Genomic DNA, 144,179 nt, shown 5'->3' with positions numbered 1-144,179 from the left:
TAACATGATATGCGTGTTGCAGCAACTCGATTTCGGTAATTGGCGAGGCACAGGCCGAATTGTGTCACCCACACGCCTTCTCCATTCGGGTTGTTATCGTAGCTTACGCCAGAAAAGACACAAGTCAAAACAAGAATTGGTCTGCAAAGAGACTTGTGTGGCTAAATGGTGGAGCTATCAAGTCCCAATATATTGGCAAAAATACATTCTTTCCACGCGGGGAAATAAACTTTATTTTTACTGCCATCTTGACACAACCAGTGACAGTCAGTTGACATTCGAGGAATAATTTTGATCACAAGTGGACAAAACATACTTAAGTGTCAGGGATATCTAGACTAGACTGTTAAGTATACACTAAACGTAGAAGTACTTCGTTAATGGTCGCCTCATCTTAGTTTCTAGTAGGGATTACTTGTTAATGTGGTAATATCGATAGCAAGTGTAGAAGGCGTTTTACACTCTGCTCAATATCAACGTAGCAATATTCAGGCGCCGAATACATTGTCCGGTCTGGCCTATACTGTTAACGCGTAAGCTTATATTCCCTTGCAAGTCCTCGTCGAAATAGTTGGCAAAGCGATGGAAGATATTGATTTTATGGGATTATTATATTATATTATATTTGATTGCCCAATAGTTGTTACATTTGGCGACGTTTAAAACGTCATGATGTGGCCTACTTAAGCATTGTGGCAGTCGTCGCTATAGGTATAATAATAAAGGCTATCACTTCACCGAAATGTAGGGTTGGAATTAGCAATATCACGTCACGTGACGTCATGAGGTTCGCGTTCACACAGAACTTTTCAAAAAGGTTTGCGTGCACACGAACCGGAATCTTTCAGAGGTTCACACCATCCCTAGTTTCTAGACTTCAAGGTTGTCGCTGAAATTCACGCAGCGGGTCAGTTGCCTGGTGTTAAAGTCAAAATGTCGAATTGAATGAATATATCCGAATCGAATCAATGAATGAATATTTACGTTGTATCACACAAATATATAAATACGTATTTCACCATGCACATGCACATATTATATCACATAACATGTCCTGTTGTGTTGTCATTTCCTGTATAATGTTTCGGGATACTGTGGGCTAGGGGTGGGCATCCCCGGCATGCGTGCCATTTGTGACACGCGAGATGATTTCGCATGCACGTCAAATGATTTGAAGAACACGACATATTATAACCATGTTTGTTGCACTAAATATAAAACAGAGTCTTTTGGGGCAGATTCTAGTTATCCTCAACATTTTTTCGCAATCCGCGCGATTTACCGTGACCTGATTTCTTGATTTTTGGGAAACCCACAAATATGTATATTAGGGCTCTTCAAAAATGACTTTTTTCTCAAATCGTACTGGCTACTTGATAAAATTGTTAGGTTACCTAATTTAAGCCTACACATAAAATTTGGTTCAATTCCAGCCAGTAACCGCTTTGCTACAGGAGAAGAAAGTTTCTATTTATTATATAAAAATAAAAAATAAAAAATTTGTCTATAGAAACGATGCTCACCAAATTTGGTTCATTTCCAACCAGTGGAAGCGGAGTTGTTGCTGTCGAAAAATTTGGATTTTAATAAAATAGTATTTACGGTGAGCACAGCTATAATGAATAAACAAAGAATCGGTCACCGTAAATACTATTTTATTCAAATCCAAATTTTTTCGATGGCAATAACCCCGCTTCCACTGGTTGGAAATGAACCAAATTTGGTGAGCATCGTTTCTATAGACAGCCTAACCCTTTCATGGGGTGAACAGAAAATTTTCAAATTTTTTATTATTTATTTTTATATAATAAATAGAAACTTTCTTCTCCTGTAGCAAAGCGGTTACTGGCTGGAATTGAACCAAATTTTGTGCGTAGGCTTAAATTAGGTAACCTAACAATTTTATCAAGTAGCCAGTACGATTTGAGAAAAAAAGTCATTTTTGAAGAGCCCTAATGTATATACGACACGCTAATATCGTATGGAACCGTTTGTATGCTTTACTCTAGGAGTGCGCATGTGCTGTGCACTGGCAGCCTGCGGGACCGCGAATATTTTATACGAACCAGCATATTGGCGCTGGGCATTTTCACGATGGTTGACCTACGTTCGCCGTTCGGCAACATGCGACTCCATGTGCTGTGTGCGTGGCCAAAATGATTTGCAACGATAACAGATTAAAATATAAATAACCGTCGCATGTTGGCAATACGTTCGACCTTGATATGTCCACTCTACACTGTCCAGGCGCCGAAATAACCGGCGCGAATAGTCCAGCTCCTGCAGCTTGAGCCGCACGTCTCAAATGAGACCCACAGAGGAAAATAATGAGTCCCTTATCGAAATGCGAATTTGGAATTGTGTTCGTCTTACAGAAGTATATGCTGTTTGAGTTTCGTCTGATACGTGTTAGCGATTCCAATATGTCTAGAGCACCGCTGTTGCCTCTAACATGGGCGACGGACATACCACAAGAAATACTATTTTAATAAAGAAATACAAATAGGCTATAACGGAAATGTCACCATAATCACTATCAATCTGTTCTGAACTCTGAGCTACGCACGATACCTGAGAACACTTTTCAGCGGATTAAAGAGTCGATATTGGGGTCAGCTAGACAAGGTAGGCCTACTTGCTGCTGGAAAACTATCTCGTTATAAAGCTTGATCTTGTGCGGTAGCCCCAAGTCGCATTCTAAACGTCTCGGTCTTGCAGTGTCTGGACCATTGCGTATCATATCAGATAATTTTACCTCCATAGACTGCCATTACTATCGCCGAAGCCGTATCAGCTAGTGGGGAATAGTGATGTTGGGCACAAGGGAATAGATTATTTTGAACAACAACAACATTGTTTTTAAACTGAATTCAATTTCAGCACTTCAAAATGCTTTACTAAGCGTTCTTCCGAAATCTCAAATCAGGCCGCGGGCCGCGTGTTGGTGACCATACCGATCTAGAGCAACGACAACCTTTACCGCTGAGCCGTGATCTTTGGAGCTTAGCAGAAAAATCTATAGTCAGACCAACTTAATAGTGACATCTAACCTACATGCATGATACAGGGGTTGGCACATTTTTATCATCAGGTCATCTTATTATAAAATCTTTGATGGGCCTGTCAGTTATTGGCTATGGTACCGAACACATTAGACTTGGAAACGATCAAGGCGACCACAGAAGATCGATCATTATACGCGATTAAATTTAAATGATGCACAATGCACATATTACGTACATTAGGCGGTAGGTCTAGAGAGAGAGAGAGAGAGAGAGAGAGTCTTTATTTTCATCGAACCAAAATACATAACAAACGGCAGTGATGGTGGTACAGAAAATATGCGTGCACAGTATTCGGTATTAGATAGGAATGATCGATAAGACCGTGAAGGTCATCTAGTCTGATCACACCAGCATCAAACAGGTACACTTTGACTCAGAACAGTCTGGCTGTAAAAAAATGTTTAGTTACGAAAGGAAAATAGAAAAAAAATTAAACAATGGTAGCAAATGATCAATTAAGCAATGTCTGGGCGAGGTAGGGCAACAGTGTTAGTGTAACGACAAGAGGTGATCAAGTAGGGCTTTTTTGAATCTATTATAAGGCAATTCACGGATATGTGATGGTAATGCATTCCAGATGATAGGTCCCGAGTAGTCGATAGATCTCTTAGTTAGGTTGCTATTGGGTTGGGGTAAGTAGACGTTTCCTTTAGACCAGTGGTTCTTAACCTTGCCACCAGCGCCCCCCAGGGGGCGCTGGCGATCTTGAAGGGGGGCGGAAACGCTCAGGGGGCGATATGGGGGGCGCTGGGCTCAGGGGGCGGTATGGGGGGCGCTGGAGAAAAATGGCTTCGCAGTAGATGATGTGGTGATAGGACATATCCTTAATGAGTATTCAGAGCAAATTAACACCGAAAACGTCGTTACATATAGCCTTCAAAATACATATAGGTTTAATTGTCCATGGGCGCCTAAATGACTGACACCGAATGTTCCTGTCTTGGCAATCAGAACCCCAGAAGACGAATTCCATCTGGCAGGGAAAAATTATATGTCAGTAAAGAAATATCAACCTGAAATCGTGTGCGTCTTTTAGTTTAGTACGATTGGGCGACAGGGATATTCCTGCTGGGCGATATCCCCGTTGAGCGATTCTATATTTTTTGATATTGCAGACAGGGGGTCAGGAAATAACATTATGCAACGAAGTCATACCAACGGGTTCGCCCGCCCGAATATGTTTAATTATTAGTAACGGGCCCTACAGTTTCCAAGAAACCTCACAATGTTCGCTTTAAGTTTTGATTAGTCTGCGCACACTCAACGACTCACTGCGCTGACCCTTGGACAACAGTGCGTAACGACTTAAAAAAGGTAATAACTCCGGATTTGTTGTGCGCAACGTAGATTTTCTGTGTGCAGACACCGTGTCAGTACTGCGCACGTGCGCAGCTTAGAGGGAACATTGCACCTCACTCAGCTCTGTCGGTAAATGCGTTTACGTGAGCAGAGAGAGGATAAAAATTGATCTCAATTTACATGCAATTCCCGGTGATATTGACCAATTCAATCATTAATTAGTGAATTTTTTCGCACTTCGCGCGAATAGACGAGAATAGCTGCCTCAGTAAATGGACACCCAAAGTAGATACCTAATAGGCTATCAGCAAATAGCGGACAGCCTAATGGGGGTCTGGGAGTGAAGTCCCCCGGAAGTTTGGTTTATCACCCGATGGGGCCCAGGACCAACGTTTCTAGTTTGGGGGGGGGGCTGACGAAGTGCTGTTACGGCCCTGGTAACGAATAATTGTACTTGCGGGCACGCCCGAATATGTTTAATTAATAATTACGTGCCCTTTATTTTCCTATACAACAGCTCACTCAGTGCTACTGGTAAATCTGATTACGTGGGCTGAGAGGATAAAAAGTTTATATAGCGACTTATATATGTAATTACCACCTATTCATTCATGCATTATGGAAAATTTTGGTACTTAGGGCGACCAGGCCACACAAAGTTTGCTGACCATCAAAATCACGATATGGGGTTCGTGGGGGCGAAGCCCTCAGAAGTTCGGTTTATCACGCTATGGGTGCGCAAGGCAATCGTTTTTAGGGGGGTTAACGAAGTGCTGTTACGGCCCTCCCTCTTACTCATTGTCTTTATTACAATCCTTACAGTATGAAGTTGGGGGGGGGCGCTGGAGCACGATAATTTTTGAAAGGGGGCGCTGGAAGAAAAAAGGTTAAGAACCACTGCTTTAGACGAAGATCTCGTGTAATGGGAATGGACATGTTTAGCAGGTATGAAAAAGTCATCAAACACAGGAGGGAGACTATTGGAAAAATATTTGTGAACAACTTTTGATACTTCGAAGCGATACAGTTCATCAACTCGCAAAATTCGATGCTTACGGTAGTAAGGCGATAAATTGGTACGTAAAGGTACAGATGAGATCAGCCGTATCGCACGGTTTTGCAGGGTTCGAATTCTGCACAAAAATGTTGTACATGCATTTCCCCATACTACGATTCCATATTGCAGATGCCAGTGGAAAAGAGAGAAGTAGATGGTTCGTAGTACTGATCTGGAAACCAAAGATTGGAGACGGGTCATTATTCTAGAGCGGTAGCGACCGAAATTTGTACCCTTCGCGACCAATATAGCACTGTAAGAATCACTGACGTAACCAATTCCGTGTTGCCAGCTACAGATAGGTGGTTGGTGTGATTCCTTGCTTGAAACGCTAAATATGACAAAATTAAAAATGGTTGGCACGCCAGTTAATAACATTTTACAAATTTTTGATAGTTTGGCCCGCTGCATACGAAAGGTTGCTGGCCCCTGCTGTAGGCTATGTGATAACCTTAACACGGCGCTCATAGCCTCATAGGGTGAATGTTTTGATGATGTTGAACTTGTGTTATTTGACTCCAGAAGGTTACCTGTACGATTCGCTGCGTATATCTTTCTTTCGACGGACCAGCGTCCACGGCAGTGGAACGGCTTGTTGACTGACGTACGGCAGAGCCTGTCTCGTACATACGTCATTTGACCACAAAGACAGGTCCAACAGCTTCGTTGTTTCTGCCTCCGCCACTTGTAACTTTCATTGAGCTAATCGTACCGAAGTGAAATGTTGAATTTTACCATACACATATTATTTCACATAACATGTCTTATTCAATGGGACCTATTGGGTTGTCATTTCCTGTACGTTTCGAGATGCTATATGTTATAACCATGACACCTCACACGCGGCGTTACCAATATATTTCATTTCCTGTATCATGTTTCAAAATATTCTACCGACTTTATCCTATGTGCTATTTATAATCACCAAGATATACACCTTCGCTATATCCGCCATCCCCGATTCAGCCTCCGACTGACTATAGTCTTGGCGTTACTAGCAAGCAAACACGCCAAGGGTCGAGGTAGGGCGAGAAGCAAACCTAACGAAACTGACAGACCATGTTGAGCCACCATATATGCAGCCATATTCTAAACTTCCTTCTCACGTACCTCCTTATCCTCCAACCGTTTGGGTTACTCTCCTACCTATTTTTTCTTGTCTACATTTCGCACAACCAACTAGATATCTTAGCGTTTGCCATACGAATTTGCGCGCTTGCATAAATACAAACTTATTTTCGGTTAAACCTGGCGGTAGTGGCGGCGCGATTTGAAAATCCAACGAAACTAGACCCATTGGTTGCGACACAAGGAAGCCCGGCTTTAGCCGCACAGTAGAGTCTTGCAGTCATGATCGCGGGCTCCGATTGCACAATGCACATGCACATTGCACACTTATCCGACATCTAACCACAGTAGTTGCCAAGCATGCAATGTAAACGCGTATGCGGCACGGCAGACCCCATGGGAAATTAGCTTTCACCAAAATCAGATTTCGTCATCGATTGCGGACCACCACACACAGGGTAAGCGGAACATAATTTTATTATTTCCAGGCACGCGAGTGATATAGAAAGAGATATTCAATACACCTCAACTAATTCGTCGCCGTAAGTACCTATTCAAACGACAAATAGAAATAGTACAAACTCCAAAAAACTATATACTGCACTGCGCGATAGAAATCTGTCAACACGATATCATTTGTAAGTGAAGAACGCGGCGACGCCAGAGCGAAGAGAACTGTGATCGATGAAAATAACTACCCTACGGATAAATGCGAAGCACGTGACTGCACACTGCACAGTTTGGGAAGCCGGTATCGACAGTCGTTACATAAACAGATATGGTAATATTGTAGTGCTAGACAAGACAGCAAAATTTATTAAAGCCGGTCTCGAGCAGAAGTTACTGTCGCACTGATTCCGAATATAAATTATAATCTGGCCAGGGCAGCGGAACCCTCCAAAATCGCATTTCCAACTGTACAGAAAATTACCGACTTATGATTTCAGGGGCATTTTTGAGCCAGTTGCAGTACCCTAACCAGATTAGAATATATATTTTTGGAATCTGTGCGATAGCAGCTTTTATTTAAGACAAATTTTAATATACTTTGCGCCCGAATCGCCACTCGCCAGCTACAATACCACCATATCTGTTTACGAAGCGTCCAGAAATAGCTTGTCGCATCTACTTGCCCAACTCCCCAGTCATTTGTTTCGCAACCATCTGCCCGTTAGTTATCTACAACGTGACGCCCGACAGGAGAAAGAAAGCATGGAAATTTGGCGCGTTTCGCCGCGCTGATCAAAACAAATCAAAGTGAACGCCGAGAGTCGTTCTTTGCCGAAAGACTTGCATATATTTGAAGGAGACACAGCTACTGGAATGCGAGCATCAGGAAGCAGACATCATCAACTGACCAGCATATCCTGAAATGATCGCAAAAACTGGTGAGACACTGTCTACAGCGGCCCGCGAAGCCATTCTGCGCGGCCCGCGAAAGGTTACATGGAATTCATAACAATAAACCTGCTTTTTGAATGTTGACGCGTGGACTAAAACAATAGGCTGTATCAAATAAACAGGAAATTTGTTTACTTTGAAGCCTACTCATTAATATGCCACGATCACGCTGCCTACGTGCCTCGCACGCGTAATCCAGATTCAAAATAAGGACAATGTGGCAAAGTATCACTAACAATTAAATTCACAAGAAATCACTGTTTCAATATAGTTTAGGTTGAACTTTCTTTGTTGCAATTGTCACATTACGCATTATACGGTACGTGTTTCAAATTGTTACGTGAGGCGTTTCCTAATTCATAAAACAAGTCACTCAGTGCTAACGATAACTATGTGACTGATCATATCGATCACCCATAGACAGGCCTGTTTATTTTTGGATATTGGGTTTCATTTTTGGAGATTCTCCAAAAATAAGATTTGAAAACATCCAAAAATAAGATTTTTTTGGATGATGTTTTTTCAAGTTTTTCAGTGAAATAAACAAGTCAGAGCGATGTAAACGACCAGGAAACTCATAAAAACACACAAAACCGCATCTATGTGAGGGAGGGGGTCACCGAAACGCTAAAACTACTTCCACTCAATCCACTTCACGTTTCTGCTGTCCTTGCCCTCCCGCCCCTCTGCCTTTGTACTCCTATAAGTTTCACAGTGCGACACGTAGAGAAGACGGGAAGGCAGCTTGAGTAAGGCAAAGGGAACGGTGAAATCAAATACCGCCATCTTTGTCACAATCACTTCGCCCACACGATGACGGGACTGATCTGCTGATGTTTCAGACGGCAACACAACTTGATCCAGTAGATGGAAAGTGCGCGCCCCAAGTTTGTTGACGATCGTTTCTTGTCAATGAAGAAGGTGGCCTCTTGGTTGACTGAAAATCGTACCAAACTCCTTGATCTTATGGACGAGAACAGTCCGGCGTGTGCACCTTTGCTGCAGTGGTGGATCCAGCTGATCGTCCTCGATCGCATGGTCACGGTCTCACAGAGCTGAGCACCACCGTCACGAAGCTTCATGACCTTGACGTTCTGATCATGGAGCAGCAGGAGCTCATGCGCCTGGTCGAACGCCTTCGAGCTCTGTGTCCAGGCGAGGACTGGGACAACGAGGACCGCCACAAGGAAGGTTTTCTGGTCAGAAGGTGTTGGGCTGTCAAGTTTAATGAGGCACGCAACTTCGTGGAGGATCGGAGGTTTCAAGCGCATTACTGACGAGCGCTTGTCAGCAGCAAAGGCTTGGAAGATTGAAGAGTTTGAAGAGTTAGACATTCCTCCATTTGTGGACCCCTAACCTCGATGTTTCCCACAATTTCGACGTTCGATGAGTCGAAAACAAGTGGGAGGGTCTCGGCGGGGCGTCTCGCACTGATTAATATTCTTTAGAAGGCATTCTCCAGGCCAAAGACTAAATTTGTGAAGAATGTATTGGAAAGTTATATCAAGATCACTGATGATATCTATGTGTTGGAGGACTTGAATACATGATAATAACATGGTGGAGTTTTTCAGTAGTAATAGGGCTCAAAACACCTTCATTTCTTATTTTTGGAGATTCTCCAAAAACAAAATTTGAAAACATCCAAAACTAAGCTATTTTTGTTATTTTTGGAGAAATCCAAAAATAAACAGGCCTGCCCATAGATGATGAACGGGCATGTCAAAAAGAGAAAGCGAAAGCTGAAATTCAAAGAAGGTTTAGAGCTCTCAATATTTGTATACTGGAGTTACGGTTAAACCCGTACTTTTAGTTTGTTCCGAGCATTTCGCCGAGATTAAGCATTTTAGTTATGACAAAAACACAAAACACTCGGTCAAGGGAGAGCGAATTGAATAAAAACTGCAAACTTCGCTCAACATCAAGGCTATTTGAGCTGCACAGTACACACTGCACAGAATGCTGCGACCAAGACTAGCTTTCGACTTTCCCCGTATGCATTTAAGAGCAGTGGCTTTCGAACTGGGGGGCGTGAAAGCATCTGAGAGAGGCGCGAAGCTAACGTTGAATTAGAAAATTTTTCGCGCTTCACGCGATTTACCCCCAGCTTATAGTATATTTATTACTGTGTGAATTGTCCGTCTTTTATAGTACAGAATTCTGTCATCAATAACCAACCATAACATTCTATGTCATCAAACTATCCGTGATGATTGCTAAATTGCGGATATCATGATAGGTAGTTGGGAGCGAAATTTTTCGCTATCATGAATGTGGTGTGGCTAAAAAAAAATTGAGAACCACTGTTTTCAAGTCTTAATAGCAGAATGTGGATCGGGGTTTAAAGAGAGTTAAAATGTATCATGTTCAACATTGATTTGAATCATGACGGCAAATGGATATTATTTTACGTTACCGCCGATTTTTCATTGTCTACAACTACGTATTCACTGAGCAGCATTTATCAACAACGTAATTGGGAAATAAAATTAAAATACGCTGGAGAATATAGCTACAATTTTTCACTGGGCCCACCAACGTACTTCCTACTACTCATTTGGCCCGTGGAGGAAAATAATTGCCCACCCCTGGTCTACAGACTCGCACATGAACAACCCCTGGTCTACAGACTCGCACATGAACAAACTACCGATCCAGCTAGTTGACAGTCAACTTAACTAATGTTCTTTTGAGTAGTACTAGTTCTAGTTGCGCACTTAGAAAAGCGAGTAATTCTAGCTATCAAACAACTAGAAGTTTGGTGTGATACCAGTGTTACGTTGTGATGTTCTTGCAGACATTACTAGCTCAAGAATCATCACTGCTAACAGCGACGTAGCCAGGAAGTGGGTTTAGGAGGTGGAAACCTCTTCCATTTCATGTTCAGTTCCTGTGGAAAGTCAATCCGATTCCGAATTGCATCTAGTTAGTTAGTTGTTAGTTTCAGTTGCGAGTTTTACAGAGTAGGCCTACTTCTAGTTGCGCATTTTGAAAATGTAGCAGTTTGCACAGACCACGGCAGAATACACACCTCGTCCGAGTCGTCGTGGTAGGAGGCTACGCCTTGTCCGCCGTTGCCGTTAGCGGTACGATTTCCTCGTCTGTTGGCAGTCGGAGTCAAATCCGAATCGTCGATCAGAGACGTCGACTCGCCGCCGCTCTCGACATCATTCGTTAAATGTTCCGAGGTTGATAAGGCGACGTATTTTACGCGTTGGCGACTGGAAAATGCAGATAAAAAAGTCTATCTTTGATATTCTCTCGCATGCTTCGACAAAAGCTCAACAGATCGAGTCCGCCATTCACAATTGCTGCAAGAATATCTCGTCGCAGGCTTGATAAGAGGTGGTCAGTAACAAAGTACTTCAACTTTTTCCGAGAACTAAAGTAGGTTTTGCCTACTACTACTTCCTATTGGAGTGGTTTATGATTTCACTACTTTCACTTCTACTCGGCAGGTGTTTAGGCAAAACACTGACTTTCCACATTCTGGATCATACAAGTAGACAGCAGTATGAGGATATGCTTGCGTCACTCTTACAACCGAAATTGTAACGAAAACTGGTAGAGATATGGCACGAGCAAATAAACTCGCAAACAAGAATATCCCGATGCATATTAGAACCAGGTTAAGACAAACCTGTAATGTCGTTTCCTTATCACGTATATCAGGGCCGAACCCAACGCCAACACCAGGATAACTAACAGCGCGATCAGGCCTACGTTCGACGAAGGCTTCTGATTCGCATTGTTCAAGTCAAATACGGGATCTGGATATTCCGTAAAATGCGATTTATCGACTCCGAAATCTTCCTTTTCCTCCTCGGCCTGGAAAAGAGCAATCGCAACGAATTTCAATCGGAACAGATCAGGGCCCGCTAAAGTTGTATATGAACAACTCAGTAGACAGCAACGCAGCACGCAAACTGAAGCCTAGAATACTCTTTACGTACTTGTAAGTGGCTATTCCTACTCCATGGAGTAGGAGTTTAAAATGTTACCTCTCCTGCTACTACGACTACTTTGACAACCTCTGGCGACAGTGAGCACCCTGATCCGTGAACTCACCTTAGTGCAACGTTTGTGCAACGTTTCCACGTGACTCAAATTGGGGGCGAACCCCCCTTCGCACTTGTCACCGGGGATTTTTCGATAGCCGAGAGTCTCGATCGTTTCCTCCTCGCCGTCGATGCAGATATCGAGGGGGGAGTCGTCCATCGCCGTGTCCCGGACGCATTCCGTTCTTTTTCTACTGTATCCGTAATCGCTGCAACGATAGGTTCATATTAAAAAAATCTGTCGTTTGCGTACTTGCCTGTTCGCACGCTGTAATTCACAGGTGGTCCTTAAAGTAATTCTACTTTACCGTAGTACTCGAGTAGGTTTTGCCTGCTTCCGTATTTCCATCGAGTGCTAATTATTTTATATTACTTTCACTCCTACTTTTGTTTTCTGTTTTTAGACAAAACAAGGCCTAGAATACTCTCTTTGTAGTTGATTGTACACCGTTATTTCTAGTTGCACTTGAGCAGAAATTGTTGCTTCTACTCAGGGTTGTAATCAAGTCACAAGGCTCCGAGTCACGATTCAATTTCACTTTTATAGTTTTGACTCTAGTCATTTTCAAATCAGCTAGGTGAGGGGCGAGTCCGAATCATGGCATTATGACTCGAGTCTGCGTTGACTGCTCAGTTTCCAGTTAAAGTCTGGTTAAAACCATTTTTTATAACTCTGTTTGGTGATATCGAATGGTTCGCATTTATAATATACTAATTTTCCTCACTTTTAGCAGTTTCTAGTCGCACTCTCAAGTACCAGTACTAATAGACGAAATCCCAATAGTGTGGTCACTTTATTATTCTTCGAAATTACAACGAAATGTTGGTCTTGGCCGTCTGAGTCTCGAGTCATGTGCAATGACTCGAGTCAAGTCATTTCCGTAGAGAAATTGACTAAGTTGAGTGAAGTCATCAGAAAATCGTGACTCGAGTCGGACCCGAGTCGAGTCTCTACAACCCTGCTTCTACTTCTACTTGAGAACCAATGACGAAGAATTTGGACCACCTCTGGCCAAGTGCTTATGTTTAGGGATGACCTCCTTTTCTTCATGAATCGTATTTCTTGGCCAAACTACAGACTTTATACCATCCGGATTTTGAAAAGGAGATCATTAGATAAGTTTACATCACTCTGTTGCGTCATTAGTCATCTTGACTTAGTCACAAAGATGTATCTTGCAATTTCTAATGTAGCTGATATCTGTTTAAACCACACGGCCCCTCGACCATATTCAGTTTACGGAACTGCTCACTCGAATACTTTACAAACCTTTCATTTCCTCCCTCCACACAATGCAGTTTTGACATTTCTCGAAAATTGCTGCCTCAGTGTAACTTATACTGGACTAGTGACGCTGACTAGCTAAGCTGACCAGAACTCCCGTCATTCGCCGATCGTTATCTCACCACATATAATCCGTCTTGGTGCACTGGCATCGTTTTATCTTGGCCTCCGGCATAAAGTTCTTCCCGTTCTGGCAACGCGCGCCTTTCTTCTTCCTCGTAAAAATCACGTCCGCACCTAGCAGGCACTCGTGTTCGTTCGCAAACAAGCTGTTGCTTTCGTGCGCTTTCCACTGCACGTAATCCTGCTTTTTGCCTGTGACAAGAAAGTATTTCAACGTCACTGGTGATTGTTGGGGCCGAGAAGAATCTAGCGTTCAACTGGTAACGCATTACTGCTCGACGGAAATCGATTTAACCGCTAATAATATTCGAATAACATCACAGTCTGCGGTCTACTGATTACGATTGAACATATGAACTTCTTCAATAGGAGGTAGTCAACGTCCAGATTTGGACCCTGATCATTGACAAATTTTAGTGATATAAAATAATGAAATCTCACAACCATGCGATACTGCACAGCTCAACGGATACGCGTGAAACGGCCCTTACATGGCTCCATGATGTCTTTGAAGTCCACGGTGACAGATCTCCAAGCTCCATCACCCTTCTCGTCCCATCCCCAAAGACCCAAAACGGTGGATTTAGAGCCAGGCTGCACCGAGAGCCCCGTCACCTTGAAAGGTCGTTCAAAGAACGTGTACTCCTGCCACGTTTCTCCCTCGTCCGTGGAATACCTAGAAAGGGATGGACTCGGTTTGACGTTGTCGGCGCAGTGGGGAAAAAAAGAACCTACTGAGCATGACATCCACTCAAAATAGAGAGGTATTCAAGACAACGAGTGTCATAATGGCAAAAAATTCAAAGTATTTAGTGTCATAAAAGCAATGCATTCATGAAAGTTGTTAGATGAGCTTGGGTTTGAGTTAGGAAGAAGGATACCTTGCATTACGATTAAGGTTAGGGTTCAAGTTAGATTTCGTTAGGATTAGTTAGATGGTTAGGATAAGGTAATTTTGAATCATGACACACACTGTTTTGACATTGGCTATTCTGAAAGCGAGCCGCTAACCAATAACCATCTGTCTAGTAAACCAAGATAAATTGAGAATGTGCCTTGTTTCAAACTCAAAGTAAATTTTTTTGACTTTCAAGCACACTTCCTTCCTGACGTTTGCTCATGATGATAGTCAGCTAAAAGGTTTCAAGGAAATGATTGCAGTAATCGGGCAATACAAGTCGTTATCTAAATCTGGGTCTGTGGACATCGGAGCATGAGACACGCCAGCATGCAACACTTGACAATGTCGGTTGAATTTATAGTTTGGTTGAGTAATGGTTAGGTCAATAGGTCAGTGTTAGTTTCGGGGCTAAAAATTCGCACTCTCAAAAGTACTTTTTCATTGTGTCCCATGCGCAAATGTATGGCAATTGGCAACCTAAAATCTGATTGCGAACGCGTTTCAAGAATCTTACTTAATGATACTGGTATGGGTCGATGAAGTGACAGCAAAAAGCAAACCGCCCGAGTCTCCGATGGCGTAATAGTGAGGCCCTTTCAATTCCTCGGGCTGAATCCATGTGTATCCGCCATCGTTCGATATGTAAACGTCAGGCGTGTTGAAGTTCAAGGCATCCCCTACGAATGGACACAGATAACAGAACAGCTAGATTGATTGTGAAGGGAACAAGCAAGAGTATACCAATGTTGGCATGCGCTAAAATAATCCCAGTTGCGCTCTCGGTAGACTTCATAAATTCCGCGATCTTGACTCCTTTCGATTTGCTGAACAGGCTGTGTATATGGAGTTGACACTGAAAAACACGGTGGTCTCATGCTCAAGAGATTCACCATAGGGTTGTCTCCGTACCTCGATTTCGCTTTTCGGGCAAACGCTACCCTTCGGCGGATCAATCTTTTGCCAAGTGCCGCCCTTGTCAAACGTGATCATACTGTGTATCGTGTCGTGGTCGTGTTCAATTTGCGAAGTGATATAGACGCCTTGTAGGCTGGAGACCTGTTCGAAAATAGCATCGTGTATAATCGGTTGTGCGATCATTCCTGCTAAAGGGCTTTCACAAGTCAAATCTCGAATGAAAAATATGGAATTTGCGATGTCAGCCTCAGAATTTTGTCGTTCGTCATCTATGATAGGAATGTGAACAGCAAACAGGAATTCATCATCGGCGAGAGACGTTCATATAATGATACGGCACAAACAAAAAATACCTTATAAAAATCCGTGAGACTCCCCATGTTGGGATATAAGTGGTTGCTTAATGACTTTGAATAGATGATTCCTCTTTCGCCGGACGTGTAGATGGTTCCATCGCCTTTACCTGCCAGTGAAAAGAAGGTTTGGTGAGATTCATTTAAAATTATAGCATGGATCCCGCAACATTACAAACTAGTACCGTACTTGGGAAAAAATCCATAGTGACCACAAAAAACAATTTATGTGAATTATTAAGGGTTCAAAAAAGTAAACTAGAGAAATGAAAGAGCGATAAGAAAAAGCATTCTCAATAGAAGCCACAGAGCATCTCCTCTCCTAGTTAGCCTAGTCAGCTAATATCCACAAAGAAATTTGTGTTCTTCCTAATTGCAAGGCATTCAAGAACAGGCATTGAAAAACAACCCCTTATACGGTATATCTTCAAGTATTAACGGTCCTTTCAAATTCAAAAAAAAAAATCATCCACTGGTAATTTGATTGAAAATGGTACTTACCATCAACATTGTCCACGTGCACAAACACCATACCCTCGGACATGTCCAAGAGCGAATAAAACTGCTTCTGACCAATCGCTGGGATCTGTGCGGCGTCCCAGGAATTCCCAGCGTCCTTGGATACATGCATCACTCTGCTGCCGCTTTGCTGAAAAAGGATTTCCGGACATTTCCAGTAACATCCTGCTACAACAAGCATTGGCGGATACAGCCCCATGCATTGGCACGGGCGAAGGATTTCAAAACATAGTGATGAAGTTATCATACATAACCACCTACAAAATACAGATCGTCAACCTCATCCCAGACAGTAGTTCACCAAGCTGTTTCAAAGAGGAATAGGAAAAATATACAGGTGATATTTCCGATAACACGTTGCCTCACTGCCACAGACCAAATAGATTGCATTGGAATAAATTAACTCATGGTCAATAAGAAATCGTACAGAGCGGCAATACGTACAAATGTTGAAAAGGTGTACATTAATATAATTTCATCTCAGCAAAATACAACAAGTGCAGATCAGTATCGAATAACATACAAGGTGACCGAGAAGACTATTCAAGAAGCCTACTTCATCACTGACCAAGTGACCACCTCTGCTAATAACAGGACTTGGGTAACAGTCTCAATATAGTTGAAAAGTACAGCACTGGACCCAAAAAAGCATTATTGTATTTTTTAACATGCCAAAGCCTTAATTACAAATTACAAGGTTCGCGAGCCTGAGTAGGCGGCTTTGGATCAAGAAGCAAAACATGGAACTAGAAACAAGCCTAAACACACAAACACCCACTTACCCCTAAATACTCGACCGACACAAACAAGAACCCTCCTTGAATTCCAAAACTGAAGACGTGTTCCGCAATTTTCGTGCACTCTATCTTGGCAGTCGTGCATCTGTACAATTCCTTGTCAAAACCCCCACCTAAGCGCAGACGAAACATATACTGAACAAGCCCGATAGCCGTGACACAGCGGCCGCAACATACTCATCATTCTTCCCATTGGGTCCTTGGTGTAATAGAAAGTGTTCGACTCGCGCGGGTCCCATTTCACTTGCATGGCGTAATCCGAAACGCGCTTCCAGCGCAAGCCAAAATCGTACGAAAGATACAGGGTGTTTTTGCCCAAAGCCACAGAGAGCAGCCTGTGCAAAAAATGTGGTTCATGGCAGTTGACAGAATGCGATGTCAATAAAAAAACATTACACTTCACTGAGTCAGACTGAACAGCATTTTCGCAGTACCAGCCTGCATTCATCGAAGATCGGACCATTCAATTGCAATATTATGAAGGATTGTGATGATGATTGGCTTGGAATTGCTCAGCATTACTATATTAACACTGTCATCGTCAATGCAATACATGATTAATGAGCCCAAAGCAAAAGGATTATTTTATCATGTGAACAAAGTTGAAGCCAGCATCGGCAAACAAGGTTCTAGCTGCTGACAAAATTAATTTTTGAAGCTTTGCAATGATATATAAAATTTTGACATTACATTCGTCAATGACTATTTCGCTACCGTCAGTAGCCTACCTTCTTGTGCATTTTACCAGGCAAACATACTGCGCAATACGCAAAATCAGGGAAGGTAACTGTGTATGTGAACTAATATAATATGTTAGCAACATGCATGGCCCATGGGGCTACATCAAATAAGTACGGGAATAAAAATTAACAACCGCTTGACTACCAAATCGGATATTGGATGGACTTACTTCAATGAATTTAATGGGTTGAAGGCAATAGTTCCGGGTTTGATATTAAATTTGAGTTTCGTTTGATCAAAAGTCTTTCCACTGTCCACACTGACGTAGAGAACGCTATATTGAATGAAGGAAATTACTTCTTTCACCAAAAGCACCTGTAATAAAATTATAAAACACTTACCAGACATGGTAAACATAGTGATCTCACTGTTTCAACTCTACAATAATAAAAAGATCTAGGACACCGAGTTATCATCAAGTTTGAAGCATGGCTACATTCAGACCATCTATTTCCTCCCGTATGACTCACTCGTAACAATTGAATCTTACTGGTTTCAAAATGCATATAACGATGTTGAGGGGAAAAGGTTGATTCATAGCCCACTAGCTGTACCCTAGCATGCCATTACCTGGCATCGATACTGATTAGCGAGTCTTTACCTAAAGTTTTCCTGCCGCAATGGAACTAAAACTATGTCCTAGTGCAGTGGTTCTCAACCTTTTTCACCCGCGGACTCATCTCAAGCTCGCCAGTATACCCGCGGACTCAAGCTATATATTACTGAATTTTTTTTTTCCAAGGGAGTGTAATACGGTATCAACAAAAAAATGAGCTAAAATTGAGTCAAGGAAGCTTTCTTAAATCTGTCTTTCAACATCTGTCGGCTTTGCAATTCAAGCAACTATTCAGTAATGCAGACCACATCTCGATTTCCACTTATATTAGACAACTATAGATTGTTTCTGTGATTAGCACATGTCCCTACGATTTGCAATTTCCCAAATAGTCTGTAAGTGAACAAGTCGCCATAATCAATTACCAGCACTCAGCGTATATCGCGCCGGAAACCTGTGCAATGTGCCTACGTGCAGGACCGTAACAGCACTTCGTCAGCCCCCCTCAATAACAAAACGTTGGTCTTGGGCCACACAGGCCTTAAACCTAACTTCTGGTGGGCTTTACCCCCAGACCCCCCTTCCGATACGTTTTTACCGCTACTTCTCAGCGAAATTTTTGTACCGTTCATTCAGTCGTTTTGTTTCGAATAAACCGCGCAAGGCGTGAAAATATTCCATAATCATGATTGAATCGGTCAACATGATCGGGGATTGCATCTAGCTGTAATTTTTTTATGCTATCTCTGCTCATGCATTCAGATTTATCGTTCGAGCTGAGCGAGACGTTTCGAAATATGATATAATGATATAATTTTTCTAAAAAGTTGTATAAATTTTCAAAAAACACTCTATAATTTATGTTAATTCACGAATAATTTTGGCCCACCTTCGAGGTCCCCCCTCAATTATGGGGGTTTGGTGTACGGCAGTTACGGTCCCGCATATGTGTGTAGTGTATAAAGAGCTGTCCCAGGGGTTTATACCTGGCATATTCTGAATGTCAATTGTTAATAGTGAACACGCAGCATTAAATTCCGAGTCCAGTCGTACTAAATTCAAGTCAATCCGACCAAAATTGTAGAGTTTATGACCGTGATAAAATTGCTTATGACAATTTTAGCAAAAGGCTATACCTCGAACATAAATGTAGGGCATTTTGAAAAATTCCAGTTGGCGATAATTGGGGTTTTATACCTGGCGTGATTGGTATCAAACCAGGATGATGCGACAGATGTGCAAAGCATACCCGTTTTGCCTGTGATACTTGCAACCAACTGGTTTGCCCAAGACACAGAAAATCTCAGGAGAACCAATAATGCTTGGAATGCCGATAAATTTGTAGTGGTGCTGTTTCGTTGTTCTTGCGTTTGAAATATACGTGGCCAAACATCGCTTATTGAGGTATCTCTAATATTGCTTTCAAAACTACATTCACTGCAGTATAATTTATTAACTTGCAGGAATTTCGTATGCCCCTTATCAACAAGAGGTAACGGCACAATAAGAAGCATATAGAAAGAGATTCAAACAAAATCCAAATTGCCAAAATATGACGTAACAATGCAATGATAAAAAGGAACGGTCGGTAGCTGGCCAAAGTCAGCTGTACCGGTACTCCGGTAGTCATAATAAAGGGATAATAGATAATCAAATTATACAATACTCAGAAGACGTTACACCGACAATTAGCGGAATATATTAATGGAATATTGAAAGATTGTATACAAACTCTTTATCCTTTTTATGGTGCCGTTAATTCTTGATAAGGGAAACCCGAAAAGTCACCGAGGTAATAAATTCTACTGCAATGAATGTAGTTCTGAAAGCACTATTGAAGTTGAGTGCCGCCAGTCACATATTTGAGGTATCTATGCATTTTCTATGACAGCTATTAAGGTTACTAACATTTCAAAATGGGTATTTTGCAAATCACTCAGCCTAATTCTCAAATTGGAATTGGACGAAACCGGACCAGAACGGGGCTCATTCACTTTCGGACCAAAAAGCTATTTTCTCCGTAAGGCTGCAATGACTTTGGTTCGAAAGTGAACGAGTCCCGTAGGTCTGTCAATTACATGTTCCGAAATCGTATCGGAAGTGGAAGAAAAAGGGTGCCGAGCCGATTAAGTTACTGAAAATTCCTGTGTTCGCGGACTCACCAAGGACCTTCCGCGGACTCAAATGAGTCCGCGGACTCGGGGTTGGGAAACACTGTCCTAGTGCCTAGGCCTAGTGGAGAAATGCCATATAATTGTTATCTACAATGCAGAGACTTACATGCTCTGTATCTACTGGGCTGACCAGCATTCCGTGGCTGCTCATAATACGATCGTTATGAATCTGACTCGATATTTCGGTGAATGAGCTGAAAAATATCCAACAAGGAATTTCAATAGGACATAGTACATGATATGAATAAGTTGGTACTTCACCAAAGAAAGATGATATAATGCACATCAATAATCAGCATGGCCATAGAGATAAATGCTAAGAATATCTGTAAATCATACCTGCCAAAGTTGACACTCCGGTAGAGACGGGAGTTGGCGAATTGGGCAGAAGTTAGTGCAAGTATAACACCTCGAGTCCCAGACCAAATCATAGATATTGATGGGTTCGAGTCATTAGCAAACACATGCTGCAACAAAATAAATTACATGGTAACTACGATAATCTAAATATGGCCAGGTCAGGAGTCTGGCCAGTCGAGAGAAAAGGGGGTGCTCATTTGAAAAAAAGTGCAGTGCTGTGCAGACTACTTTACTTATATAGAGACAGAGCCGCCGCCACTGCTAGTGGTGCTGCAGTAGATCATGGATTTGCTCATTTTGTACAGGTGTTCTTCAAAATTTCAGGCATTTCTGATTTAGGCATAATTCAGGCACAAGGTTTTCGTGCGGCTCCCAATAATCTTGAAGTTCTAAAAGATAACCGGCAAAAAACTGGAAAATCACTGGTCTACGAGTATTGATAAATGTTAAATATCATGTTTCGCGGTATTCAATTGCTTTTGCACGGCTGACAGCTCAACCGTAACCTATAGTTGTGGGAATCTGTCTTCATTGTAAGTAAAACTTCAGCCATTTGGGGCAAAATACGCTTAACAGCAATAATGTCCAATGTAAGGAAATTGAAGCTAGCGCTAGTTAAATTTGCCTTTGGCGAGTCTTCACAAAACCTTACAAATATCAATCAATGCAATTATTCTGTGGCCCATGATTTCTCATCAAATTAGACAAGGTGTGTTCTGTGTTGTCACAAACCCTAACTGGCAATTTACTATACAGTGGTTTGATCCAACGTGTTATCACATGGTTGAGCGGACATTACAAAAACTGGATAGATTATATTACCATGAGGGGAATCATCTCACCTTGTGCATTTGAACACAGAAAACGCACTGGGATTCGGTAGCCTAATGCTACTAAAAAATATAACCATAACGAAATTAGAAAACTCCACATTCTGAAATTTGTCTCCTCTACAAAATAATCTGACTTAGAGTGTTGTACACTGTACGTACAGATATACATCACATGCCAAGTCCATAACATGAGCTATCAATCTGAACCCCAAAAAATCATGAATTTTTCAATATTTGCATCATAACATTGTAATATTGTAATAACATCCCATGCATAATGTTGTGGTTTTTGTGACCTTGAATTACAAATTTCCCAAATTCCAGTAATAATAATTCATGATTAGTGTATTATTTGCTAGTACTAGAAATGTCAATGATTATTGCCTTGAAACACTCTACAAGCACTTTGATTAACATTCAGAAAAGAAACAAAGCACTTACTATGTCAGTATTTTTCTTCAGTGCAGCATCTACAGCATCTGCACCAGATCCATTTTCAGTCTCTCTGATCACTCGAGTCAATGTACGCGCCATATCATTTGTATCAAATGATTTTTCCATCATAATAATGTCCGAGGCCCATGTTCCGATAATTCCAATTGCAAATGATAAAATGAATACTTGATCGACTTTGACATTCATTTTTAAATAACGACACAGTGAATAGAGAAGCTACTACAATAGAGATTTCTAATATACAATCTGTGGATATCAAGCAGTCAGGATCAAAGCTCATCGTGTAAAGTCCTTAAATGTTGTCAACTATGATTGTGTGAGTTAAGCCCACAATGTGCCCAGATCATGAGATCAGCATGACATTATCAAGCGGTTTTACTCGTGTTTGATATCCAATCCCTATCAAAGTAACATCATGATTTTCCGTAATAAGCTCGATGTCTAAGAGTCTAACTTCCATGCAAAACACATTAAACGACTTGTTTGTACAGCCACTTGCAAAGGCATTGTAGTAAAAATCATTTACCACATTCATGATGGATGCTAATTTCAAGATGTGATTGCATTGTGCAGTTGTCAGATTGTTCCTAATGGTAGATCTACTCTTTAAATATGATCATGAAATTTGTCATCTTGACAAATAGAAAGGTACGGTATAGCAAAGATAGAACGATTAATGAGGAATGGAAAATTAATTCATGAAGCTAAAAGCAGATACTGCTGGAAGTAATTATTTCTAACGGAATTCCACAAAGCATGGGAACAAGAAGATTCAGGTTCAAACCATTAAATCAACTCTGGAATATATTGCAACTAGCAAGCTAAATCGGACCAAATGACCCGGAATGGAATTGGTGGCAACGTCACGCAGGATTTTCTGTTTATTTGCCTAATTATTCTATACAGAAAAGCTCTCATCACGCAGGATTTATTTCAAAAAATGAACCGAGATTCCATATAGGCAAATGACCACTCTAATGTTCATTGTTCATACTAGTTCTTTGACTCAAATCAGCCTGCAATCAATGGATCGAGGCTCAACGTATATACATCTAAAATGTCACTCCGTCGAAATGAAAATTCCACGAATATAGCAACATGGTCAATTGGTCATGCTCAGATTGTGCAAAAATGTGCAGTTTCATGGAACTGGAACATCGTATTCGTTTATCGTCGCGTTACATATGATTGGCAACCCTTTAATAACTCTTAATTCTTCGCCACAAATTTGCAGGTTTCTCTGAACTGATACTTGTATAGGCCTAGACACAACAACGTCTCACATGCTACACCGACACGACGGTACCGCGCAGGCCATAGTTTAGTCACATGAGTGAACTGAACACAATCAGTGACAACTAACCACTCAACCAGCTACCGTCAAAGGCTTCATGTCTTCTTCCTTTACTACTAGTGGGCAGTGACGAGCTGATACAAGAGACCAGTGCCTGCTCATCTCGTATCCTCGCCATTCCGAAACTGTAGTCGCAAGGGGACGCCATTTTATGATGGTCCATTTCAGAGATGAGCGGATTTGGAATTTCTATGTCCTAGTCCAATCCAAAATCCGAAGCTTCAAATCCTAATCCAAATCCTAATCCATAACTTTTGTATATCATAACATCGTTGGGTTATATTTTCATCTGAACTAGTAGCACACAATGTACAATGCGATAAGACACAATGCGATATCCTGAACAGATAGGAGGATGTCGAACGACACGCATCAGTAGCGATCCTTTACTCTAACATCCACCCCGGCCTAGAGTGCCCGATGTCACAGTTCTTTTCGACGTTGATCTTTTTTTGAAGCCTCGGCCCATTCTACGACCCTTTCTCACGTCCAATCCTAATCCGATTCTAACTTGAAGTTCAGAAAAAATGCTAATTTATGCAAGGGATGGAATTTGAAATTTTTCTTTCACAACCAACAATTCTCTTGATTTAAGATAACTTAGAATGGGGCTGCACCTCACATGTTCATTGGCACCGAGTGTACCATACTGTAGTGTAGCATAAGTACATTATTAACTGATCTGAATAAAGTTTGTCGCCATTCGCCACATGACATATCAATCTCCCAGAAAATCGGTAAATCCAATCCAAATCCAATCAGAAAAAAATCGCTAATCCTAATCCATGCTCATCCCTGTCCCATTTCACGTCGAGAAAAAGGTTTGCTTACCCAATAAATTTAGTTATGCTCTAGTTCAGGGCGAAATCTGATTGCATCAGAGTTATATAAGGTTATCATATTTTGGAATCGGATAAAAAGGACACTTTTTTGAAATCATAAAAGTTAGCTTACCGAAATTGAAAACTGCTGATTTTGAATTATTCACTGGAAATCTTGTGATGACTAAAAAAAAGTTTATCATTTTGACTCGACTTCCTACTTCTCTGGTGTTGACTTAAAAAAGGTCATTTATGGTGAGTTTTTGTTGACCCTGTCCAGCCTACCTGTCAACGCTGTAAATGAGGACAAAACTCCAATAAATAGACGCCATTTTCGATTTACTTAACAAGGAGGACAAATCCTCCCAAAGGTGGACATATGGTAACCAATGTTCCCTCTAATTTTTTCTCGAGACCGCCCAAATTCGTCAACAACTCACTGCGCGGTCGCTTTGGACAAGAGTGGGTAACAGGTTGCCATGGCTGGACTCACGATTTACCCACATATTTCAGGTTATGTGCTGTGTTGACTAGAAGAAAAAGGTCATCACCTTGACTCGACTCTCGATTTCCCCGAATTTTGCGAAACTATAACGCTGCATAGTGGTGATGATAAGCGCCTACCGCCTGATGGGCGTCGGAGGATATTCTGGGCTCCTCTTCCTCCGCGACGCAGTTCTTACGGCGACAAAAAGCCCAGAAAAAGACCTGATGAAAGAGCGCACTCTCGGGGAATGGAAAGAGCATGAAAGAGCCGCGAAATACAGACTAACATCGAAAAAGGAACTGTGAAATCGGGCACTAGGCCTAGGTGGATGCCAGTTTAGGAGACCGCTACTGCAACCGCAACTGGTCGTTCGGCATCCTCCTATCTCCTATCTCCATCGTATTGTGTCTAATCGCATTGTCCATTGTATGTGTTGTTCGGATGAAAATATATTCTGACGAATATTGAATTGAATATCGCATTTTAATACATTCTATACAAAAAGAGATAGTGTCGCTTCGTCTGATTACGAATTACTGATTACAAATTAGTGATGCACATCTGAAATGGTCGTCAATTTGGTCTGATGATCATCAGTGCCTTCTGCGAGAGATAGAATATACAGTGATAATTTTTTTCGAACCACATGTGGATATTTTGTGCACGACACATATTTTAACAGCGTGGAGCCATAAAGTCCTCGTCCGGCAAACCTAACCTTGCTGTAAAAAGTTTTGGTATCTTTTAAAAGAGTCGGTTCATGGAGTTTTCAAATTTGCAATTTTCTATAGGTCTAAATTTTAACTGTGTGTCAAGTCAAAACGTTGTTTGCCGTAAATTGTCTCATCAAATTGCTTATCGTGTTGTCAACTCCCACGACAACAAAACTGTTGACATTACTAATAGGCATTGGCAACCCATCTCTAACGGTAAATCTGCCACCTTGATCAGAAGCGCAATATACAATCAATAAGGACCTCTTGACTTGGAATTTTATTAACGCGCACAAGTAGTAGCCTATATGAGCCTAGCGTTCTCGTCGACGAAATACCGCAAGAATAGTTAAATAAAAATTCAGTCAAGGTGAAGGCGGACGAATGTGCAGAACGCAAATATAACAGCGACTTCGCCTGTACCTGTACCAATGCAGTATCGCCCCTCTCCATCGCATGCCATTTTTTCATAATTGCGTACAATGCGTAGCCTCTTTCTCGTTGAGTGTGGACTGTGCAGTAGGGCTCTTCAAAAATGACGTTTTTTCTCAAATCGTACTGGCTACTAGATAAAATTGTTAGGTTACCTAATTTAAGCCTACACACAAAATTTGGTTCAATTCCAGCCAGTAGCCGCTTTGCTACAGGACAAGAAAGTTTCTATTTCTTATTTAAAAATAAATAATAAAAAATTTGAAAATTTTCTGTTCAGCCCATGAAAGTGTTAGGCTGTCTATACAAACGATGCCCACCAAATTTGGTTCAATTCCAACCAGTGGAAGCGGAGTTATTGCCTTCGAAAAGTTTGGATTTGAATAAAATAGTATTTACGGTGACTGATTCTTTGTTTATTTATTGTAGTTGTGCTCAACGTAAATACTATTTTATTCAAATCAAAATTTTTCTGGTCCTGACCCTTGTCCGGTGCCAACCGTTAACTCAGCAGCTACACCGTCACCGTATACGGATCACGATTCTTCCATTGCCATTTCGATCCATCCCGGATGCTGTTTCCAATTACTCCTAGGCAATACATTGCATTCCATATTTATAGTAGCCAGGTTTCGAGGATTTTCTGTATTATCAAGCAATGTTTTGAAGTTTTGAAGTATAAAATAAAGAAATACATCAAAATAAACAGCTGTTTTAGGAGTGATGATATTCCAAATTCTCCTATAATCCGGCCAGCATTTTTGGAAACATTGCTCAGTCAGTCAGTCAGGTTTATTAATATTTTCATCGTTTCAAAACATCACAAAACTGCGATACAATGAAAAGATAGGAGGGTGTCGAAACATCTTGGAGTAGCCATTAAGATCAGACACCCACCTTAGCCTAGGCGAAGTAAATAAGAGGCATGCACACTGAATGAAAAGTAATGCAGAGAATATAAGATGCAAGCGACAAAATGGGGTGGCATGTGGCGGAGGGCGAGGTCGATGTTAGGTCGTGGTCCGGTAATCCTGAAGACTGGCTAGTATTGATTTAGAAGAAATTGCTTGTATTTCGACTTGAATGCGGACATGCTCGACGACTGACGGATAGCCGGCGAGGTGCTGTTCCACAATTGGGGTCCGGCATACTTGATAGAGCAATGCGTTTTCTTGTATTCAGTCCTGATCATATGGTAGTTGTTCTTCGTTGACGCGCGTGTGCTGTACTTGTGCGCTTTTGTCTCCGAGGTGAAGTAGTCCTTGAAATTTGAGGGACATTGACCGCAATGGAACTGATACATAAACTTGGCAATTTCTAGCTTCCTCATATCTTCTAAGTTTAGAACACCAAATCTTTTGAGAAGCGATTTATCAGTTGCACATCCAGGCTCATTCAAGCTACTGAAAATGTGACGAAATCCGCGACCTACTGGATTTCTGAACTTTGGTACAATTTGGGATCGTAGATCAGATCGTCAGACATATATCCAAAGCTGTTTAACCGGTGCGTTCTCATGAATAGAGAGTAGAGACATTCTGCAGGGACATTCTCGTCTGGAACGTCATTTAATGTGATCCGATTATAGTGAATTTTAATTCTGATATATATGAGCGAGGCAGCCGAGGCACGCCCTCGACTGTAATTGGTCAAAATATGGGCGGCAAACTGAGGGGCGGAGATTAAGAAGGGCCGTCATCGAACGGAGGCGTTGTCATGCGTGAGGGGATTAGATAGCGGAAGGTTGGCGGGTTCGTGATAGTAGATAGTTGTGCTGGGTGTCATTTCCGTTTTCATTTTGTCGCTTTAGAATACATAGACTGCTTTCCTTAACGAAATTCCGTAGGATTAACAAGAATTATTCAACGTCATGTGTCATACCTCCAGATTTTTGAGATTGAGTGTAGAATATTGACAGTCAGAAAATGAAAACTGAGCAGTTTCAAGTCTCGCCGTGCATCATAAGGACAGCCCCCGCATGAAATCCAAATCCTCTATTTGGTTCCTACAATCATCCAAGAATACAAATCCATGTATCCTATATTTTCATCACAATTTTCAATTGAATAGTATATTGCAGTTCTGTACCTCCAAGAAGCTGTTCAAATATCACAATTTTGTGGTTTTATTGATTACTGATTAGATGGAAATTTTACTAATCAAGTGAACTATACTGAATCCATTTATTTCACCATTCCGAAATCCTAATTTGTACCCTGCTATTGTGAACAATACCATATGAGCAGTCTTGATGTGTTGGAAAGTGCTCTCTCTACAAACCCAAATATATATATAAACACTAAACAGTATGAGCGATTTCACTGTGAAAAATGTGGATGGTCAAGTGTGGAATATGAACTGGTAAAACTGATGACACCATGAAAGAATGGCGGCTGATTAAATGACATTACGGTATTGCATCACAATCAGATATATGTATGCCGAATTCTATTAGCTCTAACTTGAGAATTATACGAGAACGGTGCATCTTGAAATTTCTAGGACTCGCCAAGTGTCGGCCAAATTATACGCCAAGTCTGATATCTTTCTGCAAGACACACAAAGAGATGCTAGGATGTTGATTCAGGAAGTAAAATTTTACATACCGTCAAACAAGGAGCCCTCTCATCACAATGCTGAGTCAGCTCGGTCATGCTCCGAAGCATCCCATCATGCATAACAAAACTGTAAATAATGCGTAGAGAGATTCTCCCCTCCCCCAAGACAGGTGGAAATTTTGATCTTTGGCTGGATGTTATATTTTGTTGTTGTGAACTTGTCAGGTCAGGGTTGTAAGGCGTACCCTACCACGTGCACCAACTGCCTGATTTATATTTCGATACTTCCTTAAATTTTCCTACCAATTCTGGCTAGCTGTCATATTGATATAGCCTACTGTTTGGCGACTGATTAAAATTTTCTGCTTGAATTTATTCGTGATGAACGAAGGAATAGTTGTTACAGTATCCAGTATTATTGACTGTGGTGGACTTGATAACTTATCCACTTACCAGTGCACCAGAGAAAAATGGGCGAAGAAAAACTTGTCCCAAATGGAAATGAAGAATATAATCAGGTGAAATACTTACACTGTCCAGTGTCCTTGTTCATGGATTCTTCAGTACTATGGATACTGTGGTGAAGGTAGAAATTAATATAAGAAATTTTACATTTACAGAAACCAAAAGCTACATTCTCCCTCATCATGGGGGTAGCGATGGCTGTCATCGGATCTTCGTTCCAGTACGGATACAACATTGCCGTGGTTAATGCTCCAGCTGATGTAAAATTCATAAGCTAGAACTGTTTGTTATGGAGAGATTGAAGCTAGCGACTTTAATTCCTGCTTTTAGGAGGTGAAAGATTATTTTTTCAACCCACTTCCACCGTTGGCTGAGAGTGACAATGTATGTCTGCAGTCCGACAATTCTTCGATACCCGAAGTTTTCACAAACTCAACTGGTATGAATCTCAGTACTACACCAGCCACTGTAGACGAGGTGAGAAAAAATTTTGGTGTGTTTGTAAGAGTGTACAAATACTCTTGATGCAAAGCCACACTGATTTTTCATAAGATCTGAAGTCTGTTTATTATGCACGCTGTATATTTGTATCTGGGACAGAAATTTTGAAATCATTAATTTGTTCTCGAAATGATTTTATTTTCTGTGCCTAACTTATGGATAATGTATACTTTGTTTTTGCCGATTACACCAACAATACCTATTTTCATTTCTGAAGTAGCTTCATTTTCAGGGTGAGAGCCTGATGCTTGCATAGTTCAGATTCGATTGTCTGTAACGTAAAATCACTACATGAAACTTGCTAAGCATGGGATGCACTTGCTTCTTCGTTTACCAAAATGCCCTAGGCAAATGTCTGTGATGTGGTTCCCTCTCACAGCACGTCTATAATTTGTCATAAAATAACTGTGATCATAATAAGCAAATGGAACAGTGCTGGCATTTCATCCAATGAAAGTGCTGTATCCTACTGCTTGGTAGATCATTGTTCAATTTTTGATCTTTGACTTCAATGCGTGTTTGACATATTGGTGTGAATGACGTTGTTCAAAGTACGATTTTTCTATTTCAAAGCCTATAATCACTATTTAATTTTCGTTCGATATGCTATTAAGAAGTATTCCATGACACAAAATAGGGCGATTGATGTAGACCTAATATAGAGAATTGTAAATAGTTAGGTGCGAGTGCTTCCTCAGTAAGTATTCCACATCACACATTGAACATAATAATAAAATCTCAATGATGGTTCATTGCTGGAATTGTTTTGTATCTTGTCTGTATAGATGATGCATATCTCTAAATTCCAGGATATTAAAACACTGAGCGACACCCGAGATAACTCGTACGCTATTGCGGTGTCCATATTCGCGTTCACGGGTATGATCGGATCATTACTGGTCGGGCCTGTTGTGAAGAAATTCGGCAGGTCTGTATCAAAGATATTGTTAATCAAGTCGGGTACCTCATCAAAACTTTTTGCAATGCACTCAGGCGAGGTGGGCTAATGGTGAACAACCTGATATCATTCGTAGCCGCCATCTTTCTGGGAGCTTCAAAGCCGGCAAACAGCTTTCCTATGCTCGTGATAGGACGCGCATTGATTGGAATATTTGCAGGTGATCTGCTGTGCTATTTCAGTAGCATCACAATTGGAGTTGATAACGTTCGTTTTCACGCAATTATGTGTAATATGGCGGGTATTTGATGGTAACCGAATTCTTTTGTCTTGTGATTGTGCACAGCTATTCAATAATCTTACACCACCAGTGTTGTCACAATGTACCGGCGATATGCGATACTTCTGACTTGGTGTAGTTCTTGGAATGTCACATCACAGGCGATGTGACTCGGTAGTGAAACCAATCAATAGTATGTATTTGTATACTTTGTACACACAGTCGACGGGGATACGCGCTCCTATACATTAGAGCCGTACTTCTCGGTATTTCACTTTGATAGGATATTCATGGAATATTTTTCTTGTCGGCCTTCGCACTTTAATCTCGCGTTCTTGAATTTCCCGTAAAACTGGCCAGGTCGCCGTGATAAGCATTATATCGTTGATATTTTGAAAAGGCGTGCCTGTCTCACGCCTATTCCCGTGAACGAATAAGAATTATACTACCGGTACGCCCTTGAATGAACATGTCGCAGTTCCTGTGTAGAGGCGGAACAATGAACGTGTTCACGTGGCGGAATTCTTGGGCTCATTCACTCCAGGCGTTGTTTGCATAACCGGTTTCTCCACAATCTACGCGGTTTGATAAGGCGGCGGTTTTCGAAATTGAACTGGTTTTGTCCACGTGTACGCGAAGTCCAACGTAACGTTTTCGAGCGCGTTATTATCATATTGAATAACGCCGGGTATACGCAAGCAATATTCTTCCTATTAATAATAATCTTGTTAGCCTGAGCGATATTATGCGCTCGCCCGGGCAGATTAAGTTACGTAATCCGGCGGTTTCAAATTTTATGTGTGATGCTAGAATATCACGCCACCGACAATGAGACGGATACGCCGGCTACAATGGAGACTCGAAACCAAACATTAGGCCTACGCTACCAAGCCGCGTGTATGTTTTGTCGTTTCAACTACCACAAGGATTGTGATCGAAAATATAGTGTGTAGTTGTACACTGCACGGTTTTGTAGCTACTGCGTCTGATGTGCGAACATTATCAGATCGTGCGCAGTAACTTTATCAATTCTGTGTGTTTCGCATCTCGCAATGCATGTCAGATGCCGGACCCTTGCGCAATACTTGAGATCGCAAGTTAGCGCGTAGCGAGAAATCGCAACTTGCGATGTTGACAGTTTTTCGGGGTCACGAGGTTTATGACTTCAGCCTCGTATGCGTTCTCCGAATTGTATTTGTCAAATGTCAAAATAATGCCCTCTTCCGGCACGGGAGTATATACCGCAGATAAACATGACACGAAATTTTCTCGAATCAGGTCTTGCCACGGGCGTAGTTCCGATGTATATTGGCGAAATTTCCCCGAAAGAGTGGCGCGGCGCCATCGGAGTTTTGAATCAACTCTTGATTACCATCGGTATTCTGGTCGCACAGGTAACCCGTTTCTCGTTACGCCAGCCCGGGCGATTCCAGGCCTTGACGCGCGCGTCTGTTTTTTAGATATTCGGCCTCCAGTCGATTATGGGCACCGACACGATGTGGCCTTGGCTGTTCGCTTTCACGGCGGTGCCGTCCTTGATGCAACTAGCTTCCCTGCCTTGGATGCCCAAGAGCCCGCGGTACCTTCTTATCGATCAAGGAAAAGAGGACGAGGCCAGAAACGGTAGGCTGGCGTGGAACGCGAAAGCTATCTGTCACGTCGGTGACATAGAACTGAAGCAGCGACTGTCAAATCTGTCAAATGCATCTCCCTGACCATATCCCTTGTGACCTTGTCAGGGAAGGAAGCCGGTTCTTACATGACAGTTACTTCTGTCCGTGAACCGACTTTGTCAAAATGGATTTCAGAGATCACCCATTGCGACCGAGTCTCAAATCCAAGTTCATGAATTCGTATCATGTCTGAATCCTGTTACTACGGCTAAAGTTATTTGGACTGTCGCATGAAAATTGAAAGAGATTATATATATATCATGTCAAAATCCACTTTGATAGTACCGGTATCTTAAATTCACATTCGGCGAAAAACTTTACATCCGGTTCAACTCAGCTCACTTTATCAACAATTCCAACATTTCAAGTCACCACAAGATTGCGATAAAACGAAAAGATTGAAGTCCATACGACTGACTAATCTTTCGACAAGATGCTCACCTTGGCCTATAGAGCGTGTAAATAAGAGTAATTGTAAGATGTATTCATATTTAAATTGACCCGTATTACCCTCGTTAGGGGTTTTCGTCGGCAACTAGTATAAAAATGAAAAGGCTGACACCCGTCAGATATAATCGACCGCAACCGAATTACAAGAGATGGAAGATGATACAAAATGACCAAAGTGAAGTCAGATGTGACGGCAGCCGAAATAAACATGTCAGATCGTGGTGCTACAGTATCAAGAGTAGACTTGTATTCATTCAGTTGAATCTGCCCGTATTTTGACTTGCGTACGGATATTTGAATTCCGGACCCGAAATGCGTTCTTAACTGCGGATTTTCCGTCGTTCGTTCACAGTGCTGGTCAAGATCCGCGGCACGGACAACGTTGCCGTCGAGATGGACGACATGCGTCGCGAGGCGGCGAGCGAAAAGGCCGCCGGACAGATGACGATCGTGCAGCTCTGCCGCGACCGCACCGTGCGCTGGCAGCTCATCTCCGTGCTCGTGCTCATGGTCTGTCAGCAGCTGTCGGGCATCAACGCTGTGAGTGGCTTGAGTGATGGCGCATTTCCGCGAGTTAATCTCGCGTCCCGGTCCGACGGGCGTGGTTTTTCGAAGAATATATACGTCGCGGTCGTTATGTTATTTTTGCAATGCAGTTGATTAGCGTCGTTTCTTGTGTAGCACGGATTGGATTCGGCGAAGTTTTGAGATCTGATCGGTCACGTGGTCAGTGACGAAGTAGGGGAATTGAGGAGTCGGTCCTGACCGCTACACTTCTTGTTATTGCGAATAGGCATTATAAGGTGCTCACAAATCTGTGACGCAAGCCTGCAATACGTGTCATGCGCGTATAACTGGGTATGTCATCGTGACATTGGCGGTCAGATGACCGAGCAGGAATTCCGCTGCGGGCGCTTGCTTGCTATTAATAGCGCAGGCTGTATAGCGGCGATTTTAATTCCCGCCCTCTCTCGGGTTCAGTCATTGACGCCATTCATGTACACATCGCTCGCGCAAGCCAGTCGCGAGGGTAATTGGTATTGATTCACAAAATCTGACTGGCGCTGGCAATGTCACGTAAATGGGGTGTGTGCGTCATAGCGAACACGCCCGCGCGGTATTAGATTAATGGATTTTTGTTACTGGTAAAATACCGGGGAAAGACTTTCGTTTTCTGTGTCTTCAATAGTGTGCACGTGAGATTCCAGTAAATGTACTGTACTAACTGAATTATACTTCCTTTACCCAATCGTCCGTTATCTGCGCTTATGGTTGGGTACAGTCGAATATCTCAATCGTTTCTAGTATTCAAATGTCACCTATGAATGATCTCATCCAATTACTTAACTGAATGTCATACTTACAATGTGAAGTATGGCAAACCTATGTTGTCGGTTGCCCGATATTTGAGCTTTTGATCATGTGACTTTAGAACTAACCCTCGACTCGAAATTATCCTTTACACTTATCCAAATCTCACCCAACCCTTACTTCAAGTGCCAAGTGCTATTAGGTCGCATGATCATTGATCAAATGTCCGCGGTCCGATTTTGTCAGTAAGGGCTTTGCGCATTGCGCAATCGAAGAATATCATTCAGCACCTCGGGCTGCGGTCAGTCCGATGAATATTTGATTGGGTTTCGAGTGGGCGAATCTTTGCCCACACCTTTCCTGCGTATCGACAGGGATATCCCTGGTATCGATTGTCGGCTGCCGTATATTGACAGGGGGCGTGTACGAGACTTGAGGTACACACCCCCTTCGTACCTCCTCTAATGCGTTCCTTTCCCGCTATGTCACGCAACGCATTTATAACGAAAGTAAACAACAAAAACAGAGCTTAATCGCTCTTTCGAAAGTTGCTCGCCTCATGTAGCTGTTATATCGGCACAGGTGTTCTTCTATTCCAACACGATTTTCGACAAGGCCTGCATCCCAAAAGGTAACCCGCAGGACTTGGCATCTGTCGCCGTGGGCACTGTGAACGTCATAATGACCGTTGTCAGCGTAAGTAGACCGTGTCCTTTTCCTTCGTTCAGCTGCTTGGCTATCATGGCTCTAGTGACCACACAGCGTACGAACACTAGGGGTCTTCAAAAATGACTTTTTTTTTCTCAAATCGTACTGGCTACTTGATAAAATTGTTAGGTTACCTAATTTGAGCCTACACACCAAATTTGGTTTAATTCCAACCAGTAGCCCATTGCTACAGGAGAAGAAAGTTTCTATTCATTATATAAAAATAAATAACCAAAAATTTGAAAATTTTCTGTTCACCCCATGAAAGTGCTGAGTTGTCTATAGAAACGATGTTCACCAAATTGGGTTCAATTCCAACCAGTGAAAGCGGAGTTATAGCCGTCGAAAAATTGGGATTTGAATAAAACAGTATTTACGGTGGTGCCCACTATAATAAATAATTAAAGAATTGGTCACTTTCATGGGGTGAACAGAAAATTTTCAAATTTTTGGTTATTTATTTTTATATAATAAATAGAAACTTTCTTCTCCTGTAGCAATGCGGCTACTGGTTGGAATTGAATCAAAATTGGCGTGTAGGCTTAAATTAGGTAACTTAACAATTTTATCAAGTAGCCAGTACGATTTGAGAAAAAAAGTCATTTTTGAAGACCGCTAACGAACACCACTGCCAGGCTGATACCAAAATAGTAGTACCATCGTAGAGCCTTGACCCGTGTTTCTCAACCTTTTGGAAGGCTAGATGTCATGTCACACTGTCTCCGAAAATGTAACTGGTAATCAAGTCAAGGCGATGAAACCCCCACAAAATCCCTGAAGGATTATAATTGGCATCGCGTCAAAAAAATTGCAGCGCCGTGAATAAACGGGGCATTTGCACCAACATTCCATTGCTCCGTAACTATGCGTCTGGACGAAGTCGCTTTCGAGAGACTATTTCACGATTCCCGATTTCTATTGAAATTTTCATTGTTGTGATATCACTTTCTCAACAAGGTCGCTGATTTTCCTACCATACTCGTATATAGGACTGATCGACCTGATATACTGTAGCAAACGATACGCGTATCTGAAATGCTTGACCTCCGCCGAACCCCTTGAGACTGAGTTCCCAGACCCCCTAGGTTCAATTAAACCCCAGTTTAGAACCACCGACATAGTCATACGTCTTGATACTCGCATTTGTAAATCGGTACGACAATATATTTATAATTTAACGAGATTCCGAGATCTGTTCAACGTAACCATGATTGCACGAATGTATGTCTCTAATGCGCAGGTGGCAGTCATCGAATGGTCTGGTAGAAAATCACTTCTTGTGTGGGGATTCGGAATGATGGTGTTCTGGTGCATCGCGCTCACCGTGATATTGAACGTGCTCTTCATCGAAGGCATCGCAGTAAGTACATTACTCGGGTAGCGTTTTTTCTTCGGCCATCGAAAGTGTTACCGCCCGCATTTCAAGAGCTGTTTCGATTCCTGAAACGATGTTTTGCGGTTGATGTGTCTTTCAGTCTTGTCGACTCAATGAGGCTAGTTTCGGTACGTTTGTCGTTTCGTTTTGTAACTCTGATTATATGGTATTTGAATGGCTTGCATCTTGCATCTATTGAATCGGGTGTCTGCGCTGAATGGTATGAGTCACGAAATGTTCCTGGTTTGCCGGAAATGAGGGCTCGTTTTTCTTCCGTTACATTCGTATTATAGTGGGGAATTCGTGGGTTGCGACGACGTTACGTTACGTCATATGAAGTCGATAGAAATGCAATAGGCAGTGAATAAGGATATATTCATGTTGACGCTTCAACGTATTTTCTAATATGTTCGATTAGTACAGGGCTGGCCAACCTTTTCGGCCAAAGGGCCACATTCGATTGACGAACTTCTGCGCGGGCCACTATCCGCGCGAAGCGCGAAAAATTTTTGAAGTTCATAGGTCAATAATATTGTCACTTGACTATATTGCGGGCCTGCTGTATATCGCTGGGCTAAGTTTGCGAGGACTGGGCTATTCGGCGCATGGACATATCGATATCGAAAGCTGTGACCAACATGCGTCAATCATTTGCGCCTAGGTTTAACGGTGGACGGTCTTACTGCGAGCGCAAACGCAAGGTCGCATATGATGAACGACACTGTGTCTCGTAATCGCGAATATAGTTAGACTCAATCTGATACATTAGGTGTTCTTCCATTTGCACAAAAGGGCAGGAACATTAAAAACAAGAAATCGAGTGACAACATATTGCGCTAAGCTTGTAGAAAATTTTTACCTTTGACAAATCTATCGCAAATTATTCTGCTTCATTGTAGTGACGAAGATGTACCAATATGTGAATGGCTGATGGATCTGTCAATGCGTTGGAACTGATATTTTAGTCATCGCATCTCAAGTATTGCGGCCAGACTAATCAAATTTTTGGTTGGTCTTGCAAGCTCAAAATCTGTGCAATTCATTTTTGATGATATTAGAAATTTCGGAAATTACCTCACGGGCCACCCAAAATCTTCTCGTGGGCCACATGTGGCCCGCGGGCCACGGGTTGGCCGGCCCTGGATTAGTAGTAACCGCGTTTCGAGAAACTTGAGGCCGTGTTTTCGGTAAATTCCCTTTTTGTTTCCTGTATTTATCAACGCTGCGCGCAACAATCTGAGTACTATAATCCGCACAATCGTGCAATGACGGACGATATTCTTTCGAATACCGAAATGATACGCCCCTTGCCAGTGCGAGGTTTGTTTCTGGTACTCACGGTCATTGGTCATTTACACCAGGCCGATATTCTTCGTTTTTATTCGGGGTGTTTGTCGGCTACTATGGTCATTGGTCATTTACACCAGGCCGATATTCTTCGTTTGTTTTTCCGTAGCCGCCCACTTGTAGCACTTCTAGGCTCTTTAGACGCCGCTTACGCGGATGAGATGGCGAGGTGGAGCCTAGTTAAACCTCCAACACTAGGGTATGAATTCTGGAGTCGACCTCGGTGGGACTCGAACCCACAACCCATTGGTGTTGGGTGTTGCGGCTATGGATTATGCCACTACGCGATCTCGCCACGCCTGAGCGAGGCATGTCATTAACGAGAATATAGCTTCGATACGTACCGTCTTGTCGCCGTGGCAGCCTTGAAACCGTTCCAGTATGCAAAACCTTTGGCGCAACGCAGCGTACGTTTGCGCAAGCGACATTTCTGCGAATTAGTGATTGGCCGGTAGCGCTGCGAAATAGATATGGCCGATAAATACCAAATTAACTCAATGCAGCGTAACCGCCATTATTGTATTCGTCGCCGAATGTTTGAACTTTCCAAGTCATCCATACAGTAACGCAGATACAAATACACCATGAAGTAGGCCGGGGATATTTCGTTCGCAGCTGCTGCTTATGGCGTCACAGTTGAGATGATCGTCATGTCGCGTGTTAATTGATTGATTGGTTGGTTGGAATTCGCAACACTTTGATCAGGATCGCTATTTGCTAGTTCTGTTGCTTGAACTAGATTGCGATTCCTTTTTAGAGATGGGTGTCGTATCTTAGCATCGGCGGCGTGATCGGATACATCGTCGGTTTCGCTATCGGGCCTGGTAAGAGGGAATGCTAGTTTTCCGCTACTATGTCGGATGTTTTTATCTGCGATTTTACGCGCGCAGGACCCATCCCGTGGCTGGTCACGGCGGAACTTTTCCGTCAGGCCGCGCGCCCGCCCGCTTTCATGCTGTCGTGCCTCGTCAACTGGGGATGCAATTTCCTAATCGGGATCGGGTTTCCAGTGGTTAATGTAAGTTTTTAATTACGGTGTGTGTACCATAAATAACATAGTCCTGTGCAATAGGGAATTGTCGTGGTGTTGATGTGAAATCATCGAGTACTTGAAGTCCGCTACTTCAGTTGCAGGACTATTCAGTCGACCCGCTATTATTGGCTGCATTGCTGTAAATGTAATTTATGTTTCTGCTCCTCGACTACAGAAAGCGACCGGCCCGTGGGTGTTCCTGGTTTTCATGGTCGTGTGCATCATCGCCACCGTGTACTGCGCGATCGTGCTGCCGGAAACGAAAGGAAAGACGTTCAACGAGATTAACGATCTCTTCGCGAAAAGGTAGCAAACGGGTTCGCTGCGTCCTCGATAACAACAAACTTGGCGCACTGCCAGAGAAAAAATATTACAACTCTCGCGAAACACATGAGTAGAAAAGATGTTTGAAAAAATAATTTCACGTGTCAATGCGATTGGTGTTTGTTTATGCGAACATATACGGCTTAACCGAGGTTGCATTGTTGACAAACATGCCCGCAATTCGTTGTCAATTCCAAGCAGCCTCTCTCCGTCTCTCGTCTTCTCTCGTAGATTATTTTGTGAGAACATGACCCATCCCAAAAATACTGAAAAAACAATTAACAATGATAAAATACAACGCAAAAAGTGAGTGCGGACGTGATTTCTAACGCTGTTTCGTTGCTTCGCAGAAATGGCGTGAAGGCGTCTGACCCGTCGCGGGACACGTCCGTGAAAATACCGCTCAAGGAAATGGACGGCCGGGAATCGCCCGAGGCGATCGCGTAGGCCGCCGCCACAAGACATCGAGAACACAACGTCGGAAAACCTTTATTTAATAGGAAATAACTCAACGCGAAAGATTCCGATCGCGCGTTTGGATTCAAGACGCAGACCGCATTTTACCTGATTAAGACTATGCGTGCGTTTGTCTGGGTCCTCCGAGCTCCGACCTGTAGATATATTTTATTATGCTACGATGTGTCTGGTATGTTTCGTGTTACGCTGTGGTCCCTCAAATTTGTTTTTAGTCGTCTGCTCATCTAACTTTATGCTATTTTTGCCAAGGTACTAGCTTATGATACGGTGCTGCAGTAAATATTTGCGTTTCTGGGGACTAGTGATTGTGACTGTCGCCATTTTACTTCTTATTTCTGTTGGTTCGATTATTCACGATGCTTTTATCATGCGCCCGGCGCGGACTGGCTTTGAGTCGACTGTTTGAGAATGTATTATATCTTGATTGTTACGTTCATCTTAAAGTACTTGTACATGCTGTAATGCATTTCCGTTACGTCATGCCCGCTGTGTAACGAATTATCCACTATAGTTGTTGTCTTCTGGTACGATTTACATTTTACACACTGTTTAACGTGCATGCCCATTGTCCCCATATACCGATGATCTGTATCCAGGCTAGCGCTCATCTTATATCGCCAGATCGGTGTTCGGCTGTCAAAGGCTAGTTTACTAGGCTATTGTTACATATTTATAGATCAAACTGTATGTCTGCGCGAACAACTTCACCGTTTCAATTCGCTTACTCAAGAGCGTAAGAATAGCAGTTGTCACTATCTACCTATACTTTCTATTAGCAACGAAATTATATTGCTTACACTCTGTCACACTTTCGTCATTTTTACCCCGCGAACTCATCGACTTGTTGGCATTTTCTATCAATGCAGATACTCAGTTTTAGCCAGCCGATTAATTTGTAGGTGTAGGAACATTTGGATTTTTCAACTCTTTTCTATGACATTTTGCCACGGTGATTTATATTTTGTGCTTGTATGTCATTGCTCACTGCGATACAGGATTTGGTGCGGCATGCGACTTGTGAAAGCAAGTGGTTTTCCAATACAAAGATGTAACGCAAAGTATGTTGCTTTTTTTACAAGGTTTCCGTGCTTCGCGTGACATCAACAGGAATCATTGATCACATCATTAACACTGGTCAACACATATTTTTAGGCAGACAAAGTGACAGTGGTTTTGAGGATTCTGCAGGGCACTGATTTCGAATAGGACCTTAGTTTTTTCAAATTGGCTCTATCTTTGGAGATAATCCATGGGGATGTTTTGACCAAAATGTCATATTTTCGCTGTGTGGGCTAGATTTAAAAAATGGGCTCAGTCGTACTATAAAGTTCAGAAATTCAATCTACTTGATATTTTGACACGCTGAAGACTGTTTTAAATCAAAATCATCCACAGAATTATATTTCGGGGTATTAGATTTATCATAATTGGAGACTTTCACGGATATCATGTACATAAATACACTTCAATCATGTATATAAGTATATACCTAAATACTCACATAACTTTGCATTAATTGAATCAGTTTTATGCCAACCACCTATTTTAAAATCAACATAATCAGTTGGAATATAATATCAATAACTTATCTTGAAGTAAAATTGGTTATTGTACTATTTTCGGTTGCAAGCAATTTAGTGCAGTTTTTCGAAAGGTTCCAGCAATAGTCAGCCAGAACATGTTCGTCGCATCTGCACTGACATCTTTCTTTTGTTGTTTTGAGGTTTGATGTATTGGTGAAACCTTTCCCGTTTCTATTCTCTCTAATAAACAATATTATCAGAAAAAATATCAAGATGACTGAACAGGAATTGAGATTTAATGGTCATGTTTGCTCCAAGCAGATACCAATTTTCGGACCAACTTTGTAGTTGGGTGCTTTGTGATCGTTCAAAAAGTTTTACTTTCTACATCCTAGAAGGGATTCCATGCAGTGAGCACCTTTCTTAATATGAAATTGTAATCCTTATAGTCCGTATTTGAATCTGAGATCATCAAAGATTTAAGCTTCTCGTTTCATATGGATACTAGGTATCAGGGTTGTAACCAAGTCACATGGTTCCGAGTCACGAGTCAATCTTAATTTTATGGTTTTGACTCGAGTCAAGTCGAGTCATTTTCAATTCATCACCGAGTCGAGTCCGAGTCCAAGTCACCGTTTAAAGGGTCAAGTCCGAGTCATAGTGTTATGACTCGAGTCGAGTCCAAGTCACAGTATTGAAGTCATGTTCAAATCATGTTTTCAATCCTGCTTGGGTGATATCGAATTCCTTGCTTGCCATAAACATGCTCATTTTGTCCCTATCAGAGTCTTGGCACGTGTTTATTTAGGCAGTTAAAGGACAGGTCCTGGCCTCATCTACCGATGCTACAGATAACTTCACTAAGTTAGAACTTATAATCAAATATCTGTCTAGTCAGTCTGATACATCACCAATTCAAGCATTCAGTTTTTATGATGAGCACATCGACGATAGCTCATAAATAGCTGATAGAGAACCAACGAATTCACGTCTACATACTATCTGATAGAGAACCAACGAATTCACGTCAAGATACCAGCTGATAGAGAATCAACAGATGCATGTTTATGTAGAGGTATTTACAACAGGCCAGCATGCTGTAAAAGCGTGCATGCAGCATGTGCATTGTGCAGTGACAAAAAAAAACAGATACCTTTTGATATTACCTAAGGTTTTCCCAATTGCATTATACAGACTACATCACAGTTACAGCATTGGAGAAATAATTGTACAATGGGGCTGTTCAAAAACATTTTTTCTAATTTTCCGGCTACTTCTTGAAATTGTTACATTGCCTAAAAAAAATCAAATTTGGCTCAATTCCAATCAGTAGAAAGCAATGCTATGAAAGAAAATTTTAGATTAATTACAAATAGAGATTTTCGAATTTTACCTGCTATCTCATGATATTGTTAGATTGTGTAAAAATATGATTCATAGCAAATTTGGCTCAATTCCAACTAGAAGAAGTGAAGTTATTAAAGTAGAATGTTTTGGATATGAAAAAATAGTCGTCTTACTACTAGTATGTAATTATATTATATGAAAGAATTTCTCACTAAAAATACTTCATTTATTTTCAAATCCAAAATTTTCTCCTCTCATATCATTGATTCTATGTTTTAAAATTGAGCCTGATTCAATGTTCTTTTTATGCAACGTAACAATTTTATCAAGTAGCCACCCAGTAAAATAAAAAAGAAGTTACTTTAGAACAGTCCTATTGCACAAACATCACGCAGCATTAGCCATTCATTATTACTCACGTGCACAATGCACATACCTTACAAAACCTCAAATGGACAGAGGGTATTGTGTGTTTTCACAGACAGCAGATCAAATCAATGACGAGTTACACTTTAAAAATACCAAAGTGGAAAGGAGATCCTCAGATATATTAGAGCGGCATGGCCTTAGAATAAATCCACCTCTAGGCTACTGAATACACGTTCCATTGGTGCACTAGATGCAGGAATTGACAAGCATTTTTGAACCACACTGAAGAGCATTGGATACTCATTCTTTCAAGTCGCCCAAAAATGCAAAGAATCATCGCTTTCAAATCTACACATGAGCTTATCAGTCTCTTCCAAGTACTTGACCGTCTGAGTGATTGCATTGGCTCTAATTGAACTTTGCTTCGGTTGTTTGCTTGTATAATTGAAAAGTCTTAAGTACTTTGATTGCGGAGGATCTAGTACCTCTTCGTCACTGGATGATTTTGTACCTTGGCTGGACTATCGTATGAATGATGTCAGCCTCAGTCATTATTAACTCGATTATTTTCTGCCGCAGTGCAATTCGGGATTGTTCTGAACAATTTAGATCCATAAGCCAATGGAAAGCAAATTTCGGATCGAGCACGCATGATGTGAGGTAGATGGTTTCACCAAACGGTTCGGGATTACCGATAGGCCTATCCAAAGACTCATCAGTTGTGATCATGTTCACATTTTCAAACGCTCCTGCAAAACGCTTTAAAAGAGAATTTTTCAATGCTTCAACTAATGCGCGAAGTAATTGACAGTGAGGATGTGCCTATTCGCATGGTTGTAGACTGTAGAGCAGAGGTCTCAAACTCAAATGTGCTCGCGGGCCAATTTCCTACTTTTGATGGCGCCGCGGGCCGCAGCATCAATAATAGGGGAATTCAATGTATTTCCAAGTAGGCCTTATTTGACGGGACCTTGCAGACTGACATTCCACACGCATCGTAAAAATGTGATTTACTATTGTTAATCACGCCTGTCACAAAATAAATAACATTTTTAGATATCTGAATGAAATTGTTGCTGTATTTGCAGGCCGTGTTATTTTTGGCATTTCAGGAGCCAGATGCCAAAACTGCCAAAAATAAAAATTTGAAAATGCCAAAAATAAGCAATTTTTGGCATATGCCAAAAATAACACGGCCTGCCAAATAGTGTATTTCGTTCGTGGTACTGTGTTAACAGGACCGCGTTACAAGCGAGAAGAGCGTTTGTGAAAGGCAGGTTTCTTAATCTGGGTCCAGCCCACCCATTAGGGGTGAAAGCATGGTGTCCTAAATGGTGTGGGCATAGCGAGATTGAACGGCTGACTGTATTTGGTTTACGTCATACTTTCCATTTGTCCGAAGGCAATTTTACGACCATTTTTCACTGGTTTGTCGAGCGCTAAATTTGATAAAACGGGTATCAATGAGAAGCTGCCGCAGTACTGATTATTAAAATATAAATTATATTCTGCTCATGGAACTGGAACCCCCAAATTCAACCACGATTTTAGCATTGTGATCGAGTTGAACATTGTGAAACTGTCTGGCTATTTCTGAGCTGCATAGTCTCGTTTTGCCAGACAGTCTTGTTGCGTCAATGTTCTTAAACAAGCTAACCTTCCCAGGACTCTTCCATGCGAGTTGGTAACATTAAAGCCACCTGAAGTGACGAAAGTCCTCCGAAAATATATCGGTAGACTGTGAAGGAGAAATGATAGTTGGGCTACTAAATAGAATGTGTTGAGAGACAACACTGGAAAAGGATCGGGAATAAAATTCTTTCCGCAATGAGATCGATGGCACTGGCGAAGTGATCTCTTTTCATGATGCATGGAAGCCGGTTCGTCCCTCCAAAGATCTTGAAGCTCTGAACACCTTTTGTGGATGACTGGCAACATTCTTTCCCTCAACGGCTACTGTTTGAAGCGGATATTTCCCTGATTCGCTGGGCGAGAAATGAATTTAGGAGAAACTTAGCTGACCTGAGTTTAGAAGCACTGTTACAGTGCAAACGATTTAAGTCTATTCAACAGCTGTAACAATCAGCTATTGAGCGTGTTTGTTAGGCTTTTCTTTTCTTTTTGCTTATTGGCACCGATTCCGATGGATACGGGACATTTTGTGGTTTCGTTTGATATTGTTAACCTATAGAATCGTTAGGTTTTTTCTTCTTCTTATTGTTTGTTGGCACTGATTATACGTGGATGCTGCACATTTTGTGGTGTCTTTTGACAAACTAGCCCAAATAAAGCGTTTTTGTGACTAATTCGAGGCTGAAACTATCTATTTAGAGGACAATGCCAAAACTGCCAAAAATAAAAATCGAAAAATGCCAAAAATAAGTTATTTTTGGCAGTTTTGGCATATGCCAAAAATAACACGGCCTGTGTATTTGGCATAGTTTGTCAACATAATTAGTTGTAGACATCATGCGAGAGTACAAATGCGTCAGGACATTGTAACAGCTGTAGCGTTATAATTTTGCAGCTAGCGGAAATTTGACGTGCCGCAATTATAGGTAGAATTTTAGAATTTTACAAAGATTGATCTGATCAGAGCATTGGAGTAGTACAGACTATAATCCGGGTCTCGGGTACACATAACTAGGCTATTGATCATGTCATTGCCAAAGTCAAATTAAATCAACGTTAGGTTTACCTTCGAATATTAGAAGAGATCAATAATAAGTTGAAGATAATGATTACTGTGCAATATCAATAGAAATGTCCGATCGCCGAAGAATCCATTTGTGTTACAGCTGAGAAGCGTAGGCTCCGACTACTTTATACTCCCCACATTTAATTGGCGATGATAACATGGATACCCAAGATGACACAGGATGTAAGCAACCAGTGGCGTAGCAGGCACCTGGCGGTTCTGGCTCTGCGCCAGGGACGGCAGGCTCCAAGGGGGCGGTAAATGAGGCTGCGCAGTGCACAGTGTACACAGCCGGCTAAAATCAGCGTCATTAGTAGTCCTATAACTGGCATCCCGTGAGGTAAAATTTAATCAAACTGGTCTCCATCAAAAGCTAGTGTCGCGCTGATTCCGAAAACACGAATTAATATGTTTACATGGCAATGGAACCACTCAAAAATAGCCATCAAGGCCGATTGTTCCTTACAATCGGAGCGCCGCAACACACTGACTAATTGACCATGATAATGGAAATTATATCGAGCGATCATTTGGAGCAATGCCGATTTTCAGACCAGTATTTAAATTGTATTTCCGGAATCAGGTCAACAATAGCTTTCGATTAAGATCAGTATTGTTAAATTTGAGCGCTCGGGGGGCCTGGCCAACTATAGGATGACCATGACCAATTATGCTGCTTTTAGCTAGCTCAGCAGTAGGCCTGTCTGGGTATTCAAGTGTGACAAGTAAACTTGAAGCTCAAACCAGGTTTACCGGCATAGCCTAAGCCACTTGAAGATATGTTTGGATTTTTTAATCCCCACGCGCTGCTGCAAAGTGAAAGTCACAATTTATTCACCAGCGCTTTTAAAAGCACCTATGACGACGAGGTTGACTTTTTGGAGTTAACTGTGTAAATTGACAGATTTAAGAGGCTGGTATGAAGCAGTGGCTAGTTAATGCAAAACTACTTGATTCGGCACCATATTTATGCTCGTGGCTGAAACTTCATCTGACCATTGGTGTTTCAATTGCAAGCTGTGAGAGGAGCTTCTCAAAGCTCAAACTGATTAAGTCTTATTTACGTTCTACCATGAATGATGATCGGCTATCAGCTCTATCCATTCTGTCTATAGAAAGACTGAAAGAGACTATACGTTCAAAAACTTGAATTTTAAGTTATTATCGCTGATTTTGCTTCAGTCACAGCCCGACAAGTTAAGTTTTGAGGCGGCTATTGATTTCTATTTGCACAATACGTTCGTTCCCTATTTCTTGTCTGTATTATTTTTAGCCTTATTAACGCTGAGACGGTGAGGCTGACATGCGGCATATTATTTGTAATTATTTGCATTGACACGTTTGCTTGAAAATCAATTTATGTTGAAATTTGCTGCTGTCTTCTTAGGGGGCGGCATTTTAAGCGAGAGCGAGGGGCGGCAGCACATGCTGCTACGCCAGTGTAAGCAACTATAGGCCTACACATCAATAGGGCAAAATAATTATAATGGTTGCCATACCGACCTGCATCTAAATGAGCTACGAAGCGCAAGCTAGGACCTTTTGAACCGCATATTGCTCATACCATAACACAGCTTTCTAGATGTGTAGGTGTAATGACAAAACTCAAGCACATAGTTCCTAGATCTGTGCTTAGGACAATTTACTTTTCGCTTTTTTACTCGTATGTACAGTATGGCATAATTGTATGGGGGAATGCTTGTACTTCACATTGTTCTAAAATTCGTATCCTGCAAAACCGAGCCATGCGTTTGATGGCTGGCTTGCCCCATCGAACAAGATTATCCCAGTACTACCGCAAATACAATATTCTGAAATTTGACGATATTTTTACATTTGAAGTAGCTAAATTTATGCATCAATATTTTTCAAATGATTTCTTCGTCCTTGCTCAAACTGTTCACTCACACAATACCAGATTTTCTTCCCAGGGCAACATCTATTTTCATCGACCCACCAGTAGCCTCACAAAGAAATCGATCGACTATGCCGGTCCTGTCATATGGAATGCTATACCCTCCTCAATACGGGACCTCCGATACCACTCCTTCAAAAAGGAATTATTCAGTCACCTCATCTCCCATTACCAATGATCCGCTTGTCTCCCACCAAATTTGTAGTTTCTTTAGTATTTTATTTTTATGCTGAGCTGAATTGATTGATCCCAACCAATGCATCCAAATTTATAACACAATATCTGTATTTGTTAATGCAGGGTGTGATCAGACTAGTTGACCCTACCCAGAGTCATATCGGTCACACCCTGCCCTATACCGTAAGTTCATTTATTGTTGTTACATGTGTCAATGATGTTTTCTTTACGGTTGGACAAATCAATAAATATCTCTCTCTCTCTCTCTTTTACTATTTTCAATAACAGTTGGATAGTTTGTTGCATCCGTGGTTGTACCAAATCACGGCGTTCCGCGTCACAAAAGTCCTTCTCTGATTGTACTTTTGATGCGACTCAACTCGAGTAATTTTTATTTAATCACCCATTGAGTCCGAATTCGATTAATACTACAAAACGTCGCGCCCAAGTCCAAATAACTATTTTCAGTACGAATCATCAACGGGTCATGTTTATGTTTAACACTATAAACAAGTAATGTCACGTAATAGGTAATCTTACACTACGTCGAAACTTTTTAAAGTGATGTAATAGTGAAGTTTGATGAGTATAGTTCTGGCTTCTGGAGTAGTTTTAGAGCGAGTTTTGAGTTCTCAAATTAAAAAAAAAAATTGGTAGTAAAATATTGTCCAATACTTCGAAATCCAACATGCCGTCGCGGGCCGCACGAAATGGTCTCGCGGGCCGCATGCGGCCCGCGGGCCGCGTGTTTGAGACCTCTGCTGTAGAGTGAGAGCAGGACTGGAACGACCCTGATTAGCATTGGGACGCAACAATGCTGTCGGGCGAAACGGGAGAGTAGCTCAAGAGCAAAAGACCCAGGCAGCATTGTTGCGTCCTAATGTCAATCTCCATAACAATGAAAAATTCGTGGCTGATTGTGGGGGTTCCAGGGCCACGAGCGGAATAAAATTTATATTTTCGTAATCGATGCAGAGTCAGCTTTCGATTGATACCCGTTTCACCAAATTTAATGCTCGGCAAGCCGGTCAAAAATGACCGTCAAATTGCCTGTAGCCAAATGGAAATTGTGACGTGAATCAATTTCACTGAGCCGTGAGATTTGCTTGTGTCGACACCATATAGGACACTATAATACCATTGTCTGTTGTTTTTGCGGCGGCATATCTGATATCAGACGAGTGCAACGAAAGCAGCGGTGACAAATAGCGATGTCGGCAGAATTTGTCAGATGTGCTGAACTTGCCATTACGATTCGCAAATTCATTCATCTTCAAGTCATATAAAATAAGCCGAGTCATTGACTTGGGTCGAGTCATTCGTAATGACTCGAGTACAAGTCGAGTCAATCCAAATATTGACTCGAGTCGAGTCGAGTCATTTTCCCATTTCAAGAAAATAACTCGAGTCAAGTCGAGTCACAAAAAATCGTGACTCGAGTCATTACAACCCTGCTAGGTATACCCACTTTGTTGGCTTTACGGAAAATTATCCATTTACAAGTGAAAAGAGATGAGACACATATGAGTATTTTAGTTAGGCTTTCCAGGGACAAACTTGATAGCTTTATACTCCTCTTTCATCTTAGTAGAATGACCAATTGGTACAGGAAAATGTGTTAGGCTTGACAAACTGCTTTTTTAACAAACAAAGTTCTCGCGTCAGGTCATGTTAATATTGATAGAATAACTGAGAACGACATGAGTGTTTGTCGTAGTCAATTATCTATATATGCTCAGTATAAAAGTAGAAAAATCTGAGATTTACTTCCTACCAAGTGAAATATTGAAGGGTAAATACAGTGATTTCAAGCTTTTTAGTGGTATAAATATCTTCTTTCTAGAGCCAAATCTGGCAAAAATTTGTGATAATTCGTAATCAGCAACCTTGAAAACCCCAGAAACGGCTCCTAGATGTTCTGCCAATTTCTTTTTCATTGTGTTGACCAGTGTAATATGTATAAATGAGCATATCGTTTGTTGCGATCGTGAAGTTTTGTACCTTTTGAGCCGTTGTAGAAAACGAAGAAGCATGTGTCAGTGTAGCTTATTGTTGCGTCATAAACATTGATAACAATGACGGTGTGGTTGATAATAATACGTGACATTCACGCCTCGGAACTCAGTCCCTTTTGTACCGCCTCCAAAAGATTTATCGGCTTTGTCAGCCCAAAGAGGGCGTCTCGCACCCCAAGTTTAGAACCGTTGTGTCAGAATCATTTTCGAAATTTCGTTTTCTTGTAGGTCTACGCCCTATACTCGTAAATCTATGTATGAAATTCAATTATCGTAGAAATTTTTAATATACTATATCACGGATTTAACATATTTATTTTCCGTAATGTAGAGGTGAGGAACAGACTGGCTAAACCTCGCGTCACCCGTGATAACGCAATTTATCACAAACAGCTCAAAATTTGTATTAACTGTTACGAATCGGATGCACTGATATCCGAAAATCTCAGTATTAACAACTTCAGAACATCAGAACCTCCTCAAAATCGCCAAGGAGTATGAAATTCACATACTGTTAGCTAACAATCCGCCAATCCTCGCGCAGTTCTGTACAGTGTACAATGCGCAATCGACTTCGCAAACTGACGGCGTATTACGAATCGTGTAGATGCGACGGCGAACATGTAGAGCAGGTGCGGAGCAAATATATTCTCAAATACTGATAGGCCTGTATAGGCGCCGACTTTTATTTTTGCATGGGGTGGTCAGCCGAAAAAAGGGAGACGTTTGGAATAGACACTTACGTGACCTTTGACACGGACCAATCAGATTGCAAAATCAGATTCAAATAAACCATGTAAGCATCAATTTATTAGGGTTGACTACATGCGTAAATGTCGATAATACGAATAATAATAATATTGCAAACTTACGCGTATACGCGCAAGCTTCCCATCGAGTCCGGCAGTGCCGTCAATTAGCGATTCCTCGATCTCGCTCGAATATCAACTATTCATTAACACGCACACTAACAATTAAACACGCCATCTCGGTGATGACGAACTATTTCACAAATCAAAATGATCAAGTCTGTTGTGGAATCTGTTCTGTAATGACACCGATTCCAGTCAGCCCATCTTTTGATAACTCGCATCGTCTCATGCAGTGGTTTTCAACCTTTTTGAACTCGCGGCACCCTTTGGAAATGAAAAATAGTTCGCGGCGCACCAGCGCAGTATGGTTCTGAACTTTTTTTGGCTTACGGCACCGTCAAACAACCAAAATACTTTGCAGCACCCGCATTTCAGTAGTAACTATGAATAATATGACCATCCCTGCAGTCAATCCAAAATTTTTCTGTATTAAATTCAATAGTTCTATCGAAAACAAAACTATATATTGAATTTCATCACAAATGAAGTCAGTGCAAAATTTACGCTTGACTTCTAGCGCATATCCTTTCTATGTCTGGCTGGACGCACATTTGTTTATGCTCATTATCTCTTCTTCAAAAGTAACCTCTCCTTCTTTTGAATTAATGTTGACCAGAACGGAAATCCGCTCTCGCGCAGATACGACGTGGAAAATTGAAGTAAAATGGCAATTGCTTTTTTTTTAATGCGAGGATATTCCTTCTGAATTCCAATCCAAAAGCCGTGCATGCCAACATTCGACATGTACAACAACCAATGGCACGAATTCCTCATTATTCGTTTCACGGAAATGGGAGAACATGCTGCAAGTTCCTACTTCTACTCGTACGGACACACACTTTTAATCTATCTTACTATGCTCTAATTTTGTCTGTTGAAGAAAAGAGAGATTTCATTTCTGGCTTGTATACTCAAATTTGCCTAATTTAGGTGGTCAAAGATATCTACGTATGTATGCTAATATCTCTGGACATGTCTCAAATACGTCTACGAATGGTATCATTTGACATGGGAATCGTTTTCAATTCATCCGCAGCTTTGGCCTCAAATATTTTTTTACAATTCCAGTGCAAGCCGAAAAAATAACTTCGTCCGCTTCCGTGCGAGGCTTTGAATTTTTAGCTAGTACAGGCTATATCTTCTGCGACATAACTGGCCTGTTGCGATCTATTTGAAACTTCAAACGTTTTGGCAAACGACTTAGATAATAACCTAAGCGGCGGGGAATTTTTTAACAGATACAATTTGATCAACGTTACTTCTCAATTATCATATTCGTCGACGGTAACACAACGTTGTACTAAACAAGCCTACATTCTAACGGAAGTGCCGGTGCGCTACCTAACAATGGCAATGTGGCAAATTTGGTTCAATTCCAACCAGTGGAAGCGGAGTTATTGCCGTCAAAAACTTTTGATTTGAGTAAAATTGTATTTACGGTGAGCGCAACTGCAATAAATAAACAAAGAATCGGTCACCGTAAAGACTATTTTATTTAAATCCAAATTTTTCGACAGCCTAACGCTTTCATGGGGTGAACAGAAAATTTTTAAATTTTTTTTCATGTATTTTTATATATTAAATAGAAAATTTCTTCTCCTGTAGCAAAGCGGCTACTGGCTGGAATTGAACCAAATTTTGTGTGTAGGCTTAAATTAGGTAACCTAACAATTTTATCAAGTAGCCAGTACGATTTGAGAAAAAAAGTCATTTTTGAAGAGCCCTAATGTGGATAGCTGCTTGGTTGTAATTAGGGTTGGATTATCCGGATAACGCTTAACCGGTTAACCGATTAACCGCAGGTTTTTATATCTATCTGATATCCGGATATAATTATTCCGGTTAACCATATAAAAGAGCATCGTTGCTAATGCATTTTGCACTTTTTAGTAAGTTTCAATAAGTCGTTTTATCAGTGTTGCGCGTGGTCAGCGAGAAGCGTGTTGACAAACTGACAATTAGCGAGATTCGTCTGTGCACACTGCACAACTGCCTAGTGCCCAACTGCCCACGCACACTGCACAGTATAACGTGACGCGATCTCCCGCTGAGATGATCGCGAAATTAGGTCATTGATTGCCGCACACTCGGCTATCGTCGTTGGCCTCGATTTATCACGTTACCAACAAGCCTTGCTCCGCTGTGCTGTGTGCAGTGTGCACTGTGCACGTGCAGTGCATACTGTATCAACGCAGGCCTTCACAATCGTATCTGCTTTAGCTCGGTGCTCGCGATATTATCGCTGGCCTACACAATCGCATCTGCAATAGACCTGGTACGAAAGATATCATCGCTGGCCTAACTATCGCGTCTCGTGCCTTGCATGCGTGGGCTCCTATCTCTCGATGGCTTGGAGACAATATGCCGTTAAGTGTATGCTGATTAGCGATTGTGCTTAAAGAGTGATTTCGAGGAACAATAAAATCGAATGTTCGCAAACAAAGTGCGTGTGTGCATGCGTGATTGATTTCCGCAAATACTTAATTCGAAAAAAGTCGAAACCCGCTCAATTTATTTCAACCCGCCCCTTATTTTTGGCTGGCTACGCGCTTGATCACGTGAATTTTTCAAGGAGAAAATAGAGCGAGATATCATGTCGGAATAAATTATGGTATCAGCTACTCATCAGTCCAGCACTGTAACATAAACAGAAGAATGGTCGAAAAGGAATGTAAAGTCTTTGAAGATTCTGGGAAACGACCTGCAACCTTTGGAATCTCTACGAAGCGCTGCTTACTATTCAGCCCATTTCTGTGGAAGCAGAAAGAGCATTCAATGCATGTGGATTGTGGACTCGTTGTTATTAAACTCCGGTCAAGTTCACAGGATTCCATAATTTATGCATTGTGCTTATAAAGAGGGCGTCGCAGAAGCAGTGAACATTAAAAATTAGCGTGATTTTTCTCGTATTCGCTCGTACTGAGCGTGTACGTAGATCTGCAATAACACTGCGTATTGATTTTACGATTCATTTTTCACGCAAACCTCGTCTAAATCGATTGTCTCATTTAGCAGTTGTTATCCGGTTAACCGGTTAGATAAATTCCAAATATACGGATATATCCGTTATCCGGATAGTGAAAATTATTGATATCCGAACTAAACCTAGTTGTAATCCGAATTTGAAAACGCGAATGTCACTTCCAATGGAGTTCATTAACCGCTGGGGTGGTGATTAGGAAGACAATGAGGATTAGAAAAGTGCATTGTCATACAGGCGCAGCCAAGTCTCCTCTTATATGCGATCAAACAACGCATTCTGCAAAACTGAATTCAGTCTTCAAGGTACGCGACATGTCGGGTAAAGCGAATTCTCGGGGGATATTGATTGCGGGCATATCATCAATTTTGATTTGCAACTTCACATCAAGCTCGATTTAGATAATTGATCGTTTGCTATAGACTAGAATTATTTTTGGGCATTTTTTCAAAATTTCGAAGAAATCGCTCGCGGCACACTTGGGAGACGGTTCAGAACCACTGCGGTCTTGAGTCATGTTTTAGTATCAGCGGTTATCAATTACGCCAGACTTGTACAAACTAAACATTTAGTTAGTTGATGGTCAACTAACTAACTATTTTTGAGTAGTTCTAGTTCTATAGTTCTAGTTGCTGATTTTGAAAATTCAGTAGTTCTAGTCATAGTCGTAGTTGCGGATTTTGAAAATTGAGTAGTTGTAGTTATAGTTGTAGTTGCATATTTTCAAAATACAGTAGTTCTAGTTGCACATTTGAAAAAAATATTAGTTGCCGAACAACTAGAAAACACGTATCGTGGTTTTGGGCGAATTGAGACGCCGATGCTCTGTTGAATGATGTATGTGCAGTGTGCACTTTTCGGGGTTGGAATCTCTCCCATTTCAAACTTGAAAGACGGTTCTTTTGAAATGTCGATTCAATGTCTGCTATTTCCGAAAAAATAAAAATTAATGTGTTGACTAGGAGAATGAAATCCAGTTCTGTACGGTTCTAAACTTTTAATGACTTCGAAACTCGGGGAACCCCTATACGTCACAGATTGGCAACTATATTCTGAGAATGACAGGCAGGAAATACGTTAGCGAGCTAAGTCAAAAGTTTGTACTATATTCGGAGGTGTACGTATTTCTAATAATTTATAAATTGAAAGCAATGAATTACGCGGTTAACACAAGCTTCTGGTTGGATGTGTTACTATAAGGCAATTAGGAATATGGTGTCAAAGTACAATTATAATACCTATCCCACGTAATTATTCAAAACAATCGTAAGCAAGAAACATGTTAACTCTTTTTAATCACACCAACCCATAGACACGTCCTTCTAAAAGACACCAAAATGTAATGGATATTACAGCTAGGTCACTATCCCGAGAGATGTGTAGCTTACTGGTAAAATCGCCCTGTTGTTTTGGTAATTTTGCTGGCAAGTATTCCGAATTGGTCTTCTCGCAGCTTCAGCCGAATGAATGCGTGCTTATGTCATAATCCCGACTTAAATTAACCCATGTTATATCGACTTTATTATGAATATAGAATACACCAGAGATCGGCTACCCCTGGAAGCGTACAAAAAGTGACACGTAAGATGATTTTTCATGGCAATCTTATGGCGCTGGGCAAAATCCAGTACCTGAGTGAATCGATTCTGAATCACATATCACGCTTCGAGTCGAGTCGAGTATTCGAGTATCAATCAGTATGACGTCACAGTGTAATGTACTACATCAAAGTTCAATACCTTTTATGCCACCACAAAGAACATAATGTTTTTTATTCGTCACAATAAAGATACTTTGGTGTTTTTTCGATCATACCGATTTCATTGCACTTGTTGACAGTGTTGTAGGATGATCATGACTTCGTAAATGTGGTATTTCCAGTCACGTTCGTAGCTTTGTAATGTCTCGAATGCTGCGACACGGCCAATCAAGGTTTCAAGGCTTCCACAGTGGAGAATAGTATCATAACTATGATTCTCGTTATTAAATTAACTTTCAGTTGCGAGGAGCGTTAAATTTCAGTACTCGAAAAGATCGTCTTTCACTACTTGACTCAAAACATTAAAATTAATACTCGATTCAGATTCGAGTACTCGAATCATTGTGCCCAGCGCCTTAGGCACGCGCTGAATGATTTGATGTGCATTTTTATGATCATGCTTCTTGCAAAAAGCGGAAAAAAAGATTTCGAAATGGAAAAAGCTCGAAGGTGAATCCAAATTAATTCGTAAATTAACATAAGTATGGTATTTTGGACAGATTTTATTTTTCTTCAAAATTTCTCCGCACTTCCCACGTATAGGCCAAATTTGGCTCGCGGGCCGTAAATTGCCCAAGTCTGTCCTACGCTATACTACTAGCCTTCGGTGAACCCCTTATTTTCAGTGAGTCACAAAACAAAAGTCCAGCACATGTGTCGATGTGTGCAAAGTGCATACCATATGTTTTGTAAGTTGTGGGACTACCAGTCAGTGGTGGCTTTTGGGGTGGGCGAGGTGGGCGGTCGCCCGGGGCCCCCCCTGGTCGAAGGCCCCCCCCTATTTGGATTTTGCACTTTTTTCAAGGAGAATGACGAATAAACATGGAAATCCGTGTACCAAGCAAGAATATGATTCCGTACAGATGTGTCAATCATCATCAAATCACTGCATTTGTCAGAAAAGTCCGTATGCCGATGATCATCATGTCCCTGCATGCGGTAGAATTACTTAGTTTTGATGTAGTCTATCCTTGCACACATGCAAAACAGACATGGCCGAATCCAGGACCTGGCAAACCTTTTCCGGCGGTGAAAGATAGCTAATAATAACCGATGCGGAAGGGGGGTCTGGGGGGCGGAGCCCCCCATAAGTTACGGATAGATACTTATAGGGGGCCCCCCCCCCGATAAGTCTCGCCCAGCCCCCCCCCCGTTCGTAGGGCCACCACTGCTACCAGTAAAAGATACTCGGGCAGACTTGTACAAACTGTCCATTTAGTTAGTTGATGGTCAACTAACCAACGGTTTTTTGAGTAGTTCTAGTTCTAGTTCTAGTTGCTGATTTTGAAAATTGAAGTTGTAGTTCTAGTTGTAGTTGCGGATTTTAAAAATTGGGTAGTTCTATAGTTCTAGTTGTAGTTGCGAGTTTTAAAAAATTGAGTAGTTCTAGTTCTAGTTGCGCTTTTTGAAAACCCAGTAGTTTGTACAAGTCTGAATTACGCCCCTTGGAGTTTGTTCGCGGCCAATTGCGCAGCATTCAAGTTAATCAATTTCACGTTTCCAGTATGACATAATCGCATACATAGAGAAAGCAGGCAAATCATGCGAGGCCTATAACCGGTAAAGGCTATGATATTATCTTCTTTTACTTTTCATTCAGTGTGCACTGTGCAGTGTGCATGCCTCCTTTTTTACATCGCCTAGGCCTAGCTACTGGCTTAGGCCAGGTGGGTGTTTGGTCCATGCCGTTTCGACACCTTCTTATCTTTCATTGTATCGCAGTCTTGTGGTGTATTGAAATGATGAAATTTTTAGCATCAAATTGAATTGAATTGAACTTTTTCCTATTTTTGATTTCGACCAATGATATATTTACCATTGCTTTCGGCAGACTGATGAGTAGAATCAACTGAACTGGAACTGACCTCCGAAAACTCGGATCCGGACTTTTTGCGCTGGCTTGCATTTATTACATTTGTTTGACTACACTTATGCGTGGAAAATATGTAATCAATGTGTGTGATTGATAGCCGTTGCAATTATGTCCTTTTGAAGACTATTTCTTGTTTTAATAATATATATTTGACTATAATAACTTGATAAGAATGGCAGTAGACCTACTATACTATACTTCACAATGCTTGCAAAAGTGAATTGTGGTATGTTTTTTAATCGCTCACGCTAAGGTTATCACTATCAGGATCTGTATAGGCAGTTCACAGTACTCCATTATTGAAGAGCTCTAGTGACTGGTGACCAAAGTATGATCTCGCAAGTGTACTGTCAGAAGTGTCTGATCAGTCAGACAGCATCAGTATATTGCCGTCCATGGACCATGCGTGCATGAAGTATGTATAGTAAAATAATTGTAATAGTAATATAATGCATCTTGTGCAAATTATAATTGTAACCGAACGTATGTTACATTTCCATGCATCAATGATGAAATGAAGAAATAATCTTGATCAATCACTCGTGGACCCGGTACTCTTCATAATGAAATTGAAAGCTGGTTATCGAAGAGTTGAAAGATCAAACTGATTTTGCAACTGCCTATGCAGCAAATCTTGTATGCCTAACTCTGTCCAATCAGGTCCGCTATATGCATTGACCAGAATTCCCAAGAATAGCCAATATGACTAACAAACCAGAGAAAAACTAAAACTTATACAGGGGCATAAAAAGCACTTATTTCTCTTAATGGCTGTATTCTCTCTTCCTTCACGTCATTTATTGTAGCAATAACTGTTATGACATTGTTACGTAGAAATTCTAGTGTTAAATCGATTCTTGAAATGGCCAAGACTGCTGGAATTATCATTATTGGAGACGAGATTTTGAAAGGGCACACTCAAGACACCAATTCTTTCTTCCTATCTAAACTTTTACACACTTCGGGGTTGGTGGTCAAGCGAACAACTATCATAGGAGACGATATCGACGAGATAGCTCATGAAATGCGAGTTTTCGCAGAAAAGTATGATTACGTTTTCACATCAGGGGGAATCGGGCCGACCCACGACGATAAAACATTTGACGCTGCAGCTGTTGCGTTCAATGAAAAGCTCTGTCCTAACGAGACTATGGTTGGTCTCTGTAAAAAATATTTTGGAGAGGGGCCGATGGACTCGCCCAAGATGAAGATGGCCCTTATTCCCGAATCGGCAGTTCTTCATTTTGGTGTCGATCCAAACTCCGGAGAGTCATACAAGTATCCTCTGGTTGCGATCAGAAACATGTTCATGTTTCCTGGGATACCAACTCTTTTGGAAAAACAGGCCAAAAGTTTGATACACTTATTTGAAAGTAACGACGAGTTTGCTGTCGAACGCCTTCTAATTAAAGAGGGGGAAATAGCCATTGCCGACGTTCTGCGTTCTTGCCAAGACAAGTTTTCTGCTTCTGGTGTTTCCGTCGGTTCATATCCTGATATTACAAACAACTACTACAAAGTGAAGGTCATTATTGAGTCCAAACATTCTGATGCTAGCCAAGCTGCAAAGGAGTATATCGTCAATTCATTGCCGCAAAAGGCAGTAGTCGAACATTATGTGGAAAATCCTGTGACATTGCAAGGTGATGATGTATACCGATGCCCCAGATTTCCAACAAACTTGAGAAATAAGGTCGACAAATCTATTGATATTATAAAAGAATCTCTCGGAAGATATAAAATGCATCAGCTATGTGTTGCTTTCAATGGTGGTAAGGATTGTACTGCTTTGCTACATCTTGTTTATGCCGTTCTGTGTAAGGAATTGAAGGAAAGTCCAAATTCGATGTCATGTTTGTATATCAAATACGTGAACCCGTTTGAAGAGATTGAGAACTTTATGGAGAAGTCAGTAACGACTTATCGACTAGACTTGATCTCAGTCGAAGGCAAAGTGAAAGAGGCATTGAAGACTCTCAAGTCTGATCGACCTCAGATTACGGGGATATTTATGGGCACTCGTTCTACTGATCCGTACTCTAGCAATCTTGAATCATTTTCTCCAACAGATCCAGGCTGGCCTGATTACATGAGAATAAATCCATTACTGGAATGGACGTATCATGACGTCTGGGAATTCGTTAGAATCTTGTCCCTACCATATTGTATGCTGTATGACCTGGGATACACAAGTTTAGGGGGCAGAGAAAATACCAAGAAGAATGAAAAGTTGAAGTATATCAATGAGAACAAGGTGGTGAGCTATCGTCCTGCGTATACTCTGCAGGATGAAAAATTTGAGAGAAACGGAAGGTTATGACCTAAGGATGGATTCTTAGCCCTTCACTGAAGTATATGAGAGATTATTTAAGCTTCATTGTGCAAATAAGCCAGTAATGTAAAAATGGAATAGGAAAAAAGTCTATTGTTTCTGCCTGTTATCTGTTGCAACTATGATCTGAATGCATAACTATTCAATAAATCATTACAGTTTTTATCCTTATTTATATCATATCAAGTATTGTGTTTAAATGCGGATATCATGACAGGTTAATCGCGCTGGTGCTTTGTGAATTGATTTCACTTGTATTTGTTACAGATTCCATAATACAATGTGAAATGGCAGAGAATTTCAGCCGCAATGTGTTGCGGATAGTTATTGCGCAAATAAGTCAAGCTGTTGGTTTTGACTCCATACAATCGTCATCCTTGGAAATTTTGACCAATATTCTGGAGCGCTACCTACACAACATCGGAAAGAAGATACACGATTATGGCGAACAAAGGGGGGAGACAGTGCCTGATTTGGATGATCTGTATTTTGCCTTCAGGCAACTGGGAATATCCTTACCTGAAATCGTTGATTACACCAAACAAATGGAATCCGTCAAGTTCGCGCATAACGTTGCAATGTTTCCAGCTCCCAAGCAGGCAAACTTGGGTTTCCCGTCGAGCTTTGAACCGGATGACTTGAAACGAGACGAACACATCCCTCTACATATGCCGTCTCTGGTAACGTCAAGTCTGAAGCCAGCTGAACCGCAATCAGATAACGCGATCCCCCAAAAAGACTCGTTCGTTATCGCGAAGAAAAATCCCCAAAATTTCTCATCCGACGAGGAGATCTATTCGGCTGGAGATGACTCCAGTGATGGCGAATATATATCTGATGATTCACTCAGCTACAATCACTCCAAAACCCGTCATTTAACCAAACCGGAGGATATTCCAATGGTAGAAGGTACGGCGCCGAGTAGTTTGATGTCAGTGCCTTCTGTATCAGAACTTGACGACGGAAATAGCTTCACTACGTCATCACGGAAAACAAGTCTCGACAAATTCGAAGGTGACTCCGATAGATCGCGGGCTAAAGAAAGACACGCGATTGGCTCTAAAACCTCTGCGAGTGCTATCGATGTGCCGTGGATGACTCGCGACGAACAAAACGGCAGCAAAAGGAAGCCTATTGATTCGGGATCGCGTTCTGGGCACGCCAAATCGACAGACCCGAGTTGGCTTTCTGAAAAGAAAAAACCTGCCGACGTCTATGATCCTGGCTGGTTACAGGAGGAAGATTCGTCGCTGGTGCATTTAAACAAACCCTCTACGGCTGATGTTCCGCGTAGTAGTTCGTCTTCCGAGAAGCGATCGTGGTTCAGTAAAGATAAGCAAGCATCGCCCGATACGAAACTCAACAAACCTTTTTCGCAAAAGCACAGTACTTCGTCAAAATATTCAAAACTGAAATCCTCCAGTTCTGCAAGTTTGTCGCACAAGCACAGCACAAAGCCTAACGCCGACAGAAAGCTTTCTCATCAAAAATCATACAAGACGCCCCCGAATGCCAAAAAATCAGGAGCCGACGATCAGATCAAGGCTCGTATCGAGGCGGCCGAACGGCTTTTACACAGTGCCCCAGTACCACCTTACGTGCCGCCCAGTCCGAAATCTCACGACAAAAAGTCGCACCACGCTGTAAAGAAGTCGCCCGCACAATCGGGAACCGACGCGGAACGGAAAACGAAAAAAGCTTCTGCTTCAGATACCTCGAATTATCAACCTGCAAAATCTTCATCGTCGAAGCAGAAGGCTCCTAGTAAGTCTTCGGAAGAAAAGCAAGATCGCAGTAATTTTGCTTCGTCCGAATCCATGATGAAAGCTATCGATGCGGTGATCAACAGAGCATCGGAAGAAAGTGTACGGCAAGATAAAGAAGCAGAAGAGGCCGACCTCATGAAATTCATGCATCTCGTGTCCAGCTCTTCGGAATCAGAGTCAGACTACGTGGTCAAAGCAGAACAGATGCTTCAATTGGAGGAGCGCGGGTTGCAGGGAACGCGTCCGGCTTCACCTGCTAGCTCGTCGATATCATCTATTGACACTCCGGCTTCGTTGTCCGATTCTGATTCCAACGACTCGATTGAAATACCCCCTAAAATCCCCGAACCTCCGCCTGCGAAAGAAAAAGTAAAGAAGGAGAAACGTAAGAAGAAATCGAAGCGCAAAGACGAGAAATCGCCGGTTGTCAAGTCGCCGAAAAGTCGTCCGAAAGGCAAAAAAAGCAAGCAGAAACAGGCTTCGTTCGTGACCACGGAGACGATCACCCCGAATCCGGTGAAAATGAAAGTCAAACTGAAACCGATGCCCAAAGAACCGAAGCTTTTTGACGTCGCCGAGGACAAGGATCGAATCAAAGTCACGCATCCGCCGCCTAAGCCGCACAAAGAAGAGAAAACGAAGCAGAGAGAATCGAAACATTCCAAGCACAAAGAACACAAAGCGCCGGCCGCGAAAACGTCTTCGGAAACGAAGCGCGATTCGTCGGAACAAGAGCACTCTGTGGGCAAAATAATTCTGAAAAAATCTAAAAGCGGCGACGCCAAGGTCGTGAAGCCGAAAGCGAAGGAACACGCCCGATCGCCTTCCCCCGTCTCGAGCCGTAGCAATCTACCTTTGCCGAAACTATCGGCGGCAGTGCCGGTGACCAGCGTCACGCTGACGACGAAAGAGAAGAAAAAATCGAAGAAGGAAAAAAAGAAGAAGAGAGAAAAGGAGAGAGATTCGGAAAAAGACCGAGGCGCCGAACGAGAGAAGCACTCGGAGAAGACAACGAAAGAGAGCAAAGACAAGACAAGCCAACATAAAGAGAGCAAGGATTCCAAGTCCTCCAGGAAGTCTCCATATGATTCAGACGGCGCCTCGCCGTTGGTGCCTAAGTTAACTCTGAAAATGGGGGCCAGCGAGAAAAAATTTGTTATAAAACCGCCGAGCGTGTCATCGAGTAAGGCCAGCGCGAAAAAGCGGCCCCATTCTGGCAATGATAGCCCGAAACCTGCGAAAGAAAGGAAGATTTCCGTCGACTGCGTAAAGACGGTGTCGGAAGGCTTTGCCGCTGCAGTCGAGAGGAAGGTGATAACTCAGACGATCAGTGTAGGACCGGTTGGCGTTTACGAAGATGGGGATGGAAATATGGTTAGTCTATGTAAATATATTTGTTCTGGAAATATAGGTACTGTCTACTGTGATGTATTATAAACAGCATAGACAAGGTTGCCAGAGATGTAGATAAAAAATGAGGGGCAACCAAAAAATAGAAATTGGTATACTGAGAGCTAAAGAGATGAAAATAGGCCGACACACATTTGCACAGTCCTAATGTCACCGTTTTGGTAAGCTGATGATTAAAAAAGTTAAAATGAGGGAAAGCTTGCCGCAAATAGATACAAAATAGGACACAAATCAAAACTAAGGACAAATCCGAGAAATTAGGATGGTAACTTATGGCCCGAGTATAGGTCGAACCACTTTCATCAAATTAACATGCCTCGGGGTTGATTAAGTCACTCGAAGCCTCTCATAAGATTTCTCTCAGTTAAGTCTCGAAGGTGATGTCTGTTAGTTACGCTATGCGACGCATTTGATTTCGTGTAGAGGAAATGGTATCGAACACTGTAGCTTCCTGGCGAGTAGCAATTGTAATTGGATGTATTGAATACGGTGCTCGAATTTTGCTATCGATTCTCGGAACGAATATTGTGCTATACTGTGCAGAAATTTACATCAATGGTTTAGGGCAGTCTATACTAAATTTGTCAATGATAGCCTCACAATGAGTTGTTGCTTGTACTGAATGGCGGTCGGTTCAAGTTGTCCCATTAAGGAAACAGTTATTCAAAGCACCACCCCTACATGCTTCTCTACTACGTATATTGCTAGTCCCGATAGGTAGTTGTTGCTTGATTGTAATGGTCACTTGGTCACTACCGGTGTTTTATTTCTTGTGTCAAATATCTAGTTTGGCATCATGTATTTACATTTGGGATTCAACAGATTTTCCTGTATTTAGTCCTAGTAGTGAGATTCTTGGATGAGTCTAATAAGGTTGACTAAATCCATTTCAATTACATCAGTTCATGAACATACAAACTACGCAATGCTCTAATTCAGTGATTCTCAAACTTTTTCCGACACGCACCCCTTGATGATGGTGAAAAACGGTGCGCCCCCTTATCGGCATATCAAGAAATATTGAAAAGAGTAAACAGAATACGTGCAATCCCAACGCATTGTTTGGTGGCATGGAAGGTGTTATGGCTGTTGAGATACTTCCCAAATATGGAATTAGATACCGAGAGCAATAAATACGAGCTGGTGGTGAATAACGTGGAGCGTGAAAAATATCCAATTGAAGATTTTGTTAAACATAATCATGTGCAATGGTAGAGCGTAGCACATAGATATTTTAATGATTTTGGTGCCTAATCTTTTCTATCACCCCACTTCAGCTTAGCACAAACGTACCTGACCATAAGGTAGCCTAAATCAAAAACTTATTGTGCAGCTACACGCATTCTCCAGTTCAACTTCATTCAGGGACATCTTCGGTTTGTTATCAGTCAAAATCTATGTATCAAAATCAATTATGACATTTAAAATCAAAATATATTTAGGATTATTGTCATTGTTTGAACTTGGAAGTTTCAGCACAAATTAAAGTTATTCCGAGTTCAAGAAACAACATTTCTATCACGTGGCTTAGCGCCTCCGCTCCGGTGCTTTCAAGTTTGAGAACCACTGCACTAATTCATTCAGCTTCCATTCTCGGAGGCATATGTTATTGCATACTAATCATGGTTTTTCAACTAGTAGCAGTGTTGGGATCAAGTCACTACCTTCGAGTCACGAGTCATCTCGAGTCATTGCAGATTTTGACTCGAGTCAAGTCAAGTCACTAGTCGAGTCAAGTTGAATTTTCAAAGTACGATACGCGATTCAAGGTCATCGCATTTTGCTCACTGTTTTAAATACCGATGGGGTCCCCATTTATTCTAAATCGCGGAACGAATAAAGAGTTGCTTACACGCAAGAAGGCGCTCAATCGCTCATGCATACGTAGAAATGTCAAACTACGCAAGTATAGCAGTATAGCCTCAGTCCATAACAGGGCGAGCCGCATGCTGATCTTTGAGTCTTTGATTCTGGCTCGTCAATGAGTGTGCAATGTGCATACGGTGATAATGAACGTAAGTCATTGTGCCTTTTCCGCAAAGATTCGCCCAATAATAATCACAAAGCTAGAATTTAAACGTCATTACGAAACCAAACACCAAAACCTTAATTGCCAAGAGTTACCCAAATGATACGAATTGTTATGACTACCGTGCTCCGCACTGTTTGACGTCATATCAGTCCGATTTCAAACACCTTGCAGCCTAGGTGGAGACGCATCGTCTTAATACCACACAATCATAAACTTCATCCGATACCCAATATTTCCTTGTGACGGAATATATTAGTATATATAAAGTTTTGTGTTGTGACTTTTTTAAGGTAACGAGTTTTGATATGCGGCTCGCGCGTGAACCAGCTCTGCCCACCCCTGATCTATAATTATCAGCCAAAATATAGGATGGCATATGAAGCATCAGAAAGTTCAATAAAATGATATGGAGCAATACCCTACCCACATATAATCCATGATATACAATTATAAACATATGAACGATATTCGTTCGATTAATAGCACGCAAGAGGGTTGGTTGGTTAAGGTGTGCAAGTTTACAAAAAAGTAAGCTATAAGCTCCGATCACTGCGTTAACGATCAATTCATTAGTGATGCAACAATGGACGCTCGGTAAAACGCACAATCATTGAGTGATTGGTCAACAATCCGAACTTATACAAGATACGGCGATCTAGTCGACATCGATTACTTGATGACTTGAAATTGGCTCGTAAATTTTGCTCCGAGTCCACGAGTCAATCTACATTTTTTAAGCGTTGAGTCAACTCAAGTCATTTTTGCAAAGTGACTAGAGTCGAATCAAGTCATACGAAAATGGTGACTCGAGTCATCCCAACACTGACTAGTAGCGTATTCAATTATTTTTCAGGTATGGATATGTCCTGGTTGCAACAAGCAGGATGATGGAAGTCCCATGATAGGATGTGATATGTGTGATGACTGGTATCACTGGCCATGTGTTAAAATTACTCAAGAACCACCTGATGATGTAGATTGGTACTGCCCTCGCTGCACTAAAAGGCAGCAGCTTGCCGCTAAAGGCAAGGTTTCTGTCAAGAAGAAGAAAAAGAAATGATGTAGTTCTCTCATTATGCCACAGAAGACACTGGATGCCTCAGATGCCATAGAAACGGCAGCTCCTTGGAGTATATTATGCTGGTGCAATTTATGAAGTCCGTTTTGTACGTCCTTCATTATTTCTCTTGATTGATTCTCTTGTGCATTGATAGTAGGGAGCGGTGTCTGTCCTTGTCTGTACAATTGCATTGATGACCTGCATGCCGAAATGTGCCGGGATTGAAAATCCAAAAAAAAATTTCATCAGTTCACTAAGCTGTATCAAATTATATCCGCAGTGACATTTTATATCTGCCGCGCCCCATACTTCAATCAAAACGTTGTTGTATTTCGAATGATCTCAAAGATGAGCTTTCATGTTGGCAGTTTCGTAGTACGGCTTCACTTGCATGTTATCTTTTATGCACTGCAGTTTGTGTCGTGGTGGGTAAGGTACTGAAATTCATTTAAACTTGATGTATATTCGTGAGCTTATTCTATTTAGATGTGAGCTTAAATCCTTTTTACATAATATTTTATACTCTTGCTTTGTCATACATCAATGTGGTAGTAGATGAACACATCGTTGCGGCAAACTTATACTGTGATTTTGGGGTTACAGTGTGTGACTCTTAAGGTTGATAGTAGACAGTCTAGACACGCGTTTGGGCAATAGTAGAGGATTTGGTGCATGAATGCTGTGCGTTATACTGATGTAGGGAAATATTTCGCACGAGGTATTTCATTGGTCTTCGTTGTATCAGGTTTTCTGATTCTTCGGTCAGATATATCAACAACATTGACCAATTTGCTGTAATCCGTATATTAAACCGAGGCAGTCATCTTTGGTACTCAAAGTAAAAGTCACAATAATCAAGTTAAGTTGTCTAGGCCTAGTGTTGCTGAAAAGTAGCAGTCCAAATTTATAACCACTTTAGTCATTTGGCAAAAACCTACTTGACTACTCGAAGGAGTAGATTTCGTTACTGACCCTGTCTGGGTATTAGGAAAGTAGCCAATGGCAGCCGACCCTATTCCCGGCGAACAATGTAATACAAATCGTTGACTGCTGGGTGGGTGGGTGCCCGCTGCACATGCCCATACCGACTGCTCGAATAAATTGTCGCCGCATACTGGTGAACAGAAGGCATATACACCCATCAACAGGGGTACTACGTACGTATAAAAAGCAATTAAATCTGCATATAAATTGGTTACGCGTGCGTCTAAAGTTTTAACAGCAAATAGCCAAGTAAGACGAGATTCCTAAATACGGCCCCGTGATTCAATAATGCAGTACTTGTAAAGTTCGTAGTCCTCTCGATATTTCATCATCACCATTGGTTTATTAGCAATTTTATCAGTTCAATACACCACAAAATGCGATACAATGAAAAGATAGGAAGGTGTCGAAGCGACTTGGAGTATTCTATGAAATCAGACACCCACATTGGCCTATAGGCGATGTAAAGAGGAGGCATGCGCAGCAACACTGAATGAAAAGTAAAAGAAGATAGTTAGAGTATGTGTGTGTGTGTGAGTAACAGAGTATAGAGACTGCAGAAACGTCCAGCAGACTCCATAATGTGAGGATGATGCTTACTTTACATTAGTAGACTAAATATATGTATATGATACTTCGTCCTGTAATTTACAGAGGCTAGTGACCAACCACTACGGAAGCTGTATCCGAATCCGGTTGAAATCGACATCCGGTGGATTTAAACTAGGCGCATGTTTTGCTGGATGCACCGCAGAGATGAGCATGGATTAGGATTAGGTTTTGAAAAAACAGGATTTGTGAAATTTTGTCGGATTTGGATTGGATTTGGATTAGACATTTTTTTCAGAACAGATTAGGATTTGGATTGGATTTACCTATTTTCTGGGAGATTGAAATGTCGTGTGGCGAATGGCGACAAACTTCAGATCAGTTATTAATGTACTTATGGTTACTAAGTTATCTTGAATCAAGTGAATCGTTGGTTTTGAAAGAAAATTTTCGAATCCCTTAATTGCATAAATTAGTATTTTTTCTGAATTTCCAGTTGGAATCGGATTAGGATTGGACATGGACTTGATTAAGAAAAAGGTATGCATTAGGATTTGGATTTGGATTTGAAGGTTCGGATTTGGACATAGAAATTTCAAATCCGCTCATCTCTAATGCACCGGTAGGTTATTCTTGCATTTTCACCTGTTTGTTGCAAGCCGAGATACAACCGGCTTAGAAAATAGTGCAGTGCAGTTGAAACAGGGTTGCTACAGTCTGTGCCCAAGGACTGGGTTTAGTTAATTCCGTAATCATTCAACTAGAGGCAAAAAAGATATTCAATTGTAAACGGTATTCTGCTCAAACCGTTACTGTTCTGTTCGGTTTATTAGCTATTTTTATCAGTTTAATATCACCACAAAAATGCGATACAACGAAAAGATAGGAAGGTGTCAAGACGACTTGGAGTAGTCTTTAAAATCAGACACCCACCTTGGCCTAGGCGATATAAAGAGGAGGCTTGCGCACTGAATGAAAAGTATGAGAAGATACTAAGATAGTATATAATAAAAAGCAAGCGACAAAAAACGGGTGCCATGTCACGGGAGGCGAGATCGATAGGTCAGGTCATGGTCATGTAATCTTTAGGGCGGACTAGTCTGATCTAATCAGTAATAATAATAATAGAGACGTTGGTTTATATATATTTTCATCCGTTCAAGGCATGCAATGTACAATGAGATACACAAAACACTATGCGATGTAATAGACGGATAGGAGGACGCTGAAATGAAATGACCAGCTGGACCAGCTATATATACGGTGAATCCTCAGCCAGACTATATAAACAGTGGTTGTTTTTGGCAATAAGTTGCCCGGGGTTCCTTGCATGGAATAATTGACTTAAGTAAACGGACAATTTCCTGTGACGTTGCTGCTCAATTCACTCTGGCACCTAGGCCTACCCTATAGATCTGACGATATTTTGTTCTGTCAGAGTCAGTGTGAGGAGTGAAGGAGTTGAAGGCCGACGTTTGAAATGAAAAATGCCGAGATTAACGACACCATCACACGCTGTAAAAAATGCTGAAATCGAAGATAATCGAGCTGTTCAACAAATAATGCTATCTATATATTTTATGTTATACCAAATCTCGTAACTAAAATTTTTATTCTCCGGAATCCACACAGAAGAGATATATTGTTTCCACAACTATAAAATTGGCAATCATATATTTGTAACATGACAACACTTTAGGTTTTCTTGTTCTATTCAAAAGCTACTTATACATCGACTACAAAAAGATCGCCCAATCTTATTGGTGTTTGGCTTCATAACCAAGCACACCTCCAACCCTCAAATTATTCCACCTTGTAAATTGATAACAGTATTCTCATTTCCACACACCTAAGAACTGGAATAGGTTGGGGAATCAGGGATACACCATTCATTCATCGGGGCTCCTGGGGAAAGTTAACCATGAAATTCTCCAGTCGAAAATTGAATTTTACCAATGGAATGAATGTATCACAAAATGATGCCTGTAAACAGACCCCATATTTTATGTATCCTATTTTGACAATCAGTGATGACAAACACTAGAACTGTACCAAGTTTCATCAATATCCCATCGACAAAATAGGGTATAAATCCCCTTGTGCCTTTCCATGAAACCTTAATCACGAGAACTACCAATACTTGAAATCTATTTGCACCGATTTTCGTCGAGATCCACCGAGGGGAATAGAGTTAGGAATACTCACAGCCCGATATTGGCCTAACAGATGACTGAGATGTCGGGGACATTTGATCCCAACAGAACTATATTCATACCAAATTTCATCGAACTGCACCTAGGGTATAGGATTCAAAATACCTCGTACCCAAAACTGGCATAAAGAGTTTTTAAAGCGAAGCCAGATTCACTTCACTTTACCAATTGTGACACCATCCGTTGAAGTTGAGCATGGTCGCCGTAACTCTCTCTAATTTGAGTCATAACCTATAGGCCTAGGTAAGATTTAATGTGATTCTATGCCTATATTGTCTAGGCTAACCAATACTAATGAAATTTTCATTAACAATAATTGATAAACCCACGTTTCCAGGCTCGATTTCGTATAGTTTATCGTTGATGATGGAAGAAAAAATGCCAGAACAAAATGGACTTGAGTCCAAGCTCCGGGATTTGTCTTTGGAACCTGGGCAGTCGCAGACTGCTGCCGCTAAAGGTGGAGCAAAGAAGAAGAAACGAAACCGCAAAAAGAACCCGGTCAAGTCCGAAGAACAGGGTGATAGTAACAAGGAAGACGTCAGCATGAAAGCCGCTGAAATTACTGAGATATTGAAATCTCACCAAGACGAAGCAATGAAAAATAAGTGGAAATTTTGGAATACCCAACCTGTCCCGAAGATCGACGAAAAGGTAGCAGAAATCGGAAAAATTGAGGAAGACAAGGACAAAGTGAAGGCGGACTGTTATTCGCTCCCCACTGGATTTGAGTGGGACACACTCGACTTGGCTAACGATGCTCAATTAAAGGAGGTGTATGAATTATTAACAGAAAACTATGTCGAAGACGAGGACAACATGTTCCGATTCGATTACTCCGCCGGATTCCTGAAATGGGCTCTGCAGCCTCCGGGTTATTTCAGAGAATGGCACTGCGGCGTTCGAGTGAGCAAGAACAAAAAACTTACTGGATTTATCAGCGCTGTCCCGGCCAGCATCAAAGTATACGGAGAAGTGATCAAGATGGTGGAAATCAACTTCCTGTGCGTGCATAAGAAGTTGAGGGCCAAACGCGTGACTCCGGTATTGATTAAAGAGATCACGAGAAGAGTGAACCAGAAAGGAGTGTTTCAAGCGGTGTACACGGCCGGCGTGGTCCTACCCAAACCGATCGCCACCTGTCGATATTACCATCGATCCTTAAATCCGAAGAAGCTTGTCGATGTACAGTTTTCGCACATAGGAAGAAATCAGACCATGCAGCGATTGATAAAGCTGATGAAATTACCTACAGATACAGTCACAAAAGGCCTGAGACCGATGGAAAGGGAGGACGTCCCACAGTGTCACAAGTTATACGTGGATTACGTGCAGAAGTTTAATTTGGCTCAGATATTCTCGGAAGACGAATTCGAACATTTTTTCATCCCACGTGAAGGCATTATTCAGTCGTATGTCGTCGAGGATGAGAGCGGCACTATAACGGACATGTCCAGCTTCTTCTCGTTGCCGTCATCCATTATGCATCACCCTGACTACAATACGCTGTACGCGGCCTACTCATACTATACTGTACACACAAAGACCGACATAGTCACCCTGATGAAGGATTTGCTCATTATCGCCAAGCAGCAAGGGTACGATGTCTTCAACGCGTTGGATTTGATGGACAATCACCAATTCTTGAAGGAATTAAAGTTTGGTATGGGTGATGGGAATCTCAATTACTACCTGTACAACTATAGGTGCCCTTTAATTGATAGTAAAAAAGTTGGCTTGGTACTGCAGTAGGTGTGAAACTGACACACGTAGCGGTATGATTTCTGTCGCTATTCTTCAGATGAAAGTCGTTGAATTACTACTACTTCCAGAGAATTATTGAATAGTCCAATTATGTTTCATCAATTCATTCTAAATTTATATAAGAAAATCTAAATATGGCCCCAACACATGAAAAAGGTGCACTTCTGAAATAGCAGACTGTATTGCCACCAGTAATGAAATTTCTGCCACCATACTTACACTTGGACAATGGACAGTGTGGGATCTCAAACGTAAGAATATGACCATATGAATTCTATTTAGCTGTTTTACATACATTTGTTTGTGTTTTGTAGAGTAGAATTGGTGTTGGTTCCGCCCTTAGCAAAGGAGGTAATGTGATTGCATGTGTTCATAATTGCTCCGAAGAGAATATTTTCTTATCAGCATGAAAACTTTTTTGTCCCAGTCATATGTTAATAATGATAGACCGTGATCTGCTACCATGCCTCTGGAAATTCGACAGGTTCAGTCAACCTATGTAAGCCTGCCTTGAGAAGTGTTTTCACAAATTATGTAGGACTGTTTGCTATTACATTATGTGGTTGAGCGACACTCAAAAATTACCTTCCACATTAAGAAAGCTATCTGCCGCAGCATGTATCTATTATATTGATGGCATGAACGTTAACGTCATACTCATACAGATCTTTTCAAATTAGCCATGTAACTTGAAACTTACGTAGAAGCTGTGATATATAGTTACTTCTGATCAATGCTGGGCATTCCATAACTGGTGATAAACAAAAAAAACTGTAGCATTATCCGCTGCGCTGTTGTAATTAATGAAATATCAATCTTCCTAACAGAACCAAAAATGTTGAAAAATTGAATGCCTTCTGGATAATACTAAATTAATACACCAAAGCTCTAATTGAACTTGATCTACATCAGATAACCCTGGATTTGGTAGTCGAGAATGATAATTCACTTTTACTCCATGAAGAAGGTGTATCGTTTTTGCTGTGGTGTATTTCATCAGTTGGCTGGTTAAGCAACAATAGGATGTAAACGTTTCATTTGTGTGTATACGTTCTCTGACTGCAGATGTTAACCCGTCAACAGTTTTAAACTATGAGCTTACACTACAGATGTCTAGTTTGAGGTTACAGTCTGTGATTAAAATGGTGCATTTTTCAGTGATTTGCGTGCATCATATTTTTTGAATAGATAGCAAATATCGCATTGAAGTTGCTAAGTAAGGGCAGGATTTTTTTGCCGTTGTTATAGTGCTTAAAATTAATTCAATCAACATTTACCATGACGAATTGTACATTTAGTAATGACAGTGAATTTGATACAAAGTGCTTGTTTGAAACGATATCATATCAGAACGCTGATGTAATTTACGTAAAATGATTGAATACCGAGCTATAAACTAATGACTGCTGATGTGACTGAGTAATTGTCAGCAATGTTCGAATTATTCTCCTCAATTGTATGTTGCCCTAATTTCTAGTTATTTACCCAGTGTCAATGTTAATCGAGAATATTCATGTATGTCGGTAACGTGTTTTAGCTAATTACGTCTTGTACTTTTGAGTGAATAACCTTGCATTTTTACTTCATTCAAGTAAAATCCGTAATCCATGAATACTAATCTATGAGACTTGTTAAAATATGACTGCCAACGTGAAAGAAGAAGATCTTCCCACAAACGAGCCTTTAACGGGTAAGATACTGGAGCATTGCAGCCTGGAATTTTAATTTTTCAAAATTTCATTGAATAGTTTGTGCTTTTCTAAAGATATTGCGAATACTGAAATCGATCAAACGGAAAATCGGAAAGCGTTAAATGACTCGAAACCGGCGCTGTCTGGCCGAGCTTTACAGCGGCAGAAAAAGTTGCGATTCCAGCCGTCTGATGTCAAATTCCGTCGTGAAGGTAAATTTTTTCTTATCTCTAGTTTAATTACCCAGTTGTCAGCGTTTTGCAGCTCTGGATTTTAACGCGTTTGCATCTTGTTTGCAGAGGTTCGTCATGAATATCACAAAGATATAATGGCGGCGGATGCCGAAGCAGTTGAACCACCTCGTGGTAAATGGCTTGTATGCTTTATGCTCGTATAGTTTTCTGTTGGTTAACTCGCGAAAATGGGGCTTATCGTCAAACTGAAAGTTGAATAATGTTGATCAGTTCCTAATCCTGTCGACAAACATCAGGGTTGTAGCCAAGTCACGAGGTCCCGAGTCATAAGTCAATTTTACTTCCATAGTTTCGACTTCTGACTTTTTCCATGCACCACCGAATTGAGTCCAAGCCATAGTGCTTACTGTTTATTATCGAGTTCAAGTCAGGTTTAACTCACTTCTGTGAAATTCATTATATACTCATTTTTCTCACTCTTGAAATCTTTATTTCAGGGCCTATTTGTTGAAGTATCAGCCCTGATACGCGAGACTTGAATAAGGCATAGAATGTCTCGAGTCTTACACAATGACTCGAGTACAAGTCGAGTTAATGTACAAATTGAATTTGACTCGAGTCATTACAACCCTGCCAAATATGATATCGGCTTTGCTTTCTTGATTTGGATTTGATTGTCACATCAATTACTGTGACCAACCAGTTGCCACAAACGTTTGTACATGACTTTCACCAAAATTCCAACTCCGTCAAACTCTCTGGCCATTCAGTAGGGAAGTAGCATCGTTTGGATCTTTCTATTCAAGGCAGAGTCTTTCGAATCTTGCTCCCAGAAATTTAGCGTGTCCGATCCAAAGCCCTATCCCGTCGACGACTCACTGGCAATGCCGGCCCCGATCACTGAATTGAATCGGAAATCATGTCTCTGACCTCTAAAAGTGGTCCAGTCTTGGCTGCTATCATCCGATTAAAGTGACAGGATTGTGATATTGTTAGCGATACATTGAAAGAGCCCCGTTTATTCTATTGTTTGAGCGACAGCTCATTTGAGTGACACACTTGAATGTGCCAATTTAATTGTTTGAGTGTCGGAATAACGTTTCAAGCGACAGGTTGGCAAATTCTATCTGAATCAATTGAACCTAACCCATCATCGGTGTTGTCGCTGTGATGAAACTGAACTTGAATTATTTGTCACGAAAACTAAATCGGCCAACATGAACTTGAATTGTATGTCGCTCAAATGACCATTGTTTCCTTTCATGACACGCACACGCGCTGCCACAGTCTCTTTATACACGATCACAGCACCCACATCTCTGTAATGTGCATTTAGTGATCAGCGTCGCTGACAAAATCGAGTCCAGCGTCCAGGAGATGAAGTCCATGCTGCGGGCCGTCTCTCAGCACACCAGCGACAGGGCTGTTTTACAGGTAGGCGACGTCAGCGCTCATGACGTGAATGAACCTGAACCGTATTTATGCTTAAAGTTGAATAGGTCTTCATTTGTTTGAGTAACTTTTTTTCAAAGTAGTTCTAGTTGATGGGCTATGTTTCACTTCATAAGATATCGCGCACACTGTATCAGTGCCTAATTTTAGTTTTAAAAAATCAGTAATTTGCATAATCTACTTTTAACTTTTTTTCTGTACATTTCTAAGACAATGTTCTACGGAAGTGAGATAGAAACATGTACTTCAGCATATTTTAAGCCCAAAACTAGCTTTCTGATGTAAGCGGTTGCCAAGATATAAGCAAAATTTGTTATTTTCCGCTCATTCGGTGAATTTGCACGGTCACTTGAGGGTGCACGAACCCAAAATCATGATGAATGGATGATTTTATTTGATAAAATGATATTCAAAACCATTTATGAAGACCACTTTTTTAAATTGAATTGAATTTTTATTTTTCACTCCATCCTACTCGTGATGTGACGTTCTCAAATATCGCTTTTCGCTGCAGAAAATTCCTCGCCACATGCGTAGGCGGGCCGCTTCCCACAATCGGAAGCGTCTACCGAAACGGATGCACGAGCTTGCCGAGGAAATGAAAAAGGTATGGTGACGAGCGATGCTGCGATCGGAACAGGAAATGATTTTGCATCCTCGTTACAGTCTCAAGAAGGAAGTACGCCGGCGCATGGCGTTAAACGGGCAAAGAGAAGGAAGAAAACTGAGTTGCAAAACGAGTACGCAAAGCGATCGGGTATGTTTTGTGCTGCTGCACTTTTTAATCAAGCTGTTGTGTTTCACCACAAAAATATGATGTTGAGGTTGGAATTTGGAATTACTTTCGGGGGTAGTTATTTCATTTGGCTATATTAGTTCACAATTCGTAAAGATTGTTGATTTGTATTTTTATGTAGGACTTTCAGAAAAATTATTCTTGAAAATCAGCATAGCTTTTGATTTTTGAAATTACGTGTGTGTCTGTAAGGGTGATAGCGTTGTGTTGCATATGTGTATTTTCTCTGCTGACCGATGAATCACGGTTGCGAACCAGGCATATTAAGTTCTAATGTAGGTAACTTGATTTTGTACCGTGGAGAAGTCTAATTGTGCTTCTCTTGCGTGTTTGGGTTGGAATAGTCCAACTATTTGGATTGTGTTGCTGTCACTAGGACTATGACACTATGACAATGCTGCAATGTGAAAAAATTATCCCTTGAATACTGTCGTATTCTAGTATATATATAGCAATGATGAATGTAATAAACAAATGTTCTGAATTTTTTGTCCAGGGGAAGTTAAATTTTCTCAACTAACCCTGGTAAACATTAGTGTGTGATGTATCTCGTACCAACATCATGTTGTATTGATAGAAAAAATGTATTGTATTTTTGTATCACGGATGCATGCGTTGTTCATCTCAGTGGTTCTCAACCTTGTCGACCTCGCGGACCGGTAAAATTTCAAAAGAAATGTTGCGGAGCGGTGAACCTGCAATTGAAATTAACACTAAATTTAATTACAACAAATGTACGCAACTCGGATATAATGCTGGAAACTTCATTTAAGGCTGTCTTCTTGATATTAGATATTTATACGTCGTTCCATTGAAGTTTCTGCAAGGCGAAGCTGGCGAAGTCCTGTTATAAATGTTCTAACTTGATTGTGATTGTTTTGTTTGGTATCCTTTGAAAAATATGAGACTTTTCTATAGCGTCTATTGTACTGCCACGTGCTTGCTGAATTGCATGGAATTCAGCAAAGTTTGTTTGAAAGTCTCAGTAGCTTTCACATATAACTAGTATGAAACGATCTGTAGGCTATCTGTAAACATTTTCGTACACACGTGCACCATTGTGACGTACGCGGTGTGCCCTAAGTAGATAATGAACTCTCTATTATGATAAACCACGGAAAAATACGTTCCAGACTTCTGAATCAATTGAATATTTGATGTTTTAATTCTCTAATTACCGGACAAGAGTCCCACTTCTTGCATTTTCGATTGGAGATAAAAGACTCTGATATGTTTGACGGACCGGCAGGAAACTTACCACGGACCGGCGGTTGACAACCATTGGTTTATCTACCATACCCCTCCCAGCCTTACTGTTGCTTTTCACGACTCTACCTCTGCAGACAAACAGGGCTGGCTGGAAACTCACATTTGGCACGCAAAGAGATTTCATATGACCGACTCGACTACGGACAAATACGCAGACTGGGGTAATAGGGTGGCGTTGCATGCGACGGATAAAGGTTTCCGGGCGTGCTATCGAGCGGTCGCGAAGCATTGTTTGATTCAGGTACTTGCTGTTGATAAATAAGCTAGCTAGGTGGTCAGAGTATTTGAATATAAGACTCCAATGACAGTACTCATCCTGTAACAACGATATCCATTTCCGTATTCTGTGATCGTGAAAAGATGAGCTGCAATGTATGACGGTGGTGGTATTACGATGGTGCGAATCTAGTTTGAATATTTTTAGTTTTATAAACCGCTGTTGAGAAGGGCTGAGCAAAATTGAATACTCGAGTGATTTGAGTCATTCTGCCCCGGCCTACTGTTGAAGAGGCGTAAAATAGCTGCTCACCACAAAAGTTATTATTTTGAATTTATGTCTATCACACCTATTTAGCTTTGGAAGCACCAAAGAAGTCAAATTTCTGTCTGGCCTTGCAATGCCTCACAGAGCCAATCCTTTGGGATAGCTAATCCTTTCGCGATTAAAGGTATCTGGCTGTGGTGCCATGTTACGATATGAGCCTGAAGGTACAGTAGTTAGCTCCTTAGTGAGCAAGAGGGTTTTTGTCTAATCTGGGATGTGTGCTTAGGATATATCGTATCTTCGCTGCATCGAATTGTCCGGCGGTGAAAAAGCTTTGCTGCTTGCTATGAGGAAAATAAGCAGGCACGAATTCTCGTCAGATCAACTTCACGGGCGGGAAGAGGCTGATGTTTTGCTGGCAGCCAGCCAAGATCAGGGCGGAACTAGGTGCATAGGGCCCGCGTCGGTATTGTGGAAACCAGTAGTCGAAGGTATGACTCCTCTTGCATCGGTTATCAGCAGGGTTGTAACCAAGTCACAAGGCTTCGAGTCAGAAGTTAATTTCACTTTTATAGTTTTGACTCGAGTCTAGTTCAGTCATTTTCAATTTCCCACTGAGTCAAGTCCGAATACAAGTCAGGGAGCAGAGAGTCAAGTACGAGTCATGGTAATATGACTCGAGTCCAAGTCATTGTGTTGATTGCTCAGTTTCCAGTTTGAGTCTTGTTAAGACCACTTTTTATAACTCTGTTTGGTGATATCGAATGGCTCGCATTTATAATATACTAATTTTCCTTACTTTTAGCAGTTTCTGGTCGCATTTTCAAGTACCAGTACCAATAGACAAATTCCAACAGTGTGGTTACTTTACTGTTCATCGAAATTACAATGAAAAATCAGTCTTGGCAGTCTGAGTCTCGAGTCATTTGACTTGGTTCGAGTCATGCGCAATGACTCGAGTGCAAGTCGAGTCAATACAAAGATCGACTCGAGTCGATTCGAGTCATTTCCGTATTTATAGAAAATGACTCGAGCCAAGTCGAGTCATCAGAAAACCGTGACTCGAGTCATCAGAAAATCGTGAGTCGAGTCATTACAACCCTGGTCACCAGTGAATCCGGCACTTAGCCGTCCCTAATCCCGAGTTCAACGTGCCAAATTCACCAAGTCCTAATATTCAGTGAAACGTTTATTTTAAAAGTGATGACAAAACAATATTCAAACAATGCTTTTGTAATAATCATAGTTATTACATTTCTAATCAGTAATTCACCAATTGCCGAATTCACTGGCAACCATCTTAACGTGAGGCGGTCTTTTTGTGCATTTGAAAATTATCTCCCAGGCGCATCTCGCGAACTGCACGTGTGGCTTCATCCTACAATGATGCCGGAAGTTTTGAGTATATTGACGGCATGTGATCCCAAATTTCCGTTTCAAACTCGGTAAGGTTGGAGCGTGCCGTGTCGAATTTTTACGGACTCATTTTCTCGAATTTTTTTAGCGATATATCGGGCGAGCTTCTGCGTTTCAGACTCACCGGTCCCAAGTCGGCCACGACACTTCTGTCAGTGATGCGTCCGCTGAGTAAGGTGCCGCCAAAAAGTCAAGGTTGGTGTAATTTTTTGTCATAAAATCTTGTTCAGTTTTGGGTAGAACTCGGCGCACTTTGACACTCGCTAGAATCGTTTCTTAGCTCTGATCAGAGGTGGTCGGTAATGAAGTGCTTTGACCAACGAGTACAACTGGCCCCGACTACTTACTTGGAAATTGCTAGTTCACTACTCCGATTTAGTGTGAGATGTTCTGAAAACGTTTTACGACCTCAGTGCAAGTTTGCTTTTGTTAACTAATTGACAACTCGAGCAGATTAAAAGAGATACGCAAAAGAATCCAATACATTAACTTGTGTGTAATCAATGGAAATAATCATGGATTAGGATCACACAAGCCTCGTTATAATTAGGACTGCTCAAATTCGAGTATCTCAGTGATTTCGAGTAATAATTATAAATATGACGTAATAAATGTGATAATCACTTCAAACTTGTATCTTTTAATCTTTTTGTGGCCACAAGGAATACGATGTCATGCAAAATATCTCGTATTTCTGGATAATGACAGTGTGTAGCACTTGGTTTTACGAATATTCGTATCATTGTGAGAGATGTTTTTCGGTGCTGAGATAACAGTCAACCGACATTTCAAGGCTCCAAGCGGATGAAATATTTTTCGTTGTTAAATTATTACTCATGGTGCAAAGGCGTCAGTGCCATAGACAGGGGGTAAAGTTGAAGACAACTCTACGCCCCTTTCCATTCGTCATACTAGATCAGTGGTTCTCAACCGGGGTCCGCGAAGCATTTTTAGGAGTCCGCGAAACCTTCAAATTCGCAAAATAGCTGATAACCTCATTTGTATATTTTCTAATTAGAGAAATCACATGACAGTTTTGCGTCATAATTGCAAGAACATATTGCTGTTTAGAGATGTTTTGATGGGGGTTTTGGAATAGATTTGCTTGGAAAATCCATATTCCCCTGTGATATTCATATAAAGAACCGCTTTTCCAGAATACTTTCAAAATGAGCTGGTGGATAAAAAATGACTCGGCTGGGTGTTATATATTCATTAAAAAATTGTTTCCTAATTTTTGTGCCATGTCCGTTGCGATCATACAGTGTCGTACGAAGCGTTACGCGTTATTGTCGCTTCACTTAACTTTGTGTAAATGGATCGCCGGTTTTCAAGACACGAGCGCGCATTTCAAGAAATGCAGCTACAGAATTCGCATTGAAACAATAATAGTCTTCCAAATTTCTATATGCGTATAGAGACGTTAACACGCGCTAGATTATGATCCTTGTTGTATAGACATTTGTACAATGAATTAAAATATCCCTCCCCTTTGTTTCACCTCTCCCTCCTTTTCTCTCGACTGGCTACGTGCCTGAAAGCCTTATATTTCGGTTATTCGAAAAAATGTACTTTCAGTACTCTAATCGGATTCGATTGCTTGAATTGTACCCAGCTTTGGTTGCAGTAAACACTGTTAATCTTGCAATCAAACCGTTATGTTGATAGGTACCGAAATCGGAAAATGGATGGAGAGAAACATCCAAGTACTGCCGCGATTGCACGAGGATTTCGTTACGACTGCGACAGGTGAGATAACTGCTAGCTCTTTCCGTGTCGAATATTTCCTTGCGACCTTTTTCATTAAAGAGTGCCACCGTGCTGTGTTCTCCCGAGAAAAGACGGAAGAAAGCAACGGTCCGTGTCCGAACGGTGGCGTTTTTCCGATCATCACAAACGATCCGAGGCTCACTCTTCCGCTGGATAAAACAGTCCCCAGTTTAACGAAAGTACTGGGTCAGATCGGTTGATTCCCTTCCGAATCCGTGCGATACCGAACCACAAAGTATTGTTTCTTTTCTCTGCGCAGAGCAACTCGGCAGTCTCGAATATAGCAATGAAGACAGTACTGGAGAGGAGACGCTGGCGCAGTCGTCAGAGGTCTCTTGTCTGTCTCCTTTGTGGAACGAAGCCGCGAGGCAAGATGTGAGAGCAAAATTGAATTTTGCCAAAATGTTCAAGAATTGGTAGTCGATTTATAATATCTCCAGAACAGAAGTGCGAACCAGACTTGGACAACTAGATAATTCTAGTTGTCTAATTTTACTAAACTAGAGCGAAATGCAAGTAATCTAATTTTATTCTAATTTGTGAAATGTTTCAATGCTCTAATTCTAATCTAATTTGTGATATGTTCTTATGCTTTAATTCTAATTCTAATCTAATTTGTGAAATGTCTCCATGCTCTAATTTTAGCTCTAAACTAATGTATTGTTTTCCTGGAAATATGCCTCTTTGTCTGAGGCATTTTGCAGTGAGTCGACAAGAATATCCCTCTCTCTCATGGAAATTCAGTGCCAAGCCGCCATCGCCTTACTTACATAGTGCAGTCATAGTAGTTATAGTGACGAATAATAATAACGTGCTAGCATAGTTGATACTCGATAGTAGTCTGCAAACAACATTCTAGTTGACTAACGAAAGGGCGATGCTCATGACTAACACAAAAGAAGTAATATTTTAATAAAGTAGGACAAATACAACAAGAATTATCATGATCATAAACTTTATTTTATTTTGAACTATGAGCTGCGCATGATACCCGACAATGCTTTCCAACGACCAATGAATCCATATATTTTTTGGGCTAGCCAGACATGTTACTAGCTGAAAGACTATCTCATCCTATAGATTGATCTTGTGGGAACGTCCTAGGCCATTTGCTAAGCGTCTCTGTTTTGGCAGTGTCTGGGCCATTGCGCGTCAGGGCAATATGCATATTGATATCAGCAGACTCTTCACCGATGAAATGCTGTTGCCATCGCCGAAGCCGTTTCAGCTAGTGGGGAATAGTGCTGTTGATTGGGCACAGGCAAATAGCTTAATTTGAAACGACAACATCAATTTTAAACTGAAATCAATTTTAACATTTCAAAATGCTTCATTTCGCGTATTCCCAAAATCTCAAATCAGATCGCCGGCGGTGATTGCAATGACCCCTGGTATAATAAAACACGAGCCTAGCTTGGTGTACAGACGTTAACCATTCTCATGGTTATGGGAATGCGTCTTGATTTGATATGAACTGATTTTTGCTGTATTCATTTCCCATTCACAATTTCATTCAATTTCCAAGTTTTTTATGCGAATTAAGTAATTCTAATCTAATTTGGAAATAACTGTGTAGCTCTAATTCTAATTCTAATCTAATTTAGAAAAAGATGTGTAGCTCTAATTCTAATCTAATTTGAAAAATTTTGTAGATCTAATTCGGAAAAGCTGTAATTTTCTAGTTGTCCAAGTCTGCTGTTAACCACCCGATCGTGCTGATATAGTGATACAACTTGCAATTCTCTCCCTTGTATGTTTCAATAGGTTTGTGGAGCGTGCGATAGTTGGGGTTAGGGTTGAGTTATGGTTTGATTTAGGGTTAGAGTTGGTGTTTGCATGCAGTTTAGTTTGAACGTTGTGGTATGGGTTACGGTTACTTTTGGGTTATGAAGTCACTGACTGCCAAGCAATTGTTTTCGTTACATCTCTTCTGTAATAACGACAGGCGTACTATTATTATTATCGTGATTTGGTTACCGTTATTTCAAGGTGTCCTCTAGCCGCGAACCAGATCACATTGTAAGTACGCAGAGACGACAAGTGAAATATGAGGACGTAGCGACGTGGACAGATTCGCTGAGCACTGCGGTACCTGTTATCGCTGTTCGGAAATTGCCAAATGAAGGTACGTGTGTGTGTGGTTTGGGCATTGATAGTCCTGACGAATCCTAATGTATAATTAGGATGCATTTGTCTCTATTCATCTGTTCCAGGCAAAGAGATTAAGCCAAAGGGTGGCCATAGCGGTCCGGGATCGGAATATGCGGCTGGTTGGGACTTGATCGTTCCAAAGAAGTGGGGCACTGCGTTCTGGATTCCGCTTATTTACAGCAAAGCAAGGCCCGGGGGACTCCGCGAAAGCAAAAGCATAAATCTTGTATATAAATGAATAAACTTAATCATGTTGATGTTATGCAATAACTCAAATCGATGTTTCTTAACCGTGCAGGAAGCCTTGAAACCACATTTTCCAGAAGACTTTCCCGACACCAAATCGGGTGAAAAGTGGTGGGCTGCCGAAGCGAAGACCTCACACACGCGGTATTACAGGTAACTACCATTTTATAGGCAGTTGTAAGTGTCTTGCGAACAATGATATCTCGATTTAGGAAACCTCCCGCAAAGAGGCCTAACTTCACTGTATTAGCGGTTTCAAGCCCGTTTCAACCGGATTGGCTCGGGCTGCTAAGCGACTCTACTAAAAGTTTGAAGGATACTAAAGATGTATGGTATCACGTTGTAGCATTTGACATTTGTTCAATGTAATTTGTTTCTAATGCACAGGTCGATTCCGATCAGCAAATACCAGCCAAAATATCAAAGCAAAGTAACGGTGACGCTGCTTCCGATGCTGGTATGAAGAAGGTGATTAATTCTGAGCCTGGAGTTGATAAAAGTATCCGAGGACTCCGAGGACTGCAGCAAGGCCAGTCTAAGGTATTGGGCACCATTAATGTTTTTTCATTCATAATTGTTGATTTGGTAGTGATTGCCACTGTTTTACAGGTTTTAACAGTAGTTATAATCGATATATGCAGAAATCCTAATGCACTGACAAGATGCATGATGCGATATAACTCATTCTTTGTAGCAAGAATCCAGGAAATAGTTTTTTGAAGAGTTATGCTCCGTGACTTTGCCTGTAGTCGGGTTTCAAATTCATTCTATTATGAGTTGGATCAATTCATGACGGGTTTACAGGGGCACTGTGCTCTAAATATGATGTTATCTCCAATTAAAGATGTAATGGCAAAAAACTCAGCCATATTCTCCAGAATGCCACGGTAATTAAACTGCATATTTCGACTAAACCTTCTATTTAGTGGCAGTAATTTCAAAGATATATCCTATATAAACTCGAGTTGCTTGGAATGAAACTCCACAGCTGAGTAGGCATACTTACAGCTCGGGAAACACAACTTTTCAGTATTTTCATCAGAGAGTAACTTGTATAGTCCTCATAAATCAATACAACAGTAAATATATCGATCGGACTTTGTGAATAGGCTTGCCAATATTTCTAAGGCGACGGATATCGCTCTGCGAATGAGCAATATCTATTATTTGTGTTATCTCCATCTGTGTTATTTTCGCGCACCAATACTATACCGGAGTATGGAACAAATCCGTTAATCAATAATTTACACGAGTCGAACCATTTTCAGATCAATGTCTTGCGGTCTGTCGAAGCGATTTCAAGTCTCAAACAGTGTCTGCATGGTTCACCGGTCGAAAGTTCCGCCCACTCAGATCTAGACACGTGGCCAGACTTACCGGAGCTGTCGAAAGATAAGCTGGTCTGTGTTGGGGTGCAAGTCCTCAACAAGGGAGTTCCAACCGAGTGCGCCATTCTGAGCCTACCAAGCATCAAAGACTTTGATTCGCTTCACGCTGAAATGACCGATCCATACAAATACGGCTTGAAATCCGTTACTGGTCCTGTGGAAGAAAATCATTGGGACCCGTATAGGAAAGAAAGGTATCCTCAAGGTATTTTGAGCTAACCGGACGGATCGATTGAATTATGCTTTGATTTTTCAGGAAAGGAGCAAAGAAGTTGAAAGCGCTCAGGAAAAATGCTAGCAAGCGTACTGCGGATCTTATTTCGACCGATGAACCCACCGATGCTAAATCTCAACTTGTTGACGATAGTCGGACACATTTCCCTGTAGTGCCATCGAGGGACACGATGGGATATGTTACATCTGGTCGCTTTTTGTATTCCCATGCGTGCGGTGCCGGGATCGGCTTTGTTTCACTTGGAAGTTTGAAAAGACTCCGAGATATGATGGTGAATCAAGGCAGAGTTATTGAACTACTCAAGCCCGTTTTTGGCAGTCCTGAGGGCATCCCACTTATTGCGCTGATGAGAAATGTTGACGCTACGCAATACCGCTTTGTTAAATTGAGCTTGATAGAGACATGGTAGGTTTTGTTGCTATGCTTCTGTTTCTTTACAAGTAAATCCTGGTGATGGTATTCAGTTGTATTTGTCTTTCTGTGTGGTGTCGAGTCACAGATGCTGGACGCGTCGTCTGTTGTTGAGCAATGAGTAAGGGCCCCCTTCCAGCGAAACGGATGTGCCAATAAGGCTCTGGCTGTAGATACTTGGATAGAAAGAAGTCGACAGGTCGTTAAGTGCTTGTTGAGTAGTGGCGGTTAAGTGGATACGACGGAGGTCGCTAACCCTGAACTCACTTGTGGCAAGGTTTACAAAGGTGAAGATTGAAGTAAGCACTCGACGTGGTTCCGATCGTTACTGTATGTCGAGAGGCTTCTGGTAAGATTTCGTTCATTGGTGTTCGACGATACCTATTGTGGTGTTCAAGAGACGCGGTAGTTTATCAATTGTGTGTCGCTGGAAGCAGTAATGGTTTGGGAATGAGGCGCGGCTGTGGTGTTTCCAATATTTTTATGTGCATCGCAGTTTCGCTACTTTTGATGGTGTTGCAGAATCACTCAAATAAATTGCATCAGGGCCTAGTAAGTGGCGCACCAAGAAAGGCACGACACCAAAGAAATTGTGGTTCATTATTAGTATCCACTCGCAAACTGTCCAGTCGGATACAGCGCGCAGTTGAACTGTCATCACCCCCAGAGAAAAGACGTTCCAGAAAGAAAAGAGAGACCGTTAGTGATTAATATTCCAAAGCTACATTTAGTTTTAGCTATAGGCCTACTGCTGTTTGAATATCTTACCTATCACAGCTCGAATATATTTGAGTGACAAGAATAATTCGTTGATATTCATTCAGGGTGTGGAAAGCTGTACGGAAGAAAATTGCGTTGAAGGCACTTGCTCGGGAGATAAAACGAAGTAGGATTATATTATAGCCTGCTACATTAGGCTACTTTTCTAACGGTGTTATGTGGTTCGTTTCAGGTGTATATGCTCAAATGGCTTTTCTGGAGATCAATGTCAGTACAATATCAATGAATGCCAGTCGGCCCCTTGTCAAAATGGCGCGAGGTGTATCGATGGGGTGAACCGGTACTACTGTGACTGTGAAGACGGTTGGACTGGTGATGATTGCAGGTGAGGACAGCATTGTCACAAGCGTCATCAGGCTAGTCGCGATAGATAGACCGATTTCGACCACCAACATTCCGATTCATTCTGAATTACGAGGAATGATTACACATAGACTGTCATAATAGCATGCGGTTATAAAAACAACCTTTACCTTTCCACTCGGTCAGAGACTGCATTGCTGTTACCGTACTTTACTCTGTTGTTAACCCACAACACAGTACTGAAATCTATCTCTTCAGTGCCAGTTGCATTGTAGCAGTGTTGGGATCGAGTCACGAGTCATTGCAGATTTTGACTCGAGTCAAGTCAAGTCAATCGAATTTCAAAGTTGACTCGAGTCAAGTCAAGTCACTCGTTTTTGGAGGTGACTCGAGTCAAGTCGAGTCAAGTCAAGTCAAGTCAAGTCAAGCACAAGTCAAGTCACCATTCAAGTCACATTGAATTTTCGAAGCATGAGTGGTGATTCAAAGTCATTACATTTTGCTAGCTGTGTGTAAGACAGATCAATTGATCATTTATCTTGTATCAAATAACAAATATCTATGCAAAAAGACGTTGTATTTGTATCCCTCACGCACACGTAGAATTGTTAATAAAATAGGCTACGTGAGTAACTGTAAACCTACATGCTACAGTCAGTTATTATCAGCCAAAATATAGGACTTAATACACGAAGCTTCGAGAAGTTGAAACAAATAATACATTACCCATCTACACATCCGTGAGAATATAAACGGTAAATGTGAGCACTGCGCTACGTAAGCATTGCGCCGTCTAAGAAACAGACATTTTGCTATAGATTAATCTTCTACAACTTCGACAACGTAAGTTGTGATCGTTTAGTTTGCGGTCAATTTGTTTGTGATCTAACAATGGAGGATAGTGTAACATCGAATAGGTGAATGAGCGGTTTTTCTCACAAGTGACGCCAGCGTATCTCGAACAATCCGAACATACACAATATACAGTGATTTATTTGACACCGTGTAATTACTGACTTGAAATTGGCTCGTACATTTTGCTCCGAGTCACGAGTCAATGCACATTTTTGAAGCTCCGAGTCAAGTCAAGTCATTTTTCCGAAGTGACTCGAGTCAAGTCAGGTCATACGAAAAAGTTGACTCGAGTCCGACTCGAGTCAAGTCATGACTCGAGTCATCCCAACACTGCATTGTAGGTCTAATATAGCCTATATATAAATAACATATTTATCTTCATTTGCAGTGAAGATATCGATGAATGCAGTAGCACGCCATGCTACGGGAGGGGTGATTGCTCGACACCAAGAATAGCTATGTTCATGTGCCGCTGCAATCCCGGTTTTTATGGGATAAACTGTGAAAATGGTGAGATCTTTTCACTTGAATTCACCTATATCTGACCAATAGCATTCGGTTGTGTGTTTGGACGAGCTGGTTTTCTTAATTCTTTTCTATCTAACTGACGCAACAGCGTGGCTAATAAGTCGGGCAGGTCGTTGCATCGTTTTCAATATAGTATGCATAAAAAAAGGAAGCATAATATAATATAATATCGTTGGGTTATATTTTTCATCTTAACAAGTCACACACAATGTACAATGGGACAAGACACAATGCGATGTCATTAACAGATAGGAGAATGTCGAACGACACGCATCAGTAGCGATCCTTTACTCTAACATCCACCTCGGCCTAGAGTGCACGATGTCACTGTTTCGATGTTGATCTTTTTGAAGCCGCGGCCCTTTCTATCAGTTCTTTCCATTCCTGTGAGTCCTTTCTTTCGTCGGTTCTTCTTCTTGTCGTAAGAACGGCAACGGCGGGAGAAGACTTCATCGACATCCAACTGGGATTATGCTAGGGAAAGACGGACACTTTACCAAAATTTTTAAACTTGGAATACCGGAGAAAATCTGTTTTCCACTTCGTGGTCGGTTGACTAAAAAAAAGGTCACCTTTCTCGCTCGGGGCCCAAATTACAGTTTTCCTTCACATCATGAGGTCAAAAGGTCAACTTTCCGGCTCAGCTCCGGAGATAGCCACCAGTGCTGATTTACTGTATATCAGTCGAATTAGCCTTACATTTATCAAAAAGAGGACAAAATCTCAAAAAAGAGGACATTAAGGCGTCATCGGAGGACATTTTCAGAAACCTGAAAAAGGAGGACAAATCCTCCTAAAGGAGGACGTATGGTATCGTATGGATTATGCCTGCATAATAGGGCTGTTCAAAAATAACCTTTTTTCCCGGATTCCAGCCATTCACTGATTAAATTGTCAGGTTACCCTAAAGAACGCTGCACACCAAATTTGGTTCGATTCTAACAAGTATAGGACTCCGCAGATCCAATTAAAATTTTTAATTTAATATGGAAAATTGAAAAAAAAAATTTTCCAAATTTTTCTGCCAACCCCATGAAATTGTTGAGCTGTCTTCAAAGACGTTGCAAAACAAATTTGAGTCAATTCCGACCAGTAGAAGCGGAGTTATGTGAGTTTTTCGTTGATAAATCGCGGATTATCCACCGATCAAGGATAATCCGAGAATTCTCATCGAAAAACTCACATAACTCCGCTTCTACTGGTCGGAATTGACTCAAATTTGTTTTGCAACGCCTTTGAAGACAGCTCAACAATTTCATGGGGTTGGCAGAAAAATTTGAAATTTTTTTTTTCAATTTTCCATAATAAATTAAAAATTTTAATTGGATCTGCGGAGTCCTATACTTGTTAGAATCGAATCAAATTTGGTGTGCAGCGTTTTTTAGGGTAACCTGACAATTTAATCAGTGAATGGCTGGAATCCGGGAAAAAAAGTTATTTTTGAACAGCCCTACTGCATAATTATCAAGATTCCGCACGAATTAGGCTAGGGCTAGGCTACTTGTTGCTCGGATACTAGGGTTCGGCAAACCGCGGCACGAGTGCCAGTTGTGGCCCGCGAGATGATTTTTCAAGGAACGCCAAATGATTTCACGCAAACGGCATATTGAGACCATGTTTTCGCAAAAAGTGAAATGGAAGTTTTCAAAATGTACAAAGCTCGTAGGCGATCCAAAATTATTACGTAAATTGACATAAAATAGAGTATTTTAGGCAGATTTTACTTATCTTGAAATTTTTTTCTGCACTTCGCGCGATTTCTGGTATCCTGACGTCTTGATTATAATGTGGAAATCCCCAATAAATAAATATATATGTAGATAGAAAATGTTTTTAAAAACTATACATAATGTACGGAAATGAGCCAACCGTATTGGCAGTTATGAAAGAACGTCAACCGAATATCGTATGAAACCGTTTGGATGCTTTAGTGTAGGATTGTTATTCACGATGCAGCCTACGGGAGCGCAATTTATGAACCGGCATTCCAGCGCTGGGCATTTTCACGCTATAGAAGAGAAGGCCTAGACATAAAGTTTCGGACAACATGCGTCATGCGACCATGCGAATCCCATGCGTTGCCAAAATGATTGACGGCAATAAAACCTTGAAACAAAACAACAGCCGCGTGCTGGCCAAAACGTTCGACATTGATATATGTCCACGCTGTCAAGGCGCCGAATAGTCCAGCGCCCGCGGCTTGAGCCGCACGTATCAAATGAGACCTGCTGAGAAAAATAATGAGCCCCTAGTCGAAATGCGAATTTCGAATTGTGTTCGTCTCTCGGAGGGAGATATTCTTTTGGTTTCGTCTGGCGTGCAAGCGATTCCGTTATATCTGGAGCAACAACACTCTTTGCCGCTTTACCGCGACCTTTGCAGACAAATCTAGTGTCAGACCGATCTTAATGTGACACCAAACCGACTCGATTGATACAGGGGTGGGTAAATTTTTCATCATCATCAGACCATATCATCGGAACAACACTGATTGGCCTGTCACTTATTGGATGTGGTACCGAACACAATGGACTTGGAAACGACGAAATCAACCACAGAAGATCGATCATTGCCACGTTGCGTGACTGAAAATATATTATGTAAATATCACGTAGGCTACATGTAAGCGATAGGTTGGGTGTGGTAGCGAACAAAATTTATTCCCTTCGCGACCAATCAAGAATCACTGGCGTGACGGATGCCGTTGCCAGCTACAGAAAAACGGTTGGTGGTATTCCTTGCTTGAAACGTTAAGTATTTATAAATTGAATGTTTGGCACGCAAGCATTTTTTGACATTTTGGCACGATGCACACAAAAGGTTGCCGGCCCCTGGGATAGACGAATGAACATCGAACAATCGACATGCTTAAAACTCCGTCAAAAACTGATTCTAATAGATGTGCGAGCTAGCGTTTCCTTGCTAACGTAAATTTCTCACATTCGACAAAATACTTTGCGTGGGAATAGATGTCGAAGAATGCATGTCGCATCCATGTGAAAACGGGGGAAGCTGTATAGAGTGGAGAAACAGATATTTTTGCAAATGTGAAGACGGTTTCAACGGTACAAATTGCGAGGAAGAAATCGATGAATGTGCGTCCAACCCGTGTAGAAATGGAGGAATCTGTATCGACCAAGCTAACGGGTGAAGTTTTAATTTTCATTGTGCAAATTCGGTTCCCCTTTGTCCAATCCAATCTATTGCATGATTTTTCGGATTGACATGAAATTATGAGTTGTAATCTCCATATATATGTAGAATGTGGATGCCAGATTTAATATTTATATATTTCGGCTAGCTATCTTTTGCGAGACCATATGCTAATTGCGATCATGATTGATCAATGATCATTTTCGTAAAATTATTCGACGATTATTCACTGATGGTTTCATATACGTGCTACATTGATATATGGTCATTGGTCATATTGTATTGTGTGTTTGACGGCAATCGGTACTTACTTCAAATAGCCAGTATATTGAAACAAAAGTTTTTATACAGGTTTCAATGTCAATGTCTTGATGGTTATCTGGGAGCTGAATGTGACGAAAAGGTGGATAAGTGCGCAGGGATTGTATGTGAAAACGGTGGTCAGTGTGTGTAAGAAAAGTACTTTTTTAGCAACTATAACTACACAAATAAACCGGACTGATCTAGCGAATATAGGCCCATATAGTTGGCTTGTCTATCTCGTCTAAAACGTGTACTCTGTATTATGTTTATTAGGGAGGGAATCGGCCGTGCATATTGCAGATGCACCCGAGGTTTTGAGGGGGACTATTGCGAGAGTGAAACTGACGAATGCGCATCTCTACCGTGTCATAACTCGGGAACATGCCTTGATATGGAATCTGATTATGAATGCAATTGTAATGATGGCTTTGACGGCAGAAATTGCGAACTGAACATCAATGAATGTAGAAGGTGATTTCATATCATGCTTTGTGGTTTGAAACGAATGCGAATCGTTGTATTGAATTCGCAGTCAGCCGTGTGAGAATAATGGAAATTGCATGGATGAAGTCAACGGATATTTTTGTGTTTGTGCGAATGGTTTCATAGGGGATCATTGCGAGGTTAGTATAGGCTACTTTATTCTATAATTCGTTATAATTTAACTTTATTTATTCTATAAACCTCAAGTATGGTCTAATCCAGAGAACTGATATGGTACCTCATTTTCAACTGAAGACAGGAGAACTATGGCCCATATACAGTTCTGCCATCATGGCGCATAAAATGGGGAAAATTCAATCGGAGACCTTGCATGATTCCGTGCAAGTTGAAAGATATTGCGAGCTATATGATGTGGTCCTCATGGCTTGAAATACCACCAGAATAGGTGGCATCTGAATGCAATGAAACTATATACCCTGTATATATATTGGAGGACAATTGCTTTTGTGCCCTTTTATGCAAGACTACAGTCGTGCCCATATTCGCGGACGGCCGGGCGCCCTAACGCATACCACTGAATAGCTGGCTCGCGCATCAAAATGGAGTTTACTTTAACCAATAGGCAAAAGGGGTCAGAAACGAAGTACCTCAACTGTTTGAAGTCTCCAAGTTGGCTTTGCCATTTTATACTAGTTACTCAAGTGGCCTCAAGTGCTATTTTTAGTTTCATTAATGTGTTTGCCGCAATGCCTCTGTCGCAAAGATGCATCTTGCAAACTTACTTGAGTTATTTTCAAACCTTTCATTTTCTAGTTTCACCAAATAGCTTTAAAATGTCCTGGTAATCGCTACTTCTACCTCTTCTTGGTTATAGCAACGTTAGCTACTTTGTAGATTTATATCTATAGGTTAGCGTGGATGAATGTACCAGTGACCCTTGCCTGAACGGAGGAGAATGTCGGGACCAAAATGTCGGGTTTCTTTGCGTATGCCCATTGGGATTTACAGGCGAGCTTTGCAGTATTGAGGTAAACAAATGCCTCAGTTTCCCTTGTCAACACGCTGGAACGTGCCACGACGAACCGACAAAGTGAGCGTGTTTCTGACAAATCACGATGATTGCATTACCTCATTTGAGAATGATATGACCAGATTTCGGTGCGAATGTGTCGACGGATATAAAGGCGAACTTTGCGAGATCGACGCTAACGAATGCGCGAGCATACCTTGCAATAATGGAGGCAGATGCGTCGACTTGCCGAACAGTTATATCTGTGAATGTGGAGCGGGGTATAAAGGAGAGCGGTGTGAGGTGGAAGTAGATGAATGTGAGAGCAACCCGTGTAGAAACAGGGGGTCTTGTATCGACGGATATCATTCATTCACGTAAGCTATTGCTTTACTTTACGGTACTCTGATTCGGTCCGAGTGTATTTGGAGGTGGTCAGTATAGCGAAGTAGGCCTACTTCTATTTCTTCGTAGTACTCAGGCAGGTTTTGCCTACTTGTACCACTCCTCAAGTGGTTATGCTTTTAGAGCACTTCCACTTCTACTTGAACAGATTTTAGTCAATTCGACAATTTAAATTTTGAAAAGTGCATATACTTTTAGCATAAGTTCTCCTCACTTAAGAATGAAGTTGTCGTAGAAAAACGCACGAAATATAGCCCATGCGTCAAGGTAACAAAATATATATTTGAAAATTTCACCATATCGGTAGCGTCATTAGTCATGTACTGCTCAATATGTACCTGTACAAGTGTACAATTGTACACACATGTTGAGATTTCGAAAGTAGCCACCTTCGATAAACTGCAAAAGTATTACGACCCCACGACCGAATGTACTTTTTGAAATTTCTTACAGGAGTTCTTGTCGGAGGACCTATCATCTGGAATGAATTACCACAACATATCATCATGTATTGCCTTATAATAGAGGTCAAAAAAGACCTATACTTAATCACTTCTTGTCGCTATATTAACACTGTTGTCCTACCTTGCCCAGACATTGCTTCATTGATCAATGATCATTTGCTACCATCGTTTTCTTTTTTTATTTTCCTGTCCTAGCTAACATTTTTACAGCCAGACTGCATAGAGTCAAGTGTACCTGTTTGATGCGGATATGCGGATGTGAGCAGACTAGAGAGAGAGAGATACATATTTATTGATTCGTCTAACCGAAACGAAAATAACATTGACGCATGAAATTACAACAAGAAACCTTCACGGTGTAGGACAGGGTGTAATCGATATGACTCTGGATAGGGTCAACTAGTCTGATCACACCCTGCATTAACAATTACAGATATTCTTTATAAATTTGGTTGCAGTTGGTTGGGATTATCAAATTCAGCATAGCATAACCTTCACGGACTTATCGATCATTCCTATCTGATACCGAATACTGCGCATGCATATTTCCTGTACCACCATCATTGCAGTCTGTCTTTTTATGTATTTTGGTTGGATGAAAATAAACACGGACCCTTTCATTTTCTACCTCCACTGTGGTTTTGACATGTCTTGTCCACATTCAAGTCGAAATGCAAGCAATTACTACTAAATGAATACCAGTCCATCCTCAAGATTTCCGGACCACGACTGACCTATCGATCTCGCCTTCCGTGACATGCCACCCCACTTCTTGTTGCTTGCTTTTTTCTATACTATCTTCTTGAGTTTTCATTCAGTGTGCATGCTTCCTCTTTACATCGCCTATATAGGCCAAGGTGGGTGTCTGATTCCATAGACTACTCCAAGTCGCTTGGACACCTTCCTATCTTTTCATTGTATCGCATTTTGTGGTGCATTGAACTGATAAAAATTGCTAATAAACCAATGACGATGATGATACTTCTACTTCTACTAGAGTAGCAACGTTAACTACTTTGACCACCCGTCATTACATATGTTACGTCTACAGATGCATTTGCACGGAATTGTATCAGGGAATAATTTGCGAAACACCTGTTAAGTTTTGTCAGCCTTCGCCTTGCCTGAATGGCGGAAAGTGTACCGAATCTCAGGTTAGCTACGAGACTGTTGCGTGGCACCGCATGGTCGTATAGGAAGCGTGTAATCCTTCGTTATTTCGTGCACACAGGCTGCTCCTGGTTTCCAATGCGAATGCCTGAACGGGTACGACGGAGACCGTTGCCAGAATGATGTAGACGACTGTAAAGATGTCTCGTGTCAACATGGAGGGATTTGCATCGACGATATCGATTCGTACTACTGTTTGTGTCGTGATGGATATCAAGGAACGTAAGGAAAGTCAATGATTACTGTGGAGGTTTTCTGCTACGTTCTATCGGCCCATCGATGATCTTCGCGTCGTGATGGTTAATAATATATATGCAGCAGTACCTGATGTGGTCAAAGTACACAGCATTGCTACTCAAGTAGAAGTAAAGATGATACGTAAATTTCTACTCAATTACAACTATAAATAGTGAGTAACATAATATTCCAAAACAACGCCAAGTAGAAGTAGAAAGTGAGAGGTCTCAGTAATAGAATTATTTCAAAACGTAGACTGGGTCGAGAATTCGTATACTTTTAGTGCAGTCAATCGGTGGCGGATATTCGAATTTAAACATCGGCGATAGGAGGATAATACTACAAATATCCAGTTTTCATGAAGCAGACGCTATTCATTTTGGTGCCATGACAATCTCACTCGCAAATGCGATGAGAATATATCTAAAAACCACTTTATACTTTACAAAATTCAAAGCGCTTCTTGGAGGTACAGAACTTCAATATACAATTGTATAATTCATTCATGTTGAAGTAAACCCGAATATTTTCGCCGGACACTCGTCAGAGGCCATCGTCGGCAACTATGGCGAAATGGAAAGAACGCCGTTTTCAACAATCGTATCATCAAATATGACGCAACCGGTATGAAATATCGAATAATCGGTGTGAAGAGATCGCTTAAGTTCAATGTACTATTTTTAGATGGTACTAGGGTTGTATTTAAAACAAACCGTGCTTTAAAACACTTCGTTCACTTTGTTTTAATCAGTGTTTCAAACAAATGCTTTTAAAATTTTTTTCAAACATTGTCTAATTATGCCATAAGTGTGTAAATACTTTCGAAAAGCATGTGGTATGAGCCTACGGACGATTTGCACCCAATACAGTCGACGAATACTTTATGGAGTGGCTAGAACGCTCAAAATCGTCGTCGGTTCGACAGTTGTATTAAGTACATATAAATCTTTGTTACAGAATGGGCGTTCTGATGATGATGACCGCCGACCGCACAAATGCTGCATAACGATGTAGTCTTATAATTAAAGATATTTTCGGTCTGTTTATGACAGTGTTCGGAGGCCCATTTCGTTGAAGGAGCCATATTTACCCTATATTTTCAACGGTCAATGTCAAAGCACTGTGACGTCACAATTAAATTGAGTTTTGTTTTAAATGCAACCCCAGATGGTACACGAATATAAATCCAAAGTATAGAAAAGTACAAGTAGTTTTCCTTCAAGAGCTGTCAACAAAAATGTTAAGTAGAAGTGGAAGTAATAGTCTAAAAGCTTATCCACATGAAAAGTAGTGCAAGTAGTCAAAGTTACTTGAATACTTCGGAAAATCAGAAGTACTTCGTTACTGAGCACCCCTGTGTGTTATATTATACATTTCCTCAAATGTGATAGCTGTGATACGTATAGTAATCATAACCATAATCTTTTCTGAAGGAACTGTAATGATACCTCCGTTGCTGACGCGCAAAATCGGTCACGAACGATGATGTCGATCATTCCCGCTGTTGGAATTCTTGTGCTGTGTTTGGTTGCTATTTTGATGACAGTGGCTTGCTTACGACGACAAAACCTTCGCACCGATGTGAGACAGTACAGCACGGTGCGTGTAAACTATATATTCTAATTCCAATTGGTAAAACGGCGTAGCTGTCCTGCTCAAATTATTGCAGAGTAACGGGATTCAACATCCTGTCATTGCCGACCAAGGAAATGCAGCCAATGGGAAGTTGACTATTCACCCCAAAGTGGAGCTCGGCAACGGTATATAGGTTTTCATTTATGAATTTCTTGCGCCTTAGTGACTTTATTATAGGTTTGTAATGCCTGCTCAAAACTCTAGTTTTCTTATCTGATAATAATCAATCCGTTCACTGATCTTGATCGTTGTAAATGGTGTGATGGCAGGGCAGATTGATGTTGCATTCTATAGTTTATATACGTTGGCAATGCTTTGAAGTTAGTTTGACGACGTGATCTATATTCTATTAGGCTACATATGACTGAAAGCTCTCATTGTCCTCATTCTTTTATGAATCCGACAGAAACTGAAATCAGCCCACTCTAATCCATTACTATTCTTCTGTCTATAATCGCAAGATTAGCAAGAGATAAAGAGAGATAACATCACAAACATATCCTATATCCATTAAGCAATACTGCAATGGTAGCCAACTTATGACCGGAATTTTATACCAAGGAACTTCGGAACTTTCCACACATTTAGAACACAAAAAGTCTGAAGAAAGTAAAAAAGTTTGGAAAGACACAGGTGGAAAGCATGCGAATAAGGCCAGTAAATCGAAGTCATCCAAAGTTCATCGGCCTGGTAAGCCTGCGGAAGAGATTCCGAAACGTGGCAAGGGCAAAAACAAAGTGAGAGTGAAGCACGAGTTACGAGAGAAAAAAAAGAAAGATACAGACGTAAGAAGGAAAAAAGGCAAATCGCACAAGGACAAAATGGCGAGCCACAAAGAAGTTCCGGGATCCGAGTAACATTGATCCCTATTTGATATATAATTTTGTTATTATTATTACACTTTTTGTTCAGACATACACGTAAGAGGCGTGAAAGCAAAAAGCGACCTCAAATCAAAACGTATCCGGATAATTCCCAAAACGGAGTCGGCATCGTAAATCCGGTTTACGAGAAATCGGTTCAATTGAATCCTGGGAAAACAACCCCGGACGATATGCGTATGAACATATTTTTAATTGTCTTTGTGTCTGATGAAACTTATTGTTTAGTGCTATTGCTACAACTACGTTTTCTGAAATTTCTCAGCAGATGTGGAATTAGTATTCGTTTTCATGCCACGTTATCAAAATAGATCTAGGCCTATTTATTTCGAAACCCATAGACAGAACCCTAAGGTATCCAAAATCCAGTCATAAATTAGTCTATTTCTGTTCGTGACTCAACTATCCTCCTAACGTTACCAAACATGGTTCGCTTCTCTGCTCTCGTGGATAAATGGCTCATCCTCTCATGTGAATATTTTATTTTCAGTTACGTTTATGTTATTCTCTCTTAAATCCAGTGTGCACGCCTCTTATTTACATGTTGTGGGGCAAGGTGGGTGTCTGATTAAAAGACTACAAGTCGTTTCGACACCCTCCTATCTTTTCACCATATCGCAATCTTCTATTGTGTTGATTTGATAACAAATTTAATAAAATGATGATGATAATGACAGCTGCAAAGTCCTCTTCGTCCCACACTAGCGCAAACTATAATATCAACAATGCTGGAAAATCAGACGAGAAAGTAAAGCGTGGCGAAATCAATCATAAGAAGAAAGTAAGCTACATCTCCACCTCCGCAATGAAAGGAAATGACATATGTTCTTCCATAACAGCCTGAGATTCCATCTCAACTGTTAAAGAAAAATATCGTCACTAACTGCCAAGAACAAGGGTTATTGCGAAGCAAAGAAAATACTCATCCGCACAGATCAGCTTCATTCAAAGGTTTGTGAGCTGTGCTAAAGTATAAATCGGAGGACAGTGTAAATATTCTAGGCCTATTATACCAGATTTTAGTTACCAGCACCTAACTGATCTGAAAACAATTAATTATAGTATTCACGAATTGCTGTCATACGGCCATGAATATGGTATTATCCGGGCGCAGTAACCCGCCTGGGCCGGAAAGATTAACTGCAAAGACATCCTGGCCGTACATAATCGCTGCATCCCGCATGTAGGCCCTAGGCCTATGTCGAAAATAAAGATAACGCATTCGTCCTAGTGCTGAAACGGCTTAACGTCAAAATGGCGACACCAATACCTTACTCTCCCCAGAAATCCACACAAATCACTTACTGCTTGAAAAATAAACTACTTAACGACCACATTTGCCTTTCTATTCTATAGGTGGAAAATCGCCGAAGGCCAAAAGAGATAAAGATGATCGAAATGTAGATCGCAAAGACAACCACAATATTGACTCGCTGAACTCTCCTATTTACGTACCAGTTAAAACTGCAAATGGCGTGTCTTTGTACTTACAAATTGGCAGACTTGACCGAAATCTCACCAATAAGCCAACAAACCCGCAAACTAGCGACACTTTTATCCAAGGAGTTAAAAAGCCAGCCAACATAGCGTCTACCAGCAACGCAGACTCTCCTAAGCTATATTCATCGGAAATCAGAACGCTCTCCGGTGAATCGCCTACCCAGCTCGATTTGTCATCGCCGTGGCAGCCAGTTTGGAAGTACAACTTCCCACATTTACTCATGGAAGACACGCAACTGGAAAGACCCCTTTATAGCAACGAAGACGGAAGTGGTGTTCTGAAAGGTAAAACTAGGTAAGGCTTGTGTTTGTGCGTTAGTCGCAATTGCGAATTCGATTCATTTACCGAGCGATAAACCCAGCAATCTCTCGAAATATTAGGACGAGAACTACTAACCCTCCAGTAGAGGACACCGGTTCATTCAAAGGTGAGCACACTTTCCGTTTCATAATCACTGCAGTTTCTGAGATGGTCACAGCAGTCACTGATGCTAATTTAATTCTAATTCAAAACTCCACCCTGTCTGTTGTGCAGGCAGCTCGCAGTTGCAGAAAACCTTCCTCAAAGAAGAGATTAGCATGCTTATCAAAACGTAAGTGCCGAGTAGACTTTAGGACTGACGCAGTAATCGTAAGCTCAGATCGCATTTATTTGTAGACGGGAGCATTGGCAATCGTTATGTAACGAAACCCCCGCGTGCCCAGACGACAATTGCAAACCCAACGCTCCCCTAGATCAAGCCTTGAGTTACAGTCGCCATTTCACTCCACCACCCCATCAAGAGCCTTTAATAGAGCACGATGACACGGGCCCAGAACACGTATCAAATTCAAGCCCTAAAAGGTATAGTGAAGCCACGCCAGTAATGAAAAAAGATCTTCTGCTTTATCACGATTCCAGGCGACTTTCGTACATGGATAAACCTGAAGACTTAATGAAATTGAGATCTACTGATCTTTGGGAGAGAGAGCAACGTAAACGGGTGGCCGTGGCTGTGGATGGAGCCTGGGAAGACTCGGTGGACGGTGACCACAGACAATTAGATAACATTAAGCTCACTTCGCATGCTGTTGTAAACGATTTTGGGTTGAGAAACCCGCACGGGATGAGCAGAGAAAATGCGTTTGTCAATCAACAACTGTAAACCATTTTTTGTTCTCAACACCAGCGATCACTAGTCTTGCCTGGCTTTCGGCTTGTAGTAACATATTTGTCTTTGTCTAATATTCACGAAGGTCATAAAAATCCTCAATCAAGATAGTCTGAAAACACTCCATTTCCTTCTCATGGAGGAGTGACCAAAAGCCGCTTATGACATCCCACTGATTTATACGAATATGAAACAGACCTACTCTTCAATTTTCGTGTGCAGTGATCAGGAGCATTTTATGCAATTTTGTCCATAAACTGCATGTCTTTCGTTTATGTAGGCCTCACTGTACAGTTAAATTTTTGACTTTTTCATCGTAAAATTCCGTGACAGTGATATTGTAAACCCTATGAGACTTTGTTCTATGCTTTTATGCGTTTTGTTGCATATGTAGTGAATAAAATGAATGAAAATAAGCATTTGTATTATATCCAACTCATAGAGATAAAACATATGAGGGGTTGCAGTAGCTGCAGCAGGCTTGGTATGCTATGTGTCGGCCACGATTGTCCATTTTCATTAGAAAAGGTACAGGGAATATATGACAATACGATGTTCAAAAAGACTGGTAAGACAGACCTGAGTGATATTTGCCGTGAAGTTGAACTAATGAGTTGGAGGAGATAGCGTAGTGGTAACGATAAGCGCTCACCAATCTGACGAGTCAAGTTCGATTCCCGTTGGTGGTTCATCCGGGCACCTCTTCCCCCCGCCGACGCGACGAAAGAGAGCTCTCACAAGGAATGGAAAGAACTAGTAGGAAGGGCTGAAGGGCTGCGGCTTCAAAAAGATCAACATCGAAAAGAACTGTGACATCGGGCACTCTAGGCCGAGGTGGATGTCAGAGTAAAGTATCGCTACTGATGCGTGTCGTTCGACATCCTCCTATCTGTTCATGACATCGCATTGTGTCTTATCGCATTGCACATTGTGTGTGACTTGTTCAGATGAAAATACAACCCATCGATATTATTATAGTATTATTATAATGACACACTCTTGTTATTGAGTTGGACTATAGATAACTAACCTACGGATAGATATTAGAGATGTACGGATCATGGTTTTTTGGGATCCTGTTCCAATCCTGTTTCGGAATATCACGATCCTGATCCAATCCTGATCCTGTTGGACCGAGAAAAAGACTGGCCATGGCCAATTGGCCTGTGTTGTTCAAGGTTTTTGCTCTTGTAGGACCCCAGATTTAAAAGGACACATATAATAGATATCGTTTACATTAAAATACCATTGGCTTCATAAAGGCTATGATAATACTATAGAATGTAAACGTGGAATGGCAACGACCGATTTTGCTGCTTCGTTTCGCTTCGTTGAAGCTTTACTCAGACTTATTTTACGGCAGCATCTGTAGGATTTCTGGCAATCCAAAAGTCGTCTTCCAGAGCGCAGAATTAACTGAATCTGGTCTTGATCGAAAGCTACTGTCACACTAACACCGAAAATGTAAATGAAAATAAGATCAGGCAGTGAACCACTTAGAATTCGCCCTCCAAGTCTGAATTATCGGCATTGTCCGAACAATCGAATAGCCGCAATGGGTCATTGTTATGGTCATCGTTTTCCGATCATCCGATTGTTCTCAACAATGCAGATTTTAGATGTTGAGGGTGATTTTTCATCTAAGTACGGGGCCTGACCATATTTTGATTCATATTTTTGGAATCAGTGCGATGTTGGCATTCGATTAAGACCAGATTCAGTAAATTCTGCGCTTTGGAAGACAACTTTTGGATTGCCTGAAATCCTACAGTAGCTGCCGTAATAAAAGTCTGAGTAAAGCTTCAGCGAAGCGGAATGAAGCTGCAAAACCGGTCGTTGCCATTCCACGTTTGCATTCTATAATCATAGTGTCCTATATGGTGTCGACACAGGCAAATCTCACGCCTCAATGAAATTGTACAACGTCACAATCTCCATTTGGCTACAGGCAATTTGACCATAGTGTCCTATATGATGTCGACACAAGCAAATGTCGCAGCTCAGTGAAATTGTATCACGTCACAATTTCCTTTGGCTACAGGCAATTTGACGGTCATTTTTGACCAGCTTGCCGAGCATTAAATTTGGTAAAACGGATATCAATCGAAAGCTGACTCTGCACTGATTATGAAAATATAAATTTTATTCCGCTCGTGGCCCTGGAACTCCCACAATCAGCCTCGAATTTTTCATTGTTATGGAGATTGGGATTGTGACGCAACAATGCTGTCTGGCGAAAAGAGAGAGTAACGAGAGAGTAACTCTCTCGTTTCGCCAGACAGCATCGTTGCGTCCCAATGCCAATCTCTCGTTACGCCAGACAGCATTGTTGCGTCTCAATGCCAATCTCCATAACAATGAAAAATTCGAGGCTGATTGTGGGGGTTCCAGGGCCTCGAGCGGAATAAAATTTATATTTTCGTAATCAGTGCAGAGTCAGCTTTCGATTGATACCAGTTTTACCAAATTTAATGCTCGGAGAGCCGGTCAAAAATGACCGTCAAATTGCCTGTAGCCAAATGGAAATTGTGACGTGATACAATTTCACTGAGGCGTGAGAATTGCCTGTGTCGACACCATATAGGACACTATGATTTGACGGTCATTTTTGACCGACTTGCCGAGCATTAAATTTGGTAAAACGGGTAGCAATCGAAAGCTAACTCTGCACCGATTACGAAAATATAAATTTTATTCCGCTCGTGGCCCTGGAACTCCCACAATCAGCCTCGAATTTTTCATTGTTATGGAGATTGACATTGAGACGCAACAATGCTGTCGGGCTCTTTTTCTCTTGAGCTACTCTCTCGTTTCACCAGACAGCATTGTTGCGTCCCAAACCCCCAGACACGATGGTAATAAGGTTAGTCATGTTTGAAATAAGGTCAGTCCCGTGTTTGAAATAAGGATAGTCATGTTTGAAAAAAGGTTAGTCTCATGTTTGAAATAAGGAGAATCATGTTTGAAATGAGGTCAGTCTCATGTTTGAAATGAGGATAGTCATGTTAGAAATAAGGATAGTCTTGTTTGAAATAAGGATAGTCGCTATATTCACTATGAGGCCAGTTGCTGTACCGGGCACGATTTCCCAGGGGTAACACAGTCCGAACACATCCCAGACATGATGTCCGAACACGCCCCAAACACCATGACTGAATGACAACACAGGCCAAACACATCTCAGACACCATGTCCTAATGGCAGCACATGCCGAACACACCTCAGACATGATGTCCGAAAACGCCCTAGACACGATGTCCTAGTGTCAACACAGTCCTAACACACCCCAGACATGATGTCCGAACACGCCCCAGACACGATGTCCGAGTGTCAACACAGTCCTAACACACCCCAGACATGATGTCCGAACACGCCCCAGACACGATGTCCGAGTGTCAACACAGGCCTAACACGCCCAAGACACCATGTCTGAATGGCAACACAGACCGAACATGCCCCAGACACGATATCCTAGTGTCAACTCAGTCCGAACACAACCCGGACACCATGTTTAAATGGCCGAACACGCCCCATACTCGATATCCGATTGGCAGTACAGGCCGAACCCACCCCATACATGATGTTCAAACACGCGCCAGACAAGATGTCCAAACATGCCCCAGACACGATGTCCGAGTGTCAACACAGGCCTAACACGCCCACGACATCATGTCTGAATGACAACACAGACCGAACACGCCCCAGACACGATGTCCGAATGTCAACTCAGTCCGAACACAACCCAGACACCATGTTTGAATGGCTGAACACGCCCCAGACACGATGTCCGATTGGCAGCACAGGCCGCACACACCCCAGACATGATGTCCAAACACGCCCCAGACACTATGTCCGAGTATCAACACAGGCCGAACACGCCCAAGACATGATGTCCGAACTCGCCGCAGACACGATGTCCGAGTGTCAACACAGGCCGACACGCCGCAGACATAATGTCTGAATGGCATCACAGGCCGAGTACACCCCAGACATGATGTCGGAACGCGCCCCAGACACGATGTCCGATTGGCAGCACAGTTCAAACACCCCCAGACACGATGTTAATAAGGTTAGTCATGTTTGAAATAAGGTCTGTTTCGTGTTTGAAATAAGGATAGTCATGTTTGAAATAAGGATAGTCTTGTTTGAAATGAGGATTGTCGCTATATTCGCCATAAGGTCGGTTGCTGTACCAGGCACGATGTCCAAGTGTCAACTCAGTCCGAACACAACCCAGACACCATGTTTGAATGGCAATAGCACAGGCCGAACACACCCCAGACATGATGCTTGAACTCGCCGCAGACACGATGTCCGAGTGTCAACACAGACCGACACGCCGCAGACATAATGTCTGAATGGCAGCACAGGCCAAACTCACCCCAGACATGATGTCCAAACACGCCCCGTTCACAATGTTCGAGTATCAACACAGGCCGATCACGACCAAGACACCATATCCGAATGGCAACACAGACCGAACACGCCCCAGGCACCATGTTTGAATGACAATAGCACAGGCCGAACACGCCCCAGACATGACGTTCGAACTCCCCACAGACACGATGTCAGAGTGTCAACACAGGCCAACACGCCACAGACACCATGTTTGAATGGCAATAGCACAGGCCGAACACGCCCCAGACATGACGTCCGAACTCCCCACAGACACGATGTCCTGGTGTCAACACAGGCCAACACGCCCCAGACATAATGTTTGAATGGCAGCACAGGCCGAACACACCCCAGACATGATGTCGGAACACGCTCCAAACACGATGTCCGATTGGCAACACAGTCCCAACACCCCCCAGACACGATGTTAATAAGGTTAGTCATGTTTGAAATAAGGTCAGTCCCGTGTTTGAAATGAGGATAGTCATGTTTGAAATAAGGTTAGTCTCATGTTTGAAATAAGGAGAGTCATGTTTGAAATGAGGTCAGTCTCATGTTTGAAATGAGGATAGTCATGTTAGAAATAAGGAGAGTCTTGTTTGAAATAAGGGTAGTCACTATATTCACTATAAGGTCAGTTGCTGTACCAGGCATGATTTCCCAGTGGTAACACAGTCCGAACACATCCCAGACATGAAATCCGAACACGCCCCAGACACCATGTCTGAATGATAACACAGGCCAAACCCATCTCAGACACCATGTCCTAATGGCAGCACATGCCGAACACACCTCAGACATGATGTCCGAACACACCCCAGACACGATGTCCAAATGGCAAATATGACTAACCTTATTAACATCGTGTCTGGGGTGTGTTCGGCCTGTGCTGCCACTCAGGCATTACGTCGCAGTGGAATCAAAGTGACTTATGTCGATTTTACAGATTTTGAGAAAATTGACTTTACGTAAAGTTTTCATCTTCTTTCAGTCATATATTGGCCCTGATTACCTTTGAATTAGGGAAACAGACATTACCATGGCCAAGATATGGCCGAAAGAAATTGAAAATGTTTCAAAAACTTGATTTTTTTCAAGTTTTAAAAATGGACCTTCAAAATTTGAAAACTGGACATAAGTCACTTTGATTCCACTGCGACGAATTTATGTCTGGGGCGTGTCGGCCATTCAAACATGGTGTCTGAGGCGTGTTCGGTCTGTGTTGCCATTCGGACATGGTGTCTTATGCGTGTTCGACCTGTGTTGACACTCGGACATCGTGTCTCGGGCGTGTGTTGACGTCATTTATGGGGTGTGTTCGCCCTGTGCTGCCAATCGGACAACGTGTCTGGGGCGTGTTTGGACATCATGTCTGGGGTGTGTTCGGCCTGTGCTGCCAATCGGACATCGAGTATGGGGCGTGTTCGGCCATTCAAACATGGTGTCCGGGCTGTGTTCGGACTGAGTTGACACTCGGATATCGTGTCTGGGGCATGTTCGGTCTGTGTTGCCATTCAGACATGGTGTTTTGGGCGTGTTAGGCTTGTATTGACACTCGGACATCGTGTCTGGGGCGTGTTCGGACAACATGTCTGGGGTGTGTTAGGACTGTGTTGACACTAGGACATCGTGTCTAGGGCGTGTTCGGACATCATGTCTGAGGTGTGTTCGGCATGTGCTGCCATTAGGACATGGTGTCTGAGATCTGTTTGGCCTGTGTTGTCATTCAGTCATGGTGTCTGGGTAGGGTTACCATATTTCAGCAACCCAAATTCGGGACACTCTTTAGCGCCCATTAGTGGATTTCAAATTGAATTATGACGTCACACTAGCAACGCTTTGCTCATAGACCCGAGGTTGTCACGGTCCGGTTCAGGAGTATGTGGCTGTGTGTTGTGTAACCGGAACCGAAAGCACATGTTTTAGCCCCCTCCCGCCCGAATAAACAATGATTTTGAGCCCTCACTATGGGGCAATCGATGCAACTTCTGGGCGACTCCGCCTCCAATTTGAAAATGTTCCGTGGCCCAGATCAGAATTTTACAATATTAAGCTGCCGAAGGCAGCATAGCGAGAAAAACTAATGGCTACGCCAGTAAGGGCGTAGTACAGAGTTTCCGCAATGGATCCACCACAGTTCTTGTTCAGATTTAAGACATGATATAATATATACATTTAAGATATATATATTGGTAGGAATTTAGTGAACAAGACATTCTGGTGTTTTAGCCAAAAGATCTTCATCCGTAAGCTGTCATAGGCGGGCTTGACCCTGCCGACAAGAAATCAAAGCATGGGTGTTTGGGTAGATATTATGTAACATAAAATCTGAGAGTATATAGGATAAAGAGTTCAGGAAATAAGATTAACAAAATAATTTATAGTATAAGCAGAGGATAATAATATAGTAGCATGAATATGACTCAGTCCAAAGCAGCTCTACCATAGCATCTCACGTCGTCAGGGGTGGTAAAGATATAGGTAGCAGAGATGAGCGGATTTGAAATTTCTATGTCCTAATCCAATCCAAATCCGAACCTTCCAATCCAAATCCAAATCCTAATCCATAACTTTTTCATATTCAAGTCCATGTCCAATCCTAATCCGATTCCAACGGGAAATTCAGAAAAAAATACCAATTTATGCAATGGAGGGATTCGAAAATTTTCTTTCACAACCAACGATTCACTTGATTCAAGATAACTTAGTAACCATAAGTACATTAACAACTGATCTGAATAAAGTTTGTCGCCATTCGCGACACGACATTTCAATCTCCCAGAAAATAGGTAAATCCAATCCAAATCCTAATCCGTTCAGAAAAAAATGTCTAATCCAAATCCAATCCAAATCCGAGAAAATTTCACAAATCCTGTTTTTTCAAGACCTAATCCTAATCCATGCTCATCTCTGGTAGGTAGGGCGTATTAGCCTCTCCTTTTCTGTAGCAAATACCGGTAATGCTTACGGCAGAGGGATTATAACAATTTTGAGTGAGTTTAAATAAATGAACTTGTATGGGGTGAATTTCTACGAAAATGGTTGATTTCAAATCGTATTTTAACATACTTCTAATTCGAAATCAGACAAAAGCAATACATTTTTGAAAAGAACTAGTTTCATACTTTAGGATTCTACAATAAGATAAATTTGGAAAATTTTGTTAGTTCAGCAGAACCTTATACGGCCTTAAAAAGCGGGACGTTTGGCTGACTGGTCGGGACGCCGGGACAACACGTCAAAAAGCGGGACTATCCCGCCTAAAACGGGACGTATGGTAAGCCTATGTCTGGGGCGTGTTCGGACATCATGTCTGGGATGTGTTCGGACTGTGTTACCACTGAGAAATCGTGCCTGGTACAGCAACTGACTTTATAGTGAATATAGCGACTATCCTTATTTCTAACATGACTATCCTCATTTCAAACATGAGGCCGACCTCATTTCTAACAAATCTGACCTTATTTCAAACAATTGATACAATAATAATGAGAGTGAATATCATTACTTCATCTGCGCCGGCTCTGCTTATCAAATATCCTACTGATATTAATGCTTTGATAGCCGAGCAGTGGCTAGATGTACTTTATCAATAAATAACCTGTCCTGATTGACCTATATCCTCTCCACACCAAACATACCTGCATTTTTAACAGTCCATCTGGCCGACAACCAGCCGTTTCATGCTAAGAAGCGACAACAAATTTGCCGGTTGTCGCATCAGTCAACCGTGAGACATGTGTTGCTCATCTATCCGTAGGTTAGTTATCTATAATAATACCATAGTGTCCTATATGGTGTCGACACAGGTAAATCTCACGCCTCAGTGAAATTGTAACACGTCACAATTTCTATTTGGCTACAGGCAATTTGACGGTCATTTTTGACCGGCTTGCCGAGCATTAAATTTGTTAAAACGGGTATCAATCGAAAGCTGACTCTGCACTGATTACTAAAATATAAATTTTATTCCGCTTGTGTCCCTAGAACTCCCACAATCAGCTTCGAATTTTTCATTGTTATGGAGATTGGCATTGGGACGCAACAATGGTGTCTGGCTCTTTTTCTCTTGAGCTACTGTCTCGTTTCGCCAGACAGCATTGTTACGTCCTGAGCTACTCTCTCGTTTCGCCACACAGCATTGTTGCGTCCCAATGCCAATCTCCATAACAATGAAAAATTCGAGGCTGATTGTGGGAGTTCCAGGGCCACGAGCGGAATGAAATTTATATTTTCGTAATCAGTGCAGAGTCAGCTTTCGATTGATATCCGTTTTACCAAATTTAATGCTCGGCAAGGCGGTCAAAAATGACCGCGAAATTGCCTGTAGTCAAATGGAAATTGTGACGTGATACAATTTCACTGAGGCGTGAGATTTGCCTGTGTCGATACCATATAGGACACAATTACTTCGTTTCCATGCTCGGCCGATGGGCCTCTTTTCGAGAGACTCGCCCGACGAACGAGAGAATTTTGTTGCGCATTCACAGATTGCACACCCACGTCGGCCGAGAGTCGGCCGACGAATGAAAGCTTCGGCTTAGCCCTTCGGCCATACTTGCGCTGTGTCCTCGACTAGCGAATTGGTATTCGCTACTTACAATACGCTTTTCGTATAAAATTAACTATGGCTGCACTCCGGACGGATCTTGGACGCGTTGAAAACCCCGGAATTTAATTATGATTGCAATGGAATAAAGTAGTACCGGTACTGCTACGAATTACCCGTAGGCTACCGAAATCTTCGCGATCTGATCACGTACGCTGCTGCCACAATTCGAGGGTTTGTGTTCTGGTGCATGGGTACAACACAAACTGTACATTTTGACCACAAACTAGGTGATCTTATTCACATTCCCCTTGTAAGCAAATCATCAACAGGACACTGGAAGTTCATGTGTGGATCAGAGTTGGATCAATTACAATTATTTCAGTTCAATTACATTACAATTACAATTACTTTCATGAATGTTTCAATTACATTACAATTACAATTACTCCATGCTAAAAATATCAAATTACAATTACAATTACTCCTTGCATGCTTCAATTAAATTACAATTACAATTACAATTGCTGCTGTTGAACATGTAATTAAATAATCATAAATTCAACCGTGCTCCTTGACAACCGTAGCGTCGTAATTAACAGCAATTCAAGTATTCATGTTTCATTCATGATACGCAAATACCCGTTAATTATTAAAAAGAAAAAACGTTTTCGAACTATTCCTAGTCATAGGAAATATTTTTAAGCGACAGTTAACAACCAAAAGTTTGAGCGACTGGCAATGACTAACAACGAATAGGCTGCAAGACGGGCAATGAAACGCAATCAAACGAATAGACAAAACTGAGCAACGCAAATGAAATGTAGCTGTCAAGACGTCAGCGTGTGTAAAATTCAGTAAAATGCAAATGGAAAGAAGCTCATGATACCATAAATTACAATATCTTGTTTCCATTTAAATTTTTACTTGTTCAAAAACTGCTGGATTGCATTTAATGAACATTAAGGTGCGAAAAGTTTCTGGCCCCAGTAAATTTCTTCTTGCCGTATAAAAGTTGCCCGCAATTGAAAACATTCTTTCTGACGGGGCTGATGTTGCTGTTAGCCCCAAATAATCTTTGGCCAAGGCAGCAAGCGTTGGAAATTCTTCTGACTTCTTCTTCCAATACATTAGTGGGTCTTCATCAAAATGCAAGATTTCTTCACCCAAATAGCCGTCGACTTCAATTATTGAATTTCTCGTTCTTTTTCTTTTCAGACCTTCTGCCATAAAGTTAAAGAGGTTTGGCTTTTTTGCAGGGGTTTCATCCTCTGTGCTACAGCTCTCTTCGTCATCCTGGCCAAGTCTACTTGCCACATGAGTTTTTAGCAAACATATTGCTTCCTCTTTGTCAAAGTCATCTTCAATCCAGCTGTTTTTAAATCGTGGATCAAGAAGAGATGCAAGTCTGTTGTCCGGGGAATTTACAAATGGCAACAACCTTTTAGAAACTGAGTCTTTGAGATTAGCTGTCAATTTCTGACAATAGTGGAGATCAGAATTTTTTAGTTGGTCCATTGCTTTCAGTAAGCCTAGCACTACCGGACAAATGCAAGAGGATGTTACAATATTTTGTCCTTCAACTTGCTGCATTGCTTCTTTGAAAGGCATTAGCACACTCACGAGCTCACTCAATGCCAAATAATCTTGATTTGTTATTTTTTCCCGTGACTGGATCAAGGTGAGAGCTGCGTTAACTTCTTCGTGGTCCTTTAAGACACTCTGCAACATAACAAGTTGCGAATTCCTTCTTGTCACATTCTGTGCCCTTAGCGTGATTTTTTTACGTTGCAAATAAGAGGAAGCATTTACTGATTTTCGTACTGAATTCACAATTTTGGCCACCTTTCCCAGCTGCTTCCCAACGTAAGACTTAGCAAAGTCCGAATGTTGCAGACAATCCTTAATACAAAGTTGTTGCGTATGAGCAAAACAGCTTACTCTTTCTGGTAAGTAAGTGAGAAGAGCATTCAAATCAGCACCCTCATCGGACATTTCTTGTTCAGGATCAGGATTCAATTCTTTCTCATTGTCCTCATTGATTTCTTCACCAGTTTTATGCAAATGGATTCAGGAAGGGAAACCTGAAATGCTTTTATCATAGAGGAAGCATTGTCCGACACAACCTTTTTCACTTTTGTTGTAAGTCTAAACTTTTCTATTACGTGGTCATAAGCCTCAGCGATGTTTTCAGCTGTATGTCGTTCCAAGAATGAGTCCACTGCCAGGACAAAGCTGCGTAGCTTCCATTCTGCATCAACAAAATGCATTGTGATGCCCAAAAAACTTGTCATGTTACGATTAGTCCAGAGATCAATTGTCAAGTAAACATTTGACATACGTGCAATTTCACGTCTCATCTCTTCTTCCATTTGCCGAATAACCATTGGTATAAGGGAATTTCTAAATGTGGAGCGTCCTGGTATTACATATCTTGGTTCAGCAGTCAACAACAGATTTCTGAATGATTGACTATTTACAATACTTAATGGTAACTGATCACAAGCTATTGATTTGAGTAGAGCTTTGGTTAATGCTTTTTGAGTGGCATCATATGGAGCAAATCGCTGGGAAGAAGAAGTTTGAAAAAATGACTTGATGGGTGGTTGACTTTGGTCTACTTTTGTCTTCTTCATGTTTTCTTTGAGGGTTATATACTTGACGTAAAGATTGGGAGAACATCTCTTCAAATGGGTGATCAAGTTGGATGAAGCCTTGGTCGAGAACTTCAATTTCTTTTTGCAATTGTTGCAGCAAGCCTCAGTACTGGTCAAAGATTTAAAGAACTCTGACAGTGGCGTAGGAAATGGTTCCGCACAGGTTTCGGAAGAGCACATTTGCTGTTCATCCATTTTTGAAACACCAAGACTCAGACTATATTGTAATTTACCAAGTTTTCAGTGGCTGTTGAAGTATGGGAAACAGTTTACCACAGTATAGGAGTGAAGAGCGGTAATTAAAGTCGGTAATTTAACATAAATAGCGACAGTAATGAAGTATGAACTATTAAGTAGGATAACTGACACGAACCTTATCCATTCGATGGTCTTACAGCGGAGGAAACACGAGGAGCCTGACAATTCATAGTCTGAATACATTCGTAGGCTATGCAAGCAGAGACAGTATGAAATATCGCAGTGTTCTATCTGTAGTAGTCGCTGGCAACCAGTCTAGTTCAGATTGTGGAGTAATAAATGCGTTCATGTGCGTACATAGTATGCTATGTAAGATGTCATTGTGACGTAATATAAGCGTGTTTTGTATGCTCGGTAATTATGGCTCACGTTTGGAAATGTAAAATGTTATTTACCTAATTTCCTATGGGTTAGGATTAAGGATAGGGTGCAGTATGTCGTTGAAAAAAGTATTATAATATATGCACGTGTTGGATTTGCGTATATAGTATATAATTAAAGAAATAATATTATTTTTATCGAGGGACGTAGGAATTAGGATGACGAGTAAAAACAAAACCGTGCTTTGTCAGATAAGACGTTATATAATATCCAGTGGGCTGGTTAGTTAGCCAGACGAAGTAACGATGCAGCATCGTGATCTGAAATCGTATTGTAGATTGCCAACCCACGGATAGATGCGTAATATGTGAGTCACGGACGAATGCACCGACAAACGTACTGCAGAGCCGGCTAAAAGCAGCAAACTTTGTAGTCCTAGAGCTGGCGATCCAAGCGTCCAAATTTGCCGCATCTGGTCTTTATCGTAAGCTATTGATGCACTAATTCCGAAAATACAAATTAAAATCTCGTCAGGGCAATGTAGCTGCTCCAAAATAGCCGTTTAATGCCGACTGTTCTGAAAAGTGAGAGCGCCGCAGCAGCATGACCACAACAATGACCAATTACGCCCAGCGATTGTTCAGAACAATGCCGATTCCCAGACTTTCACGACTATTTTGATATGGTACCATTGCCTGGAAATATACTTTTATTGCGGAATCAGTGCGACACTAGCTTCCGATTAGGACCATACATATCAAATTTCGACGCTTGGATCGCCAGCTATAGGATTATCAATTCTGCTGCTTTTAGCCGGCTCAGCAGTTCGCTTCTCGGCGTATTCAATCGTGAGTCACGTGTTGAGAATCCATCCGTTGGTTAGTAAGCTAATAATTGTATACAATGGCAGCCGAGGCCAGCATAGCGGTAAAAATAAATAAAACTTCGCCCGCAAGGGCGCAGTCAAGGGCTTCCGCAAATGGATCCATCAAATTCCTTGTCGACATTTAAAGAGAATGCATTATAAGTCATTAATTTTATGTTGTGCTTGTCAGGTCTCAATAGCAATTTAATGTAATTGAAATTGTAATTGAGCAAAATTTTTGTCAAATTACAATTACAATTACAATTACACAAAATAAAAATGCTTCAATTACAATTACATTACAATTACATTGAAAAATGTAATTAATTACATTCAATTACAATTACAAATTACAATTGATCCAACTCTGGTGTGGATCATGACGACGAAACAGTAGTACCGGTAGACCACTGGACAAGTTATTATTCTGCGCTCGAAATTATTGGACCCCGATATCCCATAGAATATCTATATCCCCCACATACTAAGATATGCCACCAATTTTCATCTTTTTTCCATTTTATTTTATCTTCTGTTCATCATGACCATTTTACATGTTGGATGGATTTAGGCCTACGTGTTCAAGGTCAAAGCGTGTTGTTTGATTGAATGACCGCTACAAGTCATCTCGGCTCATTCCTCCCGAGTCATTTTATCGCAATCCTGTGATTATTATGAAATTATTACTTAGTAAGCAAGCCAAAAACTTTATCGCGAACGCTTCGCCCACCTAGTTCGGCAAAGTCACGGTCGGATTACGCCCAGTCATGGAAACACGGCCGACATGTACAACGCATGCGTCATGGCCTTTCGGCCGACCGTCGGCCGAGCATGGAAACGAAGTATATGATAATACTATCGACTTCCCGTGATTCGAAAATTTGAATGTTGAAACCGGCAGTCCGTAAAGTAGGAGGCATATTCCGTATACATCATTCAGTTAAACAGTAAATTGAGGAAGAAATTTTCGAATGATACAAACTCATTTCAAATAATGTCTTAAAGATATCATATAATCGCAGACGGTAACATTTGATGATAGTTCGATGTTGTGAGGCAGGTCCGTGTTTTGGTAGTTACGGGTTTGTAGTTTAGGCATTGGTTTTCATGCCCATTGCCCATTTTAATGGCTGACTGCTGACTGTCGGCGTGGGTGGATCGCAGTAACGCGACAACTTCTCACTACACTACTTATGAGTCCAGTTTAATTATAGTAGGTTAGTTATCTATAGTTTAACGCTGTCAATATGTATAACTCGGAATTTGATATCGTGCCATTCAGAATCAGCTCTCTATCAATGTAATAACCGTAATATTCTTCTTCGAGTGAATGTATTTTGTCAACATTATATAGGTTTCCTATCTTAATCAGTTTTCAACAATACGGTATCGAGCTGTGAATTGATTAGTGTTCCCGTGGATTGTGATTCTCAAACTGCAATAAATATGGATGTCGTCACGAACGTAAAGTGCGTTCAAATTGATGGACTGGTGAGCAAGAACTCTATTTTATAAATTCATCAATTGTATTTATCATTCATGTTGAATGCCTGTGTTTTTTGACATGTGCTTCCATTCTTATCGCTTTTGTTGTGGGCAAGACTGAGGAGTCTCCGAAATTTCGATGTGATTCCCTTCCCGACTGTGCAACATTAAAATTCGTGAATCTGACTCTGACTCAGACTCACGACTCGCTCGGTTTTGCTTGGCAATCTGACTTCTACTCCTATACTCAGAATCCAATATTTAGTATGCTTGGAAATTGTCCATGAATCCTGACTCTCCGTCAATTTGGTCTACGAGTCCTCTGTATCGAATATTGCATCTCGAACTCTGCGTTATAACTATAACTCAAACATACCGTACTGAAAATGAAAAGTGCATGGGACTCTCGCTAATTACCATCAATCTCCTGTCGATGTCCATATATGTTGATTTGAATAATGCCATACTGTCTACGAAAGAAGTATTCACAAGCTGACTGGCCTCAGTTTTAACCCATTTCATTACCTCAAGGTGGTGTTGAAAATCATCAAGCATTGTGAAGAAGACAGTACTGGCCCGGAACTCGTACAAGGTGCGTTACTTGGACTGATGGATGGAGAAACTCTGGAAGTAACCAACTGCTTCCCTTACCCACGCGTACCGGAGGAATCCGAGTTTGATGAAGGTGATATATTTCAATATGCAAATGGGTATGGTTTCAAAGACAACACACTTTTTCACAGAGCAATACCAAATGGACATGATGAGATCACTGCGTCATGTAAATATTGATCATTTGCAAGTGGGATGGTATCAGTCGTCCTTTCATGGGAATTTTGTCAATAGGCCTTTTGTAGAATCTCAATTCTCATATCAAAATGCGAGTGACGAATCGATTGTTCTAATTTACGGTAAGAATGTTAATATATTCTTCGTTATTTCGGGATTCATATAATTGAGTTTTTTACTAGACCCCCTAAAAACAGGCCGAGGAAACTTGTCTTTGAAGGCGTTTCGATTAACACCAGCCATGATGAAACTTTATCAGAAAGGTGAATTCACCGTGGAAAGGTAGCAATTTCTAATGCCTAATCTGTGTAACATATCTTCATCGGTATTTGTTGTTCTGCAGCATGAAAGCTCGTAAGATCGGATTTTCAGAGGTGTATGAAGAAGTGCCGATAAAAATCAAAAATTCTCCATTAACCGGGTTATTGCTCTTCAAAGTTAAGGATGAAGATCCGGTACCTAAGAAAGTCAATTATCTTAACCTTGCACACAAGTTAGTAAATTATCTACCATTTACAAGCATTAAATTTGATTTTGTTTTGGTTATTTCTGTCTGGATTGCCTGATTACTTTATGTGGTAAGCCTATTCCTGAGTAGTCATGTTTTACCTGATGCAGTCAGCTGTCTTCCATGTTACAATTGGGAATTCGATGAATATATTCTTCTGTTATTTAGTCAGTTTGATGTAGCAAAGCATAGGCTATATAATAAAATAGATAATGGAGAATGAGATGGGCTCCTTTTACATCCGATTTGAAATTATAGATTCTAATTCCTATCCCAACCAAGTTAGTTGCTAACCATGTGGTGTTTTGATACTGTCTTTATACCGGGATGGTAAACTATCTCCTTAGTCGAGAGATTTCGAATCTTAGAAATATTCCCTATATTGCATTAGCCACTGACATTACTGGAATAACGTTTTCCTCTGCCTTTTCTCTCAGTACCAGCTTGGAGCGTCAACTGAAACTGACAATGCATGCTGTGGACGAATTGACTCAAGAGAGCATGAAATTTGTTCAATATCAGAGGACTGTCGGAAAGCAACAATACAACAAGGTAATTAGAAATCGTTTTCTTGGTTAGAAAAATATGCAACCGACTTTGACATCATCTGTCCACTAGTCTACCACGATTCAAAGACGGAATGCGGAGAATATTCAGAGGAAAGCAAGGGGTGAAGACCCATTGCCAGAGGAGGACCTGTCGAAAATGTTCAAGCCAGTACCGCAGCCCCCGAGAATCGACGCTACGCTAGCTGCCGGTCTGTTTTTCTTTCTTGGTTATAGTTGAAATGTTTTCAAACAAATGCTCTGTATTTTCAGGCCAAGTCAGAGCGTTTTGTGATAACGTAAATACGTTCACCACGCAAAGTCTGGGAAGAATATTCATGGCGCAGGCTTTCGACAGCGCTGAAAAGTCGTAGATCGCAACGTGCCTTCACTCGTCAGAAAAGGCCTGTGGCTGTCCGAGAGATTGTTTGTGACTTGTGCTAGGAAAGGGCAAATATATGTGACGCAGTATCAGGACTTGCATCGATTTTCGTGATTTTAAAAGTTATTTTTCGCTCGCGAACGGCTGGCAAAGGTAGCCTACATGTGATAGTAAATTGACGGGCATATAGGTAGTGGATGATGATTTTCCGTGGGTTATGTAAATCGCATTTTGCTTTCTTTTCGACTAAATGCGCGGTGTATGGAATGATTTCGATGTCTACTGTAGCGCAACGGCTGAGAAGCAAGTCTTTTGGGTAGGTCATCGTATCGCCACATGCTCGCTGCGATGACTACGTATTCTCGTAGCACCCGAGATGGGTTGTCTACGAATCTGCCGATGTATTTGTGCAGGTAGACGTTGATTCTGACGTGTGGGAATCGTTGTCATACGATCTCAGGTCATCTTGAGAAAGGTTGACGATTCGATTCGCCGAGGGCGTCCATGGCCTGAATGGAGAGAAAAAGAGCTTGTTTTTCAACCAACCGAAATATAGGCGCGATAATTCTTAGGGCCTTGATGCATTCCGCGGATCAAAACCGACCAAGGAAAGGTTAGTAATATTTGCATATGAGCGATCGTTTATGATTAGGCAACAAAGTCCATTCATTGCTGAGTCGCTGAGTCTCCGCTCGGGAAGCGAGCCAAAATATTTTCTTAAATTGTCTTAGGTCAAACTATAGAAGGCTAATCTACAGTCAAACGGAGTAATGTGAGCTGTGCGATTTGCATCTCTCTTCATCAATGTAATTCTGGGAACTACGTGCGTTAGCTACGACACGGCGGACAGTAATCGCTCGTAATTAGGCTATACAAAAACACTAGAAATAGCTTACCTCTCCACGAGCATCCACGTTGAAAAGGCGACCAGGTTAATGAAAAGGGCTATACTGGCTGCAATCATTCCTACGGTCCAAGGCGACATCGGCCTGTTTCTTTCTATTGCAGCTGCTGTCTCGTTAACTAAAGAAATTAAAACAGATCAGATGCAAACATTAGAGTTAAATTCCCATTATAAATCAGCATAAAATTCGTTACCACGGCATTTAGGCATATCAGAAGACCACGTCCCGTTGAAGTAGCAAGTCACATTAGCGTCTCCTTCGAGATAATAGCCATCTATACAGGAAAATTCCACTATCGAGTTCGCGTCAAACCAAAATCCTTCTTCAATATCAGGAATGCCCGGATCTCCGCATCCTGAATCTGTATATCGTGTGATTACGTTTGCATGAATCCCATTCACCTGATCAGCGATCACCAACTGAGTTGAAAGTAGTATAACACTTGCCAATCTCGCAATGATCTCCGTGATATTCGGCCGAGCAGGTACAGTTAAATCCAAGATATTCGATCGGACGACTAACTTTCTTAGGTTCTTCGTTTGATCCAAGAGGTGGTGGCACTTCAACGTATTTTTGCTCGCCAACGACGTTCTCGCATTCACCGCCATTGAGGCAAGGCTGGGACGAGCATGGTGGGAAATTTTCTAAAATATCCGTATTTCGTCGCATTGGTATCTGGAGTAGACATGTCAATAACGAACTCATCACCTTCCTCACACTGTGAACCGGTGCGATTCAACGGACACCCACAAGAATATGACGTTTCGGTGTGATTGTAACAGGTCCCCCCGAACTGACACGGATCCGGTATACACGGATGAACAATCTCTAGAAACATGGAATACGAATGGCACAAATTCTGCCCTATCGATTTTATAGAATATTACTTGTTTCGCAGTTGTAACCTTCAAACCCAATTTCACATTCGCAGTAGTAGTGATCTGGTATTTTATCTTCTTTGCAAATGCCGCCATTTTTACACGGCTCTGATCTACATTCTTGTATGTTAATTTGACACTGTTTTCCAGTGAAACTGAAATAAAAGATTGGTTAAAGCAGGCATCACTTCTTAGGAAGGTAAACTTCGGTAACGGACCCAGGAGCACAATGGCACAGAACGCTGGTGAGATCTGGTTGAACTTCGCAAGTACCTTTTTCACTGCACGGCGTTGGATCGCACGGATCAAAATCCTCTGTGACTGAAATCATATCGTAAATTCATTGCGATCATTGTACACATGTACATTGTACACTAGTGCAGGGTTAGTTAACAGCGAGCAACAGACATCTGGCGACACCAAACTGCGCCCGGATTCGAATCGCAATATAGGCTTACACCAGCGGTGTCAAACTCAAAATGCGTCGCGGGCCGGATTCAAGCCTTCAAATCGCTCGCTTTCCGGACCAGTCAACTGATTGCAAAATGTTACCTCATGCTCTTGCTTTTCCCCTAAATACCTTAAAATCATATATAGATAATACACGGGTCATAGGGTTTAAGTAGCAAGTCGCAACACAAGTCGCAAGTTGTTATCTGGCGTTAGCCCTGAGTCTGCGTTGTAAGGATTACAAGATATTTAATTCGAAACGCCGACGTTGAGATTTGGTTTATTTTACTAAATCGCGAGTCTGGGTACTCTCGTGTCTGGGGATTTTTTGGGTCGAAAGTGACACAGCAGTGCGGCCATAGATAATTCAATTAGATATATTTTTGGAAATAACATATTTTCCATATAGACTGCATATAACGGTTCCGCATTGGCGTTTTCGCTTCTGTGAATTACTACTTTTTGGTCAATATTTGTATAAAACTCTGAACTTTGTGCGCATTTTTTGCCTTCTAAAATTGGATCTCAATTTCACCGATTTGTTACTAGTAATAACGAGAGTGAAACCACAGCGCCGTTGTCGAGTAGTTATAATGGGGTCTATGAACTTGGAAGTATTTCCTATAAAAAAAATCTCAGCATTTTTTACAAATGTGCTGAAAAATATAAGAATTTTTCAATAGGCCTACTCATAATTGCTTCGCGGGCCGGATGCGGCCCGCGCGTCGTATATTTGACACCCCTGGCTAACGCAACGCAACCTCGGACAGGTCTACATTCTTCATCTATTTCGCTGTAGATCAGTCAATCGGTCAGTCATTTAGAGAAAATGTCATCAGATCAATATACCACAATATTGCGATATGATGAAATGATAGGATCATCATCATTGGTTTATTAGCAATTTTATCAGTTCAATACACCACTATCAGTTCAATACACCACATTGATTGGATTGGATCTTCTGTGAAAAGTTTATGGTTTATAGGGATGTCACACACATGACAGGGAAATTTATTTTGGAATTTCTACGTAGACCTACCTTTCGCGATAGGGCGATATTTTTCGACATCTCAAAAAAAGTCAAAATTAGGCAAAATTGTAGCGTTAGGTCAAAAAATGTCAAAATTGTTTACGAAGTTCAAACTTTTTTGCAACCTGCATTTCGTTTATATCGTAGATTTTGCAATGTCGGTAAAGTTATCATTTGACATTTTACAGCTTGTACTTGTAGCCTACTTTATAGGCCTACCGTTGTAGACGTCCCATTGTCTGTTCATTGTACATTATAAACACTCAAATGAAACAAATAGGTTGACATGATGTTATGCTTAACGCACCGCAACATCCCAACTGAAGCAATACTGCGTGGGCATTGCATGGTTCCTATATCAAGAAGCGCATTATGAAAAATTGTGATGTAGACACCATTGCCAGAATGAAGCAACACGGTTTGTCAGCCAACAACTGCTGCTGTTGAACGTTCTTTTCCCATTCTTGCCAAGCTACAAACAACATTTTCTACCCGAGAATATAGGAAAATATCTTTCGTAGTACTACAAATATTTTTAATTATTTCTACCATAATGCGTAATGGGACTAATAGAATTCATCATAGGACCAGATATCATTAAAATAAAGTTTTTTCAAGTAAAAATTAGTCAGTTTTTGTGCCAAAAAGTTTTTTTCAAGCCAAACTAGTTCGTATGTACAGACAGTTCCAATCAGAAATGAAGATAAGTAATACAATTCTGACAATATGTGGGAAAATATCCAATTTACATACGTTTGGTCAAATTTGGTCAAAATTAAGATTTTAACGGTAAAAAAATGTCAAAATTTTGATTTTTTAGGTCAAAATCATCCGTTTTTTAGGTAAAAAAAATCGGCCTATTCATTAGCATAAATTGAGGGTAGTTCGAGACGCGATATGTGGAGCACTAAATTTGACGATACGTTCGGAATGCAAGCGCACTTTTGGCTTTCGGTGACGATTTGCGACAATATGCAGAAGTATTAACAGATTTCTTCTACTTATTCGGAGTACTCAAGGAGGTTTTGGTTTTCCCTACTCGGACTACATACTCAATTCGTTATGTTTTTATACTGCTTCCACTTTTACTTGATCAAAAAAGTACTTACTTTTTAACCTTATGAGGGTAATAGTCAGAATAATAGCGTGAAATAGCTCCTGTATCGCGTGAAATAGCTCCTGTATCGCGGTAACGCAATATATTTTCGAAGGTTCTACAATGTATTTTGTGTAGGCTATAGTACCATTAGTTATTTCGCGATCTTGAAGATACATCTGGCAATACCGAAATTAGTCCCCAGCGTCCTGCGATTAACTGATGAAAGTATCTGACCGGTCGACCAAATCTACTTGTTTAGGTTTGGGTATTTCTTGAACCTTTCAATTTCCATTTCTCCTTGTAGTCGTCATGACATGTGTTAGAAATCGTTACTTCTACCTGTAGTATAAATTTACTGCTATACTTCTACTTCTAGTTTAGCAGCAAAGCTGGCTACTTTCGCCAACTTGTGTTCTCTGTAGAATTACCATGAACCTCTCCAATTAAAAAAAAGGTATACTGAATTGGTCTTGGTGCTGCACTATGGAGGTTGTTGTTGTATGAGGTCCTATTCATGGTGTTTGTCGACTACTATTGTCCTTTACAGCAGGCCAATTTTCATCATGTTATTCCGTAGCAGCCGACTTCTAGGCCTTTATAAGACACCGCTTACACGGATGAAATAGGGAGGAGGAGCCTAGATGAACCTCCAACCTAGATGAACCTCCAATCTCGACCTCGGTCGGACTCGAACCCGCAACTCATTGGTGTTGCAGCTGTGGATTATACCACCACGCTATCTCGCCACTGCACTATGAAGTTCGTTTTTCGATCAGCAGTTACGATACTGTATGTGTATTAGAGCGCGGCATGGATAGTCCATGGACCGGATATCCACCGGATTTTTCACCTGAGCCGGATTGCGACTTTTTCTGATACGGCCTGAGTATTGGGGAGTTGTGTTGTGTATGATTTAGCCAGATCAGAGGTGGATATTGGCAGCATATTTTTCTTTACGGCCGAAGCCGGATTGGAGTCGGATTTATACTTTTTTCTGATACGTCCGGAGTCGGATTCCATTTCAAAGAAACAAAATCGGAGTCGGAATAGGGAATCTGCCCATCTGGATCGCACTATTGCAGTGGTCGGGAACCTATGGCTCGCGAGCCATATATGGCTCTTTTGGGTATAAGATATGGCTCTTTCCCAAATATTTATTTTTGTACTGAATTGATCAGTATTGCAGCGAATTGTTGGTAAATTTTCATCGCGGCCAGAATAATTATTCTCGTGGCTGTATAAACATGTCTTTGAGGGGTAAAGACAATGTCGTCTTCAGGTTTAGGGGCTCGGACCCCTTCTTTTCAAAATCATCATACTTAAGTTAGTGTCACGCCGGCGGTCAATATCATTCGCGAATTCTATGTACCAGACTCGAAACCTTGAATTGCGCGTTACATTGATTAATCAAAGAGCATAGCAGACATGTCGACGCCACTTTCAAAACGCAGTTTTAAAATACGCATTGTCCTCCTGATATACGGCGCGAAATGAACTGTTGTGGATGTGACAAGTACAAACTCGAATTACAAACAACGTCATAGCTTCCCACGCTCTTGATTGGTAAGTATAGCTCTGTGTATAGTACCGGCGATAAAATGTAGGGGTGGCCAACCTGCGGCGCTAAGAGGGAATTTGTGCGGCCGTAGACACGTAATTCAATTAGTATGTGTTGGCGGCAGTCGACATGCAATTTGAATTTACGAATTGACTCCCTATTTTATGAAAAATTTTAATTATTCTTGAAATTTTCTTAGCGCTGTGCGCGATTCAATGCGACTACATTTTTCGATTTTAATATAATTCCTTTGCAATCAGAGCCCTACAATACAGATGAGAACATCAGTGGTAAATAATGCCCCTCATATGGAAATACGAACTCGGAATCACGTGCTCCTCACTATACCACCAATCCTGATGGGAGGTCAAGAAATAAAGCATACAACAAAGTGACTAATAGCAATTGGCCCACCCGAAGATGCATCATAATTTATAACTTGCTCTGAATTTTCGAAAACACCCCTACATCAACTATATGCCGGTGAATCTGATCACACGGGATGAGAAAGGATAAATGTTTGATAGTAATATGTAAAACTACTAATATCAATGACGAAATTCATTAGCGAACCTGAAAAAGTTTTCGCGCCTCGCGCGACTATGAACCCTCCCTTCCTTAACATTACCAGTGACCACTCGCGAGTTTGGTGCGCATAGTAAGCCTATCAATAAATGGATTAGTCCGGAGTTCACCTGGAATGAACACAGACACTTTAACCTGGGTATTTGCCGTTCAGCTCGTTCATTACGACTATGTCCTGGAATGCGGCCGTAGGCTACATGAGTAGTCGAAATGCAGCCGTGAATGGCAAAAAGTTTGGCCACCCCTGGTGTAGAGAAACGTTATGTTACCGCCGAATACTTTGAGAATTGAGAAGTCGATTAGTATTCAGATTTTCGGAATCAGTGTGACAGTCCGATTCGATTCATATCAGTTTTAATAACTTCTAAGGCACTTACGATGAATTGCGTTATCAATGGTTAGGCTTGGCCCGTCTGTGCCGTGCCTCTCGTTTCGAGCTTTATTTTCGAACAATAAATACCAATTTTTACAGAGAAAATATGGCGCACACGAGGAATCTCATGTAGTGAGTTTGAATTAGTGCTATCATGACGTCACGAATTTTTAATTGTGACGTAACAGTTGATTGACATATATGGCTCTTTCGGAGTTGAGATGGAAAAAATTAGGCCAATATGGCTCTTCGGACAAAAAGGTTCCCGACCACTGCACTATTGTATATCGAAGACGCCGCTTGCGTGTTAAAGAGTCCACGGCGATATCGGTAACGCATGATTCGATTTCTATCAGGACTATATCTGAATCCGATTATGAATTGAATGTCATCCATTTTTCTAGTATTCATGCTGCTTTCACCATTTGGTCATTTTACACCTGGTTGATATTCTCTTATTATGATTCCCGAAGTGCCGACCTCGATTGGACTCAGAAGTCATTGATGTCACTGCTGTGATTCTCTTTAGCAGTTCATCCAATTCGTGGTAATCTAACAAGATTCTACACGATATAATCGCCAATACAATAAAAGTCGAACATTTAACCCGACACCATGCCTGGACTTACTTCGATACGATGCAGAAAGTCCTCGAAAGTTTTTTTCGGCGTTCGAGGCAAATATTATTCTGAACGACCCCTTTCCTCGTATTTGACCGTCATACTTTTGATGGCTGAATCAGAACATTCAATTTTGGGGTTTAATAGTAAAAATACGATCGATGCCAAAATCATGCCTCATGGACTCGTGGATCCTACCCGCAAAACCTTTGAGATCCGAGTGAAGTTATGAATATTTCTACATAATCCAAATCGCATGTGACATTAGAGCCGTCAGAGCCAAGTTGCACCGAAAGGTCCCACATTTTAAACTGTAAACACGAAACTTGCTATTATAATACAAGAGGGCATCGTCGGAGACAGAAGTTACAGCCTCGTTATTCGGATTTATTTGGCCATTACAATTCGATCGTATATATCGGCACTTGTACAAGCGTAGGAAAAGCTCATCTGATCCTATACCAGGCTTATATGTAGGGTTGCATTTAAAACAAAAATGAATTTTAAACAAACATGTTTAGAACATGGCCCTTGTTTAAAACATGTTTTTTGTTTTGTTTTTTTAGGCATGACGTCACGAATCTTTAATTTTTACGTCACAATGGATCGGCATTGACAATTGAAAATATAGGATAACTATGGCTCCTTCGACGAAAAGGGCTTTCGACCACTGTCAAAAACAGTCCAAAAATACCTTTAATCAGGACTACATCGTTATGCAGAATTTTTGCGGTCGGTGGTCATCATCATCAGAATATACATTCTGTACCAATGATTTATATCTACTTGCTATAACTGTCAAACCGACGACGATTTTGAGGGTTCCAGCCACTCCATATGGTATGCGTCGACTCTATTTGGTGCAAATCGTCCGTATAGGCTCATAATACTTGGTTTCCGAAAGTATTTACAGAATTATGGCATGATTATACAATGTTTGAAAGAAAACACCGTTAAAACACCATTTGTTTTAAATACAACCCTGTACTTATATGCACTTTTCGAGCACTACTAATTTTTCTAATATTTCCCGCCCTCCGGTATATACAACTTTTCAACACAATTAGGATGTAATGATTTTAAATATCAAGACTTATTTACGACACTGCCAAAAGTTAACTATAGGCCTATTGCCCTACATAGCTCACGCGACTGATTTTGTAATTTGAAAAGAGAGGCTTGAAGTGGCTGGTATCGTGTGCGCTGTGCGCTTCATTAAAGTGCATAAGTCCTGTCCGATTAAAGAAGGACAATGAAAGGGTGACAGAGAAAATTACCCAAGAATAGCTGAATGATCATGAGAAATAGCCTACATTCAACCCCCTCCACGATGGTATCATGAGATACTGTGAACGGTATCATTTTTCTGACGTTCAAACGAGGTGACAACATCGCAAACTTCATCGATATCTGAGGTCATCAAATTTGATGTGGTTAAGTAATTCAGGTTAAGTGCAAGGGACGTATTGTATTTTTCTGAAGTGATTGAGACAAATTGCAAGAACGTATCGATTTGAATCTCTTTCGATATATGTGCGGTATCGTTGTGTCAAGTCCATTTGGCAACTGAAATCAGACTATATGAGCTCACAATCACTGCGACATTTCCTCCGATAGTCAGAAAATGTCATTGTGTGTCCTTAAAGTCGCATTCAAGCACTCTTTGTGACGGACTTTCGCCATCTTTATGTATTCGCTAAATAACCTGTATTGTATGCAAATGTGTATATAGAGTGCAACTCAACTCTTGCGAAAACAGACTACTTCTTCATAAAACACGAAGGACCAAATAGCTATTGAAGAAAGTTAAAAATAAATAAGGAGCATGGTCTGGAATGCTGTTAACGAGTTTTGACCTGAAGCGTTCAGCACGCTGGTTCTTAATCGGTGCTCCATGTAACATCTAAGGCTCCGTGAGCCAGTCTCAGGGTTCCCTGGAGGTCAAGCTCAAGACACGCGCTCAACTCATACATATGATTTGGCCATCACTGGTAGCAGATAATCAGGCCCGATCGGTGGTCGAATTGTAACTGTTATGGTGGTACCGGGGGGGTTCTAGGTAGAAACCCCGTTCTTCAGAAATGGCAATTTTATCTCCAATAATATCAAGCTCAATTGGTATGATATGACGCTGCTGCGTTTCGATCAAAACGACGACACTTTGTGGAGCCTCGCATTTATGAACTGCCGGTGTCTGACTGGTCACAGCACCGTAGAAGTCACACTGATTATTCATATTCATTCATTATGTTTTCGTTTTGTGTGAAAATTGCATTTTAATAGTATTGTTCTTTTAACACTCTGTTGATACACAATAGTGCACCACTAATCTATATTCGTCATATATGTGTAGTATGTATATGTGTATGTGTATGTGTATGTGTAGGTATAGAGTTCGATTTTTGTGTTCATGACGCAGCGAAAATTTGGGCTTCCGCGATTAGCGTAAGGGTTCCAGGTTCGTAAATGTTAAGAACCACTGGTCTAGCTATGTAATTTCGATCAAAATGTATTACCGTGTGGATTTGGGTGCGTATTATGCAAATACAGCCTTCGCAACCAAAGTAGAATTACGTATTCACTCAAGAATCAAGACTACAGTAATTGAATGCTTACTTGAACGAGAGTCATCTCATTTCCTTTGAACGACCATTCGCAATATGCATTACTCGGATAGACGCTGTGTTGAGTTGATTCTGTTGGATAATCTGGCGTTCTCACCAGAGCTTCCAATTCAGTTAACTGACCTCCGCAATCCGTGAACTTATCTTTAAATATTTTTCCACGTCAAATGCTTGAAGTCGCCCTCGATAGCAATCGGTGGACAATTTATTCCTCTGCACGTTTATATTGCTACAGCATACCTGGATGTGATTTCGTTGCATCTTTATCTGGATCGTCATAGTTATCATCTTCATTATGTCCATGCTCCTCGGTGTTAACTTTAGAATAAACACTATCTTAGAGCTTTATGCACTAACAGTTAGCAATACCGATATCTCAGCTAATTTAACACTTTGCAGGATTTCCGTTCGTAAATCCTGAATGACATGCGATAATCAACTAACAACTATCAGTGTGGCCTGTCGGTGTAAAGCTGGTGGATAATTTCGAAGAACACCAGGCTTCAGTATCAAAATGTCCTCCTTTCAAATAACTCTTATATCACCCACACATAACCCGACCGGCGCGTGTAGCATTATTCACGTATTTAAAAAATTGACAGCACGTATGTTACGGAACTTATAAATTCATATGCACAGCATGCACAGAAATTACTTGACACATGTCCTGCAAGTCTGGTTGACTGAATTAATTGATGTAGCTATAATTGATCGCAAATATACATTTGGCTCACAATAATTAAAACAGTGAGGCATTCGCAATAATCCAAGTTGACGCTATCCTTACACGAAATCCTAATTCAAGCTTAACTGAACTTGCACCTATAACCCCTCATTAGGGTTGTTCAAAAATACCTTTTTTGGATTCCGGGGATTCAATGATTAAATTGTGAGGTTGCCTAAAAAAACATGCTGGACACCAAATTTGGCTCAATTCCAACCAGTACAAATCGCGGCAGAGCCAATTGAAATTTTTAAAGTTATAAAAAATAATAAATATATTTTTTCAAATTAAACTGTCAACCCCATGAAATTGCTAAGTTGCTATAAAAGAACGATGCAAAACAATCTTTGCTCACTTCTGACTGGTAGAAGCGAAGTTATTGCAGTTGAAAGTTTTGGATTTGCAAAAATAGCATTGATCCCAGAATTATTGATGAAAAACTCTAATAACTTCGCTTCTAAGGGTTGGAATTGCGTCAATTTGCTTTTTGCATAGGACAAATTAACAATTTCATAGGGTCGTCAGTAAAATGTGATTTTTTTTTAAATTAACAAAAAAAAATTAAAAACTTTCAATTGGCTCTGCCGCGACTTCTGCTCGTTGAAATTGAGCCAAATTTGGTGTGCAGCCTTTTTTAGGCAACCTAACAATTTAATCAGTGAATCCCCGGAATCAGGGAAAAAACGTTATTTTTAAACAACCCTACCCCACATCTTAACCCAAACTAACCCTAACCGTGACACAAACTAACCCTAACCATAGTTCATGATATCTTCAACGTTAACCTGACGTCTCCCGTACCTTTAACCACAACTGACAATATCACCTTACCCCGAGCACTATCCCATGCAAGCGAATCGCAAACTCGCTAGTTTAGAGATTTAAACTTTTTAATAACTAGCGATTTCTCGTAACTCGACATTTTGAATTCCTCGCTATTATGATATTCGCTATTTCGAATGTCTCGAACTATGACACTCGGGAACCGAGTGGAAATTTGTGCTTCACTCATATCATGACGTAATTATTGAGAGCATTAGTAACATTTGATGCTTCGGGAAGCTGATCGATCACGGAAAAGTTTTTATTGACTCTATATTAGTGTAGCGTTACATCTTGTCAAGTATAATGACAAACATACCTTCGTCGACAGTTCTGATCAAAAGAGAAATCAATATCGGTAGCACAACAGTCGCGAGCATCTTCACTCTTTCCATAATCATCACATCATAACGCATATGGATATCAAATAAGGGGACACTGTTACAGTGTTACAACAATTAACAATACCCCACTGTTTTAGAGCATGTGGTCTTGAAGAAAGTATCGAATACAACCTCGAAATCCAGATAATGCCGCAAATTGGCAATTATAGTACCCCTTGTATGTTTCTAAAAGAAATCAAGTGTTTTGGAAACGCACTTGAATTCACTTTACACTATTTTCTAGGGTTAGGTGTTAACGGGGTTAGAACATAGTCGCACGTTCGATTGTCGAATTCTCAAAACAAAAATGCTATCAACAGTGTCTAAAGATTATTAACAAAGCCGGTGAGAGTGTTGGGCTTTGTATGTTGATGTGGGTTGGACGAATGGAAATCCTAATCTGGTGCTTCACGCAGGAAAACAATAATGGGCCCTGGTTCATTGAACCGACACTGATGGCAGGCTAAATCAAATAAGAATGAAGGATAATCCTCTCGTGGCTCGACCGGATATCTTGAATGGCGACTCGTGGTTTGCTGAATGTGGCAATACCCTGTTGCTAATTGACGTGCTTGACTGTTCGAATTCTCGAATTCCTTATTTCAAACCCATGGTGATAATATAATCAATCCAGAATCTGAGACGGTCAGCACGATTTATTTATGTAACAATGATGTCAGTCATATAGTGTGTAATATATTATGATATATTATATCTATAAAAGGCTTCGGTGCATGTGCGGGCCGGGTTACCGCGCCAGCAAACATCACGATTATTTAATAGGATTCGGGCTGATAGTGTGATTTTACTGCAATCCCATGGATTGTATCACATTTCAATAACATCTTCGTTTCGTTAGGGTTGCGTCAGCTGCTACTTAGAATTGGACGGACACTGTGTACTCCCAAATTAGATTTCGATAAAATTCCGTTTAAAGATTCCAATCGCCAAATTGCAAATTATACGTTGCTGTATAGACGAATTTTCGCATACTCGATAACATATAAATTCAGATAAGGAATTTGAAACTAGAAAAGTGCCCTACGAATTGAATCCATGCCATTTTCGGATATATGTACCATGTGGCCTACGATGCCATGCCTTCATAGATCCAGCAAAGGCCGCATGAAGCAAGGGTTTTCAATCCGGAGTGACAAATCTTGTTCATAAATCATATGGATCTAATCAGTCGCTACTCAAACCGCGAGTGAAACTTCTATCAAAACTTCTATACATCCTGTATTAATGGATACATATGATATCCGAATGATGCAGAGCACACATTGCTGTGACAAGGCTAAAGTTTCTTCCGCACTGGCTTAAATTTCCCGACTTTTGAACACGCCGGCGGTTTCTTTATGAGGCGTCGTGACTAATCACAATTTTATTGACTTCATAATATCCTTATATGCAGATGGCGGATGTTCTGATCGCGAATTTAGAAAGTGAATCCGGGTGCAATTGTACGGTATGGGAGGTGTGCGTGAAAAACATTTGCATATACGCTTTAGCAATTATTCAAGCGAGCTGTAATGACGGAATATATGCAGTTAATTCGTACCAGCCCAGTCGCCTATACTCATCTCGGCGCAACGGCTTACTGCGTACAAACCGACAAATGAATACATTGTATCGATATTACAAAGTTTTGGATTTTGTGAATTCCAACACCTGTTCGTAATATAGCAGTGTATGAATTCATGACAACATAGAGAAACTAATTTTAGATACTGCATACATTTACTTAAAAACTCTGCGAGTAGCACAGTTGGTTAAGCACCAGCGTCACGACACCAATGGCAGTTGTTCGAATCCCCGGTTCGGGCCTACTTTTATGTGTTGGAGGTTTATCTGGGCTCCTCATCGCTGACCTCACTGTATATGCGGTGTCGTGCGAAAAGTCCAGATGAATCAAGTTAAGTCGAGCTTACAAAATTGGCTGCAACAGACTCTGATGAGGACGCGTGGGAGAGAGAGTGGAAGATGTGAATGAATTCGTGATTGGAGGTCGTCCGCAAAGCGTACCGAAAGTAAAGACATACGAACATTACAATATTCATGATCGGACGCAAATGACCGTATCAGCGATAAGCGCCAAAATCGTTCAATAAAAACAAAAGAAAACTAACTTACACACACAAACGCATGGCTCGGTTTTGCAGGGTACGAATTTTAGAGCAATGTGAAGTACAAGCATTCCCCCATACAATTATGCCCTACCGTAGATACGCGGTGTCATATATTCGCGTGTGAATTTTTTACATACAGTATACACATATTTGCTACCAACAAAATGCTACGTTCCCTATATACAATCCAGAAATTAAATTTGACAGCATAGGTTGATTCCCAGAAAATTCACACCAATCACATTGGAAGACTAGCCGAATAAACGCATCAGGCTGTAAACTCCCCGCCGTCTATACAAATGCCGAATAAAGAAGTATAGCGCCTAGTTCACTTACAACCGAAATTCACCGATGCCGGTATCACGGTTTCGTATGAATATTCTTCGTATCGAATATCGCATATTAAGTTTCAGTACCCGGTGAGAAATTCTTTTTTTGATACAGAATTCGCAAAATCGAAAATCGGTGCGATTATGCACTATCTTGAAACATATTTAATATTCATATTGACGGAAAAGTGGGTTTTCGCTACGTCGAAAGTTACCGTTGTAGGTAATCGCAAGACGAAGAGACATGCAGTCTTAACTTATTCATAAATTTCAACAAATAATATCGTAGTTTTACATATTCCCCTCGTACCATGTCAGCTTATAGGTGCAATGCGCTTCTGGCAGTCTTGAATCGCCGATCACGCAGTATGTTCGTAACGAGTGGCGTTTGTGACGTCATATAAGCCCTGATCTGAAGCGCAGTTTGAGAGCGAAAATATATGCAATGCAGCCAAAAATAGATATTGCCTATCTTTGACACCTTGTATCTCTCGTTAATACTGATAATTTGTCTGTTTTTGTACGGGCTTCCCGTTATGATCATACCGCACAAAAATAATACAAATTTTATCTCAACTTAACAGGGATGTCTGACTGCCGGAGGAAGTCAGTGCTGATGATATGGTATGTTCGATTTCGAATCAGACATCTTTTTACGTAATACCACGTAGCCTATATTTGTTAAATGCTCAGGTTGAAAATTATATCGCAACGATTCACCTCAGTCACGACTATTTAGTACTACAGATGCTTGACGCAACTTTATATGCCGCGCAATTCTAATAATAGCTGAGGTAAGGCCGAGAACGGCTTATGGAGTTTATACATCGGCAGATGCACTGAGCGACTGTAGACTGCGATTGCGGCAAATTTGACAGTGGATAAGCAGCAATCGTAGTAAGCGTAACAATAAATAGCTTATTTTTGGCATTTTACAGATTTTACCTTATGCAGTTTTGGCAACGCCATGAATTCATATTTATATACCCGAATTAACCACGCAAAACGCTTTAGTTTGGCCTTTCCTATCAAACGAGTGTCACGAAACGTGCAGTATCCACTCTTCGACATCAAACATACCGAATCGACAGCGGCGTTGAAGAGCGAATTCCCCCAATACAAAACCGACTGCTTCTGCAACATCTATAATCTCAACAGTCGATACGATATGTAAGCAAGATTACTTGCATTCATACAGATCATAATACCACTTATAACAACCATTCAAAATGGTTGCTAACACCTTTGGTTCACTACCAATGGATAGAATCATGAGTGGTTTTAATATTCAATAAAATATGAAAAAATACTTACCCGGCAAATTAAAATCTAAGAAAGGACTGAATGCATGTACTTATGGTACGCATTCTTGTTGATATTTTTATCAAAAACTTTCTTAAAAATCTATATTTTCAAATAGTCTTATTTTTGACGTTTTCAAAGTGTTACTTTTGGTAGTTGTGGCATCTGGTTCCCGAAATGTCAAAAATATTCATGCCATGCAATTGGACTTAATTCACTGTGAAACCGGGTTTTGTGATATAACCATATGTCACGCCGTCGCAGCATTACACGTTGCAACTGAGCAGATCAGCTATAGATTGATTGGTCGATTACATAAATTCCGATTAACCTGAAAATAGTGTCCAGACATTCCAAGGTCAAGATATCATAACCGAATTTAGATATCTATATTTATTATTTATTTACTCACGCTATACTATATCCTACAATAACCGGCAACCTATACTATACAGGAAAAATGACGGTATCGAAACGTTTGGGACGGGAAATCGTTTGATATTTTCCCGAATTCAAAAAAATGACTGAACGAGAATCTGCCAGATGACGCGAAGAGTGACTCATTATACTTCTTTAATTCATTATTCACCGACTGATGACGGCATAGCAGCCAAGGAAATATATTGCTTCCAAAACCCAGGCGTATAGTTACTTACTGTGGAACGACGCATTGTCCGGATCAAAAACACAGGTTTATTTATTTCCGCAATTCGCAAGAGCAGTATAGGATGGGGATGACTTTGAGAATTCTCGTTACGTTGATGGCATTTACTGTCTGCCAAGGTGAGAATATGGTAATGATATGGTCACACAATCACTAAAACAGTTATTTAACTATTAACTTCTTTACATTGTATTACCATACTTTCTGAAATTTCATAAAATATCAGCTTCATCACCCATTATATACGAAATCTGATGTTGGTATAGAGACTAATCGTTCTGTGCTGGAGTCCTTTGCTTGCCTATGATATTAAGAAAGGCGCTTTTAGTTAGTGATTCACTAAACATTATGGCACATCATGAAATATAAGGAGAGAAGCAGTCTATATCAATACGGGATAAATGTGATATCGCCGATATTTAATGAATATACATGTCGATATCGTTACAGCATAGGAAAAAACCTCACAAATGTGAAACTTTGTTGTGATCTGGTATAAAACTAATTATACTCGATTAATGAGAGGCGGATTCAATTATCGGGTAATTGGCCAAGGCTATATGGGCGAATAAAGCCGATACCTCGGTTTTACAGTACCGAGTATTCCACTTGCAGTTATACTGTCCCATACATTGTTTGGCCAATATGCAACTGGTATACGTAGCCTATATGATGTTTTCGTTATTCACTTCGAACGGATATCTTTTGAGTCATGAGCCTGCCTTATGTATGAATTGAGAGATTTATAATTGATTCTTGCAGTTTGGATACATGATGTTGAGACCATTCCTACGATCACAACAATTTTGGTTTAGTTCAGTTAGGCATTCATAAATATTAGGCCTACCGTATGGTGGAGATCAGATTCAATATAATATCTGCTTAGTCATTGACATTACCAAGTAGAGTTATGGAGTCACAAGCGCAGGATAATAATCTTTTCGCGAAAGCTCGCAAATAGAATTGAATCTTTGATCTAAAAACGCATCCGGTATACAGATACCCATTAAGTCTATGCGTAAGAGCCACGGAATAACCAATATTACATTATACTAGAAATGATGTCATGACCTATACTTAACTCGTTGAAATGCAGGTGGCGAAAAATACGTGGTATTAGAATTTGTGTTGTATACCGGATTGAATATAGCATATTATACTGTTCCGCCACGTCACCCATTCACTAATTGCTATAAATTGAGGGAAATTTGACAATAAATCACGCAAGATTGGAAGTGTGTTTAGTAGGCACAGTAACTTTCAGTTTATCGTAATTTATATATCCGATTTTTCAATGCCCACAGTATGAGATCAATATCGTATCGTACCGGTACACAGGACGACAAGAATATCATACTGCAGGGGTGTCGAACTCACTTTGGGTCGCGCGGGCCGAATTCAAACCGTTTGATCTAGGGTTGCATTTGAAACAAAAATCAATTTAAAACAAACCTGTTCAAAACATGATTTTTATCTTATTTTTTAAAGCCATGACGTCACGAACATTCAATTGTGACGTCATAGTGGATTGGCATTGACAATTGAAAATATAGGGTAAATGTAGCTCCTTTGACGAGATGTTGACTCAACTATTCTGAGGGTTCCAACCATCCCATTTCGTATAAGTGAGCTATATCGGGTGGTAATCTTCCGTAGACTCATACAGCATGTTTTTTGGAAAGTATTTACACAATTATGGCATAACTATCCAACTTTAAAAAAAACACCATTTTTTTAAAGGCATTTGTTTTAAATGCAACCCTAGTTTGATCGCTTGTTGGCCGGGTCAATCAAATATTCCAGGCTGTTGCCTCCAAATGTTACTTTTGTTAGTCAGTTGGATGCTTCATTTTCAATCCTATACACATAAGATATACTATATTACGGGTCATAAGAGCTCTATTCTAGCAACAATTTTATTTGCAAACAATGGTATTGGCAAATATAAAATAATTGGCCGATTAAATACAGTTGTAAACCGCTAAAACATTGGCTCCACCTGCGAGTCACTACTATAGAAGTTGGCATATTTATAATCCTGATGTGGCGTCGGTCCTACATATGCGATATATGATGAAGAATATAAGAGATTTAATAGTAAATGCGGTCTCTTCGAGCTTGGATCATTATTATTAAATCACCATTCGGGTTTGTACGGAAACGATTTTCAGTCACGGCATTTCAAATAGTTATTAATCCATCCAACGAACCAACTCGCCACACCAAGGAAAGTGGACAATACAAAGAATGTTTTTTTTTCTCACTGCAATCAAGGGCCTGCGAATAGGCCACGTGTCCCATGAAGGATAGTTATACAGCCATTCAACTACAGATATTTGCATTATATTCTTCGAGGACATACCCATACGTCACATTACATACGTCGATTCAGCATTGACTTTTTCGCCTCTTTGAATACTTGTACATGTGTACTTTTTAACGTGTCGTTGAAGATATCACAACTGATTTCCTAGTAATGGTTTACCAGAGCTAAGACGCAGCGCGCATTGCCTTCGGAAAGTTGTGTTGTGGCATATAAACAATTGAATATTCGACACTTGACTCTTGCAGTATTATTTACCTAGAAGAATTTCATAATAGAAATGTCATATTTGATAGAAATGTGCTGGCTAATACAGGCCTTTGTTCACTTACTTAGCATTTCTTCGCGGGCCGGATGACACCCCTGTCATACGATGTTCATACCAACATCGTACCTTGAACCCGTTAACACTATACTGACAGTGGCCGACAGAAACTACGGAGTTACAGGGAAATAAAAATGTCGCACCCTGTTTATTAGTGTGATTCGTGGTTTAGGATTCCCCTCTTCCGGAAGCATATATATAGCTTAGGTCAGGGGTGGTCGAATTAGTGTTGCCAACTTAACGCTTTCCGCTAGATCTTGCGCATGTTGATGTCTTCTAGCGCCTACACCGAAAACACTAGCATAATTAATGCAGATCTAGCGGATTTTAATAATTGGATTTCGGTAGTATGGCTTTTTACCAAATTATCAGTAATTACGCGGCCATTTGCCCATCAAGCACTAATTTGAACGAAGTCAAGAATGGACGAATGGAAGGTCAGGTAACATTGGTATTGTATGTAGAATCAGGGATATCTAGAACTCTAGTTCTCTAGAGTTCTAGATATCCCTGATAAAATAGATAAAATATAATAGAACCAGCAATTATGCCGATTATGGCGTATTCATTGTGTGCCTTGAGTGAATGAAAATAATATAACCGCAGATTATGAATATTATGACCCGCTCTGCACTATCGACTACCTGAATTTAATTCTTGTTCATTTTTATTTTAGGCTGTCATTTACATGGGGTATGTCGAAAGAAGAGAGACTTGAACTCTATAGGTACGGGCAAGTTTTCTCGTAGTATACATGGTGGCTGCGCAGCACGATTATTAAGCACGGAGTCAGAGTTCGAAAGAACTTTGGAAAAGTATGGCCTACGGGATAACATCATCAATTTTCAGCTAGCGAAATGTGTATCGAACAAGGTAGGAATTTCTAAGTGATTTCCTAATCAGTTATTGTTACTGCAACGCTTGCTTACGCGGTATGATTCTTCGCTAGCTGGTAAACTGACACATGTCGAGCATGATCGACGTGCTCATGCAGTGAGGTCATAATGACGTAATCTTTATTCACTACGCCGCATTGGATAAGTTACAATACATAGTAGTTGAAAATATTTCGCCCATCCCACATTTTCATGCTGGGTAGGGCATGCCTATGGCACGAATGTAACCACTGCCCCCACCCCTGAATGATGAAGAACTTTGGAGCAGTATATTTCAGACAAATGAGCTTTTGAGACGTGTTCTGAAACCGAGGTGCCATACTTTCGTTAGCACGACTTCATCATAATCGTGAATATGTAATAATAGCGATAAATATTTGTAATGATAAAGTTACAGTCCTGCAGGATATATTCATTAAATTAAGTTGGTTGAAATCACTTATGTCCAAAGCTGTTTAAAGTGCGCCACGTCGCGCGGTCAAGTTGTTGTTTATTAAACAATAAATTAGGTGCTTGTCACCTGTTCGTCTTTCACACCACGGTCAAAGATTGCTAAATCGAGATATGCAACGCGGCCAATAATGGCGTACAAAATGAGTTTGCAGGACATAAGATTTCGGCGCGATAAGTAAATGCAGAGGCTCAAAAATCATGAATGGCGATTATACGAATTCAGTGGTGTATGGGATAATATTTTGGTCACAAAGGAGGGTCGTAAGACAGAAACTGACATTCCATTCCTCACATTTCGCAACGAGGAATATACGTTCAAACGCATATTACAGGCAACTGATAAAAAATATGTAATGATGGCGTGGTCAAGTGGATTAGGCCAAGTAAATTTAGAGACCTGTTTATAATGCTTTACTCAGTTAATGTGAGAATTCTCCTAACAAACACATATCTGATTTGGCACCATGCAGGGTATATCCAGTGTATTAACGCTACGATTTAAGCGTAGACCAGTGGTTCTCAACCTTTTTGTCCCCGCGGACCCCTTGTGGACCCTCACGGACCCCCGCGGACCCCCGCGTCTTTTTTCAAATTTAGCCCTGTTATCATGCAACCGTCATCTTGTGCTAATATAACTGTATAGGCTCAGTTATAAACAGCAACAAAATGAATTTTCTTGATAATAATAACATCATACTATTTATGTAGAAATTGAGTAGACTTATGTTATTTCAAAGCGAATTCTGCAGCTGCATTTCTTTAGTACGAGGTTGTGTCTTGAAAAAGCGGTTATGTATATCACAGGTGAAAATGGATTTTTTTTTTAAATTTCGAAGTCACCTGTCACCCTGCTCGATCTTACTTCTCTAACTTATCTTTTTTCCACAACCCCCAACCAATGCTCCTTCTAAGATGCGCACGTGCGCAAATGCGCAGTGCTGACACGGTCTCTGCGCACAAAACATCTACGTTGCGCACAAAAATCCGAAGTGCTGACCTTTTTTTAAACTAGTTACGCACTGTTGTCCAAGGGTCTGCGCAGTGAGTTGATGAGTGTGCGCGGACTCGTAAAAAATTAGAGGGAACATTGCTCCCAACAAAACATTTCTATACATCAATATGTTCGTATCTGTGGGCTATCGGCAATTAAAATGAGTTTTCACAGTAAAATATTTTATCTGAGACGGCCATTCTGTTGATCTGAATCACGAAGTTTTAGCCGTAATGAAGCACAAACTGCCTCGTGATTCCGCTAATATAAAAAATCAAAATTCGGTTATCAACCATTTTGCTAATTTAGAGGCTTTGCGGACCCCCGTTCGAGAACCACTGGCGTAGACTCTTTTCTCATTAGAATTATCATGCTCCAAATATTCGGCACCATTCGTATGACGTCATCCGCTGGATATTTAGCATAAGCAACTTTTTGCAGGTGATGCCAGGATATGCGCCCAAACGTGACTTTGTGCCTGTCAACAGGCAGACAATCATACACTATTATTTCATGTACATTTGGTTTCATCATAACAATGACTGCTCCGCTCATCAGAAACAGTGCATAGCACTGAAGGTATTACGCATAATACAGTGCTTACTATTGGACTAGCCAAAATTAATAAATATATGTCTCATGTGTACAGGACTGCATACTTGATTTGGCGAGGAGAACGTTTTGGATGTCGCATGGAACAATATATTCGGGAAAACGGTGAACTGGTTTGTCGATCAAGGACGAGCTCATTTATCGTTGGGTATTGACGCTGTCTCTGACTTGTACGATATCTTATTCGAATGGAAACTGCAAGTTTTGACTTTCAAAAGTCGGAATATTAGAGCATTACGGCGTTGCAGGACGCTCGGATACAAGCAAACAGACTGAAAACGACTGACTCACGATGGCTGTCAAACGTCAAGCACTGTCATCTACTATTCTATTATTATTTTGTTTCCAAAGTTCAATTTTAATGCACTGCTGTAGCGTGCGGGATATGCATTCTTCGCGAGATCTCGCACTTATAATGCCCGGACGGTGATCTTAAAATCCCAGAGCGACATATAACTATGCAACTATTATCTTTTCCAATTGTCTCAGGTACCTGACAGGCTCATTCCCATTCATTCAACTCCGGCATTAGTTCGGAGTTGTGATTAAATTGTGTGTGAGTTATATTAACTTCGTTCCCAAAATGTCAAGGCAGTTATAGATCGCACATTTTAGCTCCGTATTTCGGAATCTAAATATATTTATTAATATGCTCATGGTTTGCGAATTAACTTTTCTATTTCAAATGATTTTCTGATGGTGAATAAAACAAGAAACAAGTACCATGTGTCCGTGTCATTATCACTGATTTGGTTAATTCTTATAACCATATAGTCGTCCTCGCATAGCTGAAACCAACGAGTTTTGAGTGCATTCGATGCAGCGACCACAAAATCAGAGAAGAAGCCAGGATTTTTGATTTTAGGTCCAGATACTGAATAACAGTAGGTCTACTCGACATTAGTACCTAACCATGTCATATGACATAATTCGAGCAGTTTGATGTTTGTGGGATCCGTGGTGTTTTTCGACCATTTACACCGTGTCGATGTTCGTTATTATGATTCCGTAACTGCCGACTTGTAGCACGGCCCACTTCTAGGCTTTTGAATATACCGTTTAGGGCGTTTACGTGGATCAGAATGCGAGGAGGAGCCTATAAACATCCAACGCTTAAGCAGAAATTCTGGAATCGACCTCAGTCGGACTCGAACCTGTGGATCATACCACTACGCTACGCTATCCGAGTCGTGTGCCAAAACTCATGAATGAGGCTCATAGGCATACGTCATCACGAATGACTGCGTGCGTCAAAACCTAACTGCTGCAACATAGGCTTTGGAAAGGGATGTTGCAACAGCTAGCCGCCAGAAATTCAAAGTTACTGAATTCATTCTCGTTACTAATGTTAATAAAGCATCAAATGCGACATCGGGCGATTACTGCATCCATGTAATAGATTACGGCACTTTTGAAACTCGGCATTAGAAAGGGTTAAGAACCATTGCTCTATAATATGACGATCATAATGATTGAGATGAGGTTGCAACATAACTTAAAATTAGGGCGATTTTTTTTTTTGACATGTCAAAAAAGTCAAAATTTTGTCAAAATTGTAGCGTTAGGTCAAACATTTGTCAAAATTGTTTGCAAAGTCAAAAAATTTTGCAACCTGCATTTCGTTTGTATCGTACCTGTTTGCACTGTCGGTGAACTTATCATTCTGCATTTTATAATGTCTGCTCATTGTGAATCATTAACGGTCAAATGAAACAAATAGGTTGACATTGTGTTAAGCTCAACGTACTGCAATATCCTAACTGAAACGCAAGATGAAAAATTGTGATGTAGCAGTGCTTCTCGACCGGTGGGCCGCGACCCATTAGTGCTATTTCAGGTGGGCCGAGAAAACGTTTTAAATGTTACACGTTCGTATTCAATTTTCTAAATATTCTAAACACTATATATTAAATTCATTCTTTACTCCGAAGTCTTTGCGAACGTTGATCGCGAAATGCAGCAATCTAGCTCGATATGCCGTTATAATCAGCAAACAATTGCCGCATCGCAAGCTCCTCATAACCCCTTTGTGTTCGAGGTAGACGAATTGCTGATTGGATACGCGATTTCTCGTCTGTTGTTGTTTGTGGTATTCGTGGTGCTTTCTACTACAATGGTCATTTACACCAGGCCGATATTCTTTATTATCATTGCGCATCTGCCGACTTGTAGCACGGTTCACTTTTAGACTATTTTGAAACACCCCTTAAGCAGGTCTGAAGGCGAGGAGCCTAGATTTCACGTCTCTAATCATCTGTTACATGCAGGAACTTAACTATGGCGAGATAGCGTAGTGGTATGGTCCACAGCTGCAACAACAATGGGTTGCGGGTTCGAGTCCGACCGAGGTCGACTCCAGAATTCCTACTCAAATGTTGGAGGTTTGTCTAGGATCCTCCTCGCCATCTTATTCGCGTGAGCGGTGTCTTAGGAAGCCTAGAAGTGGGCCGTGCTTCAAGTCAGCAGCTCCGGCATCAAAGTAATGAAAATCGGACCATTGCAGTCGACAAACACCATGAATAGCACAAACAACAGCAGGCTACCCAACCCCCCTAACTAAAATTATTTCATGAATTAACATAAATTACGGTTTATTGTTTGGAGAATTGTTTGAAAACATTAAAACTGGCGCCCACGAGCAGTGGTTTAAACGTTAATCGCGAAAGGGCGTCTGGTGGGTCGCGCAATGAAATTGGGATGAAAATTGGGTCTCGAACTGAAAAAGGTTGAGAAGTACTGAGTAGAAAACACTGTCAGAATGAAGCAACACGGTGTGGCACCAGCAGTGTACGCATTTATTCAGTGTTGCCAGCCAGCAATTGCTTCCATTTAACGTTCTTTCTCCATTCTTGGCACGTTACAACAGTTTCTACCCGAGAATGCAGGAAATTATCTTTCGTTGTAATTCAACAAATTTTAAATATTTCTACCATAACGCGTGATGTAACTACTGGAATTCTTAATAGGTCTAGGTTTCGTTAAAATGATGTTTCTTCATGTAAACATTTGTCAGTTTTTAGGTCCAAAATGTTTTCTCATGCCAAACTACTTCGCAAGGACAGACAGTTCCAACCAGAAATGAAAATAAGTATTACAATTCGAACATAATGCGCGAAAACAACTAATTTACATATACATGCGGGCAAAATTTTGTAAAAATTAAGTCTTTTAAGGTAAATAAAATGTAAAATGTTGATGTTTTTGGTCAAAATTTTTCGTTTATTAGGTAAAAAAAAATCGCCTTACTCATACATAAGTGAACAAACAAATATTTAAAACTTATGACCTCATTTCCTTATTGCGGCGTCACAATATATCGATTGCACAGCTTCATCGCTGACGATTTGTCGCACGCTCCCACCCACACTACTAGTATTGTATGTATAGGGGCGGGCAAAACCGAGTACCTGCGTGATATTCGATTCTGAATCGCGTAGTACTCGACTAAATTCATTATGACGTCATCACACCATAAATGTCGTGGAAATTTCAAATATGCGTCTTTTCTGCGACCATAAAAAATATAATGCCAGCTATACATCACATTTAATATAGTTCGGTATTTTTCGACTACACCTCTTTTATTGCACTTTGTGACAATATTGTGGGATGACCACGAGTTGACGTATATGTCATTCTGCTAATTTGCGTAGCTTTGTACTACATTTTTCGTAGTGTTCGGTACGATCAGTCGAGGTTTCAAGGCTCCTGTACGCGGAAAAATCCAGTATCGAAACTATATTTCTCGTTGATAACTCTTGGTGGCAATTATAGGAGCGTATATTTTCAATACTCGAAAAATCATCTCTCACTACTCGACTCGAATCATTAGAATTAGTAGTCGAGTCAGATACGATTACTCGAGTCAATGTGCGCATCAGCCCTGCCTACCAATTTTCGTTCCAGCCACAAATTATCGGAGAATGAGACAAAATGATCACAAACTTCTGCCATAACGATTATTTCTTCTCGTAATGCAACATACTCTTGCCAGCAATCCACAAGCGAACCGACATTACTAATAGGAAACAGATAGTTTACATCTATACAACTTATATCAACAACCGCTGAGTTGTAACAATGTAATAATTAATTTGAAGAGTATAAAATATACAAGTCTTCGCGGTTAGCAGTTGTATTTAAAACAAAAATCGATTTAAACAAACATGTTTAAAACATATGATTGTTGATATACAATGCTCTTTCCGATTCTCTACTAGTTGCTGACGATTACCCCTGACGAGTGTCAGCCGAAAATATTCTGGTTCATTTCAAAACTAATTGGTTATAGTATATTAAATATACTGTTCAATTCAATCATATCACCGTAGCGAAGATCGAATCTCTATTCTCTACCGACCACGCGTGGATAATAAAATCGTTACGTCGCAATAGATAAGGGTAGCTATGTTTATGACAGAGGGGTGGGCAAACCAGCTCCAGCTCCAGCTCCAGCTCCAGCTCGCGGGTCGCATTCAACATTTGAATCCATTTGCGGGCCGCATAATATAAAATTGGGATGCTAAGCCAAAATTCAACTTTGCTATTTGATTACATACCGCTATTGTAATTTCAGTGTTTTAGGCCATTCTGTTATTTGATCGATGTTACTCATTCTGATATGAGAGAGAGAGAGAGAGAGTCTTTATTTTCATCGAACCAAAATACATAACAAACGGCAGTGATGGTGGTACAGAAAATATGCGTGCACAGTATTCGGTATTAGATAGGAATGATCGATAAGACCGTGAAGGTCATCTAGTCTGATCACACCAGCATCAAACAGGTACACTTGACTCAGAACAGTCTGGCTGTGAAAAAATGTTTAGTCAGGAAAGGAAAATATAAAAAAAAATTAAACAATGGTAGCAAATGATCAATGAAGCAATGTCTGGGCGAGGTAGGGCAACAGTGTTAGTGTAACGACAAGAGGCGATCAAGTAGGGCTTTTTTGAATCTATTATAAGGCAATTCACGGATATGTGATGGTAATGCATTCCAGATGATAGGTCCCGAGTAGTCGATAGATCTCTTAGTTAGGTTGCTATTGGGTTGGGGTAAGTAGACGTTTCCTTTAGACGAAGATCTCGTGTAATGGGAATGGACATGTTTAGCAGGTATGAAAAAGTCATCAAACACAGGAGGGAGACTATTGGAAAAATATTTGTGAACAACTTTTGATACTTCGAAGCGATACAGTTCATCAACTCGCAAAATTCGATGCTTACGGTAGTAAGGCGATAAATTGGTACGTAAAGGTACAGATGAGATCAGCCGTATCGCACGGTTTTGCAGGGTTCGAATTCTGCACAAAAATGTTGTACAGGCATTTCCCCATACTACGATTCCATATTGCAGATGCGAGTGGAAAAGAGAGAAGTAGATGGTTCGTAGTACTGATCTGGAAACCAAAGATTGGAGACGGGTCATTATTCCCACACACCGAGCTAGTTTTGATATTGTGCATTCAATATGCTGCTTCCAAGACAATTTGGAATCAATGGTGACGCCGAGATATTTTGCTGAGTCACATATTGAGATTTGTTTATGATTGATGTTCACAGTGAAATTATGGCGTAATTATTTCATACGACCTCCTCGTATCGTTTACATTAAGTCTTTGACCGTGGTGCAAAAGGCCGTTAGGCGATAAGCGCCACATCTTTTTGTTTCATAAACAACAACAACAACATAGTGTAGCGGGCCGCTGGTCCTCTGAATGCAAGGTCCCTAGGCAAAGCCAGGTATCTGGAGGGAAATATACTGTGCTCGTATAGTAATAAGATTACCACGTGACCCGCATTAAATTGCACAACATCATGGCAACTATACTCAACTTCGCAATCCCTTTTCGCCTATTGCGCCAGCTTCGCAATCCTTTATCGTGTCTTGCACAATTAGCATCAAAATGCTTTTGCGTATTGCGCAAGATTAATTACCCCTTGCGTATTGCGCAAGCTTCGCAATCCTTTCGCGCATTGCGCAAGTCTTCCCTTTTTCTCGTATCCAATAGCGTTACAATCCTTTTCGTAGTACGCAAACCACACGACCCCTTTTTTGTATCGCTCGAGTATAAATCACCGATCTCTTCCGAATAGGTAGACTCATTTTTATTACGCAACTTGGGGTACTTTCTGCAATACATCCGTACCGAGTGAAACTGTGGATTTAGAATTCGCCAACCTCAAGACAGCTAGTCACTAGTTTAGTATTGGTACAG

The 144,179-nt window shown here is 41.0% G+C and overlaps 9 protein-coding genes and 2 pseudogenes across 11 annotated transcripts; 8 read left to right on the top strand and 3 right to left on the bottom strand.

Annotated features, from left to right (window-relative positions):
* Nucleotides 1-6,948: 6,948 nt before the first annotated feature.
* On the bottom strand, nt 6,949-22,233 carry LOC145447241 (sortilin-like). The gene is made up of 17 exons (XM_080325658.1): nt 21,947-22,233; nt 20,652-20,779; nt 20,419-20,506; nt 17,752-17,897; nt 17,019-17,176; nt 16,827-16,954; nt 16,027-16,174; nt 15,526-15,635; nt 15,167-15,313; nt 14,999-15,110; nt 14,772-14,934; nt 13,848-14,032; nt 13,356-13,548; nt 11,959-12,157; nt 11,531-11,718; nt 10,922-11,111; nt 6,949-7,856 (listed from the first exon to the last, which is right to left on the bottom strand). Exons 1-17 carry the CDS (start codon nt 22,145-22,147, stop codon nt 7,839-7,841), a joined length of 2,502 nt encoding a protein of 833 aa, XP_080181784.1. The 5' UTR covers nt 22,148-22,233; the 3' UTR covers nt 6,949-7,838.
* Nucleotides 22,234-27,539: 5,306 nt separating this feature from the next.
* Nucleotides 27,540-40,226, top strand: LOC145447242 (solute carrier family 2, facilitated glucose transporter member 5-like). The gene is made up of 14 exons (XM_080325660.1): nt 27,540-28,844; nt 28,947-29,051; nt 29,122-29,268; nt 30,102-30,220; nt 30,286-30,410; nt 31,749-31,864; nt 31,931-32,093; nt 32,946-33,133; nt 34,487-34,600; nt 35,853-35,972; nt 38,092-38,158; nt 38,225-38,352; nt 38,543-38,673; nt 39,042-40,226. Exons 1-14 carry the CDS (start codon nt 28,797-28,799, stop codon nt 39,136-39,138), a joined length of 1,668 nt encoding a protein of 555 aa, XP_080181786.1. The 5' UTR covers nt 27,540-28,796; the 3' UTR covers nt 39,139-40,226.
* Nucleotides 40,227-57,384: 17,158 nt separating this feature from the next.
* On the top strand, nt 57,385-59,296 carry LOC145446913 (bifunctional FAD diphosphatase/FAD synthase-like). The gene has a single exon (XM_080325281.1). It carries the CDS (start codon nt 57,514-57,516, stop codon nt 59,014-59,016), a length of 1,503 nt encoding a protein of 500 aa, XP_080181407.1. The 5' UTR covers nt 57,385-57,513; the 3' UTR covers nt 59,017-59,296.
* LOC145446912 (uncharacterized) lies at nt 59,287-65,873 on the top strand. The gene is made up of 2 exons (XM_080325280.1): nt 59,287-62,168; nt 65,090-65,873. The coding sequence occupies exons 1-2, from the start codon at nt 59,316-59,318 to the stop codon at nt 65,294-65,296; spliced, it is 3,060 nt and encodes a 1,019-aa protein (XP_080181406.1). The 5' UTR covers nt 59,287-59,315; the 3' UTR covers nt 65,297-65,873.
* A 3,103-nt stretch (nt 65,874-68,976) lies between these two features.
* LOC145446909 (glycylpeptide N-tetradecanoyltransferase 2-like) lies at nt 68,977-72,403 on the top strand. Its single transcript, XM_080325278.1, has one exon. It carries the CDS (start codon nt 69,337-69,339, stop codon nt 70,792-70,794), a length of 1,458 nt encoding a protein of 485 aa, XP_080181404.1. The 5' UTR covers nt 68,977-69,336; the 3' UTR covers nt 70,795-72,403.
* On the top strand, nt 72,377-84,357 carry LOC145446907 (ribonucleases P/MRP protein subunit POP1-like). Of its 2 annotated transcripts, none has more exons than XM_080325276.1 (20): nt 72,377-72,496; nt 72,572-72,709; nt 72,797-72,862; nt 74,028-74,125; nt 74,658-74,750; nt 74,810-74,900; nt 76,283-76,449; nt 76,979-77,183; nt 78,038-78,137; nt 78,197-78,303; nt 79,777-79,857; nt 79,918-80,064; nt 80,138-80,253; nt 81,868-82,003; nt 82,092-82,255; nt 82,328-82,428; nt 82,488-82,602; nt 82,678-82,815; nt 83,544-83,857; nt 83,920-84,357. In XM_080325276.1, exons 1-20 carry the CDS (start codon nt 72,445-72,447, stop codon nt 84,305-84,307), a joined length of 2,817 nt encoding a protein of 938 aa, XP_080181402.1. In that variant the 5' UTR covers nt 72,377-72,444; the 3' UTR covers nt 84,308-84,357. The 2 variants fall into 2 exon arrangements, with proteins under 2 accessions (XP_080181402.1, XP_080181401.1); XM_080325275.1 differs by having other exon boundaries at nt 82,663-82,815.
* Nucleotides 84,358-84,499: 142 nt separating this feature from the next.
* Nucleotides 84,500-99,543, top strand: LOC145446707 (uncharacterized; annotated as a pseudogene). Its single transcript, XR_013917330.1, has 20 exons — nt 84,500-85,008; nt 85,134-85,195; nt 85,262-85,414; nt 86,636-86,757; nt 89,745-89,922; nt 90,280-90,378; nt 90,505-90,702; nt 90,764-90,854; nt 91,584-91,765; nt 91,828-92,061; nt 93,605-93,707; nt 93,785-93,945; nt 95,394-95,565; nt 95,630-95,720; nt 96,157-96,448; nt 96,508-96,653; nt 97,154-97,257; nt 97,316-97,427; nt 97,833-98,271; nt 98,358-99,543. The product of XR_013917330.1 is annotated as an uncharacterized LOC145446707 (transcript).
* Nucleotides 99,544-108,482: 8,939 nt separating this feature from the next.
* On the bottom strand, nt 108,483-110,154 carry LOC145446911 (zinc finger BED domain-containing protein 4-like; annotated as a pseudogene).
* A 3,370-nt stretch (nt 110,155-113,524) lies between these two features.
* LOC145446910 (eukaryotic translation initiation factor 3 subunit H-like) lies at nt 113,525-116,151 on the top strand. The gene is made up of 8 exons (XM_080325279.1): nt 113,525-113,663; nt 114,189-114,342; nt 114,401-114,568; nt 114,629-114,728; nt 114,790-114,939; nt 115,392-115,506; nt 115,573-115,711; nt 115,773-116,151. Exons 1-8 carry the CDS (start codon nt 113,619-113,621, stop codon nt 115,871-115,873), a joined length of 972 nt encoding a protein of 323 aa, XP_080181405.1. The 5' UTR covers nt 113,525-113,618; the 3' UTR covers nt 115,874-116,151.
* LOC145446908 (uncharacterized) lies at nt 115,446-128,077 on the bottom strand. Its single transcript, XM_080325277.1, has 12 exons — nt 127,872-128,077; nt 126,247-126,324; nt 125,999-126,150; nt 123,581-123,693; nt 123,392-123,495; nt 117,883-117,985; nt 117,674-117,819; nt 117,495-117,614; nt 117,233-117,430; nt 116,980-117,147; nt 116,778-116,904; nt 115,446-116,390 (listed from the first exon to the last, which is right to left on the bottom strand). The coding sequence occupies exons 1-12, from the start codon at nt 127,966-127,968 to the stop codon at nt 116,267-116,269; spliced, it is 1,530 nt and encodes a 509-aa protein (XP_080181403.1). The 5' UTR covers nt 127,969-128,077; the 3' UTR covers nt 115,446-116,266.
* Nucleotides 128,078-132,273: 4,196 nt separating this feature from the next.
* On the top strand, nt 132,274-138,684 carry LOC145447300 (uncharacterized). The gene is made up of 4 exons (XM_080325735.1): nt 132,274-132,478; nt 135,684-135,880; nt 137,789-137,926; nt 137,997-138,684. The coding sequence occupies exons 1-4, from the start codon at nt 132,424-132,426 to the stop codon at nt 138,066-138,068; spliced, it is 462 nt and encodes a 153-aa protein (XP_080181861.1). The 5' UTR covers nt 132,274-132,423; the 3' UTR covers nt 138,069-138,684.
* Nucleotides 138,685-144,179: the final 5,495 nt, after the last annotated feature.

The sequence above is a fragment of the Botryllus schlosseri genome, chromosome 9 (assembly GCF_051294905.1).
Source record: "Botryllus schlosseri isolate E-star chromosome 9, Bs_hap1, whole genome shotgun sequence".
NCBI classification, from domain to species: domain Eukaryota; kingdom Metazoa; phylum Chordata; class Ascidiacea; order Stolidobranchia; family Styelidae; genus Botryllus; species Botryllus schlosseri.
Note: the sequence above shows the minus strand (reverse complement) of the source record. Positions and strands in the feature narration are given on the sequence as shown.

Bases quoted from the DNA above. Each gene is read 5' to 3' on its own strand.
- LOC145447241 (XM_080325658.1), bottom strand. From the start codon at position 22,147: ATGAATGTCAAAGTCGATCAAGTATTCATTTTATCATTTGCAATTGGA. The intron at 20,780-21,946 runs GTAAGTGCTTTG...ATTTTGTTGCAG, and splicing joins TGAAGAAAAATACTGACATA to CATGTGTTTGCTAATGACTC. The intron at 17,177-17,751 runs GTAAGTCCATCC...TTTTTTGCACAG, and splicing joins AACCCATTAAATTCATTGAA to GCTGCTCTCTGTGGCTTTGG.
- LOC145447242 (XM_080325660.1), top strand. From the start codon at position 28,797: ATGGGCGAAGAAAAACTTGTCCCAAATGGAAATGAAGAATATAATCAG. The intron at 30,411-31,748 runs GTGATCTGCTGT...TTCTCGAATCAG, and splicing joins ATTGATTGGAATATTTGCAG to GTCTTGCCACGGGCGTAGTT. The intron at 38,674-39,041 runs GTAGCAAACGGG...GTTGCTTCGCAG, and splicing joins AACGATCTCTTCGCGAAAAG to AAATGGCGTGAAGGCGTCTG.
- LOC145446913 (XM_080325281.1), top strand. From the start codon at position 57,514: ATGACATTGTTACGTAGAAATTCTAGTGTTAAATCGATTCTTGAAATG.
- LOC145446912 (XM_080325280.1), top strand. From the start codon at position 59,316: ATGGCAGAGAATTTCAGCCGCAATGTGTTGCGGATAGTTATTGCGCAA. The intron at 62,169-65,089 runs GTTAGTCTATGT...ATTATTTTTCAG, and splicing joins AAGATGGGGATGGAAATATG to GTATGGATATGTCCTGGTTG.
- LOC145446909 (XM_080325278.1), top strand. From the start codon at position 69,337: ATGAAATTTTCATTAACAATAATTGATAAACCCACGTTTCCAGGCTCG.
- LOC145446907 (XM_080325275.1), top strand. From the start codon at position 72,445: ATGACTGCCAACGTGAAAGAAGAAGATCTTCCCACAAACGAGCCTTTA. The intron at 74,901-76,282 runs GTATGTTTTGTG...CTACCTCTGCAG, and splicing joins CGAGTACGCAAAGCGATCGG to ACAAACAGGGCTGGCTGGAA. The intron at 78,138-78,196 runs GTAAGGTTGGAG...GAATTTTTTTAG, and splicing joins AAATTTCCGTTTCAAACTCG to CGATATATCGGGCGAGCTTC.
- LOC145446910 (XM_080325279.1), top strand. From the start codon at position 113,619: ATGGATGTCGTCACGAACGTAAAGTGCGTTCAAATTGATGGACTG. The intron at 113,664-114,188 runs GTGAGCAAGAAC...CATTACCTCAAG, and splicing joins GCGTTCAAATTGATGGACTG to GTGGTGTTGAAAATCATCAA. The intron at 115,712-115,772 runs GTCTGTTTTTCT...CTGTATTTTCAG, and splicing joins CGACGCTACGCTAGCTGCCG to GCCAAGTCAGAGCGTTTTGT.
- LOC145446908 (XM_080325277.1), bottom strand. From the start codon at position 127,968: ATGCGTTATGATGTGATGATTATGGAAAGAGTGAAGATGCTCGCGACT. The intron at 116,905-116,979 runs GTAACGAATTTT...TAATTTCTTTAG, and splicing joins TGATATGCCTAAATGCCGTG to TTAACGAGACAGCAGCTGCA. The intron at 116,391-116,777 runs GTAAGCTATTTC...CTCTCCATTCAG, and splicing joins ACGTGGATGCTCGTGGAGAG to GCCATGGACGCCCTCGGCGA.
- LOC145447300 (XM_080325735.1), top strand. From the start codon at position 132,424: ATGGGGATGACTTTGAGAATTCTCGTTACGTTGATGGCATTTACTGTC. The intron at 135,881-137,788 runs GTAGGAATTTCT...AACTTTTTGCAG, and splicing joins CGAAATGTGTATCGAACAAG to GTGATGCCAGGATATGCGCC. The intron at 137,927-137,996 runs GTATTACGCATA...TCATGTGTACAG, and splicing joins AACAGTGCATAGCACTGAAG to GACTGCATACTTGATTTGGC.